Raw genomic sequence first — 144,179 nt, forward strand, 5'->3', positions numbered from 1 at the left:
TCATTGCAGTTTCTCAGAAAATGGAAAAACAAAATAAAACAACATTTATATATATATTTTTTGCCACGCTATTGGACAACGTTGATATTTACATGTAGTGATGGAACAGGTCTTGAACTCATTCTTTGGCAATATGATTGCACAATAAGGAAGAGGGGGAAGCGAAGAGGGGGAGTTGAACATTTACGGAAAAACCAACACACCCGGGTGTACTCTGCATCACATCTCACAGATCAATAACAGTTTTGTATGTTTGACATCACTAACCTATGGCTTTCCAATACTCAGCGGAGACAATCACCAAATATAATGGCAGTATTGTAGACTATATCGCCCGAGAGGAGAAAACACAAAAAATGGCAACTTTTTGTTGATTTTTTTGTTTGTTGTGTGTGTTTTTTATAGCATTTTGCTGTTTGCTTGGCAGCTTTGAAAAGAAACACTTGTTTAGGGTATCGTCAGGCAGTGAAGTAAACTCGCTTTAGTTGCTGAATGCAAATGAGACAGAGGAAGTCGTCGTTTTGTTTTTCTTTCTTTTTTTTTTTTTTTTTTTTTAAGCGACACATCCTGACATTCCTTTGCTACTGTAAAATACAGCATAGGGCCTGACCTCACACACGTATCACACGAGGGACGGGTCACAAGAAAACTCTCCTTTTTTAGCGTCAGCATGGACAGCATAGAGAATGACAGGAAGCCAGCGATGCATGCTACAGGTGGCACTGGTGTGGATGGGACATGCGTGTGGACACTTGGCTCGTCACTTAGCTGCTACCCTGCTGCACGTGCGCTTCATAGCCTCCAGAACGGTCCTCTGGCGTTCAAAGCCAAAGCGCAAGCGGTGGCACAATATCAAAAATCGCTTCAGAATGAAAGAAAGTCAGCGTTCTTTCATTCGTAGCTGGAAGAGATAACCTTAACACGCCTTGAAAGCGAGCGCCGCGATAGCTTACCTTTAGCAACGTCCAATACTGAATGAATACTGCAAATTAGGGACGGGCATAATCATTGATTCATTTGAACTTATTTCATTTGGAGTGCAGTACTTAGCTGTAACCAGCAGAGGCGCTGTTGGCTCACCCTCAACTACTTTATGGAAGAAAAACAGGACTTCAGCTGTGGGAATTTGGGAGCATTCGAAAAACTCCACCAACAATGGCAAGGAAACAGGAGTTAAGAACATTTCGAGAGAGATTCTTTGTTTTTAAATGTTAATGCCAACCATACTCAACCAGTGGAATTTTTGTCTGAAGCCCATCCCTAATTTCCGAGGAATCAAAAATGTTTCACAACAGAAAATCCAGTTAAGCCCAAAATGATTCGTATTCTGCACGGTTTCACAGTGAATTTTTATTTCTTTAGCCAAATATTCACGATTTAAAAAAAAAAGATGATTTTATGAAGTTCTAAGGATGTTTTGCAGCGTTCTAAAGGATCCTGGTAAGTTCAAGCACAATCTCGAGCTGCTGTTTTTAAAGTGTGAGGTTAAGTGGTGGCACGGCAGCTTGAAAAAAATGAAGAAAACCCTTTTTAAAAAAAAAAAAAATTGCTAAGCTAACTTTAGCTATATTTAAAGGCTTATGGCCGAATTTTTACGAATGCTCAGGGAAACAACAGTGAGCAAAAACCTCGGAAATCCGACCGAAATTTCCTCTATCGCTTCTTTTTATGTGTGTGTTTTTTTTTTAAAGCTCACAAACAAGACGGAGCCGCCTGTGAGCGTGAAGAGCCATCCGTGCTTTCATGCTAGCGTCTCCAAGTGTCCAATTAGGGTTGCTTTTTGAGAAAACGGAACCTATGGGGGGTAAGAACGCTCGCAAAATACATCGCGACAAAGTCGGTGACATCAATGCCAAATATGAACCATTTCCATTTTCTGGTGAAAAAGATTGGACACGGAATTTTGTGTCCAAATGGAAAAAAAAAATACCCATCCGCTCATTTTGGGCTTAAGTGTACATTTTTGTGTTTTCTACTTCGTCTGAATACATCCCGAACAATCCTTGTCATGTGGGACACGCTGTAAGCTGCTTCAGGACACCGACGACTGTTTGGTACATTTACACTGAACACACACACACACACACACACACACACACACACACACACACACACAGGCAGGAGGATAAAAAACAAAACAATACTGTCGTGTTAAACCAAGAAAGGTGTGTCCACACATGTCTTAGACATGACAACAGAGGTACTGAGGGGCAGGCAGGCAGGCACAATGTTAAACAGTGTGTTCCTGGGCACACACACACACACACACACACACACACACACACACACACTACAGATGTGTTGTGGAATAACACTGATCACCTCAACCACTGTACAAGCAGAAGAAGACAGAACCCCTAAGAGACGGCCTTTACAGAGCCGGAAACCTCCATTTGCAGAGTGACGTCCCCACGTTGCTCTCTGAAGGCGTGTCTTTCAAGAACCCCTGAAAGGATTCAAATAAACGCAGGGGAAAAAAACCCAACAACGAAAAAGACAAAACAAAAACAAAAAATCCAATATAGTCACGGGTATAAGAATTGGCGGCAAAACTTGTTTTTCCTTTCGTCTAGGATCATCAAGGTTTATATGAAAATAAGTCATGCTTCATGCTAAATACATCGTTTATCTTACATGTTCTTTGAATAAAAAAGATTTGCTTTGTATCTTATTTACAAGCACCCATGCAATATAACTGAGAAAGTCCTGCAGGTCAAATTGCTTCAATTAAGAAAGGAAAAAAATAAAATATTTTCTAACTTTTTACAGAGTTGCCCGCGCGGGGGCAAATTGCTTATATCTTTATGAGGGTCGAGTGAGGAGGAGGAGGAGGAGGGAGGAGGAGGAGGGAACAGACACCAACGTAAACCGTGTAGACGTCTTCTCCGGGCGTCCGGAGACAGGAAGTACTGGGTAAAAGTTCGGGGGAGGGGGGGGACGTTTACATTATGCAACGACGACCGACAACAAAATGAAGGGAGATATTGCCTCGCCCCCGGCACGCTATCCGTCTCTACGGTGATACACATGAGATTTTTTTGTCTTTTTCATTTGAATATATCTACTCTTAAATACTGTGAGTGCTCTCGAAAGAAACCATGTGGCTTCACTAGAAGTGGCGTGAAATAATAACAAGTGCATGATTATATATCACATCGGGTTTTACAATTATTTTGACACTCGTCAAGCTTTACTACCGTAGCCTTCAGGGTTGGGTTTTTTTTTTTTTTGTTTGTGTTTTTTTTTTTGTCAGCTGTCTGTCGTATTGGCTACATGAAGCAACCTGGTCACTTCTCTTTGGCACAGTCTCACATTTGTGCTCGTGTAAGGATGCGAAGGAGAGTGATGCTCGCGCCGCTCTCTGCCGCCATCGCCGCGAGATTGCTACAGGTTCACGCACACAAAGAGATACGCAAGACAAAACAGCCATCTTCCCGTCCGCGCTTCGCTTCTCTTGCCGACGTGTCCAAACGAATGCTTTTTACTATGGCTTTCATCCCCTTTTTTTTTTTTTTGTGTGTGTTTTTTTTGTTTGAAAATGACAAAAACAAGAAGAAGACACATGAGAAGTACCCATTAGTGTTGCTGAACATGTAGGAAAACATCGATTTTTGATATTGCCACAAATAAGTAGGATTCACCTAATGCCCTGCAGTTAGATAGAGGGAGATGAGAAGTGTCCGTTGAGACTAACCGTGTTACCTGTTGACCTACTTGTGTGTGCATGTCGGCGTGCGAGCGTGTGTATGTGTGATTACGTGTCTTTTAGTTTCTCAGGGCCTCTTTCTGCTCCTTCTGGCCCTTGGCGGTGCGATTTGTGATGTTGTTGAGGCAGGCCCTGACCCCGGCCAGGTGGAGCAGCGACCCGGCCGCCTCCTTCATCTCCTCGTCGTCGCTCTCCGGCGGCTTCTCCACCGCCGTCGCCATGGCGCGCCGCTTCTTCAGCGGCAGCGTGTCGCTGATGCCCCGCGCTCGGTTTTTGGTCCACACAAAGCTGCTTCCCGCCAGCGTCCCGGCTCCCGCCCCCGAGCTACGTCTCTGTCCGCGCAGGGGTTGCTGGGAAACGTAGGTGGCGGCGGCGGTCGTAACGTGGGAATCCAGCGGGATCTCCCGGGGCTCGGGTTTGACGTCGGATTGGATTTCCACGGCGATGATGTCGTCGTCGTCGTCCAAGGGAGAGGAAGGGGCCGCGGCCTGGGAGGACCCCAGCCTGGTCGGGGATTTGGCGGTGCTGTAGGTGTGATCTTCCTGGAGGTCCTCACCGCAGGGAGGAGGAGAGTAGCAGGAAGGGCTATCCTGGCCTCTGTTTAGATAATCTCCTAGGGATGATCTGTGTGGAGACATGGAGAAGGTGGGAATACTTCTGCAACCATCACTTTTTATTCATGCGCGTCCCCCGGCCAAAATGCCTATTTTTCATACTCTAAACAGGGATGTCCTAACGTTTCCCAGCGAGGGCTGCATACGGCAAAATCAAAGGATACGAGGGACACTTTGATATTTTACATTTTGGAAACCAAGCCATGTAGAAATGTTAAAAAGTTATACAGTTAAAGAAAAACGCAAACCGGATTATGACATTTTCTCCACTGCTTGTTTTCTACTTTTGCTGTTTTACAAATATTTCACCTTTTTGCCATAACACTGGTGATTTTATTCACATAATATTTGCACTTTATTCTTGTAATATCACAACGTTTTTCCCCAATCTAATTTTCCAATTTTTTCCTTTGTTTTGTTGCTAATATTGTGAAAATTATTGCGGAAATTACTATTAAAATATTTATTTTTTCCTCATAGTATTACAACATTATGCATAGAACATTTTTAGCTGTGATGTTACAATTTTTTATATTACTGTAATGCTATGACGTTATTGTAATATTTCCACTTTTTTTCCTTGTAAAATTAGTGCTCTGTTTCTATTTTTCTTGGTAGCTTTTTTGTTTTTTTGTATTTGTAAAATGTGCAGAGGGTCGGCCACAAATGGCCCCCGGGCCACACTTTGGACACCCTTGCTCTAACCCCTTTAGCAGGGGTGTTTCTCGTCGTCAATTGATTCCACACTCGACCGCGCTAAGTGACTTCCGCGAAGTAGGACTAATAAACGGAATATTTTCGTAGTTAGCGCATAGAAAACCTGTTTATGAATTTTTAAATACAATTTCTAGACATGAAATAACATCCCTACAGTCACCTTTGCACTCCTATTATTCTTTGTGTCCACCAACACCGACGCACAGGCTGCGTGATCACTGCAGGGACATAAGAGACGGCCGCCGTTCATAGCATATAGAAAGCTACTGAGCTAACCGGTTAGCCTCCAATTTATTTGTTCTAAACTTAAGAAAGGGTTTCAAACGGAGTGGAGAAGAAGGACAAAGAAAGAAGCCAAAAACATACCACTTCCACACAGAATGGGAGGAGAACTTTTTTCACTCTATCATGTCAGACATGCCATGGCTGACTCCATGCAGTTTGAAGGTAATGTAATGTAAGGTAATGTCTCATCAACGCAACATCACTGACGCCTCGTGATCACGAAACAGCAGCCATTTGTTAATTCATCAATTTTTGGAAAAAACACGATAGAGTGAGGCAGCAATTTTCGAACGGCAATATAGCGAGGGACGGCAGTGTAGTAATAATAACAAAAAATGCAAAAATAGGTAACAAAACAAAGAATAAAGTTGCAATTTTTGGAAAAGTCGGGTGGGAAAAAGTTGTGATATTAGGAGAATAAAGTCAAAATATTATGGAAATAAAGTCACAGTCTTATGAAAAAAAAAACACAAGAAGACAGCAAAAAAACCAGCAAAAAAAACAACAACAGCAAAAAAAAAACAAAAAAACAGGGCAGTGGAGAAAAAGTTCATAGAAATACTCGACTTAGTCACCTGTAACACCAAGCTGAAATGCAGGCTGTTCGTATATCAGCATAGGCTGGTTTACAAAATGTAAACTATCAACGTGGCCCCCGTACCCTTTGACTTTACCGTATGCGGCCCCTTGTTGGGAAAGGTTTGGACAACCCTGGCCTATTGAATGCCTCTAACACTTCTTATAAAATCAGGTTTCCACATTAAGAAACAATTACAGGCTCAGTGTGCTGACAAAACATGCAATTATGCAACATCTTGTTACGCAGCTTGCTGCTGAAACATGTTGAGTGAACTGACTTGTTAGACACTGCCCTCTGCTGGACTCGTGGCTGCAGCACTCTTTTTTCCCCCTGTAGCAAGCGCCAGTCAGCGAGTACGCGAGGGAGCAAATGCCAAACGGCAAATAGGCGGGGATCTACTGTACTCCATGCCAAATTTAAACATCTAAAATCAGAAAAGAGGCGCCCCTCTTCATTTTCAAGGAGGACATTTCCAAATAATCATTCGGTATGTTCATTCTTTGACAAATGTGCATAATTGAGAAAAAAAAGTGAGAGAAAAAAACACACAAAAAGCAAGACAGAGCCACCTGCGAGTGCTTTTAGATGGGGGAGGAGCCCACATGCAGCACCCGCTGCTTGTTGAGAAGAGCACTGCGTGTGCGGGCCGCCATAAATAAATGACTGTATGCGAAACGCAGATAAGTGACATCAAATATGATCTTATTGTGAGAACTCTGTGATTCCCACCCCTACTTCCGAAGTCGTTGAAGGACAACGGTGTGGTCCGACAAATGATCAATCACAAACACGCCTCAGCGCCGTGCCCTTTCCCTTGGACATTTCCTCCCTTCAGAGTAAAAGAGTTAGCATATTAATAACTTATAAGACAAACACGCACCCCTCCAGTGATCAGATATTCACTGCAAACCTTTAGTGGGTCTATGGCTATGTTTAATTCATTATGCAGCGCAGGCCATCATACTCTTCTGCTCTTATGATGGATGTGCATGTCCATGCATGCTCCAAATGTTCTTGGGATCACGGGGCCTTCTCCCGCTAATAAGCCTGTTTGTGCGTGTGAATGTGTGAGACTTATGTAATGGCTTGGGCAAGTTGGCAAGTGTGTAAACTATTGTGAAGCGTGTTGTGATCGCTTTAAGATCAGCCGCACCTGCACATCCATAACACAAAGATGCACAGCTTTTATTGCACTGTTTTGTTCATGCAGAATGTCCTTGCATGTCAATGTCCTTGTCTTTATGTTAATAGGGCTCGACCATGTCCAGTTAAGACATTCTAGAACCTCCAGCACCACATCTTATCATACTTAGGTGATTATATGAATACATTTGAGCCTGTATGTTTAATTCTGGCCATCTGTATGTTAAGAAAGTGACAATTCTTTACACAGTTCATGCTTTTCAAAATGTGTGGTTAGCATGTTGATCACACAGTCTGGAGATCGGGAAGACCTGGAATCTTTGAATCATCTCTGCGTGGAGTTTGCATGTTCTCCCCGTGCGTGTGTGGGTTCTCTCCGGGTACGCCGGTTTCTTCCCACAATCCAAAAACATGCATGTTAGGTTAACTGGAGACTCTAAATTGTCCATAGGTATGAATGTGAGTGTGAATGGTTGTTTGTCTATATGTGCCCTACGATTGGCTGGAGACCAGTCCCGGGTGTACCCGCCTCTCGCCCGAAGTCAGCTGGGATAGGCTCCAGCATACCCCCGCGACCCTAATGAGGATAAGCGGCATAGAAAATGGATGGATGGATGGATGTTTTTCAGAATCATTGAAGATGTGTGTTACATACTATTTAAGGGCCAGTCCACCAAATCAGTGCTATTTGTGTCCACAGGACATGTTTAAATGCACAATAAATGCAAAGTTAACTGTAAAATACATTTTTAAAATGCATGTTTAATGAATACAAATTGAAATCATTAATTTAAACTCCCTTGAAAACTAGAAAAATAACATTTGTTGCCTGTCCGCGCTTCATACCATGAAATATAATCATTTGAAATCTTCAGAAATGTCAGTGGTGTCCAAAGTGTGACCCGGGGGCCAATACAGACACAGCGTTTTTGTTTTTTTTATTGGCCCTCGGCACATTCTAAAAATACAATTAATGGAGAAAACTACAAAAACAACAATAAAAACAGAAAAAAAGAGCAGTCATTTTACAAGAATAGAGATGATATATTAGGGAGTGTGAAGTCATAATACTCAAAGAAAAAAATAGCATAAAGTTGGAAAAAAAAAGAAAAGAAAAAGTTGTAATATCAGAAACAAAGAAAACAAAGAATAAAGTTGCTTTTCAATTTTTACCAAGTTTGGGAGAAAGTTATCTTATTAAAATAACAAAGTCAAGAAATGACGAGAATAAAGTTATAATAGAAAGAAGAAAGTTGAAATATTTGCAAGCATAATCATTTGAATAAAAAAACAGTAAAAAAGTGTAACATAAGAAGAAAACGTTGCTGAGATGCAGGCTGTTTTTTTAATAGAAAAAAACGTCCTCGCCCATCTACACGGGTTGATTTAGAAAATGTAAAAGCAGCCCCCGCATCCTTTCATTTTTCAGTACTTGGCCCCCGGTTTGGACTAACACATTACCCCCTCTGAAAAATGTGGAATATTCTACAAGTCATCCAGTGTGGTCCAAGAAGTTGCATCATTCAGATCCTCTGCAGGCCAAAAGGAAGTTTGCTCATTTACGTTTCTTTAGTATATTCAGCGATTCAACTATGAGTTGGTGGGATTAAAATCTCAGCACAGTATTGTTACCTACATTAGTTTTTAGATGTTATTTGTTTATTTTAAAAATACAATCTCATAGTTAATATTATACAATTATATATTAGACATATATATTATAGTATATATAGTATAATACAGTATATTGTATTTAATTTTTTTTTTTTAATGGATGAAATAGTTTTGAAATATGAGCAAATTGAAGGTGCAACAAACATGCTGGGAACAGGCGTGCCTAATAAAATGTCCAGCGAGTTCATCCTGATTGCTTGACAGCGACAAGAGTAAAGTTGACCCACCTGATCGCAGAAGTTCTGCTGCCCACAGGACTGACAGGAAGGGGTCGGATCACAGGGAAGAGTGCCTGGCTCCTTACTCGGGCGCCGTTTTGAATCACACCACGAGGAACTAGAAGACGAGAGCAAACCCAGACTGATATAGAACATAAACATTCTTCTTGACAAACATATAGTCGATAATATTTCTAATTAATGCAGAGGATGAAGGGAAAAAGACAGCGGTAGCTCCTCAGAAACATGATTAGACGCCGATAAGAGCTCACAGCAGCTCAATGAGACTCCGCTGTGCATCTAAGGAGGCCAACAGGGCTCTATTGATGAGCAAGGCAAGGTTAAATTGAGCGGGAAAGCGTCATAAATGAGTTAAGGGCGCTGTGAATCATTCAATTACCAACGACCGCTGGGCTCGGCTAAATCCAGCCTGTCCCATGTGTGCAGGGTGCTGGAACTCAAGATGGCCCATTTTTAATTCAGTTACTGACATGTTTATTCTGCTTGTGGCTTTTTATTTTTGGCATTTAAAAAAAAAAGTGAAAATGCCCATTTTTAAAATACCTGATTATTGTGCCAGAAAGTTCAGCCATGGTTTCACCAGACCGTAACATTTTCCCACATGCTTTTGGAAGACTTGCTGTATCTTCTTTGTGCCTGCGTGTTGTTGTTTGTGAGAAACGGCTGGCAAAAAATACCAAAACACCAACTGAAAATGCTAGGGGTGACCTTAAGGGCACTGTGCTGAAGCGATGCCCTCGTGTTCTGGTCAGTTTGGAGCACCTGTGCGTTGAAGAGTGGGCAAAGGGTGCCATGCCAAGATGTGCATTGCCATGTTATGACTTGACAGACATAAAAGCCTGATAGCTGTATAGTATAACACTTATGCAACCAAAGTATTGCAATTTTTATGCATATTTTTACAACCCGCAAGGCATGCTGGGTAACTGTGTGTTCCCAGCATACCTTGTGGGTTATGAATTAGTATAAAATAGTATTGTTTGATGTGTATTAGCGTGTAAGCGTGTTTTGATACCCGCGTAGTCATATAACGTCATAACATTTCCTGATACTTGAGGCTGTTTTGTATTGACATCATATGCTAAATGCATCCTGGATGTGCGCAGTACACTGAAGATGATTAACAGTCTGAAATGTGTCATGGTGTCGACTATGGGAAGAGGCCAGTCAATTCACTAAGGATGTTTGTTGTTGTGAAATGTAAAAAAAAATTAATGAAGGCAAAAGCTTTCCACTCAAAGTTAGTGACCAGGCTGATGAGGAACCCAACCGCCATTCTAATTAAATTAAAAAAAAACCCTCCAGTCTCCATAAAACACTTCAGCTAAGTGATGAGAATAAACAGGGTGATGGCAAGAACCACCTGCGGTGCTTTATCTGATCTATAATCCATATTGGGAAAAAGAATCACTTGTCATCAAACTATTGTCGTGGGGCTATCGTGGGAGCCAAATATAGAGCGGCTATGAAAGAGGAAACTTCCTGCAAATGGGACAAAGGTTCACCTTGCAGCAGCCCGACACCCTCAACCACAAGGCCGGGGATGATGGAATGGCTTTGGAACAAATCCCTGACTGTCCTCGAGTGACCCACAAAAGCTTGGACTTCCAAACCTTTTGAAAATCTTTGTTGAGAGCTGAAGATCTTGGTTTACCAACACCCTTGATCCAATGCGACATGTGGTCTACACAAGATTTAAAGCTGTCAGCCCCTTGAACGCTGCATGGACTGTATAAAAAAAAGAAGGTCATGTGGACTCATGGTTGAAAAACCTCTCTTTGAGAAAAGACTGTGTGAAAGTAAAACTTGCATTGTCATTTGACTACACAGTAATCCCTTGACACGTTGGGATTCAAATGTCAATGTTTCACGAGAAAAATACAGTTCAAACATATATTAATTAATAAATCATGCTGTTTCCTGGTTGAATATGGCCTACTATTAGTAAAAAAAAAAGTATATTTAAGCAAATTGTACTTTTTTTGCCTAAATTAAGCATTTTCAAGAATACAGCCTATTGTTAGTCATAAAATAGCCAAATGAACTAAAATATAAGTATAAGGCATTCAGAGGACGCGCTTGAAGGTGTTGACGATATGTAGTATTCCACACTAGTCACTAGGTGTCAGTCATGTTACAGTAATGTTCGGTGAGACGCACAATCACCAGACTTGATTGCCAGACCAACAGGCTTTTATTGCAGGTTTGAATGATCTCATAACAGGCGCAATAATCACTAGCATGGGCTACTGTTGTGGCCGTAACCCACGCCAAGCTAAAACTGAACTCTGTACCCCCGATGTCACCTCCGATTTCCAATCCCCCCCGCTCAGCTCCCTCGCGCCGGAACACATTTACAGCAACACGGGTGAGTACAAGTCTTATTTATGTCTTGGATGGCTTATTTTCTCTTATTATGTCAACTATATTGGGTAATATGAGTGTAAAGGTGACTCTAGGAGTAGAATTTCCTGTCTAGAGGGCTCTAGTAGCATGAAAAAACGTATTTTGACGCTCATAAACAGGTGTTCTATGCTCTAACTATGAAAACATTCGCTTTATAAGTAAGGAATTCCACTTTGCGTAAATTCACTTATCACAGTTTGGTCTGGAATGAAGAGTGATAAATTGCCGTATAACTCGTACACTAAATAAACACTGTGGAATGCTGATAAAGCCTTTCAAGAAACACCTAATAACCTCAAGTAATCATTCTCCTCACTTTCCTACCGTAAAAATCGTGAAGGCGGGGTATTGTTTTGCTCGGCATTTGTCCGTTTGTTTATCAATTATGCCGAAACAGCCGTGAGAGGGCGCTATAGGCTAGCAACACCAAGGATGAAGAAGTCAATGGATTCAGTGATGTGGAATGAGATTGGTAGCTTATGTTCATCTAGCTTATTCAACTTCCAGGTATGTTCTTGAGGCTCCTGTGCAGCTGAATAACTACAAATACAAATACTAAAGGGCTCCTGCTGAGCCCCCACCACCATGTAACTCGGGGGTTCATGCAAGTAAGTAAACTTTTTTTTTTTTCCCCTGTTGCACCTTGGTAGCACTGTGTCTAATTCCGGAAGTGACCTATACATCGCTTCATGGTGTGATTTTCATCATACGCACAGATTATGATCAAGATTATGATCAAGATCTGACCTTGTGGAGTAATGTTATTAAGGTTTACAGTTTGGTCGGACTGACCGTCAAAGTTTGTTGCCATGTCCCGCCCACATCGTATGGCGTCGGCTGAAATGTTTTGCAATTTGTCATCGTCCATCTGTCTAGCATCTGTGATTTTAATTTGGGCTCATTGGGTCAAATTCCCTCTGAGGAGTTGGTCAAAATATGACCCCTGATTTTGGCCCAAAACATCCACACCAATCCAATACGGCAGACTTCCTGTATATTTGTAAACATGGGTTCTTGACACTTTTTTGGGCATCTCCACCAAATTTTATGGTGAGCCGTGAAACTGGTGGGGGCGGGACTAATTTAAAAAATGGATAGGTGGTGCTACTGAGTGAGTTTTTTGAGTGTGTTCAAGACCCCCTGACATTCCAAAAGTTTCACGGGGGCTGACACGCTTGCAAACGATGAGTTTTCATGCAAATGAAGGCACCCAAAAAACACGATGAAACGCACAGAATGGTTCATGGTTCATGGTACAGAATGATTCCAAACATAGCAGATCCAATATGGCCTTTGCACCTACCGGTGCTCGAGCCCTAAAAATGCAACTTGTACTCCGGAAAATACGGTAAAAATTGTGTCGGACTATTATTCAAAACCTCAAACCTGTAATTTGAAAAGAAAAACCCCATCTCGGATCAAACTTTGCGACAATACCAAGAGGTTATCACCAAATTCAACCTACTTGACAGGGAACTGTTGAAACAGAGCCACACACTTCAATCAATGATGTCTCAATGGAGAAGATTCTTTGAGTGGAAACTAACAATTTGCAGTGAAGAACAATCGTTTCATGTTCCGCAACTATGAATTTCTAACCAGTAAGCCCTGACCAATTTCACAAGCACTAAAAAACGTTTTTCATGCCAGTGAGAAACACATATTTGCTGCAAGAGAAGCAGATCCATGACTCAATGCTGGCGGCTCACCACAACGCTTCCCTTAAACATCTGTCATCTTCTACTTCCTCAGTTCACGTTTCAAAAACTACCTGCTGCTTGCTGCCCAGGCCTGTTTCAGGCTGCTACAAACAGTAAGCCCCCACATCAATACAGCTTTGCTACCTGCACCTGGCAGGTTACTGTATGTTTTTATGGGCTTTATGGTTTTTTTGTTGCTTGTTTGTGCGTAACCTGTCTACAGTTTCTGATATATCAACAGGTTTGTTTTGTGATTTGTGCAGGCATTCCCACAAAGTGCCACCCATGACTATCCATACATTGATACAATCATAAAAACATCACCATCCCAGCTGCGATTACTGTGATGCCACTGGGTGCATTTTCACAAATAAACACTGTTGGTGCAAAACAAAGTGCCATATTTACTTTATCGTCATATCAGTCATTAAAAAATCATAAGCAAGTCAACTATTTTAATATGTCCTACTATCTACAGCAACGATACAATTGTGGCACAAACATCCATTTAAGAGTGATTCTTCCTAAGGTGTGATATTAGATTAAAGATAGTGTGAAAGTATTAAAGGAAAATGCCCCCCATAACTACTGCTTAACAGTTTTGGCAAATTTACACTCTGAAGGCAAAACTTGGAAATCATTCCAGACTGCGGACATGCTGAGCGAGCTCGCCATAAAAAGCAATACCAATACGAGACCATTTTTGTGCCAATAAAGGCCGATAATATCAGTTGTATCAGTAATATCAGTTATTATCAGAGACCCCTAGTATAGTCACGTTTCCACCCGGTGGTTCAGTTCAGTTCGGTAAAATACAACCTCGTTTGGTTAGTGTTCTAGCAACAATTTAATTTAAATACAAAATGACAATGAACATGTTTATAGTCGCTTTATAACACATTCAAATCCCATCAGATTAGCTATCCAAAAGAAGTAACGGCTCAAAAACCACTGGCAATGGGAATTGGACATTTTGTTTGATAGACAAAAAGGAATCGATTATTATTTTAAAAATTATTGTTGTTAACAAAAAGTTGCACTGGTCTACTGCCATTAAGATGTTGAATGTGTCAACCCTGTCTCTTGTTGAGCCTTAGAAAGTGTTTGACTGTAAGTACTTTATGCTTATATATGCCTGTTTAATGGACTGTACATCTTCGTTAGCTATTTAAATTGTCATATTTGGAGCTGTTCAATATCACCACGTAAAATCGCGAATGCTTCTCGCTAGTGCGTATATGGGATTTTCAATGTACATTAGCATGGAGCTAGCGCATTCGTATAAATGCGGTGTTATGAGAATGTCACAGAGAAATTACTGTATTTTGTATCTTATCTAAGTTCAATTTTACAGTGCTTCAAAGTAAAGGCTCTGAAATGAAAATATTAAGCACCTGAACGTTTGCAGCAGCAAAATAGAAGAACTTTACAAACACTTACTGATAAAATTATTTTGTTGGCGGACAAAAATCCAATATTGTTCCTGCAATCTTCATTAAACCTGTTTTGTTTTATTTTGCACAACCTCAAATTCTAACTGCACTGCCTTTTCATGAAATAGATGATACAGTGTTTGAGTTGACACATTTCCTGGGTGATGGTGGATCCCGCAGCCAAACCAGTTGAGAACCACTGTCTTCGGCAATAAATGAATAAGCCTTGGCGGAGGTTTGCGAGTGCTCTTACTTCCAATTTCCTCCATTCTTTCACAGCACATTTATGATCCGTTTTATAGGGAGACATTTCATCTAGCCCAGGAACCATGCGCTCATTAAAACACACTCACGACACCGAAGTCCACCCCAAAATGCTCCCACAACATTTATTTGGGTCTGAATCATGCTGCAAAGATGGCACAAATAGTGTGTACTTCTGATATATGTTGCTGTTAGCGCTATGCCCACAGTAATCTCATTGAGTCCAGTTAGCGTGGCTCTGCCCCTGATATCTCCTGCTCTGCTCTCCATAACCTTATAAGTAAGTCCCTGCACAGTCTCTTTTCTAATCTTGATCACTCACTGCAGGCTTGTGTATGTGGTCAGTGCATTAGGTTTCCCTGGGTTGACAACCCCCCTCCAGCCACACTGCCGCCCCCTCCAGAAGCTCCCCACCTTGAGCTCCAGCCAGGCTTTAGGTCGCCATAGCAACGGCTCGCCTTCCACATGCCACAGAGTGGTAGATCATGCATCAGCAGAGAACGTGATAGAAGAGAAAGAAAGCGAGGGAGGAAAAAAGGGGGCTGGAGAGGAAATACCAGACTCTGCTTGACCTGGACTCTCCAAGCTCAGTGGCGCACATTTGACCACTGCTGTTTGTCCTACACACACACACACACACACACACACACACACACACACACACAGCTCTTTTCCAAGTTGAATGGAAAACTATCCTCTGAAATGTGTGTGTGCTGGTATCCGTTTCACTCAGTTCTCCTCCTCATCGATACGACTGTCTTTGTATGTATAGTGATGACTCATACCTCCAACTGAGCATGTACGCCAGCTCTGCAGCAAACAGGCACGGGACAGATGCCCATGAGATGGGGTATTTTGTTTGAAAAATTAGGACAAAAAATATAATTAAACTCAGTGGAGAGCAGGCATCGTCATGCTATTCCACTTCTGTCCTGTAAGTGGCAGTAATGTGCAAGCTGTGGCGGGTCACTGCCTCACTTGACTCCAACGCAAGCAGATAATAACAGCAAAACGCGGAAAAAGAAATCAGCACTTCAGATGATTCCTTGGTCAATGTGACACCCTCTAGAAAAGTGGTTCTCAACCTTTTTCAATGAAGTACCCCCTTGTAGAGTATTTAAAAAAAAATAAAATAAAAAGATACTTGGTGGTCACTTTATTGCGGTCTGGTTTACGTTTTTGTCATTGGGAATGAATTTATTAATTTTATTTAATATTTTTAATATATTTTTTTACCATTCTACTTCTTTCAGTTACAATAAATATCCCCTAAAAATGATATACTGCTCATATCTATGTAAGGGAACTTATGAAATTAGCAGGGGGGGTCAAATATGTAATTTGCCCACTTTATATATATTTTTTAATCTGATCAAGTAGCCCCAGGAGTACTAGTACATTGGTACCTCTGTTTTCAATATTAATTTGTTCCAAAAGGTTAGACAAAAACTGAAACGTACAAAAACCGACGCAATTTTTCCCATAGGAAATAATGTAAAACAACGCAAAATCATTAGAAATGACGACTGGATGGAACGTATTGTTAATGTGGACTTCTCGTACATCCTGGCGATCAAATTCCAGCCATCTTCTTCAGCTTATCGGGAGTTGGATCTCAAGGGCAGTTGCCTAGAAGCCCAGAATTCCCTCTCCCCAGGTACTTCGTCCAACTCTTCCCGGAGGATCTAGAGGCCAGATAAGAGACAGAGTCTTTCCAAAGTATCCTGGGTCTTCCTCTAGGCCTCCTGCCAGTCAGACGTGCCCTGAACACCTCCCCAGGGAGGCGTCCGGGAGGCATTCTAACTAGATGCCTGAGCCACCTCATCTGGCTGCTCTCTCAATGTGGACAAACAGCAGCTCTACTCTGAGTTTCTCCCAGATGACAGTGCCTACCCATCACCCTATCTCTAAGGGTGAGTCCAGCCCCCCTACGGAGGAAGCTCATTTCAGCCGCTTCTACCCTCAATCCTGTCCTTTCAGTCACAACTCATGACCATAGGTGAGGGTAGGAACGCAGATCGCCCGGTAAATTGAGAGCTTTGCCTTTCGGCTCAGCTCCCTCTTCACCACCACGGACCGAACAGAACCCCAAGGTAATTCTGTTTCTCTTCTTTATCAAAATTCTGGCACTCGCAACTTTTTTTGCCCCGTGGTGGGTTATTTAGCAGACGCACTCTATAAAAAAATGCATGGACAGTGAGTCAGCAATGCTTAGTGTGTTTTGCTTGGATGGACTAAGGTCGTTACACCAGTGCACTAGAAAGTCTGCTACGTAACTAACCAACTCAAATGACTGACACATGGCAGCGGTAACACAAATGACACAGCCAGCAGGGTACCAAGGCCAAACCATTTGCATTAACTTCTACACTTTCATAGACTTTTATGCATTGATTCATTGATAAAGAAACTACTGCAATGCTTACTTTAACAAAAGTGGAAATAAAAAAGTACACCAGACTCCACCACAAATGAGCACACAAGGTAGGTTTTGTGTGTCGAGAAAACTCTTGTCTCTCCTGTATAGACAATGTTTTCCTCCAACAGGTCATCTCCTTTGCTTCTCTGTCTGCTTCCTGCATCTTCACTGACTGCCTGCTTGTTTTCCAGGGAAAGCGAAGCCTATCCGCCCCCACCTCCTTCGCTCTCATGTGCCTTATACACACTCAGCCTCCTGTTAAATGAGTTCCACATGGCCCTGCAGGCGGTCGTCTCCGCGCAGCCGACAGAGGATCGGCGGCAGACGGGCAAAAGTACACACAAACACGCGTGCTGCACATGCTCGCTGTGCTCAGTCACACGGTCAGCCGGGTTCAAAGGTCAATCCCGGCAGACCTTGACAACGCAACTGTTTGAAAGTGACTCCTCTTCCCCCCGTCTTGCTGCCTGTTTGCCTGGTGTGCGTTTAAGCGCGTGCAGCGCGTGCGAGTCTGAGAGCACAATGCATACTAATGTTGTCTGACTGACTGACTGACTGACTGCCTGGATAGCTGGTGGGCTCAAAATGCTGGCAGTTGAACTGATGGGCTAACTGGCTTGTCTATCTGACAATGCAGCTGAGCGTCTTAAGTAATTGGCTGACTGACGTGTGCTGTGACTTACAGGCGGGCAAAACAATGCATCACTGCCACCCAATGAGTCTTTTGAACACGCCCTCAAACACGAGACATAATAAGCCGAAATGCTAATCAACAGAATTGGCTCGTGCGGCTGGATAAATCTGCTGACTCAGCATGTGATGTACCTTGATTTAATTTTTGTTTAATCTTGTAGCGCATGAGACATTCAAATATAAATATGAGTCAGATGAAATATTCTTAAACCTGCTCCACAATTGTGGGAATTCCTACAACTGCTCCCATAAATAAAGGTGAATGGCCACAAAATTAGGTACAGCTGCACAATGTAAGATTTATCAAAAAAAGATCTTCATATAGATATTAAATACTGACTAATACATTTCATACCTGATACTAGCATTGTGACTCAATGCTAAGGTAGTAAGGGGATTAAAAAAGGTCACCATTGCGTAAGAAATAAGCAGTCTTACACAATGAAAACAAAAAATGCCCAATGTTATGTTGAATTCAAGTTATTTTATCCTCCTAGGACCCTAAAATCTCTCGCAGGAGATCATTTAATCCTCACCCTGAGGACAGGACTGCACAAGCAGCACTTATGCTGCATTTCCACTACACAGTGTCGACTTAGGCCGAACTCAGCTCTCCACAAAAAAACTGCAAAAACCACAATGCAGTGAACGCACCAGTCGGAAATAGCCAGCAATAGGGAAATGAGGGAGTTTGGTGTGGAACAATTCCTGGTAGTGACTGCTTTTGCAATTTGAAAAGCATCAATCGTGAGAGGAGCTGTGTCAAACGGAGTATACTAGTAGTTTAGGGTGACCAAACATCCTGTTTTCCCAGGAGATGTCCTGTTTTCAGGTCCTTTCATTGTTTTCCATGGGGCCATTAGTGCGCTTTGCTGCATGTGACGTAAGCCCTGAGAGGCTGCTGTGTGGGCAAAAAGCCAAAGAAAAAGCAAAACGGAGTTAATCCTCTGACACTTGAAGTCTTGTCAAATTGGGGATGTCATGCACAACTGCGCTTCAAATTCTAGAGTTCTTGCGACTTTGCGAGGAGGCATACTTTAAATGTACGTACAATTAGAGCTGCAGTAGTGAATCGATGATTCGTCGATCATCCAAATAATCGACAACTATTTTGGTATTTGATGGTTTTCAGATTTTTTTTTTTTTAAAGTGTAAATGTCCTCTGATTTAAGCCTTTGAAATGTGACGATTTTTTAAATTTCCTTGGCCATCCATGAAAGCACACCTCTTATACTTGCCTGCAATGCCAGTGATCGACTGACAGTGGTGGACATTTTTGCCTCTTTTCTAATATGTTGCGGACCAAACCAGTAACTGTGTATGTTTGGTTCATATTGATTTGGTCTAGGGATGCTCCGATCAGGGCTTTATGCTGCCGATTCCAAAACCGATCATCCATGAGTGAAACTGGCTGATATCAATACCGACTGTACATTTTTCAATTTATTTATGATGAGTGCTATTGGCCAGAGGTGCCGTATAAGGGGAAACATTTCGGGCAATTCTAAGGCTGCCTGAGGATGACACAACCTCTCTAACGAGACTTTGGATGTGAGAGTACATTGTCTGTTGGAGCTCCAGCAGGACTTCCAGGAAGTACACAGCAGGGCTCCAAGTGAGAGAGCAGTCGGCAAAGCCGGTGTCATCCACCGCTGAGAAAGGCTGGTCATCTAGTCCTACTAATTTAAATATTTTTCGGGTTATTTGCTTATCTTTCTGACTGTCACGCACATGCGGGCAAGTGTTGGCTGTGTGAGCTGCTGTTTGACTGATGCTGCACCGTGAGCCTCGCAAACTCACCATACTCAAGTGTCAAGTGTTTGTTCTTCAAACGCCATATTGAATTAAAGCTTTTTTAACGTACTACCCCCTCGAGATATTTTTCGTGACATGTTTTTCATTTTATATCACTCTGACATATGGCAGGTAAGTTCCACATGGCAGACATGTTTGCATCTGCTTTGGCATGCCTGCACAGTGTGAAGGAAAGTGCGCTTGAGAGCAAGACACACAAGCATCGCTTAAGGCTGCAGGCTGCAATAATACTAGCCAGAGGTGATCGGTTTTAGTGATCGGCGTTGAAAGGCCTTTATCGGTGTATGCCGATCACATGCTTTTTCACGGAAATCGGCCCATATTGATCGGTGGCTGATCGATAGGAGCATCACTAAATTGGTCCATCTCGGGCCTAACCAATTACTCCATTAATCGAAACAACAAAATTCGGCAAAAAGAATCACTACAAAAAGAATCACAATACCTAATACATGCGCACAACAAGTGACCTTCCCAGCTGTCACCCTTGTCTGTCCACAGCCTCCCTGCATACAACCCAGCCGCTCACTCCCAGATTGTGCGTCCAGAGGGAGTCCAGGTTTTCAGACACTCTCCCCAACCTTGGCTCCTTGACCATTACTACTCCATTATCAGCGGCGATGGAGGGCACGCCACAGACGCCTAATGTATCCATTTCCCTCTCCATTTAGGACTCGGCGGCCCGGCGAGCTCCTGGAGTGCTCCTTGATTGGGATTGAATGTCCATTTAAACTGCCATGCAGCCACCAGGGAAGGTAGGGGAGGTAGTGAAGATGGGAAAAGGGGTGTAATGGGAAATACAAGGAAAAAGGTGCATAACAACAAAAGCGAGGGACGGGGCGAATGCATGTTGTGTGTGTAGAATGAGGAACAGGAGACAAGGGAATTAGATGCGATTCTTTCCCCATCCCCGCTCAATTGCTGTGCTTCTACCATTTAGTTTTCACTTTCAAATACATTTCTGTAAGAAAGCATTCCTGCACTGCATGGTGTATTCTCAAGGTGCTTGGATGAGGAAAGGCCGGGTGATGACAAAAAGGCATGCAGAGGTGATAGCATACCTTGTAGGAGGACACCGCCATTCTTTCTGAAGAGGGGACTCCCTGACCACAAAGGAGGACTGTGTTGGGAAAAGAGAAAGAGAAGTGGTCAACCATTTGATCACGTCATCACGAGCAAGACAGCAAGGCAGGAATTTGAACCCATAAGCCGGCGCTTCTGATTATAGTGATTAGAATCCTGGGTGTCCCACTGTTGCCATTATTCCCTGTGATTACCTCCGAGAATTACAGCCTCGCCGCTGTAAGTCCACGGGAGTAATTTCTCATGACAACCCCCCACCGCCTGCCACGGGTCCACACACATTTAACGTAAAAAAAGAAAAAGTCATCAACGCACTCGCATTTAACACATGCTTATGTCACACGGGCATGTTTAATATCAATGTGCCTGTGGAGTGACACATTTAAACAGGGGCGTCTAGCTGGAGGCTCTCACACAAGCACACACACAAGCACACACACACGTAAGGAGTGCACAAAGCCGGGGACTCAGTTTAGGTGATCATTGCACCACTAATGAGGGAGGTAATGACAGCATTTTTTACATAGATGGAGACATCTTCACACACACACACACACATACACTCACACACACACACACACCCCAACACACACACGCCAACACACACACGCACACACGCACACACATACCCACGCACACACACATAAAGACAACAGAGCAGGTGAATTAGAAGACATAAGCGGAAAGGTGTACAGAATGAAGAGGAAGAGTCCTCCAGGTTGAGCGGTCATTAGCGCCGCATTAAAAGACACGGCTGGCTGCTCTTTTCCGTCTCCACACGTTCACACGCCACACGCATTCAGCCCGCGCCTGACAACACAAGACCTTTGTCGTATGTGCACACGCACAAACAAACAAACACGCACGGGCAGGCTAGACAAAGAACACCTGGAGATGCTGTGAACTCAAGAGAAGGCGGCCCACTCGTTCCCACTCATCGGGAGAGTCTCCTTTGTAATGTGAGGCCTGTTTTATGTGGCGCTAAGCTGCTGTATGAGAGGATTTGGACGTCTGTACTTGTGATGTGGCTCTCACCTCGCCAGATGCAGGGGAAAGATGGACCGGAGGCTGGCACACACACACACACACAAGCACACACACACACATGCACACACACAAGTGCACGTACGCACACACTGCACAAAACGCAAAAGCTGCAAATTTCAGCCCTGAGCCACCTGCTGTTGCCATGGAGAGTTGCCACATTGCGTTGCCACGGCGATAACATATTTTTCCTGCGCTAACAGCCTGTCTGTTTTCCCTACCACCCCACCCCCCGCCAATCTCACCCCCCCACACACTTCTCTCTCTTTTTCTTTCTGTCTCTCTTCCCATCCTTGCGCTGTCTCTCACTCGCTCAACAAATGGCCTTGCAGTGCGACAGTACCTGCCTTACATGTGTTGCCATGGTGGCGTTCCCGTTGCCAAGGCGATGCTGTGCATTTAATATAGTGGGCGAGGGGCTAAACTTCCTCAACACCCCCCCCCTCCAGTTGTTTCCTCCAAGACATGAAAGGAGGGAGGCTGGGAGAGAAAGAAAGGAAGGATGATGGAAAGAGAGCAAGCTTCTCTACATCCCCCCTGAGACATCTAGCTGCCCCGCCTCCTTTTCCTCTCATCCAGATGCTGATGGGGTGTGAAGGAATGCACCACGGATCTGACCTCCTACCAGCATGCGCTCTCTCTCTCTCTCTCTCTCTCACACACACACACACGCAGACACATGCATACACCCATTTAGACATGAATACATTTATGCACACAGAAGAATTGGACTTAACCGCACCTTTGCAGTTAAGTCCAATTCAAAAGGCGCGTGCATGCATCCACGCGGCAGCAAACAGTTGGTGGGGGTCGCCTGGTGCAGCGTGAATTATGGTCCATGACAAACGGAGAGGTATGAGCGACATTAAGACTGCAGAACAAAGGCGTCATCATTCGTTCATCTCGCTTTCGGATCTGGTGCCTTTTTCTGCTTCAGGTTGTGTTGAACTGCTTGAGACAGTCCTTGACCTTAACACAATGGAGCTGCTGTGCAACCATTCACGATCATTACACTTCATAACATAATCGCGTTGAGAAGGAGAGCGCTTGAGAGGGTGATATTGTCTGATATTGATCAGACCTACTGAGCTCTGTGCATATAAAGGGAAGCTATCTGAAGTGAGTCATTAGCAGAGACTTGTCTTTTTAGTCATTACACAGCAAGGACAGTAACACCGGCTGCAGCCACACAAATAACCACAACAGAGCATCAGAATGGATATGATCTCATGTTAATCCTGGAAAGAGTCACTGGTGGACCCTGCTATCAAAGAATATGAATTAACTCCACGTAATATTGAGTAGTTTATTGTTCCATGCCATAAATTAATGTATTATAATGGCTATAATTAATATTAATTGCCTTTACCAATGAACCCTGATTTTGTCCTTGAATTTACTTAGTAGCAAGGGGCCCTATCCTACTCATTTCAGGGGCTTCTAAAAGTTTATTTTCACAAAATACGCCACAAATCGCAAGTTGTGGCCAGGGTAAATCTGCATTCTTCTCCTCTTCGCCAACATGCTTGGATTCCGAGGCCTCCTCCCCGACTATGCCTATTCTGCTGCACAGGGGTTGGGGTTCAGCTCCAACCCCACACCCCTGTAACCGCTCAGAGCCGATAAAGACACGACTCTCGGTCTTTAATTTGGGCAGAATCTCGATCTTTAGCTCCCCTGAAAATAAAAAAATATTCCTATTGCTGCTTTAGTCGAATTTAAATACACAATTCTTACATCAAAAAAAACAATGTCTGGCTCCATTCAGCTTTAGGCATTAAAATAAAAAAATCAGGGACTACTTAAAACAAACCAACCTCATGACATGACACTTCTGTATCATGTACAACAACACTTTAAACATATACATAAGTGAAAAGTTGCAACTGTAGCATGGGGCCTATTCAATATGAAACAGAGAGATACCACTGCTACCATACTTTCCAGACTACAAGTCATACTTTTTCATAGTTTGGCTGGTTTGGTGCGACATACTGAATATGTCAAAATACATACACTATATAAACATGTGCCGCCTTTAAGTTAAAGTGGGGCGGTGGTTGGGTTTTTTGGAGACAATAATTTGTTGAGTTGAACTTGTGACACAGTTAGGAACACAAATTGAATGATACGGAGGATACTTGTTACATAATACTTTCTAATAATTGGTGATTATGTGTCTGTAAGTAATGTGCAACTGTAGTGTAGATTGAGAAATGAGAAATAATATTTTAGAAAGCAGTGTTGTTTAATTAGGAGACTAATTACGGTATGTCTAACTCGGATATTGTAGCTGCTGTGTCAGCCACAGACTAACAAAATACAAATGTATGATTTTCAGTTTATTTTCATTAATTTGTGAATACAAAAATTACGTTTTGGTGTTATAATACAGCTATTGGATATGTTTACACACACCGGGATGCATCCAGGCTCTCTTGTGAATTTAATGTGATAAGAAGCGGTGCCATGACGCTAAAAAAAGCTTGCTTTGATGATAGCTCAATCATAAATATCGGTAAATGCAACCTATAGTTCAGTGCAACTTACTGTACATACACGACCAGTCAAAGGTTTTAGAACACCCCAATTTCTCCAGTTATTTACTGAAATTAAAGTCGTTCAAGACGTTGAATTACTTGAAATGGTACAAAGGGAAGCAGTGAAGTGCCAGAGGTTTAAAAAAAAAGGTAAGGTTACCCAAAACTGAAAAATAATGTGTACTTCAGAATGACACAAAAAGGCCTGTTTCAGGGACCACAAAATGGGTCAACAACTTAAAGGTGTTCTGCAGAAATGGAGGTTGATCAAGCCTTGGCAGTTGGTGCAACTAATTCCTACAGTACTCCATGTTCTGGAGTACTTACTACCTCCTCTGTCTGCATAAAAACAGTGTTCAGAACACACTGAGGTACTGTACTCTCATGAACATCAGTTGGACAGCATTGTACTGGAGAAAGTCATTTCTTGCTACAAAAATGGCACGAAAAAAGGGAATTAAAAATGGAAGAGAGACAGACCATCTTTACACTTAAAAACATAAGTTTTTCCTCCAGAGAAATTGGAGTGTTCTAAAACTTTTGATCAGTAGTGTATGTTTTTTCCTAGTCATGAGGTATTCTTTGACTGATGCGACTTATACTCCGGAGAGACTTATAGTCTGGAAAATACCGTACGTGAGGTAGCATTGTCAAATGTATCACTGGATATGCATGATAGAACTGTGATTTGTATGCTTTTTTAAAATCATATGTTATATACGACTGACTAATGCACCCTATGTATTACTTGCTTAATTTCCTTATTGCCACGTAGTTCCTCCTAAATCAACCTCAACATGTTTCCTTTAAAAGTGCATTCAGTCAAAGGTATTATTAAAAAGCTTACATGTTTGGGTAAAGCTATTTCAAAAGACTTTTTGGTACACGACTCCAGAATATTCTGGTGCTGACTCAAAAAGTGCTGCTTTTTTCTCGCTGCCAAGAAGACAAATAACGAGCAAAAATGTAAGTTAGCAAAAGGCTAATGTAAACTGGGTCAGCTTTTGCATGAAAAAGTTTTTCTTGAGCTTTTAGGTGTTTGATGCTGGCGCTTAAAGGACTAATCACTGCTACATTCTCCCAGCAGTGATCAAGGAACTCTGACAAAAAGCAACGACAAATCAAGAGCGACAGAATGTGTCTCCTGTCAATGTACAGTAAGCTCTTTTTGTGAGGAAATGAATGGAAACTAAGTCACTTTCGATTAACTTGTCACAGAACAATTACTCATTATTATAATCAATTCATTGTTAAATTGATCATTAAAGATGGCATTTTTGGCCACTTATGTATCCAAAGTGATCTAAATGACGTGTAGCAGCTCTTACACTGCCAATTGTTTGTAAAAAAAAATGTAACCTTGTGCATCAAAATTAGACTTATACCTAATTAAAGGCGCTCTCGCTGACATTTCAAACTTTTTGCTTTCTGGGGAGCTAAAGACCTACTTCATGGTCTCAGCTGCTCAGCGCTCACCACTTCACAGGAAGCAGTTTCACATAGCACAAATTGATGCCAGATTCTCCAGTATTCATCTTATTATAGCCAGTATCCAATCCATCTTTAGTCTTTGCTGATAACCATTAGTATGTAACCCCTTGTAGGGGTTGCATCTCTATGCAGCTCTGAGCGGTGGCAAGGGGTGGGGGGATGTTAACCATCCATCTACCCCTGACCAATCGCAATAGAGTAGGTGTGGTCGGGGGAGGAGGCTGTGGAATCCAAGCATGTCGGCTCAAGAGGAGAAGGATGCAGATTTACCCTGAACGCAACTTGAGATTTATGGAGTATTTATTCAAATTAACTTACGGTACTATAGTAGTCCAGTGGGATCCAATATCATTTTAAAAGCCCCCGAAATGAGCGGGATTGAAAGTGGTTAAACCACATTAGTGATGTTGTTTAAACCACATTAAACGAACGCAAATGACATGACCTTCAATCAAACCCAAGCTCAACATTGCAATCTGAAATGTGGTTTCATTTAGAGACCATTGTCAAGTGAAAATGAAAACTGCTTGTTTACACAACTGCATTTTGGAGGGTAAAAAAAAAGGTCTTAATGTGTAGGTTTTTGAAAAGTTATTGTGTGAACGCAGTTCAGCGTCAGCTTTGCCAGCATTCACACGCAATTTCTCACATTTCTTGTTGTTTCTAAGTTGCTAAAAATTGATGTGCACATGTGTATATCGCATTCAAAATATAAATGGCACAACACGGGGCTGTTGTTGCATGTGTATCAAAGATAATGAGCTTGATAACGCCTCTGCATCACATTAGGGGGCACATTATTAGCATAAATCGAGTTCTCCACCCAAATATACACTTTTGGAGAAGAAGTTGGTGAGCGTGTGTGCAGTGTTTGCCTGGCATGCATATTCCAGTATTTTCAGTTGTTTTTTTTTGTCCAGCCCCGTGTCTACAGGGATCATTTTGACAGGAACTTTAACTTGTACATGACTGTTTTCCAGTTTTAACAAAAAACAGATACACCGGTGTCATTTTGGCAGCTTTTTTTTGATGAGTTATCTTCAGAGACTGAAAACGCAACAGTAAACACTGAAAAGCACGCACATTTGAAAAATGGAGGAAGTTTGTGGTCAATGTGAACATGCAGCAGTTCTTCATAGTTAAAACAGGAGCGGTGGAACACAGTGCTGTAATGCGGTTGTCCAAAAAAGTGTACATTTACTTAACTTTGCTGCTGCGATCAGCGTTATATTCATTCATAGTTCACATATACACCAATGAAAGGGATAGTTATATACATAGAGCAGCAACACTTCAATCGATTAATCGCAATTAAGCGATTAATTATCCAATTACTCGGCAACTATTTTGGAAATCAATGAATCTTCTTTGGATTTAAAATGTACAGTATATATCCTCTGATTTCAGCCTCTCAAATGTGAATACTTCTTATTTCCTTAGTCATCCATGAAGGCTGACCTATCATCTTTGTGTTTTAGGCAAAACATAAAAATTAATACACAATAGCTTTGACTTTAGAACAGCGATCGATATTTTTTGCCTTTTTTCTGATACGTTGTGGACGAAACCACTAAGTGCTTGTGTTTGGTTCATATTGATTTGGTCAACGTAGGGCCTAACTGATTACTCGACTCATCAGAACAACAAACTTCATATTACCTGACTGGGAATATAATTGTTAGTTGCAGCCCTACATTAAAGCACAGGCGGATGACAGATGGATCGGAAATCTCCGCAGGTGGTAACGGCAAGTTACGATATGTGACTCATGCTGGTATTGGAAACCAACACTGATACTGGATGGATCGGTTCAATCCTTAATCTTATGTTCTGTGTGAATGGAAACACCTTCGTAGGTAATAGGGAAAAAAACATTGCAGGTTTTACTAGGTTGATGTTGTGTAAATATACCGTTGATTCACAAAGACCACCTTACCAAAGCGTATCAAAGGAATAATACACAAATACAGGCATGCACACACTCACACACACACACCATTCTTGGCAGGTTATGTATCACAGGGGACCAGTAGCTCCTCTCTAACCTCAAAATGAACTGTCCTCACTTACTGTCTCATTTCCCACTGTGAGTCACCATGCAAATGACCGCGTCCCCCCAACTCCCAATGCCAACATCTCCTTACTGCACCTTCAGCTCTCCCCGTGTTCCCAATCTGGCCTCCAATTTGTTCCACTTCCCGATACCTCATTGTTCAAAATGACACTTTTTACATTTTATGGTGAAGCAATTATTCTGTCTTACACAGTCCGCCAGCTCTGCGAGCCAACCTGCCCAGATCGACTCGGCGGAGGGGTGGCACTGCACCGGGGATTTATTCCAAGGGGGTGAGAAAGCGGGAAAGCGGACAAAAGGGTGGGGGGTGAAGAGGACTAATAGCACCTCTCGCTGACATATCCACAGGGATGCGAAGCAGAGCCAGGGACTGAGAACTTGGTAGCGGATGGTGGAGGAGTGGAGAGGTCGAGGAAGCAAGGAAGGTGAGAGGGCTATGGTGAATGAAGACAAAGATTAATTGAATGATGAAGAAATACGGAATAATAAAAATGGTGCCCCTTGAAGATATAATGCATGCTGGAGGATGAGCAGGAGGATATGTGAGATATTAAAAGAAGCGGAACAGTGTGTTAGGTGCTGTTGAAGAGGCAAAATAGGGATGGACAGAGCAAGGGGATGAATTAAGAGATCATGGAAAAGTGTTAGAAAGCTCGCTGGAAGGAGCGGGAGGGAAACATGACTGAGGCCTAAAGGGAAGGAGATACTGGGGAGGTTGAATCTGTGAATGTGGGGGAAAAAGGCAACTGCTGCTTTTGCCTGTGTTGTGCCTGAGGATGTGGGAGATAGGAAGAGGGGTGGGAGTGTTGTTGCATGAAAACAGCGTGCAAACAGATTTAAGGAAAGATGGGGCGGGATTGCTATTCAACGCCCGGGGAAGCTGGGAGGAGAGAGTGGATGAAAGACGAAGAAAAGTGGATCCAAGTAAATGGAATAAGCAAAGTTAATAATTTAGTTCATCTGCAGTCTATCTAGTTTTATATCTATTAGGTTTATTAATTAAGCACCTGGCCATTTAACGCCCTGGAAGCAACTGTCCAATCAGAGCTTAGATGCCGTAAATACAGTTCACCTCAGCAAAACCTTGCATTATGCATGTGCTCATATCAGTAGCATATATTCAATGGATGAAAGAAAAGCCGTTTCAATTCCGCTATTTGTTGCAAGCCAATTAAAATATGCCATCCCTTGTATTGCCGAGTTTTGTGAAACCGCAATAGGCTACAGATACTGGAAACAGGAAGGCTTCATTCCCGAGCACCATCTAATCTATGAGATTCCTTCAAACTGGTCAGCATCAAGGTGTCCGTGATGCTTTTAATCTGCATTTAGACCAACCAGCAAAAGGCAAAAACAAAAATGGCGGGCCAAGCTGGGAAGAAATTCATTTATTTTCTACTTTACAGGGGTATTCCCATGTATCATGTACAGGGCACACCATGTATCCCATTGTATTTTAACTCAGTCAGTCTATTCCAGGGGTAGGGAACCTATGGTCCGGGAGCCAGATGTGGCTCTTCTGATGACCACATCTGGCACACAGACATTTCTTAACATGATAACATTTATTTATTTTCTTTTTGTTTGTTGCTGGCATTTTAATGTATGTCCAGCATGTCCATCCGTGCTGATTGTCGCAGGGTCGCAGGTAAGCTTGGGCCTATCCCAGCTGACTTCGGGAGAGAGGCGGTGTATACCTGGACAATTTACAGTCGCCAATGAACCTAACATGCATGTTTTTGGAGAAAACCACGCACGCATGGGGAGAACATGCAAGCTCCACACAGAGAGGCCCAACGGAGGTCCGAAGCATTTAGTTGTACTGTATATCTCACAGAAATACATTTTCAAATATGTGGCTTTCATGGTTCCCAACCGCCAACCTATTCAATCGCTGCCTTACCTGTGGTGAAATGTCTGAGATAGGGTGGGCGGAGAGGTGGAAGGTGTAGTAGCCAGGCCGGTGGAGTAGGGATGGTACGGTGTTTTCTTCAGCGCCTGGATCAGGTTGTGTCTGTACTCCGGGTCTATTGACCACAAAGATCCTTTCCCTATGCTCTGAAAGAAAGAAACAGGAGGAGATATAACTGGATGCAGTATCAAGGCTCAGTTCAAACACAGCGCAGTGGCCTGAGCCAACACGTCCAAAGTCCCTAAATGAGCTTTGGATTCTTCTTATTGACCAAACTATGTGTACACAAACAGATGCTGGGTTGGCTGAGGTAGAGGGCCATGAGAAAAACAATATCCACGTGCAGTACTATAAATGCTGACACATGATTGCTCCCTGCCAGCCTCATGAACCACACCGAATAGAAAGAAGTGTGATTGACTGGCAACCAGTCCAGAGTGTACCCGCCTTGCAGTCAAGTCGGGTGGACAGGAACCCGCCTGGTTTAGCCAGAACCGTGTTCCGCCCTGTGCTCCAACCAGGGTCCATAGAATGAGAGTCGAGAGCGCTAGCTGGAGAGCTAAAAACCCGGACTGTCAAAACGATGACCAGCGTGACTCTTAAGGTGTCAGGGAGTGAGGTTTACCAATGTACTTTGACATCAGTTACACTTGCACTGGGATTGGTCGCCTTTTACTTTGCAATAAAAGTAATTTGTACAACACTGATTAGTTCCAGTTCCACGTACACTCTCTGTGTCACCATAGTTGCCATTGTTCATTCGCCACAAATGAAGATAACAAGGTAAATGGTTGGTGAGTGCCATGGTTGCTCACTGAGTTGACTTACAGGAACACTTCCCTTAGAGTTTCAACAGAGAATTGCAAGGCTTATGCTCAACCCCGACGAAGAACTTCAAAAGATTCACAACGCCACTGAACATGACGACACAAAAGCACAAACTAAGCTTGAACTCTTAGTAGAAAACACATCTCCTTTAGCAGTTGGTAATAATTGACAAATACGTGACAATACAGGTAACATGTACAGCATACGTGTTAGCAATGTTTAAAAAAAGCCTGTGATTTTCACATGTTTATGTCTTTATGCTTCACTGATAATGTTTTTCATCAAGCATTGAGATTTTGCACTTTGGTAGGTGGCCCTTGAAGGCACCATAGTTGTGTGCTGAGATGCAGGTGAGCCAGCAGTCCTCCTCTCAGGTCCAACATTAGCGAGCGCCGGCCTAACAAATGTTCTTCTGGCTAAGTAGTCAAAATAGTGCAGTCATCCCAGCAAATGGGCATCGAACTCTATAATTTCTTGTATTTTCACTTAGCAAGGTTTGCCAATAAAGTACATCAGACACACAAACATCCCCATGTACCGAAAGAAAACTTTCCGGAAGGTGAATTAGTTCGTCAATGCCACCTCACTCAATATTTTCCTGTGCGCACCTCCTTTTTGAAGCGTTTTCTGATTAAAAAACCGGGACACTCTTGAACTTTTTTCCACTTCAGAGGCCACAACAGAGTGTATTTTTAGATCAAAAGCAACCCCTCCTCTATCCTAATGAATCTGTCGCTCCCAATCTGACTGAAACCAGCGTATAGATTATAGAGAACAGGGATCTCAAACAGGTCGCCATGAAAATACTTTGGCTGTCTCCAGCTCTCTCAGCTCCCACCGCGCTTTCATCTGCCTTGTCAACCGAATGTGGCAAAATCTCGGGTTTGTATACGGCGGCGACCAAGGATGGCAGGAAGATGGGGGAGAGGAATGCGAATAAATTTGAAATGAAAGGCGCCTTGCCTTATGTTCAGCTCACTTTGTAGTGCTGTATGATACGAGATAGATACAGGCGATGGGTTGGGGAGATGTCATAGCTGCAGGCTTCCCATTTTTTTCTGTTAGCAAATACTAGAAGGAATCTATTAAGAGGAAAATGTCAGCTATGTCAAGAGCTGTGTGTCAGAAGTAATTGGAAAAAATATCCCAAAACTGTAGTTTAGTATTTGAATAAGTTACTTCTTGAACCCCTTTAGAATCTCTTCTCTCGTGGTATGCGATCATGTTGGTTGGTGTTAACTGCAGTATATTTGCCAAATGCTTTTCATTAGGGCTGCAACTAATGATCATTTTCTTAGTGGATTAATCTGAAGCTTGTTGTTTCGATTAATAGAGTAATTGATTAGGCCCTAGACGAGCCAAACACAAACAGCTATTGGTTTGGTCCTCAACATATTGGAAAAGAGGCAAAAATGCCAATCACTGTTTTCCAAAGTCTATAATGTGTGTGAATATCTCGATTTGCCTAAAACACAAAGATAATAGGTCTGCTTGTATGGATGGCTAAGGAAATTAAGAAATATTCGCATTTAAAAAAAAAAAAAGATTAATCAAATACCAAAATAGTTGTCGATTAATTGGATAATCGATTAATCATTGATTCATCGATTAATTGTTGCAGCTCTACTATTCATACCCGCATGTTTTTATGTTTGTTAGGTAGGTATTTGGGATGCACCGAGCTAATTTTTTTCACTTCCAAACCGACTCCAATACCTGAATTTGAATATTTGCCAATATCTAAAACTACCGACGGAGGTCCTGTGGGCAGCGGAGCATTTGTGCCGACAGTCACCGCTTACTGAGACGTTTGGTCGGCAAAGTAAATATAAACAAAACAAAACAGCGTTGTTTGCTATATGTTAAGGAATAATACCCAATGCTCTGTATTTATTCAAGTGCAATTTTGTTTATAAAGACTTGATACTCCATTTTATTCACTGTATGTATTGTTGACTGTGCTTTGTATTGGAGTTTTGTTTTTCTTAACAGAGACAGGGTTGGCTGAGGTGCTAGAGCGGTCTTCTCCCAACCTGAAGGTTGCGGGTTTGATCGTCCGTCCTCCCGTGATCGTGTCAAAGTGTCCTTGGTTAAGATACTGCGCCATTAGTAGGTAAATGCTAGCAATATCAAAGTGTTTTGAGTTCCTCGGAGGTGGAAAAGTTCTATACAAGTTAAAGACCATTTACCAATAATATCGATTATCAACAATAATTTGTAGGACAATGATCGACCAGCATACTTAGCGTCACTGACACAAACACTCACGACTCCACAGTCAAACAACACAGAACACTTAACAGCTCACACAACTTCCAGATCGCAACATTATCATTACTGTTGATTTGATATGAGGCTGTAGGAAACTCCTCTTTACATATTGTAGTGACCAGGAAGTGAGGAGTGAGCTCGCTGCAGAGCATGTGTGGCGATAGCTACAGTATGTTCGCTGATACTCTTTTGGTTTGCTGACGTTTGCTGACATTCTTCCAGCTACATTAGCTGACAACATTAAAGCACAAACGCTCATGGATTGTGGTCTCTGCAATTTCCAGCATGAATTATGCTGGTCTTGTCACCCTGATACCGATACTGGGTCGGATCAGCCCCAACCCTAGCAGGTATGCTTCCAAGGATGCTCCCATTACAGTTTAATGAGAATGCAGACATTGATGAGATCATAAATTGTGATAAAAGGAATAAAATTACAATGGGCACGAATAAGCAGGTTGAATGTCATGACAAAATTTGCCATTTGTATGCACAGTCACATGTCGTAATGACAAAGCAAGTTTCATCTTCATCTGATATAGATGCACATAAAGCAGTCATTCATTAGGTGATCATTTGCGGCAATTTGAGGAAATATGGTAGCTAAAAGTAGATGGAGTGTCATCCACGTACGCATGTTCTTCTGGACACAAGGGAACAAAATGCAAAAAATGTGTATAACAGTATGTTAAATGCCGTTGGGAAGGTGTCTTATGTTGTACATAAAAAGATCTACCATAGTGTATCTGATATAGTAGACAGAATAGTTATAAATTAATTATTAATGGTTATAAACTTTTTTTTAAAATCAAAATCCAAATTGATATAGAGCCTAGCAAAAGCTTTGTAGTAATTACAGATGCCATAAATATATGTTTAAGTTTCACATGCTGTATATGTTATTACTGTCAGTTAGAATACACACAAGAAAAAGATGAAAAGGCAAAAACATGAAAATCAAAAAAAATGTTCATAAATATAAATGAATTTTTCTCTGGCGCTTATTTTTGTGATTCTTTTTATGTCACAAGCGAGACAGGCCCACCTGTCAGTGCTTTTAGATGGGAGATGGGAGGGAACCTGCTGCTCGTTGAGAAGAGTAATACATGCTTTTGTGTTAGTCTCCAAAACAGACAAAATTCCGAATTGAATTAAGAATGTCTCCCAAATTCCATTTCAGTTCCATGAATTTCAATTTAATTTGAATTTAAGTTGCAATTCAAAATCGAATTGAAGGAACCATGCAAATCCAATTGATGATGTTGCTGTATTCAAGAATCATGCTTTACAGTATATTCCATTCACGACAAGAAAGAAGTAGCATTACTGCACTATAAACCTCATGTGAACATTAGATTTTAATTAGCAACTATTTTTCATTGACAAGAATAAAAGCATCTTCTATAAAACAGATCATTTAATATGTTGTGGAACAATTATTTCATTTCTCAGAATGCCTTACTTTATCCACGTATTCAAGAGGAAGGGAATTTTTGTTTAATTTTAGTGTTCATAAAGTATTTTAGTATTTTAGTATTATTAAACCAAAACCTTATTAAACGTGACAAATTATTCCTGAGACTTGGCTGTAGTAATTTCTCTGAATTGCAATGAATTGAACTCCACTTCCTGTAATTCCCATTCAACATCCTAAGAGGTGGAGCCTATCCAATTCAAATTCCAATTCCTCCAATTTATTGAACTGAATTGCCAAATTTGGAATTTTGCACAAGCCTGTTCCAAAAGTGTTCAATAAGACCAAATCACTAGATTTGTCGCAAGTCACTTCAAATACTTGCTAAGTATCGCGACAAAATCGCTAAGTAGCCAAGACTGACCCCTCCTGCTACCTCTTCTTATTCTCTGGCAGACCAGGTGCGTGTGAGGTGTGTTAAAAAGAGTTACAGCGTCATCTAACGTACAGGGTTGTAACGACAAGCTGCATTCATATACAGTGCCATTATAATGGGATAATTTAACACTAATTCAATTATGATATTGTTCTTTGTGTAAAAAAAAAACAGACTATAATAAACCATTTAGCCTCAAAAATGTGTTCTGGACCTGCAATTCCACTGGAAAAATGAAACTTCCATGGCACGCTGTTGTATTTCCTGAAAAGATTGAATTTGCAGGAAGTTAATGGTCTTGTCAAGGTCATTCCAAATTCTCGGAGTATGTCTTCAGGGTTGTAAAATGTAATTATGTCATAGCCTGAGCTCTTCACTCATTTTTGCAGGTGACAAATGTTTCAACCTTGGCAGAGGTCTGTGCTCTTGCTTCATGTGACCTTGTTAGAATGCACAAAGCAGGTAAGACTGATCATTTGGGTCCCGCTTTCTCTGAATCTTTGCATTATTAGACTGCATATCAGTGTGGTGTTGCACAGGCCATATGTGCCATGCATGTTTCGCAGAGTGTGTGCGAGTGTGTACGGCAAGCTCCCTGGGGAGTGTGATATTACCCAGCATGGTCTGCTCCTGAGAGTGCTTCTATTACTGCCAGCAACGCCTCTCCTGGAGAGCATGATATTACACACACATACGCTCACTACCACCTAGGTGACCCCCCACTGGGCCAAATTTCCCTGTGCACCTCCAGCCGTTTGTATATTTAGAAATATGTGTGTGAGCGCCTACTGTCTGCCCGCCTGCCACTCCATTAAATCAATGCTCGCTACAGAAGCTCTGTTCGCCTCTGCCAACCAGCCAGCCAATCATAAGGCCTGATCAACCTCCCCCGCCTCCTGGTCAATAGGCCAATCACAGGGCGTGACTGGAAGCAAGGGTCTGACACCTGGGTTATAGTGGTCGCCTTGGCAACAGGCAGCATCTGCAGGCAAGAGGAGGTAAAATGGAATTTTTCAAAACGAATTCATGAAGTTGAGATCGAGGTATCATATTTCATAATCAATAATCCTGAAAAGTTATTTGAGATGAGAGCAAGTTTTCTGTGAGGCTCAAGTTTGATACACTGTGACAATGGCACGGCAGATTTTAAAAATAGAACCAAAACCTGAGAAGCCGTATTTTTCCTCATTTCTTTTTCTTCACTCCTTTTATTATGAGCCTGCCCGTAAAGCGCAGCTCATCCTATTATTCTTTATACTTATTATATATTTTTTTCTTCTTATATTTCATCCTGCCGCAACTATGCATGGGACAACCCCCACACGTTATATCACTGGAAAAGTCTCGACGGTGGGCATTGTGCTATTTATAGTGTGGATAACATTCTGCGTAATCACGGTGACGTAACTGACGAACAAATTTGACAACGGGCCACTGGAATAGGAACCCCTCCCCAGCCCGTTCCGTGTGAAGAACCCCAACATGTTATATCACTGGAAAAGTCTCGATGATGGCTCATGTGCTATTTTTCATGTGTAACATTCTGTGTAACCATGGCGACATAACTGACGAACAAAGTCGAAAACGGGCCACTTGATTAGGAACCACCCCTTCAGCTCATGCTGTGCGCGGAACCCATACACGTTACATCACTTGGGTAGGTCTCGATGAGGAGAAGTATGATTTTTATAGTGTGTAACATTTTGTGTAACCACGGTAGTGTGAATGACGAACAAAGTCGAAAAAGGGCCACTGGAATAGGAGCCCCTGTTCAGCCCGTACCGTGCGTAGAACCCCAAACATGTTAGATCACCGGATGAGGGAAGAACCCTATTTATATTTAGTAACATTCTCACTTTATTAGGAACCCACCCTTGAGGCCATACTGTGCATATAACATAGGACACCGGAGGTAAGCCACAGGCAAGCCCATTAAACATTTCTGCGGACATTTTCTAGTCTTTCTGATTAAAGAGCAGTACTTTTTGGGAACATGTCATGCAGTTTATTTGTCTTCCATCTGTGTCATGGAAAAAAAAAATCCCATTGGTTTAGTATTTGCAGCTGAAGAGCATGATTACACAACAAATAATCCACAAGTCAAAATCATAACCCCCCCAACTCGATGAAGACTCTCCTACTGCAGCAATGCCAAAAAAATCGTGAAGCAGTGCGTTCGACTTTCATTAGACTTTTGGGTCTCTGCAACACAACCCTCAATTAAAAGGATTTAATTATATGTATCTGTGTCACTTAAAGAGGTAAGCAAAAGCAGCGGTTTTTAAACACTTCTGCCTCATAATGTGGCAAAACACCGAGCAATACAGCTGGCTGGTTAAGAAAACAAACACACTGCAACTTGCCTGCACCGTGTCATTGTATGGGTGGGGGGGGCGAAAACAAAAGGCTAAGAAAGTGGATTCAAAGGCGGGGAGAGGGAGAGATGGTTGTGTGTTGCCAACATCTGTTTCCTGTGTTATATAAGCTCTGGGGGCTGGTCTCCCTTGGAAATGGGAGATATTAAATACTCCTGCTGCCACTGACCTGGCCAGTAACATTATACTTCTGCTACTGCAATCCTCAACGCACGATTCTAGTTTCATATACAATGATGACAGCAGGCTGTCAATCTAGCACGGATGTCAATCAAATCAAAAGTGACTCAAATATAAAATTGGCACTAAATATAAAAAAGGACGTTTGTGAAGACTTGAAGCTACCACTTGTCTCCTCCCAAATGTTAAACCAAGAACTCAGCAGACATCAGGTGGAAAGATTGTGGTCTGGAGTCCTGGTAAAGAGCAGTTTAAAACAAATATTTCTCTTCCAGTGTTGCCCATACATCCTTACAAACAGATCTGATACTACCTATTCGCTCTCTATTCACATTGCGACATGTATAAAAGTGAGGAGTATCCATTAAGATCAATGCTATGAAGGCGCTCTGCCAAGTCTGAAAGGGGGTTCGGGAATAAGCCAACACTATCCACACCAAAAGCTAAGGTACCACAAATGGAAAACGCCTGCAACAGATGTGAGGTGATGCTCTTTGCGGCCCGTGCAGCAATACTTCAGTTTTTGTTGGCTTCACTGTGTGCTCAATGGAGTGGGTGCGAAGGCGCATATCGTGACGTTTTGACGAAAGAAAATATAATTTTTTTTTTGTGAAAGGATACTCATAAACCAGGGGTGTCCAAACTTTTTCCACTGAGGGCCACATAAGGAAAAATGAGAGGGCCTCTTTGTAAACCAACACGCGTACATATGCAAAGAAGTGAAACATATTTGAAATATTTCACGAAAAAAACTGCATCTCAATTGAGACTTGTGTTCTTGTTAGAATATGACTTTTTTTTCTCGTAACATTTTGACTTTATTCTCGTAAAATTACAGCAATTTTTTCCCCCATTTCTGTTTTTTTTATTCCAAGTATTTCAACTTTATTCTTGTCAATTTTCTTCTCGTAATCATGACTTTATTCTCATTATATTTGGACTTTATTCTCGCAACACAACTTTTGCGCAACCTAATTTTCCTAAAATTACAACTTTATTCATTGTTTTGTTTGTTTGTGATAATATTACGAACTTCAACTTTTCCCGTAATATTACAACAATATTCTCATCAAATTTCATCTTTTCTTGTTAGATTACAACATTTTTTACTTTATTGCTGTACAATTACTGCAGATGTTTCCATTTTTTCTGTTGTTTCTTTTTAAATTATATTTTTAGAATGTGCCAGATGCCGCACTTTGGACACCCCTGTCATACAGACTGAGTATTAAGGTTCATCCTCTGAGCCTCACCTTTCCAAAGTATTGCATTGCATTGCTTAATATCCATCCATTTTCTATAACGCTTATATTATTCAGAGTCACTAGGAGCTGGAACCTATCCCAGGACTGGTCTGCAGTTCATCACAGGTTAAATACAGAGTCAGACAAGCATTCACATTCATGTCCACACCGCCATTGAGTGGGAACAGAACCTACACAATATGAAATCAATGACTAACATACTGAAAAATATGGACTTTTTTTTCCATTTTTTTTGCTGCAAATGCTAGAGAACACCCCCAACATCTTTCTTGGCATCTATAAAATCCAACCACCACCCATCCAGCTGCAAACCAAAACAGTCTATAGCCGATTTCTGTGCTTGCCAGGCATCAGTTTAAGAAGCTTTGTTGTCCGATGCATTTTCATGAGCAAAAAGATTTATCAATCTTAAGTATTATGACTATGTCTATAATTCGTGGGACATCAGCAGTGTAAAAGCATTAACAGCGGATGGTTTTAAGCCTGATTAACCCACCGCAATGCGGGGATCCATCTTTACTTACTGTATATATCCTGTACAGATAAACAGAGGATTATCCATATTATATACAGTTGTGTATTGGATGTCGATACATCCATTAACATATTGAGTATATAAAAGAAAGATTGAGTACAGGCACATAAACACATGACTCTTTTCAAGCTAGTGAAGTAAAATACAATAGAGGTCATAATAGTGTCGGTTGACATCAAATATGACAACATGATCGGGAAATCCTGGTCGGTGCTCACACCAGGCAAACCGTACTGTGCTGTGGCATGACTAACTCTTAAAGTCCGGTCTGTTTGATGGGTGTGAGCGTTCCATGCAAGACGCAAGCATGGTGCACTTTGTTGCCCGTAGCGTTAAGACGAATGTAAAAGACGAAACCATTCGAGACCGAGGCTTAGTGGATTCTAGCGTGGTGTGAGTGCAGACGACCCGCTGCGGACTGGGAAGGATGGGTGACTGTAATTCAGCACAGTAACGGGGTAGTTGTACCTCCTGCGAGTGTTCCCTTAAGTGGTTCCAAAACTTTTTGTTTAAGTGGGTTTCCAATTATTTCCTTTTTGTTATTTTGCCGCCAAAAAAACACCTTTCTTGAAAAGGCAAAATAAGAGCAAGTCATGGAAAAGGGGACTCGTGTGTGGGTTGGCAGTGCGGTGGACTTAAAAGTAAATATCACACTGGGTGTTTATGCAAAAAATACGGTAAAAAACAGCAATGTCATATAAAAGCCAAAAAAACGAAAACATAGTTTGAATGGGAAAAAAATCTCCTAAAATGTATTTTTAGTGTTAGCTTAAATTGCTTGGGGTGATGAAATTGCACAACTGGCCAGGATGCATTTGCAAAAAGTGAGTAAAAAAACATGAAAAGCAAAACACAGATGTTTAGAACTACAAACAATCTCCTGTCGCTTCTTTGTCATTTTTTTGATATGTTCCAAACAAGACGGAGACGCCTGCGATAGCTTTTACTGTAGCTGGGGACAAGCCTGCAGGAGTACACGCTGCTCGTTAAGAAGAGCACTACAAGCTTCCATTTCCAAATCTCCAAAAGTCTCTTCGCTATATTTGTCATGCGTCGCTCTTCTAAAAAAGAGCCAACTAACAACTGATCCCTTCTGTTCCATCTTCTTACCCTCTGGCAGACCAGGTGCGTTATAATGTGTTTACGAGCCAGGTATCTCCAATAAATGAATGGGAAACACCTGACGTTCATTTCTTAACAGTATTCAAAAAGTGCATCCCAAACTACCAGTTCAACATGTTGAGCTACTGTCAATCACAGCGTCACACTGCCTTTTAAAGGCATAAGTTACTTAATTACAACCAATTACGTCTTGAACATACATCATCATGATGATGATTAACAGTAAACTTGCAATGCGCAACCTTACTACTTCAATAAATGGAGGTCGGTTTGTTAGGCTCACACTGGGCCTTGTCGAATACCTTGTATCTATCCCCCAAAGAAGATATATAAAATCAACCCGCAATTAAATTTGCTGGGGTCATACAGGGTTTTAACTCCCCCTTGGTGTCTTTCTAACACAGTGAAAGCTCCAAAGCTACAAATGTTACAACTGTTAGAACCACCTTCCCCTCGGATGCACTGAACAAGCGATATGTGACATGAAAGTTCACAGGTGCTGTCGAGAAACAAACGTGCACAAATGTCGTCAATGATGCATCCTCAACTGGCTTTATTGCACATTGCGCTGCATGTATGGATTACATATTGCGCCCTATTTTCTTTTAGCCGTGGTATTTACTTTGTAAATATTCCGCTTTGTTGTTCAAACCACTGGGCAGCACGTTGCAAAAAAAAGTAAAGAACAAAATCAAGCTAATCGCGCTGAAAGATGCTAAAATGCGCACACCACAATTTGAAAACAGCAGCCCATGGTCGCCGGTCCTTCACTGTGGGCCTGTCTCATATAATGTTATTAGTTAGTGCATCTAAAAACAGTGCACTCTATTTAACCTAAACCTTAAATGTTGCCTCAGGGTGTCTTCAGCTGGAAACCAGTATTTATTTCCATTTGCAGAATAGCCAAGGGGGAGCATAACATGGATGATTTAGCCCACCATAACAAGCTAACACCTTTATTACGTCCACAAAGAAGCTTATATTTTGAGAATTTGGGTGTGGGGTGCAGCCCGGGACAAGGACACATTCATTTTGGTAGAGGTCTGGTAAACACAACAAGAAATGGTTTTACACTGGACAAACTGAGGTGAGAGTATCTGCGATTTGGTTTTTAATACCGCTTTCCGACCAGTTTGGTCATGCATCCCTAGTGGGCTACACACAAATGACCTATAACCAAAAATGTAAACCAACCCCCCGCCAAAAGACGAAGCATAGACCGTTCTGGGAAACACATAAATCCAAAGACGACTTTCAGGCATTATTAACCTTGCAAGGCGGACAATTTGAGAGACCATGGATTTTTAATCTCACAAAGCCATCTTGCCAAGATTCTGACTGATACAATGATGACCACACTAAAAATGTGTGGGTCAATCAGTGCTCCCTTTGAGGCAGTCCAGCAGCGTAAATGCAGCATTGCATTAATCAGAATTGTGCAACCTATCTTTATTCAAAAAAAGAAAGTAGAATGACATTGAACGCAAGAATGTTTTCACTCTTTCCCCAAGTGGGGCTAGATGACATCCTCGTCTAATTTGCATAATTGGCCATGACGCATGTGCATGTCATTTTTATGGCTGAGGGAGACAAAAAGTGAGCAAAAAACATGAAAATCAAAACAAAATAAAAAATGTATTTGTTCTGTCGCATAGGGATGCACCGATCCACATTTTATTCTATGCATTAATCCTCATTAGCGTCAAGTGGGTATGCTGGAGCCTATCCCAGCTGACTTTGGGCGGGAGGCGGGGTACACCCACGGGGTACAAATAGACAAACAACCTTTCACACTCACATTCATGGACAGTTTAGACTCTCCAATTAACATTTGGAATGTAGGAGGAAACCGGAGTACCCGGAGAAAACCCACACAGAAATGCCCAAACGGAGATTCGAACAAAGATCTTCCCAATCTCCAGACTGTGCGGCCAACATGCTAACCACTAGGCCACTGCGCGGCCTTTGTCGCTATAACTTTTTTGGAAAAAACATAATCTAGAGGGGTCGGGATACGCACTAAATATGAGGGGTGTCACAAGATCTTGCGAGACTAAAACATGACAAGAGTTCTTGTTTGGGAAAAGAAATGTCTCATGGGTACTAGGCCTGGCAAAATAAGAAGCAAATTTATTAATCACACAATAAATGAAAATGAACTGGATAATTTTGCCGGCCATGTGCATACGCGTCTGTTTCCCTCGTCTCCCATTTCCGAACAGGCAGGAAGAAGGTTGTACATATTTATTGCAGTATATGCAATATATATATTTTATGTATTTTTTTCATTGTATTTTTCTTAAAAGTAATGATAAAATCTGGTCTTGTAGATCCAATCCCGTCTCAGTCTCGTGAACACAGTAACAAAGCGGCCAAATGGATCCTCCTGCTACGTCTTCTTATTCTCTGGAAGACCAGGTGCGTATGAGGTGTGTTAAGAAGCAGCGTTATGGTGCCATCTACTGTACGGAGTTGAAACGACTGGCTCCATTCGCAAACAGTCCCATTATAATGTGTTTATGAGTGAGGGCAAACAGGTGGTGCCAAATCTATTTGTGGTGGTCCAAATGTATCCAAATAAATGAATGCATGGGAAACACTGGCATGAATAAAGACTTTACAATGGCAAATGAGCAAATTATTTCCATATTTCCACTATTTGTTATGTCATTTATTTTATTTAATCCAACCAATCTGGAACAGATTGCATTTGACCTTGGAGGTTTGACTGTATATTTGTTGATCTAACTTAAAATACTAAACTTAAATGCCAGATTTGGACGTGTTTGCTCTTTCTTTAGAGGCATGCAATGTTTTTACAATAGTGATCCACTGATCCAGAAGTCTGAGGACAACAATTGTCATTAGGGCATGTTATTGTGCAAAGTCAGGAATCCTGTTTGTAAACAAAGCCATGGCAACCTAGGGCCTCTCTTCTAGTTCTCACACAAGCTTGCCCTTCCACACACAATACTGACACACACATGGGCACACAGAGCAGTAGGCTTATTCTAAACTAGTCCCCATCTTGTCATCTGCCTGGATATGACCCAGAAATACAGTCACTGGAACAAATAGGGCACTGTCATATTAATCTGCACCTCCACAATTTGATGGAAATATGATTTGGTGTGTTCACAGTGAGGCACATTTACCTCCCTGCTGCTTAATAAAAAACTGCCTCTAAAAAAAAAATCCAATATTTCTGCTCCGTAACGTGACATTAATGCTGTATAGTCAGTTTCAAAAAGGCATAAACAGGTAATGGGAGAAGAATACAGGAAGAAATAAAGTGGTGAAAAGCTTTGAGTGGCAGAGTCAGACGGAAATTACAGAGATTCTGTAATTGCAGCTTCAGATAAAGCGCAGTACTTGCCAGGTAGAGTAGGAGTCTGCAGAGATGTGCCCTCATTTCTACACAGACACAGCGCTCAAGCACGTGCGAGAGTCCTTTTATGCATGCATGCGTGCTCCTGAGTTTGCATTATGCCCGTGCGCCTGTTTGTTTGTGCGTCTGACATGCTATGTGTGTATGATTGGAAAGTGTGTGTGCGTGCGGGAAAGGGGAATAGGTTTGAAGGGTTAATTAGTGTCCTGTCTTGAACAGTGTGCACTGACAGGAAGACAAGGCTGGATGTCCTTGCCAAAATCTCCTCTACACGCGGTGCACCACATGCACACTTATCCATGCACACACACAATGAATATATAAGCGTGCATGAGGACATCCACTCAGCACCCCGTGACCAAATGTAGCTTACACACACACATTCGCATATTTTCACACGCACGCCTGAGAGGCCAAATCGGTTTTCCCGTTGCTACAGCAAAAGCATACTTTTATGTCAACTGCAACCTTGTTACTATGGAGATATGTATACAAAAGAAACTCTGTGCCCTTGCAGTCAAGGGCCAGATGACAGCATAGCGTGAGGGAGTGTGCATGAACACACACGTGTGCACTTCTTCACCCTTCATTCAATTTCTTCTTGAACAAGAGCACACACACGGCTTACTCAAAAGAGGACAGCAGTTCATACAATGGTCAAGGAAAGCTGCCACCGTATTATCCCAACCGGCTAAACATGCAAAGCAACCATTGATCTTCGCTGTTTGTCCCCCCGCAAACCCAACACCCCCACCCCCAACACCCCCAACACCCCAGGCCTGATGAAATCTTAAGACTGCTGGCGTCTGTGTTATTAAATCCTCCAGTATTAATTTAGCACTAATTGAGTGAGGGATTCATTCCCCGTTTACCCTGAGTCTTTAATGGAGTAAAATCTGGATGGGAAAACCCGTATAAAAGACTATATCGAGACTTAAATCAAAAGCGAAATGCGGTTCCCACTGGGGAAACGTTAGAGTGAAAGAGAACTAAGAAAGCGAGATAGAGATCATCAACTATTGATAGGGTTGAATCTGGTACAGCTGTAGACAAAATACCAAATATGTTTGACTTCAAGTTGGATATGCCAGCAAACCATTGATAACTGCCTGCCTGTGATATAAGTTACCATTACACATCATGGAGTCAGTCATGGGCTCCATTGTATATTTAACCTCTGCATGGCTGAAGGACTATTTAAACGCTCGTGTCCTGAATAGGACTGATTAAAACAATTACAGGGCTGCACGGTGGTCTAGTGGTGGTCTAGCATGTTGGCCACACAGTCACAGTCAGGAGATTGGGAAGACCTGGGTTCGAATCTCCGTTCTGTGTGGAGTTTGCATGTTCTCCTCATGCGTGCGTGAGTTTTCTCCGGGTACTCCGGTTTCCTCCCACATTCCAAAAACATGCATGTTAGGTTCATTGGCGACTCTAAATTGTCCATAGGTATGAATGTGAGTGTGAATGGTTGTTTGTCTATATGTGCCCTGCGATTGGCTGGCGACCAGTCCAGGGTGTACCCCGCCTGTCGCCCGAAGTCAGCTGGGATAGGCTCCAGCATGCCCCCGCAAGAAGCGGCATAGAAAATAGATGGATGGAAAACAATTTCAATCATGGCTACCAGAGTGCTACAATTACTTCACTCTGCATTACTATTTTGAGGGCAGCATCACAGGCAGGGGCTGGCAAGTAGCAAAGAATTGCCGTGATGTAATGTTGCCCAGAAGATAAGGTGACAAGAGACACATCTGTGCATAACTTTTCCAGGATAACTTCACCGTTTCCAGAACATTTGGCCTTTTTTCCATATTCATTCAATATCTGGAAAATGGGTCAATCTTTTTCCAGGTTTTCCAGAATGGATTTGCTTTCTGCCATGTACCAATAAACGAACATCACCCAATTCAAAGGATTTCACCAGTTAAATTTGCATTCACAATTGATCATCATAGGTAAATGCAGAGAAAACACTGCTGCTGTAATTACCTGACTGCGGTCTTTATCCACCTTCTTGAAGCACTTGTTTAGTGACAGATTGTGGCGCACTGAGTTCTTCCATCCCGTGGGGGCGCTTGCAAAGTAGGGAAAATGCTCCAGGATCCAGCCGTAGATGTCTTTTACTGGCAGCCGCTTGTTTGGTGCATCCTCAATCGCCATAAAGATCAAGCAGCTGAAGGAGTACGGCGGTTTTCTGTTGGCCCCTGCCGCCAAGTCATACGCCGAGTGTGCATCACCCAACAAGGGGTCGTCCGGGCATGGCGATGAGGAAGAAGGCGAGCGGGGGTGCTGGCCGTCAGGGTCCAGCAGGGGAGAAACGCTACGCAACCCGGAGTGGCTGAAGCTGTTGAGGAGGTCAGTGCTCTCGTGGAGCCAGGAAAGACTGGTGAGTTCCTCGTCTTCGGCTTTGGAGAAGGAAGCTGACAAAGACAGGGAAAGGTCGGCCGCCTCCGCCTCTGATGCTGCGGTTGCAGCGTCCCCTTGTCGGTATGGCGGACTCATGCCTTGTGAGGCACTGGCTCCACTGCTGGGGCTCTGAGCCTTCTTACTGGGGGGCATGGTGGGTCCCATCCAGCCCAGGGCTCACTCCTGCACAGGAAGAAAACAGAGAGGAGTTAGGCAGGATTGGGTAGGATTGAAAGAGGAGCCAAAGAAGACAAGGACAAATGAAGGAGAAAAAAAACAAGGCCAGCTTGTGTTATTCATTTGTCTACCTCGTTTTTCTTGAAGGCCAAAGGGTAGAAGCAAACAACACTCTTTTAACCACGTTTCCAATTAGGCTGGGTGAGATGTGGGGAAAACAGCGTTCATCATCATTTTTCTCAGAGGCTTTTTATCCATTTCTCACTGGGATGGCAAATTTAGTGCTTCACTGGTGGAAGAAAGCTGCCCTGTGCAGCTACCAGCCAATTACGGGCATACCACGGAGGTATTGACATTACATGAGGGTGCTGTCATAATATAAGTATTTCGTTAAAGGCCTAATAGTTGCTGGATCACACAGCCAATGCCGTGCTCTAACATCTCAACAGTATAGGATGATGTAGTTATCCAGGTCAGCTTTTCCAAACAGAACTACAATCCTTATGACTGAGCAGTATTTGCATATGAGTCATCACCGAAACTGTTGTTCTCACAGATATCGGCCTATAAATAGTATAGCGGAACCTCTTAAGTCACATACCCCCTGGAGGCCTAAAATTGGAAATTCAACCACATGTTTCGGGAAACGTATGGCTTTAAATACACACACTAAACTGAGTTCAAAGCACCATCATGCATTCTGTCACATGCATTATAAGAATTTTGTGCAAAACCTCACCTCACCCCAGTTCAGTTAGCATCAAAGGATTAACCCTGGGTGTTTTTTTTTTTCCTTCAACCTTTTTGCAATACTTATTCCAAAAGAAGGAGCAGCCACCACAAGAGGTGCTAAGATTCAAAGCAGTATGTTAACCATACATGTTGTCATTTGTCATTTTTAAGGGCAACTTTTTACGCCTGCACGACAGCTAGGAATGTTAAATTGGTACTTTCAACATTTCCTGTATGGTTATCAAGGTGATATCATGAAAATATGACTATTTTCATTATTTCATTATTATTAAACAAAGGTTGCTGGTCAACCTTTGTTTGACCAGCATCCTACAAATTGGATTGTGTCCGACTTCAGAGGTTCCATTGTGGGATTATATGTGACCAGTGGAATTGTTCTCAGCTAGGTAAGATTACAAGACTGAATGCATTTGCATGCATTACACATAATGTGACCTCTGCTTTTACACCATCACAGTTCACAGAGGAAGCACATCATTAGTGACACAACGAAGCAGAGTCGGCACCTTTCTAGCATCTGGTGAGCAATCAGGTGGATTGAGTGCCTTGCCCAAGGGCAACACTTGTGAATGTGGGCTGCTAGGGGATGAATCAAACCTGGGGCTATTCAGTCTCGGGCCACAATACAGACAGAAGCTTAAAAGATCATTTTGTTTGTTTTCTGTAAGCAGAAGCTATGGGTCATCTTGGACACAAGTTGGCTAGTTTAAAAAGTACATTTTGAGATTGATGAAAGAAAATGCAATCCACTCACTATTCAAATACTGTATGTCAGATGTTTACAAAGCAATGCAGTGGATTCACGATAATACAGGTAATGTGTACAGTTTACAAGCCCACAAGCTTTTTTTGGCAAGCTTTGACATTTTGTTCTTTGTTCAGCAGTCCTTGAACGCACCATAGTTGCTGTGAGATGCAAAAGTGAAACATATCTACCATATCTCCGGCCTCAAAACCTTCAGTAAGGTGAACACACGTTAATATGTGATCGTAAATTGTTACTGGAAACACAGGCAAGTAGTGTGGGTTATGTGAACTCGGCTTGGAGAACCACCTTCTGAGACAGCTACCTGGGATGACCCAGCGGCCTGTAGACCAGGGGAGCGTTGTACTACTGCTAACCGTTTTAGACTGAGGTGGAGGCAGCCCCACAACTGGTTGTCGCGCTAGCCCGTGACTGATTGATTTGTTCTATCAGTGATCATTATCACTCATAGGTGGTGACTGCCTATACATTTAAATTTGTTTACTAAGTGTGTGACGCATATTTAGGGCTTAAAACTGGATTGTGTCGCGAGTGAACAATGGCAATTGCAGAGACAAGGGCAGGGTTCTTTGATTGCACGGTGACTTTTATTGCAAATGTTGATCGGAGGAGAATGTCAACATGAAGGTATAGCAGGAGGGTTTCAACGGAGGGAGTGTGCCGGGTGTCAAAAAGGGACATTTCGTTGGAATGTAACCGCTGCAAAAAGTGGGGATCCACGGTACACACAAATGTGAGCACACTAGAAATTTGCATCTCCAGTAGACACGCATTTTGGCAAATATACAATATAGCACACTCATAAAACCAGCAGGGGAACAAGCATGTTGCACAGCTACACGCTCACATGCAGAAAGCGCACACTCACACACATCAGAGAGCAGGGATTAAGTCCAGATATGTTCTGGCTGGCCCCTGCGTGGTGCGATCACTCTCTAATCCAAGGTGATCATCTGCCGATCTGTCCCCTCACTCTGCGTGATTGACGGACAGCTGTCACCCATGGCAACCTACTGTGCCGTGACAACTGTCAGCTCGCTACAGCTCCAGCCGCCACATCACCATGGCAACAAACGGAAACAACACGGCACCGCTCTCGGAATGCGGCTTCTTCCGCCTCTGTCTGCGTTGTTCGTCCGACCTCGTCTCTCGCTTTCAATTTTCTAACCGCGCTGATGGCTCTTCTTAACAGTGTTGATAGGCTGTAGCGGAAGGACGCAGCTAAATATAGAATTGTCATGTATAGCCGTGTAGCCTATAGTCGCGCCGCCGCTCCAGCTGGCTCTCCCCTCGGCGGAGGGAAACGCCAGCGAGCTGGATGCCTTTGATCATCCCTTTGCTCTATCTTCTCACACTTTCCGACAGCAACACGCTCATTCAACAAGCTGTACCTGTCTGATGAGGTGCGTTGTTGCGCCAATATTGACGTTGAGTGTAATGAATTCAAATTGCCCCAGCGACTATGAACGTGAAAACTGGAAACAGTGGAAAGGATGGGCAAGGACTTTTCAAGATGCACGCGTGTGTGCGTGAGACCGTGCCTTTCTTTGTTAGTGTTTTTACATCTGACAGGCCTGTCATCGTGTGTCCCGTGCTTCAGTCGGAGAAGAAGCAAGGGCATCTCAGTGACATTGATCCTGGGAGCCGTCCAGTGGAATGCAGAGACAGATCTGATGCTCTGGTTTTCTCCATCTCCTTTTCCTCCTCCTTGTTATGTTGCCATAGCGGCAAGGGGGCCATGAAACATTACGGCTGACAGTAAAGTCATCTCATTTTACTGTTGCTATGACAACAAACTCCTCACTGTTGGTTGGGGCCAGTGCGAGCTGCCGCCCAAGCCACGTGCCTCAGCGAGCGTGTGTGTCTGTGCATGTGCGCATATATGTGTGTGTGTGTGTGTGCCATCATGTCTCCCGTGGGTTCTCATAAAGCTTAACACACTTGCTCAGCTCTAAACAAACTTTCATGCAACTCCAACAGCAGCCCCCTCAAGACCAACTGCTAAAGGACAAAGGCAGATATCGCTCAAGTTCAGACTAAATGATGCCTGCGCAGTGTGTGTGTGTGTGTGTGTGTGTGTGTGTGTGTGTGTGTGTGTGCGTGCGTGTGTAATCATCCTCACATTTGTTTGACAGATGGGACTGTGCCATTCTCTCTGTTTTCTTCATTCTCTAGATCTCTTTTGTGTTTGCATGCCTTGTTTTGATTTGTGTTCATCTCTGTTTGGCATGTCCGCATTTGGCTTAGTATGTGTGTGTTTTTTTTCCCCACACGTTGGTGTGTATGCACAGGACCCCAAGTACGCTTGCCGATTATCTCCCTAAGTATTGCACCGTATTGAGTCCTGTGCATACCAATGTGGTATAGAAGGTCTAATCTGCGAGGTTTGTGAGCCCAGCACCACCCTAACTCTGTTTGCACTTTCTAACCTGATAACACACACCTCTAAAGACACGATTCAATTACAATAAATGGCTTGCTCTTTTTGAGACTACATTGAAGAACAGTTGGTGGGGCGGATTATTCCACTACTGCCATGAATACGGATTCCAAAAGACTGGTAAGAGACACCACTGACAAATTAGAAAAGCCCTCATTGAAGTGCCTCGCTTGACTGGAAAACAAATACATGTCCAATTTGGTGCAAAGGATCATGACAGACACACATTGCCAACAGTATATGTTCTATTATATTGAAGATGTTCTGAAATTGCATGCTGCAGCATTTTGAGGCATAATATTGCCTGTCTCAGGTCATTGTGTAAAATGTTGAATCGAATATATATATATATATATTTTATTTTGAAGATATGAAGTATTCCAACCAAACCGTGCCTTAAAGGCAATTCCATGGCGATTTATAACATATTGTTACAATATGGGTCGTGGGAAGTGTCTCTGGCGTCATGAGTGTGATAGGTTGTGGTGTTGTAGTCTCCTATGTATTGCTTTGTTGATTGGGTAACCCAGGTTTTATGATTAACCATTTGAAATGAGATGTGATGAAAGTGTAGATTCTTAAATTCAGAGAGTTCCCAAAAATATTTACTACTTAGGAATTACAGCCATCAAAACATTATGCTCTACTGGTTTGAGGTCGGGCCACTGAAAACGATTTAATTTCTTTGCCATACGGAAAGTGAACAACCTGGCCTCATCTAGGGGTGTCCCGCTCTGATACTGATATCGGAAATTGGTCCGATATAGGCCTAAAAATATCAGATATCAGCACTCTGATCGATGCAAGAAGCCCATTCCGGGCTCCGCTCCAGCATTTCCATCAAGCAGCTCCCAGATAGAGCCCATGTACGTAATCACAACAACAGCCTATGCTAACAAAGCAGGAGCGACATTGAAGTGCACTAGTCCTCCGCGGTAGCACAGAATCGGGGAAGTTGAACACGACCAACCCCATCGCGCATCCGAATCAAGGGAATTTTGTCAAATGTATATCCCTGCTTTGTAGTATAAAACAAAAAATAGTTTTAGGCTGTGTTCACACTTGTCGAGACCAAAAATTAAGAAAAGACACTTTCACACTTTGGTGCGGTTCACTTAGTGTTCACACTGGTATTTTTTGTAATGGAACCGGAAGCTGTGCAGTAAAGAACATATAAGGACTTAAGTGGGCAAATGGCGTCTGCTGGGTTGAATACATGGGTTATTTTCACATTTTGCAATATTAAACAATATTAACCAATATATACTTAAAATGTCTCTTAAAGACAAACGTTTTATCTTCTTTCCATATTTGTCATTTCTTCATGCTGGTGCATGTCTTTGCGAGCAGACCGAGATCCATCACCCCATCAGTCTCTGCCCGCTTGTTTGGTGCACACCAGGATTCAGATGATCGCGTTCACACTTGACCAAATGAACACAGAGTTTGTTTTAACTGAACCAAACAGAACAAGTGTGAACGCACACTTACTCAATTACAAACTCTAAATTGCTGCTTGGTTTAAGTCACACAGTATAAAGCATAAAATTGATTTTTTTCAAATAGCTAACTGGAACAAATTGCAATTACCCACGTACAGATTTTTCATCAACAATCTTTTCAACCATTAAATCTTAATGATATGAGGGCTAGCTTTTAGACATGGCCAAAAAAGTAAACAGAAAATGTGCTGTGTGCTCTCTGCATCCTTGTTAGTGTCAGAGTGTACACAAAGGGGGAAAGGTTAACAAACTCCTCTGAGGTTTGAGATGATGTTGACTAAATTCCCTTCTCTAATTGACGGTGTAATCATCTTACAATGCGTTCGTGTTCTCGCCAATACGAGACTAAATCGCATGTTACATTTACGTAATCCTCGGAAGATCTTCATTCCCTGCTGGCCGTGGCTTCGGTCTAACTTGTGAATGTTTTGCATGCCGACGCCAGGAGAAACTTTTCTGTAATATACTTCATATCATGGATATGGATATGGAGTCTGCTCCCTGCCTGCTGCTACAAGTATATTCACGGAACCAACTTCCTGACAAATCCCCCTGGTTATCAAGTTACACCCCCCCACCCCCCACCTACCCGCCAATATCACATCAGTGAAAGAATATTAAAATAAAACCAATATAGGCTTATGACATGCTGTCAGCACTGCGTTTATGCTCTACTCGGGGCCCTCAGCGGACTGAAACAACTATTACAACTTTGTCAGTTTGATCCCCGCTCATGACATATGTTGCATGTCACATCCTCCCGCTCCTCACTTAACTGTCAGTCTTCACGACACAGCCAAATAAAGCCGGTGCTAAAATAACCCTCCCGCCCTACAATGATGTAGTAATGCTAGTATAGGAGATAGCAGAAAAGACTGGTATTCCTTTGCAAAAGGGTTAGCTGAACCTTGCGGCTCACTCTGGCCACAGTGATAAAGCAGCGTCAGATGCACCGAGGCAAAACTAATCTGGACTTTTTGATGACAAAAGACGACCTTTATCACTCCTGCACATAGTCAGGATGGATGGAATGGGAGAGGCAGAGCGATCAGAAGGAGAAAATTGAAAAATTTCGGAGTCTGGAATATAATAACTTCTGCTACATATGTCAACAAGGAAAGAAACCTTGTTATGGTCTCCATTTTCATCCCCCGGACTGTCACCCCACCATCACATTTCCTGTTTCCACTGGGCTTTAGCAAGACCAATCTCATCCTGTAAGGTCTGTTTGTGTCTTCCTTCATGTCAGCCATGGTAGCGCAGAGTTATGGAATAGAGGTCAGGTGGTCACGGTGTCTCTGGGGACCGCTGCTAACCTCTCGATCCGGGCCGCTGCTCTTTGCTGCCTGGCAACCACCACTGTCCCAAATGTACACACAAAAGAGACACGAAAACGCACACTTGCATTCTGAGGCTTGTCTTTTTTTAACTGCTGGTTTGGTCTGAGCGAAGGACAGAAATACACTTGAGTGCAAATGTACTGGTCCTAACAGACAGAGAGAGCAACATATCTTCACTACCATAATCAAACATCCACCAGTGCTGGAAGACAGTCTAATATGACGTTGTACTGACCAGACGGTAAATCAATTTCACAGCACTTTCCTGATTTTATACACAAACAGTTATGGCAGCTCCTGTTCATCAAATGTTTTTTTCTGCTGTTTGATAAAATATTTCTGCTTCACAATTTGATTTCTCACTTCAGTGTTAAACTCCATATTCTTAATCTTGTATTAAAAGGTACATTCAGGTATGATTCTATCCTGCCATGCCAATTATCCTCACTACGGTCGTGGGTATGCTGGAGCCTATCCCAGCTGACTTTGGGCGAGAGGCGGGGTACACCCTGGACTGGTCTCCAGCCAATTGCAGGGCACATATAGACCAACAACCATTCACACTCACATTCATACCTATGGACAATTTAGAATCGCCAGTTAACCTAACATGCATGTTTTTGGAATGTGGGAGGAAACCGGAGTACCCGAAGAAAACCCACGCACGCACGGGGAGAACATGCAAACTCCACACAGAAATGCCCAACAGAGATTCGAACCCAGATCTTCCCGATCTCCTGACTGTGTGGCCAACATGCTCACCACTAGGACAACGTGCAGCCCAGGTATGATTCCATGCAAGTAAATATATCATAATGTCTCAATGTTATGCTAGTGTATAATTATTAGGGATAGGCATTTGACAAATTCCCTTGATTGATAAAATGATTTGTTTGTGTTTTAATCTGCCTGTGAATATTCTCATTCATCCAGGTCATTGATTCAACGCCCTGAGAATAAAATCTCCAAATGGGCTGCTCAGAATGTCCTCTCATCTGAGTAGGCTTCACTTCATGCTCAAAGACCAGTTGCGATCGAGTCACGATTTTTCAATACCATTTTTAGTGGCATGGTAGAACACCCAAACAAGAAAAGTTTCACAGTTTTGTGGTGCAAAACGACAGTCATTATAATTCAATGGAGTGGGGCCTCTGCCAGCCAATGACAGTCTGAGTGGAGTCACCTATGTTAGCATTCCTTGCATTCGTAACAATGTTCCTGGACAAACCATACCCACAGACTAGAGCTGCCCTGTCTGGTCTTTGAGCATGAAGACTGATGAAGCCTGCTCGGAGGAGAGGAGAAACGTCTTCTAAAACACACAGTCCTATTCCGATTCATTGAAGATTTTGTAACACCATTTTTAATAAGACGCTAGAATTGGAGCTGTTTTGCAATGCCAGTATTGTATTGCCAAAGTGGAGGTCTGCATGGATTCCCATAGGTGACGTCATGTTCTTCTTTTCCTGACTGCAGCCAAGTAGCAGACTCCATTTTGCCTCAGTTGCATCGTGACGTAATTAAACCACAATCAATTTCACGCCGTCAACATACTGTATTTCTTAACAATCAATTAATCAATGATTATGCCTATTCTTAATAAATGACTGAGTCCCTCTATCTGTATGGTGATTAATCCTGTTCATTAAAAGTTGAACATTTCGCAGCTTTTCGCTTTTCAGATTGGGATGATGACAAATGAGATGATAACAGCATTTGTTATAATTTTGGACATTTGGAAACCCGGCGTAACTATTTTGAAAAATGTGCTATGTACAGATGTTTAGTATTCAACTGTTAAAGATTAGTTGGAATTAGTTCAGACATAATTAAGACATTAAAAAGATGATGAAACTAATTATGCACAAACTGCATCTGTAGCAGTCTCGCAGGACAAGAAATTCAGCAGCAAATGACCTCATCCCCTCTACAAGAAATGCGTAAGCATGTTTAACATTGATACTCTTCATGTGGTGGACAAACGAGTGAATGAAGACATAAAATACAGTCTATTTAAAGGAATTTTACTGAAAACTGACCACTGATGCAAGAACACTTAATTCAACTACCTTGAAGGCATATACCTCAGACACATGTGATGTACAATGGAACAGAATCAAATACTGCCGGTGAATAATTCAAGACGACACAGGCAGACACAGACAGCCTCTGTGTTCCAAAGTAGGCTAACCAGCAAAGCAAACAGACATTTGCGTCGGGCAAACACAGAATAAGCTCGGTGTGATTCATCGGCATCCGGCAGTCATCATGTTACGCTCACCCTCGCTCGCTGAGGATGAAGACCGACCAGAGTCAGACGCACACAAATTGTGCGTTCTGAAAGTGGACACTTGAAGGTGACTGGTGTGACTGTGCAGGGTTTGTGTTTGTTTTTGTGCGGCAAGGACACAGCTCTCGAGTCAAGCTTAAAAAAAAGCCCAGGCGAATCCAGCGGCAATTACGCGGCACGTCGCTGTTACAAACACATGCTCACTCATCCAGTCACGTCTTCTCTCAATCACGGAGCTAAAGCCGGCTGAAATCAGCGAGTTCTCCTGGTGGCACATTGGAGAAAGGTATCATTAGCGGTTGTACAAACAGTGGTGTCATATTTTGATTATTTCAAATGTTTTTTTGAAATGATTTAGCAAAGAGTAATTAAAAAAAATCTCATTTAAACTTTACACTGAAATGACAAATTCAGTTTGTTTAAGCAAATTAACCTCAGTGTTCTAAGCTAAATTATGCACTCTGCTTGGTGGTGCGGTGGTTAATGAGCTGTCAACAAGACAGCAACCTCTTTTACACAGCTTTACTGCTTTGTTTATTTACACTGAACTTATTAATGGCAGCAAAATGACACCACACACGTGTGAAAATGTGTGCCGGTCGCATCTGTGTTTTCATCGACCCGCTCCAAGGTAGTGGAATGTTCACAGACGATGATCCTTCGCTGTTATGATGAGTCTTTGTCTTTTTAACTCTAAGAGCAGTGGCGGCTTAATATACCTGATGGCACCTGATCCAATTGTAATTTAAGACAACGCTTCTGAAATAGGGGCGCAGGGATGACTTTTATGTATTTCTGCATTGTTTGCAAGCATGGTAGAGCTGCAACTAACAATTATTTTCTTAGTTTATCTGAGGCTTGTCGATTATTTGAGTAACTGAAGTGGAGGACCGAAGTGTTGCAGGCATGAGTCCCCATGTAAACAAAAAGGCATTGAAGGAACTAGTGTATCTTCCACTGCCCCTGCACAGTACAGCTATGGGGTACCATATTTTGATGACTGAAAACCAGGACACTCGGCCCGACAAAGAGATACTCAAATGATCCTCAAAGTTTACAGAAAAAGGTCTGAGAATTTCAATTAGGGCTGCAACAAATGATTCTTTTCTTAGTTAATTAAACTGAAGCTTGTTGTTTCGATTATTCGAGTAATCAGTTTGGCACTCGTCCTAAATCAATATGAACCAAACCCAACAGTAAATAACTGAGAACCACTAATTTAACATAATGCATCTTATGTATTTTGGCTACAAATAATTTTGTCCTAGTGAATTGCATGAGCATTCATTACATGCATGGTTGCCAGGCAACCAGCCAAGGAACTGGGCGGACAGATAAGCTGCTGTTTGTCAAGGAATACTTACATCATGTAACCTCCCCTTAAACTTCAGATTACCATGTTTAAAATTAATTTCAGGGTATGGAATATGCACATAAAAAAGTTCACTGATTTGTAAGCTTAAGCCTTGGGAAAACTTTTCTCATCTTTGAAATTTTATGCTAAGCAAGGCCGAAGGCTTCACTGCACGAGTGCCACAGACCTGGGAGTGGTACTGTACCAATATGCTTATTAACCAACTAGTAGAAGCAGGTATCTTGTAAAAAAAAAAAAAAATGAGGCGTGCAAAGGAAAAGCAAGTGAGGAATGTACTCAACCTGGCATGCCAGATGTTTTGTTAGACAAGAGATGGTTTCACCAATCCACCTGGGAAAGTGCCGACAGGAATGGTTTGGAAAGGGATAGTGGAGGCTTGGAGATCAACTATTATTACGCCAGCACAGCAAAGTCAGAATGAAGTACAGGACCACCAGCGAATGGGGAAAAACCGCTGGTATTTGATACGCCCATAAAAATGTCTATATTTGACCACATGGCTCGCACCCTCCAAACCCTCCTGTTAGCTTGACGTTGATATTCATTTATTTGCAATAAGAGTGACTAATACTAATAAATAGTATTTATTAGTTTCAGCACCCTGAAGAACAGAAACGGCTGCATACAGTGTAATACGTGAATCTTGCTCATTTTTGTGGAGGTTGCCATTGTTTACAAGCTTTCTTCTCCGCTATCCTCTCAAAGGATGCTGATTGGTTCAGTCCGTTTTCAACCGTCCACAAGCTTGAAAAGATGGATTTGCGGGATTATATTTTTCTGTTTTCATGAATCCTGCTGCCTAATACTTCGGATTCAACAATGAAAACACACACGTGCTATCTTGGACACCTATGCAAACCCCTCCCTTCTGTGTTCAGCCCTTCCCTCTTCCCTCTCAAGGCATTTTCTCCCTGACAGTGAGCCGGTCCCTGTTGGCAGTCTGCGCTCCTTTACAATATTGAGGGAAAGGTGAGTGAGACTGAACGAGAGACTAAGAAAGACTGCTAGAAACACTATAACATATCAAAGCACACAGTGCACAGCCAAGAGAGCTTTGATAGCAGCCAGGGAGGGGTGCAGGTCAGGAAAAAAAAACGCCTGGAGAAAGGCATGGTGAACTGTATGAAGACGTGACCATGATCAGGATCCCCACACTGAGGTAGAGAGCGTAGTTCAACTGGATGTCCTGCAGCTGCTCCAAAAAATTTATTTTCAAATAAATAAGCAGGACTGTGTGTCCCTGTGACTGTTTGTGTCCCTCTTTTCTTTTTCCCCTCTGGCTTCTTGACTTATCTTGAACAAACAGCAGCACAGGCTCTCAGCCACTGGCCGACAGTTTGTCACACACCAAAAAAAAACAACAACAAAAAAAACAAACAACAAAAAAAACCCCACATGGCAGCAGCCACTCGAAGAGCCTGCCCACTTCCACAAGCCTGAACTAACCTGCTCTGCTCTTTGAGCTTTTGGCAAATTTTGCGGACACTGTAGATTGGAGTCCAGGGCTCCAGACTGCGACTAAACGGGCGCATTTTTAAATATGAGACATCGTGAGTAAATGTTTCATCTGCACGCGCATATGCAACCAGGTAAGTACACCTGTTGACAAGGGACGCACATTGTCCCTTACTACTGTGAGAATGAAAAATAGTCTGTAAAATGTGGAGTCAATTGACGACAGCTTGTCACACCTCTAAGCCTGTCGATGCCAGCGTGTGTGATTGCTCATGTTTCACGTTTCTACCACCTTTGTTTACACATTTTGCCTGGCTCTACTGTCTTCAGCCTATGGTCCAAGTTCGGAGCTCGTTTTTGTCCCACAGTGGCTATCACATTTATGGGGTACGTGCTAACGTATTTTTCTCAAGTGTCACTTAACAACCTTGCTCTCTCCACTCTGATTTTGAGTAGTTCACCAAAGAATGTTTACTTCAACTTTTAGTATTTTCATAAATCTTCAATTCAGACATGATGCCTGTATTTATTGACAAATGAGAACAAACTAGCAAAAAGAAAACGAGCACACTGTTTGAGTGGAGATGTGTTTTGTAAATAAAGCACAACTGAAATGTTGGCATTCACATAAAACAAGCAGCTCACCTCTCCTTTCTTTTTGTCAAAGTAACTTTAAAAGTGCTGGAGGGTGGATACACCTGGACACTCAATTTATACTCTTTTATACTGTCCTGTTTGAGCAGGACAGATTTCTATGAGGTATATTTAAATCATTATGTTATTGTATTAATTGTGGTATTTTTAAACAAAGAAAAAGTTTTGATCAATTAATTCATGTATTAGTATTAAAAGAGGCAGGTTGGTTGGCCCTGCCAACGAGGGCTCCCTTTAATATTTTTGCAGAAGTTGGCAACCATACCAGTTCATTTGACAATTTAATTTTATTATTATAGAATATTTTTTGTTGCTGACAAACGTGCTCCACACTTCAGCCCAGTAGTTGACAGTAACACGCGAACGAGCTAGTTTGCCAACCCACATTAACTCCTAAAGGAAAAAAGGAGACAAATATCAAACAAAAAGAAAACAGGCCGATGTGTGTGAAAAGAGGGCGGTATTGGAGTTAATAGTATTTAGCAGTAATACAGTGATTTTGGTGCATGTGTGCCCCTAAATGTTCCGCTTGCGCTCTTAAAATTTAAAGTGAGGGGCCACTGTGCTCTGAGTAAAAAAAAAAAGTTAGTCTGAATCCTGGAATGAAAGTTTTAGTCCATTCTATTTCAGACAAAAGACCTGGGATTCAGATGGGATCTTTGGTGGACAAACAGTGAGATGCTAGAGGTCCAGACAACTGAAAATGTATTTAAAAAAAGAAGTAAGCAATCATCCTTAGCCTAACTTTGCCTTGTGTTCATCACTTTGACCTCAAGCACGGGATGTCATGGTTGCGTTCAATCCCTAATCATTTGGAAATAAAAATGCTGTAATTTGGTCCCAAAAATATTATTGGTTTGTGAAATTGGGTTGGCTCTATTTGGTCATCTCTCAAGGTCAACACATTCTATTCTTGAGCAAGGTACTGTACGCAAGTTGGAGGTAAAAAAAAAATATTGGAGGGAATCTATTGCATATTCTTTGGTCAGTGTTTCCCATACACTCATTCACATTTGGCGTTGCCTGTTCAGCCGAAAACACATTACAACGCACTATAACGCACCTGGGGCCTCATCTATAAAAATGTGCGTGGAAATCTGAAGCAGAAACCCAAAATGTGCGTACGAACGAAAATATTCGGACCTATAAAAAGTGGCATACGCACACGTTCACGACATTTGTGGTTCATAGATTCCACCTTGGGTAGAAGTGTGCGTACGCAACCCCACCTCAAGTTACGTCCTTTTCACGCCTCCACTCCATAGAAGGTGAATGCAAAGTGACTCATGAACGTGGCGACCATATTTAAAGAGCCTTGGCTGCATTGCAATCACGACTGGTGGGAAGACGACGAGGATGAAGAAGCGGCCTTTCACGGAAACGGGGAGGTGGAAACAGTGGAAAAAGTGTCACATTTGGGAGACACAGCAGTGGCATGACAAATAAAACAACGACTGAGTGACAGCACGTCCGCTGTGAATGGAGCAGGGCCAACCGTGGCAAAACTAAAAAAAGAATATAGTCCGATATGAAGGCACACGTTCCCATTTTTAGTGAGCATGTTTCTACATTTTTCCCAGTTGATACATTTTCGATGAATATAATCTCAGGAAAATCTGTTTAATTGAAAGGTGGGCGCAAAAACTCAAAGACTCTGGGGTGAAGTTATGTCGAAAATCCATTGCTGTAATTCCAGATGGATATTTTAAAAATATTGAACGTAGTAATGACATTAACAGCATCAAAATATTAGCTATATGATCATTATTTTATGAGGAACTAAAACCCCATCAATTGTGGAAAAGGAAAGAGTAAATTTACACAAACTATCTACATCAATGTGGGCCGTGCATGCTATACAATGTTGCTATTGATGACATACTTGGCATATGCAACGAAAATCAATCCAAAGACAGGAGACAAACGGAGCACTGAGGACATGTTAGCTCTGTGTCTTGTAAAATTCAACCCTACAGAATTATTTGATTGACAACGTGACGTCTGTTATACCAGTAATTAATACTAATCAAACACATACTGTCATCATGATTATACAATAAAATGATGAAATATTCAAGCGCTGCTTTGTATTTTTCATGTATCTTTTAGTCCAGATACTACTGTCATGCGTAATGGTGCATGTTTATCAGAAATGACAAATGATATCCATCAGTGTCACGTAAAATAACAACACTTTCCACAAATGTTTTTAAGTCAATAACAGCGTGATGTTTTCATGCAAGGATGAATAATTCTTCATTGGCTTCCATTGTATCTTTATTTCCAACATATGATTTCACTTCACCACTTAAGATGTGCGTCGCGTTTTTAACTGTCTCCCCAAAAAGTGCGTACGCGAGCTACAAAAGGTACCATACTGGTGCGCACATTCTCACGTAAGGTTATGTTTTTATAGAGCACATACGACCTACGCACATTTTCGGCCCTGTTTTGACGAGTTATAGATGAGGACCCAGGTCAGAAAAAAAGAAGACGTGGCAGGAAGGATCTTAACCACTTTGTGGCTATACAGTATTTAGCAAGTAATCAGACCCCTAACAATAATCTTTTTATAAAAATGCAACAAATTTAGTAAATAAAATTTTGGTGGCTCTGACATGAAAGCACGTATCGCTCTTCTGAACAAGCACCGAGTGCTGCTGTGGCACCCACCCCATCTAAAAGCACTCACAGGGGGCTCCGTCTTGTTTGTGACATTAAAAAAAGCAATAAAAGGAAGTGACAGACAAAAGTTCATTTGTACTTCTAAACATATTTGTCTTGTGTTTCATGTTTTTTTTAAATCACTTTCGTGCAAATGTGTTGTGGCCAATTATGCAAACTTGACGATTACGTCATTGCGTCATCACGTCATCCCCCCAGCAATTACTGTACTCAAACAGTTAGACCACTCCATACATGAATATTTTGGCCACTATTAGGCCTGCCTTTCCAATTGCTGTGGATATCAATGGTTTAATCCACTGAAACTTTGGTGAACCAGTGGCTAAAGTTTCAGTTCTTCAGTCATTCCCTGACTTATGTGGTTTCAAGCGAAATGTTGTACGATGCTGGGAATACACCCAAAAACTACAGTACAGTACGTAGTATACACATGGAATTTGTACAGGATAATAAAAATGGTCTTCCTTTAAAACTTAAAGCAGTGTTTATTTCCAAGCATGGGTGATGTTTTCCTTAAGTAAGATAAAATGGTTGCCATCAAAATGCTTGTACTTTATTAAGTTAATGTTTATTATTCCCATGGCACCACTTTTTGTCCAAGCAACTGCATCACTGAGCTGCATTAATGTCCATAAGTATGTCTCTCATCAGTGTCACCATCTTTGTGTCCGGCATTAGCACACGCTATTTTCTTACAACTGTAAAAAACAGAGTAGATGGTAAATTATTGTTTACAGTCTGAGAATGCGTTTTTATTATCTACCCCTGAGATCAGTGCTGAATTAGGCAAAAGTGCCTTTATGTGCCCTCCTCCCTCTTCATGGAGCCAGCTGTAAAATTATTTAAAGCTGAAAGCTCTCACGGTAAGTTTACACGGTTAATGAAGGCGCTTGTGGCAGGCTCAATAAGGAGCTGTCTTTCTTTTGTTTAGTCAAGATTTAAATAGGTTTGGCAATGAGCCTGCTTTTTGAAGTTTAAGTATTGCCTATTGGAGTGCTTAATAAGCAGTTTCTTGGCTATAGGACATTCATCAGGTTTTGATATTGTGTTTTGTGTTAAAGACATCCATGTTTGTCAATAAGCTTTATGTTAGCTAGCGTCCTTTTCACATTTTCCTTTAAGGAGTTGCCCCGTTTAACTAAAAGTTTGACTTGAGTCCACGGAATGATACGTGGTTAAACGGACTGGTTTATTCTCATTTGAATTTGCCAAATTAATGAGCCATGCAGGATGCCGTAGAATTGTGTAAATTAAGTATCGCAAGATTTGGTGCTGGTTGTGCGATGTGGCTTAATAAACAAGTAATGTTGGGAGTAGTCCGTCCACATCCGTATTAAAACTAAACAGATCGATTAGTGCCGATTTCCTTAATTTGGGGGAATCGGCCGATCCTTACATATGAAAACAGTCATATGCACCAATTTTATCTACCTCTGCAAAGGTCTGAAAGTCAGCCACTGTCCCCATTTGGTCTGCCAGAATGACAACTACCAATCAAGCTAAGGCTAAAGCTAAAGCGAGCAGGAGCAAATAGTCCGCGCTTATGAGCAGCGGGACGAGCAAAAGCTACTATGAGAAATATTATGGCATTCGTGGCATTGCACGACCACCATTTTCAGTCGCTGTACACTTTGTACACTGGGTAAGAGGCTCAAATTGTGTCTGCAGTCTAACCTGTTGTGCAAGTTTTCTTTGTTTTTAAAATGTGAAAAATAAAAGACTAAAGGAACTGATATAATTTGGCAGTTTGGAGCAATTTTCAAAACTTTCCATCTGTATTTGAAAGAACGACCCTCATGTGCAGTTTGTATGGTTTCACGGGTATTGTTCAATGTTTTTCAACAAAATAACATCGGAACATTGAAGGTGTATGCTGTCAGTTCTTAAAATAAAATCGGTTTTGGCCAGAAAATTGGAATCGGTGCACCCCTAATTAAAACCACAAGACTCAAAAGGGTAACATACACATTTGTTCCGCACAATAATGTACGACAACCGAGGTAGTTGTATATGGTAAAGGACATTCACTTGGACAGCATTTTATAGCGCTTCATGGCACTCAAAGCACTTTGGCATTGTTACCACATTTACCTTCTGATGAGACAGCATAAGGAGCAACTGGGGGGTCAGTATTTTGACTGAGGATACTTCAACATGGTCACAGGACGATGGGGGATCGAACCAGCAACCTTCAGACTGGATGGTTCTTTTGGTTGCACTGTACATTTCAATCACAGAGTATGAAAATGCTCTCTGTCTTAAATCTCACCCTTGAACTAGGATCTTCTAATCGCAAGATGCAAAGAGTGGGAATGACAAAGAACGAACATGATTGCAAGTGCAAATGACACAGGAGGACAAGAAAGAGGAAAATAGTGAGTGGGTGTAAAAGAGAGAGGGTACTTATATCCTAGGGTCATTAGCAACATTTCAAAGTCACCCCGTCTTTTAGCGTATGCTAGCTGACAGGCCCTGCCAACAGAATTAGAGATGAGGGTTGATGTTGTCGTGATTAGACGTGTAACTCAAGGCTAAGACATGGCCTGGCCATGGCTACGGTTCTTACACGTACATGGACACTGTAGTAAGGAATGAATCAGGATGAAGGGAACGTGGAGGAGATGCGATAACCCGAGCCTATGAGGTCAGCCATTGGTTCGATGGCTCCTGAACCCCTTGCAGCGTTGCTGCAACGGCTGATAAATACGACAAGCTCCCCTGGCTCGCCCTATGAGTGAATTGAATTCCCAAATTACCTGGCTTTAGATAACATACCTGGATAAATTGGCACTCTTTATAAGTCTCCAATCTCTTTGTAGATATTCATCAAAGCCTGTTCACTCCTGATGCGGAGAACACAGGAGATGGGATACAGGTGAACAACACACAATGTGGTTCATATTAAAGCCTCTGATCTTCTATCTGGAGCCGCTTTTTCTGCTCCATTCCTTTAGCCAGGGGTGATGTGTGAAAGGAGGGGGGGCTGGCATCCTCCCTGCCTCTGTATAGTGAAGCATCCTTTTAAATAGAGAAAATGATTTAGCTCGGTAGTACAGTGGAATATGATAAAGATTTGCATGAGCTATAAGGAAACAATTATACATGACCTCAAGAAGTCCCATTTGAACATTTTCACTTCCCCTTGCAGCCTTATCTCATGTTCTTGCCCGACATGCCAGCACTCAGAAGCAAAGTCTGACGTATCCATCTGCCTCGTGCCAAGTGCACGGCAGTGACAGTAGTGTTTGTTGGATAAACTGAAAAAAGGTCCATCTGTTGGCACACACACTCCCACTCGAATGTTTACCCTAAATACAGACACTGTGTTACAGTGCCTGTATTGAGACTCCTGCGGGTGCATCGGCTTCTTCCCAATGACCAAAAACACACAAGGTGGCTTAATTGTGCACATTATATTGTTTGTAGAGTGTTCAAAGTTGGCTTTTGTAATATTAACCCATGACTGACTAGTGCCCTCCCCTAGATTGTGCCTTTCAATGTCGATTTGCATATTATGTCAAATAAATTCAATTGGAGCTGGGGTTTGTTTCTGTCTATTCAGTCCTGCTGCTCATTTGTGTCTACAGCTTTTAATAACCAATCATCCAACTTTCCATGTCTTTTCTATATCACTCATCCTGTTCAGGGTCACAGATTGTGAATGGAGCATTGAGCGGGAATCAATCCGACACCAGCTGCATAAAAATCAGTTAAGTGAACCACTGCACTGCCAGCGTCAATTTAATGAATACACAAAATGGAAAAAGAATGAAAGTTTGCAAGAATAGGCAGCCTGCGTTACACAAAGACCCTGAGCAGAGCACTTTCTCTTCGGCAGTAATGTGCACATGACCTTACTTACTCTGTACGGTCATGAAACGAGGTGAATAGCCAGTACTTAGATAGAGCACCTCAATAAGCATCACAGGCTGACAAATTTTAAGTGGGAAATTGGACATAAAAGTTTAGTGTTAGTGAGGCCCGTGCCACCTGGGCGTTCTATATAAGGTATACTTTATTTCTTTCACTTTCTATATAAGCACTCTAGCCTGCATAAAGGAACAGGCTCTTTAATTAGGTAAGCAACAGCAAACACTGAACTTACTATAGTGAGCGTGTCATATGAACAGGCGGGTCACTAGACAGAACATAACCTACAACTACAACCTACTACTACTACTACTTGTACTACTACTATGGGTAAGAGGATGCGCTGTCAGGTCTAGGCAAGAGAAGTTCTGTAGAACCGTTCATGTTGTGAACTGTTATTAATAAACATTGAGAAGATTGGATCAGTTGTACTTTTCTTTGGAATTCTTGATGCAGCCCAACTTTATCCAGACTACCTCCAGTGGCCCCCCAGGGAAGTTGAGTTTGAGACCCTTGTAGTAGACACTGCAACATTTCTATGTGGAATCAGCGTCAATTCAAGGTGAAATTAAATGCACACGGTAGGAAATCACTTAGTGAAGATGAATGTGGCTCCAGTAGCAAAAGAATGACAACACGTCACCAAAAAAAAAAAAAAAAGGTAGGAGCTGAGGAAAGACTTTCTCTGAGGCAGGGCGTTCCACGTGTTTGTGGAACGACGAGGGAAATCCAGCGTTCAGTCACTGCATTGCATTCTTGCATGAAAACACATTAAGGTCAACTGAATCCTGCGTGTTTGTTTGCGTTTGCAGACACATGCTCCCCTTCTCCTTTGCTCTTTTACAGTGATTTCCTCTGCTCACCGCCTGCCTCATGCTACATTCAGGGCATGGACAATCAGAGACAGCAAGTCTGGACAAAGCTTCTGAATATTCTCCCTGTCCTCTATCTCTCTTGTCTTCCTCTCACCCGCTTTGTCTCGCACCTTAAACTCTTCTCACTTCCCCTCCTGCTCCACTTTTGCTCTCCTTCTGTTCCTTGTCTGTAGCTCTCCACAGCTCCGCCACTGCCTGTGCTCTCTGAGCTCCACTTTCATTAAGGGGCTCTCCTCTGATAGCCCTTCATATACCACTTAATCATCATAACAGCGAGAGTACTCTTTCTGCGACGATTCACCTCGAGGGGCCGGTCCTAAAGACTCTCCGCTAACTGATGTCATTATCTGTCGGATTCCTCATTGGCCCCAGCGCCGTGTAAGAACCCGCCCCAGGTGTTTGATGGAGGGCTCTGTGGGATCGTGCAGGTCGGGCAGGCGAAGGACATTCCTCATGTGGAAACCAGTGGTGGGTATGCACAAAAGGGAAGGCAAGCCGTGTTTGGTCTGCAGTCAAGAGAGACATGAATAGGACTACTGAACAAAGGGGAGGGAGGTTTGAATATTTTTCATGAATGGATCTTGAGGGAAAAGACTGTTCGCTATAGTTATGCTATTTTACGGTATATGTGTGTGTGTGTGAAGGGTGGTTGTAGATTGTGTTGCTGTGGGTTTACACATAGAGGAACCTTTCACACATGGACACACACAAACACGCACAGAACCACCATGAAATCGCAGCTGTTCTCGGTTGCTATGCGGCAGTCTCATCATCGTCCCAGAAACACACATACAAAGAAGTGAGACAGGGACGGCAACGCCAGACTCGGCAGGGGTCAAAAGGTCACAGGGCGGTCGTGACAGGGTTGCTTAGCCACAGACACAGCAGACACACAATGTCAAATGCAATCAACCTGCGTGCCCCCGATCGTATCTAAATCTAGCAATGGCGAATATGTTGATAGTTGACATCCGGTTTGCAGCTGCTCTCAAAGTTTTGCAGATACGCCCTGAATGCATCAGAGACCACAATACATACTGCGCCATTGCCAGCACTCCACTGTAAAACCAATCAGTTGGATCCAGGAGGACAAGCAGTTAGTGATATCAGCAACTGCTACGGCATTTGCAGTCGTTTTTGCAAGGTGGAGGGGGATTGTGTTTCCCTTGCCATTATAATGGGGGGGGGGGCTTGAAATTATCTAAAGTACAGTGTAGCCTTTTTCGGCATGTTATTCGGCAAACGTCACATTTACGGCAAAATTTTGCCTTGGTTTGTGTACATTTTCCAGTTAGCGCACAATAGAATATGCGTGAACTGAACTGAATTCAACACCACCTTCCTGTTTTGTTGAACCCTATGAAATCCTTTTTTTTTAATTCTGTTCTTTCAGGGGGGTTTTTTATTGCTTTTTTTTAACTTTACACTTACTTTATCAGCATAGAGTGTGTACTTTGGTGATAGTAAAGAAAATGTCTACTAATTAAATGCAAAATCCTTCAATTTGATGCAATACATCATTGGCCAATTTGGCCTAGTATTTCAGAAACGGATGTAGCCTAGCTAACGTTTCTAATGGGATGTCAGCCTCTGGACACACAAAATCCTCAACAAACTGTAATGCCCGTGCTTGTGCTTAAGGAAGACGTAGTCACCAATACAATTTCACTTCCGTTATTAACGTAAGATATTTTTTTATGACACCCTTATTTTATTTATACAAGACAAGACAGTATGTGGCCAAGAGCGCTCTTATTTTGAAGGGTGGAAGTGGGTTGTGTGTGTTGAGAATGTCTGTTGACGGTTAAGTCGAGCTGGGAGCGAGAATAAATGTGCCTCTCGTCCTTATTTCACTCTGAAATTGCACGGCATCAGCGGGCAAATCAAATCAATTAAAAAATAAAATCAAACTCAATAATTTTGGCGTAAGAGGGAAAAACTCATTTTACTGAGCGTGAATGGAAGCTAGCTGGGTTAGCTGAATTAAGCAGAGCATGTCAGTCCGACTGTTTGTGTGCGATTCAGACTGAGTGTGTTTACACCGTGTCTCAACACACACAATAAACTTCGGGTCTTCAAATAAGAGCACCACATCCTGTCTAATTGTGCAAAAATATCTTAGATTACAGTTGGAAGACAATACCGAAAATGACACCGATTAAAAATCAGAAATATTGTGATTGATTGTGATTTTTATTTAAATGAAGTCCATTTTATTTTCATTGGGTTTATTTATGTCTTCTTGTTTATTTTATTATGTCGTTTGTTCTCTTGACATTCCAATTACAATGTTAAATACGCTTGCGAAATTAAAGTTTATTGCTTTTGATACAGTGTACTTGCATTATTATGCCATATATTAATGAAAGATTTAATGAAAAACTGGTCTGAAAATAAAGTTGACAATAATATCGTTTATCGGCAATAAATTTGTAGGACAATTATCGTCCAGCAAAATTTGTTACATTAACAAGCAGTAAAACACACTCATACAGCCTAAGTCGCACCCACACAGCCACACTAGCATGCTTTGCTAAACTCAGCTAACCTCGCTAGCTTCCATTCATGTGCCATAAGAGAGGAGTTTCAAAGTTTTTTCGACAACTTTTGCCGGTGTTTCAGGCTGCCGTTTCGACATGTTTCGTTTGGGACTGGCTGCGCTAGTACTTATGATGAGATTCTGCCACAAATTCTGCCATGAATTCAATAGCATGTCTCGCCTCAATAACCCAAAAGGGAGCCAAAGAAAGTTGCAAGAGCCAGCTTTTTGAGAAAGAAGGTGAGAAAGCCACAGCAAAAATCACATCTTCAATGAAGGTAAAGGCAACGTTAAACGGCCATTTATCCCTTTCAGTCATCATTTATATGTATTTATATGCATTTTGAATTGTCTTCTGCATGTAAAACAATCACTGTAAAACTACAGAAACGTGTTTTGTGTTAACATTTTTGTCTTTCTGGAATAGAGTAATTGGATTTGCATTACCGGTATTTCTTATGGTAAAAATGACTCGATTAGCGTCTGTTTTGATTAGAGTTGGACCTTCTAGAATGAATTACTGACGCTAACCAAGGTTCCACTGTAGTGGAACTTAATTAATAGTCATTGTTGCATCGGATATATGCTCCTATGATGGTCTAATATTGTCTCCAGATCAAACACATGCTCTCCGCAGACTGTACATGCTCAACAGTGAAGTTCATTAGTTATGTCACTGGTATGTCTCAGTACTAAGCTTATGGCAAAAGCCAGATTGAAATTCCTGATTCAATCTGTGTAAAGTCTTTCAAGAGCTTATAACAAAAAAGGAAACTTTCAAATTAGTGTGTAGTTCTTAAACTGGGTTTTTTGAGGAGAGGTTGTTAAAATAATCAGGTACAGTCCCAGGAGAGGAAATCGTTTTCATTAGAGAGCAGAGGAGAAACTAATTCCGGAAGGACAGATATTAGCAATGTTTTGAAGAAGTCACATGATCTACAGGAGGATGGGTGACAAAATTAAGAGGATGGAAAAAGGACGGAAATGGGAAATAAACTGACCAGGTGGCGTGGGAGGTGATGATTTGTCATAAATCCCAACATGTGAAATCCTGTTACTTCAGACAGAGTTATTTATCCAGTGGGAGAAAGATACAAATAAAAAAAAAATAGTTTTCTTGGGAAGAGAAACATTACCATACTGTAATACTGAACTACTATCTGTCAAGGAACAAAGAAGAGTATTTCTTAAAATAAACTGCACCTTGCTGTGGAATCATTGGGAAAAACTGTAATGACAAGTAAACCCTATCTCTAAGAATGAACGTAACACACATACACAAGTTTGTACTTATGTGCACACACACACACACACACACACACACAGGGGTTCTTACATCATATGGAAAGGTATTTTTTCCCCTTACATTGCCAGGGAACAGGCCCACGCATGGACACACAGACGCTGACTAAGGCTCCAAGACTCTTGGTGGTGGGGGTGCGCGTGTGTGTATATATTTACTTCAGTTGGGTGTCAGTTCGGCATACTTGTGTGCAACAAACACACATCATCATTGGGTACATCATTTAGACTGCGTCTAATAATTGCCTCTCCAGGGATCATTAAGACAGTGGAACCTTGAATTTGAAACACAATCAGTTCCAAGATGCTGTTGTTCAAATTGAGCCCAGGCCCAGTTAGGATACCCACAGTTAGAATGAACTGTGGGTATCCTAACTGAGCCAGGAGAAGAAGGGACAGAAGGGACGGGATGGAAGGATAGAAAGACAAAGCAGAATGTGGCGGTCCCTTACGTGGTTGGTCAGACAAAAGCTGGTTCACCCCAAAGACAAAATCCAGAGAAGCAAACTCAGCAACGTTGTTTAGGCAGTGGCAATGACCTCTACATTGGCGAGACCATACAACCATTATACAAATGCATGGCACAGCATAGGAGAGCTGTTTCTTTGGGCCCGGAGTCAGCAGTTCATTTGCATGTCAAAAAGAAGGGTTAGTCCTTTGAAGACAACAAAGTCCAAATTCTAGCTAGGCAGGACCGATGAAGAGGTGTGAAAGAAGTTATTTACGTCAAACTAGATATGCCCTATCTAAACAGATGAGGGTGTTTGAGCCATTGTCTCTATATAACAGTGATCTAACATCTTTCCCCCAAAGACTGTGTCATTCTACGGGAAGAGCAGCCACTAACTAGCTGTTTTGCCACCGAGCAGGTGAACAACCTATTGTTACGCAGGACGGTTGTTCACCAGCCACAACCACAAAACCCCTATTGTGATCACGCCCAGGTGACACACCCACCAGGGACATACAGTATATAGGGAGACTCCACACGTACAATGTAGAGCTGAAGAAGCCTTTTGGATTGAAGGTGAAGCGTCTTCAACAAACATGAAGAGTCCTGTTGCCTCGATTCAACCTTTGTGGATGACCATGACCTGGATGACTGAGACTATAGGCAAACAGATTTCTAATTGCCTATCGGAGGTGAGTCTTTTCACGTTACAAATAATAACTAATAACAGCACTTTGCAGCACGACGTCATGTTCTACTGAGCAGCCCGCAGAGCATTCATTGCTATGCTACACCTACTGTACATCTAAATAAGTACAACTCATGGTTCTCTGGCCGTCATCATGTGGGAGATGTCTTGCCAGATGCAGTCATGGCCAAAACGTTTAGCATTCTAAAGATGCCAATGTTTTTGACCAAAGATGCCTTGTTTTTGGCGATGGCTGTGTAAATGAGGCTGATGTGGTTGTATTCCATACAAGCATGGTTAAAAACATTGGCATCTTTGGCCAAAAACATTGCCATCTTTCGCATGCCAATATTTTTGGCCACGACAGTATGTAAAGTCCCACAGTGGTTACAATTCCATTTTTTTGCGTTTTTATAGAAGCATGATTTTCAGGAAAATTGAAGTTGAACTCAGGGGCATTCAAATTTGTGTCTGTGTGTATTTTACATGCATGGATGTGTGTTTATATTGGTCTGTTCAGTGTGCACCCTTGTGTGGCTTGTAGAAACAATTTGTGGTTGGGCTTTAGTGGGAGCATCATAACAGTAAACAGTTTAATAGGAAATTCAGCTTATTATTTGTAAAGTGGGACGATTTAAATCCTGCATGCTTGTTGTGATGCAAGTACACCATAAACCGTTATATTGTGCGCGGAATTACTTCCTTTTGGTTTGGGGTTTGAGGTTAGAGAAAGAAGGTGGTACAGGATGATGGGAAGACAACATGTGTTTGTTTTGTGAGTACGTGCGTGTGGTAAATGTTCACAGTTACCTATCCACAAACGGCTGATGAGTGAAGTTCTGGGCTGGCACGCTAACTACCAAAACATCCATGAAAACTACTGTAAGACAAAAACATATCCACACTTCCTCCCTTCAAACAGAACCCCAACTGTGAGCTCAAAGAGTTATTTTTGTAGAAAGGCAGACTAACATATCCCCTCTCCTTCTCTGTGACGTGGTGTGTTGTTTCGCTAAAATAAGAACCGGACGGGACCATATCTGCGAAGTCAACACTGCAAATTATAACTCCCCTCGCATTGTGGCTTTTACCGGATGAGAATGAACAAAGGTCAAACGCCTGAGGATGAAGGGCAATAAGGGGATGGAGTTACCAGCTGGGAGACAACAGAGGTATCCATTTCAAACAAGAGGCACAATAAGTCAGAGTAAGTAACCTTTTGTGGGGGATACAGGGGCAACTGCAGGAAAGTTTGGAACAAAAAGAAGGAAAAAAGATCACTTTGAGGCAGGGGAAAAATCAGAAGGTTCCTGAGGTCTTTTTTTGTCTCACACTTGATTAGTCATATCGACACATAAATGCACGCCGTGTATGGCTACATCCGCTCATGACATCACTGTAGCTAGCCAGAAAGATGAGGCAAGCAACAGAGAGTCGTACTGACGTCATCCCATTCACTCAATGTCAATTACGTAATCTCGAGGTCCAACGCCTGCAGGACAGACACGCTGTGTGTGTTTTTGGGACTGCTTGCAGGGCAAGAACACATAATTGCAATCTCATGTGTGAGAGGAGACATAAAAACGAGGCACGCTGATGACATCATTAGCAGGGAGGCGTGTCACAGTGAGAGCGTTTGGGGTAGAAGAGGAGGGGACGGAGTTCACATCCGACCCGGCTTGAGGAGTTATGCAACGCACATCCAAAATCAACAGACCAGAAAAGGCTTTTTCTTAGCCATTTTTAGTGTGTTCCGTGTGTACACAATGTGTGGGTCTTCAGCGACTTTTACTCGTGCTCCTACTTGAGGCAACGAGTGAATTAAAACACAAGCACTCAAGCATAAGACTGAAATGCATGCTCAGTTTTTAACACGCACGCATGCACAGAAACTCTCATAAACAAAGCTTCCTAAGGACAGGAAATCCTTCCGCCCACGTTCCTGTGTTGCTTGGCAACCGCAGCAGCATCATTCTGTGCATGCCTCTGCCGCACACAAACAAGAAGACACAACAGCATCTCCTTGAACTCCGCAGCCCCCTTTTTAAAGCACCTAAAAGTAAGCCAAACCCGAGGCAGCTGATGCCCATGCCCTCCAATTTGTCAGTTATGGATTTATACCTAGCATGACATCACCTTCTGTAAACATAGAACCTACTTCTCTCTGTTTGTGAGCTTTATTTTTACACCGGCTGACACCGTTTAGTGCTTGGTAGCGGACGTGGGTCTGTACTCATGCATGTGTGTATTTGTGTATCACTATGTGAGGATGCGAGCAGCGATAGCTCAGCAAGACGAAAGTGGAGAGGTTCTTTCAGGCCAAGCTGCCTGGCACTGTGGACTGTCACTGTCTTTCAGTCACGCTGTTTCATGGGGCCTATTCAAGGCTGTTAGAACCTGAGGGATAGAGACGACCATTATTCTTCAAAACCATCTTGATCACTTGGCCAGGCTATTTTTCCACTGCAGTGCTAAAACATTGATTTCACTCAGTTTTTCCAGGAGACATAATAACATGGACTTTTTTCAGTCTTCCGTCTCAACTCATTTGTGGTCTAAGAATAACAATATGATATCACTTATGAAGAGTTGTCCATTCGTGATGAAAGTTCAGCTCTTTTTAGTGAGCCAAGCCCAAACAGACGATTCTCTTTGGGCTCCCAAACGGCTCCTCACATTTTTTTTTTTTGCTTAAATTGATTTCTTACCAAAGTATGCGTAAAATGAACTTCTAATGGAAAAATATAACAAATATTGATCTGGTTTTATTCATATGCTCAACATTTAAAGATTGCAACAAATTATAAATTATAAAACATAAAAACAATGACCCATCTCAAATAGACAAGAAAGTCCAATTTGTGTGTCTTATTTGTAAATTTCTAACAATTTTACAGGGAAACAACACAATATCAACAAAACACGACACAACAGGAGCATCCAGGTAACGGTTTCTGCTCGTCTTTAGCAAAGGCTGACATTCTGAAACACAAACTTCGTCAGCTTTTGTTTCCCTCACCTTCCCACCTTGCCTGTGTATGCAACTCCCCCTTCCGCTTCGTGTCAACGCATACGGAACCACACCTTTTGACCAGTCACGTGATGCGTTAACGGACAAAAAAGACTAGAAAAACAACGGCTCGTTCACTTCAAAGTGCCGGCTCCCATCGTTCACTTCAAAGAGCCGGCTCTGACAGTCATTTCGTTTGCGACTGACACATAACTGCTGTCCACACAGAGCCCCGCTATAATGGGACAATCATTAAGCTCAACACAACACTGCCATCGAAACAGACCATTCGGAGCCATTCCATTAAAAATAACCGATCAATTAATTGATTGTAAAATTTCCCCATAGGTGATCAAAGAAATGTAGCACATTTGAAATGAAATACTACGACGCAATTTGGCAATTTCTATCACAATAATGAATGCATGAGAGTGGACTAAAAATGTTGTCTTTGGTTTCTGGTTAGCGGGCTATGCAATTCACCGTTGACTGGCGATGAAGATCACATTACAGAAGACCGCAAGACGGGACATGTCAGAAAAACAAATTTGGTGCCAATTGTGTTCACAAAATAGGTGGAAAGCAAAAAAAAAAAAAAAGCGGAAAACCTGGCCGAGACAACATTGAAGTTGGCAGAATAAAACTCATTGATATAAAATGTTGTCACAGACAATTGTATATATTTGGCTATCATGCGACCCAGTGCTCTGCTAGATGTTACTTGAGACTCTACTCTCACTCTCCCCTTCAGTTTCCAGCCTGTACCGCTGCTCTAAGCGTTAAAAACAGCAGTTCATTGTCCTCTAGGGTTGCTGCGTAGGAACTAATAGAGTTAAGCTGGTCCACTTCAGTGTCAGTTGTCATGGCGACCAAGGTCATTGCATCGACGCGAGGATTTACACTTGTAAAAGATATGATGAGCAGAACCTCTGGCGAAAAGCACAAACTGTCATTTTACTGGAGCTCCTCAGGGTCACGAGGGGAGAGTTCATAGATTAAAATATAAAATATGACTTTGAAAAAAAGGGTTTAAATGTCTTAGGACTCTTAGGTGTTGAGGTCTCGTAGAGAATATTATTGTTTGACCTCCAGTAAATAAGATATGAGGTATCTTTCGGTTTAAATTCTAATGACTGCGCCTCAATAATTGCCTCTGCTGATGACATCTGGGACTTGTGAAAATTATTCCATCAAGAGTTACGCAACTCACGAGATTTCAATCACAACTGACTATGCAATGATTTGTTTTTTTTCCTGATGGGTGCGAACAATGTCTTTAATTAGTTTTACTATATTTGGTACGCTTGGATCCGTAGGGAATCAAACCCTTGACAACAGCACAAGGCTGAGTGAGTCCTGATCTAGAATTCTGTGAGAAGTGCCCCGCTCCTTTGGATGAACTGTGTGTTCTTCGCTTTGTCTGTGGAAAACTACAACAGCTGTCAGCATAGCAAATGCACTTTCAGCTTGACTTGTGCCTGCCTCACTCGAGGATTTTCAAATCAAATTCCCAAAAACATGGGAAACCAACAGCCGAATTTCACTTTCAGCCGCAAGATCACATGCATCAGACACACAACCACACGCTTGGTGTTTTACTGAACAATTACAGAGTGGTCATTCCAGGGAAATGGAAATTCACATGTGATCAAATGTGACTCCAAAAAAACTAACTTGGGGGTGGACTGTTTGGTATAGTTGATGAGTTGATGAGTAAAAAAAAAAATGTTGGAAGTAAGTTGAGTGTCAATCAAAGGCATGGGCAAGAAAATCCTCACACTGGGTATTCACAGAAATGTCCTTGACTCATCATCAGGAAAACTATTCATGTGTTATTTACATTTATGACTGATGGGTTAATGCGGATTAATCCATCATCATTATTAATCTGATTGAAACATTTAATGCAATTAACTCATCTGCAATGCAGAATGACTCCGAATCCTTGAAATGTCTCGACCAGTTTGTCCAAGTAGTGTTACTGTCTTTTCTTCCACAATTAAATCTATCTTCTAAGGAGGCAAAACTTTAAGTGCCTTGTTTAAACGAAAAAAAAAAAAAAGTTGAGTGACAGAACAGAAAGACATCACAACCTGAAGCTCTGACCGAAACCTGGACACATTCACAATGCAAAACACAACTGCATTTAACTAACTCCAGCCTTCTGGGTCGTGTTTCTCAATATTAGCATGTCAACATGTGAAAGCAGCACAGAGATAGCCAAGCATTTGAAACCACCCGCTTCAAAGGCATCAAAGATGAGCGAATGGGACGCACTTAAGAAGCAAACTTCACCAGCCTGGGGAACCTCATTCCATTCTCCATACCGTTTAGCACGTGTCCACAATACTGCAACACTTGTCGCAAACAGTGGTGTTGGTTTTCAGCTCTACGGAATAATATGGCGCATTGATCGCGTCACGAGATCAAGGGTGTCCTGTACTTACTACTCCGGGGGTGTAGTAGGCCCATTGCTTTTTTCTTATTGACCCACGGCACATTGTAGGAATAAAATTAAACCAATAAAATGGGAAATAAGAGAAGAAGCTGGAGTGTTGATACTAATCAATAATAAAACAAAGCTTTGTCTTTAAATATATGTAAAGTTTTTTCAGCCTTTTTACAAAATACATAAAAATATCAAAGTGGCCCACGCATCCTTTGATTTTCAGTATGCGGTGGAAAGGGTTTGGACACCCGTGTATTACTTTGTTGGCTATGGTAAAGAGACTAATTTTATTCAAGAGGTCTGGGAGACTGAGGGTAGCAAAAAAAACTGCTGCAGCAAAGTGGAGACTCTGGAGTATAATACTGTATCCCAATATGGGGTGGCGTGGCTCAAGTGGTACGTAGGTAGAAAAGCGCTATAAAACTGAAAGCCTATTCATTAAAGCCCATCCAACATCCTAGACTAAGGAATAGCAACAAGGTATTTTTTCTTTTGTCATTTCTTGCTCTGTTACGATGATGCGCTGATGACAGAGCTCCTTGACTAATGCATGACCAGCAGTGGCTTATGTCACCCATGCGGTTATCGGCTGACAGAGTATTAAAAATAGTAGAAATAGTACCTGCCTTCGTCAGTGGCAAAGCGGCAGTCACAAGCCAAGTAGGTACTGTTTAAAATGGCCAACCACGGCTCGAAAACATCACAAACATTCATCCGATAGACTGATCCTACATGATGCATAAAGTTCCAAAGTTTCGCCACGTACGATGGAAAAAATGTGTGTGATCGTTACCCGCAATGTCTGTACAAGCAGGCCAAATTCCCATATGCCTCTCATGAACCACTATTTGTTTCCATGGTACAGTATATTTTGTAGCTCACAGCTGACCATAGCAGAGCCATAGGGCTTAAATGGTATGGCTTCAGTCACAAGTAATACAATCAGAAACATCAAAACAGCAATTTTTGAGTATTGCTGTTGAATAAATCATGCCCTGGCATCCAAGAAAGCCGTCTGATGCTTTTATCCAAACACAGACTATTCAATTCATTCACACATGAATTATAGATCCATAATAGGCTGCTTTAGCTGCGTTGGGGGAATCCGACAAACAACACTTGTAGTGAGAGCACTAACCCGCCGAGCCATCCATACCAATTATCTGTGTCTAGGGTGGAGTCTGAATTCAATATTCAATTTACACAACTTAATCTCACATCAGAGATTCCGGCTGAAAAAGTGCTGCTGTGTGTGTGTGAAGAGTCGTAAAAAAAAACTGCAAATGCTTTCTGGGAAACTGAAATGTATCAAAGTCAGAAAAGAGGCGGTTTATGGGCTCAGGGCTAACTGAACAGCGCGCCACAGGGGTGTCCATTGAGAGACACTGAGAGGTGGAGGGGTTGAGAACTCCATTGAGCGCAGCCATGAGGGGGGTCAATATGTGAATGAATGCTTGCCATGGAGGTGAATTATGAATGAGCGGCACTCTGAGGCACTCCTGGAGGGAGCACGTCAGGCCCCGTATCATTCGCTCCATCTCCGCCTCGTTCCTTCCATTTCTCCTCCTCCTGTCCTAAAATCTCCAGCCTCCCTTCCCTTCTTGTCTGGGTTTCATCTCTCGCCAGGGGATTAATCGTCTCATCTGCCTGATTCTTTGGACATCGTTTCTTTATGTTTCCCATCCTTCTTTTCTCCAGACCAGAGGGGGAGATGATGGTAGACATTGTCTGTCTGCGGAGACGACAGAACATTCTTTCCCTGCACACACACACTAACACAGAGCCTCAGGTGGACACACACTTGCACCGAAACAACACGTAACACAAAGGCAAACAGTCCTGCACGTGCAAAGGCAGGCGCATGCAAGTCAAACGCTCTCAGGCACTGACACACTCATTTCTCCCAGCTGTTCTGCTGGCCACAGAGTGCGTGTGCGTGTGTGTATTGGTCTGTGTGTAATCTAATGTGCTGCTGCTCAGCCTGTGCCACGCTCTCTCCTCTGTTGCTGTGCGTTTGATCAGATCTGCCTCCCTCAACCTTTTTGCTGTCTGACACACACACGTACAGTGAACTGCTACAACTTATGGAGCTGCCTTGACTGTCAATCAAGCTTTTGGAGAACTGACATTTTTTTTTCAAAGGCTGCTTAGCAACCTCAAACTAAGACACACACAAAACACATGAGTATGTGTGTGTGTGCGTGTTGTTGGAAGTGTAACATACCTCATGCTCTACTTGAGAAGTGTGTTTGTTGTGTTCACTCCTTTGGATCCCTTCACTCCAGTTTACAGTGGACAGCTGGTTTTACACACTTTTACGAAATTAACAACATAGAGACTGTGCGCACACACACACACACTTTAAAGTGTGACACATGTACAGTACACTCCACACACACACACACACACACACACACACACACACACATTCAGTGTTCCCTTTAAGTGTGGATCCATGCACATGTCAACACCACACACACAAGCCAAACCACAACAGCCATAAAGTCACCTTAGAATCCTGCTGTGTTGCACTCTCTTCAAATCCTCTTGTCAGACTTTTCTCGCCTCCTTGCTTCCGTCCTTCCGTTCTTCCTACTTCCCGTTCCGTATATCCGTCCGTCCGTCCCCTCTCTTCTCTGTCCCCCCCCTCGTCGCCTCCGTGCTCGGTCACTTCCCAGCGTTTTTCCCGTGTCCCTCCATGTCCGCGCCGCCACGCCAGTCGTTTCTACCGCCGAGCGAGCGCGTACCTACCTAGCTACGTACACACACACACGCATTCACACACACACACACACACAAGCCGCTGCGTTCCGATAGTCTCTCTCTCTCTCCTGTTTATCCCGCTCTGCGCTCTCCTGTGTGAGCTGAGTGCGTGTGCGTGTGAGTGTGTACGTGTGTGTGCGTGGTTGTGTGTTGGTTTCTCTGCCTTGCCCCGCCAACAGCAGCGGACTTCCCACAAAAGTCGTCCCCGGGTCCTTCCACCGGTTAGGTTCAGTGAAAGAATGCTATTGTACATGGGAGGTTAGATCCAAGATCGTCTATGCTTAGATAGGATACGCGTCTTATTTCAGTGTCGGTTGTTATTAACTCCTTGTAAGAGGAGTGAACGCATTCAGTTTTTACGGTTTTATTAGGCAGAGGAATGTGGGTTTGACTTTTCGATTCTAAGAACTTGCAATTGCATCACAGTTATTTAATCCTAATTGTATTTTTTTTTTATATTTGTATTATGTAATTCTAATTTGATCATTATAATAATTTCTGTATATATATATATTTATTTAAGTAGGCCTATATTATGAAAAGGCTAACACATTGCAAGTAGTTTTGACTGTTACCCAGTGGTTGTTATGGCAACAGAGGAATCAGAGGTAGAAAATTTAAAAAAAAAGGGTGCCGATGGAGGATGGAGGGGTCATTACTCAATTTCAACTCTGCCTTATCCATTGGTTATAACTGTAAATCTTGTTGTTATTGAAGTTACATTAAATGTAAATCATGGGCAGAATAATGACACCCTGGTATTTAATCTTTTTTTTGTAAAGGTCAATCTATGACAACCCAAATAAGTCCCATCAACTTTCCGACTGCTTTAATGTGAATGTTTAAATGATTTATGGAAGCGATGAGTGAGCATATGTGAGATTTGACGGTGTAGTGAGCCATCTTTCAAAACGAGTCAATCTTTGGTGCAGCTAACCTCTTCCTCATTTCTCCTACCCGCCCTTCTCCTCTCCCTCCCCTTCTGTCTCAGAGCGTCATCAAGTTACCATAGTAACAGCCTGCCTGCCTAAGAGAGACAGAGAGCAGCTCATTATGGACCATGGGACCCAGAAATTGAAGGACATGATTTTTTTTTCTCGACAACGCAGGAAGTGGGAAACCGTAACAGGAATGCTTGAGTTAAGTTGAACACCCGAGAGCAGCATAGTGAGGGATAGAAGCTTTGAGCACAAACAAGAATCCTTGTGCTCCATTTAAGCCCTTGAAAATGATATATTATGCATATCCAGTTTACAAGCATGTGGCTAAAAATACACACAATTTGATTAGATACACAAGATCTAAACAGTTGCCTGGGGGGGAAACAGTTGACCAGAACTTATTTTGCTCACTTGTCCATAAAACATGGCAGCAGTCAGGCTACTGCAAAGCTGCAGTGAGGAACTCCAAATGTGCTGTTGTTGTATTTATGGGTGGGAAAGTCAAAAGAGGAAAAGTACATGGCAGCATATTAGAGCTGAGAGCAGGAAGCATAAAATACAAACTGTATTGCCTGGTGAAGATCAAAGAGAATTTGAGCAGAATAAAAATGTGTGTACGAGTCCGCTGCTTCTCCACTGCTTATCCGTTCCCTAATATTAGTGAGAGGTATTTGTGTATACGTGTTTTTACTGTGAGCTTAGAGAATTAACCGGGCTGAAAAGTCTCTATGCCAACTGGCTGATACCCACATTTGCATCTTTACACTTAGGTCTCTACCTTTGCACATTTGAATTGGAAAAGGGTGCAAATATTCGTCTTGGGGTGGTGTGTTCCATTTTCTACACCACTAATGTCATCCAGGGTCACGAGGAAGCGGCACGAGATCTCGTGTCACGAGGTATCAATATTTGGTACCAACCGCATTGAAAAACTAAGTAGATATCGGTGCCTCATTTCGGTAGTGCCTATGAAAATGGTGTACATTACACCCCCGCATTTCGTGGGGGTCACATTCCCCGTGGCGGAAAAACCGTGAGCAATTGAACCACGAATAAAAATGTACATTTTTGACACAGGGCGACCCCCACCCCCCTCCATACATCCCTGCTACCTTGACGTGGACATCCTCCTGTGATTTTGGATCAACATTAGCGATAAGAGTGACTCCTAATGTTCTAAATTTGATTCAGCTCCAGAAACCTCCTCTGTGTCTCTTCAATATGCCGCACACACTGTAAGATGATCAATGAAGAACGGATGGAATCGGAGTCACGGTGTAGACGTTATATGTATAAGTTTCACTTTTGCATCTCACAGCAACTATGGTGCCATCAAGGACCGCCAAACAAAGTGCAAAATCTCAATGCTTGACAATAAATATGATCAGTGAAGCATAAAAACAAAAAAACAGTGGCACATGTATGCTGGACATTTGACCCTAATTATCACATCCAGTATTTACACATTATTACCAACTTAACATGAATGAGGTGCGTTTTCTGCGAAATAACTCGAATGGTCGAATGACGGTGAACATCAAGCTGAAATGCTCAGGCCGGAACGCTGGAAAGTTCGGTGAAACGGTGTTCCCTCGCTCCATCGCGGTTCACCTTTCGCGGATTCGCGGAATTTTTTTTGTGCTTCTTTTTTATAATTACAGTTTGAACATTGTTACAATTCTTTAAGAAGAATTGTATTGTGGGAAGTTGAGCGTCTCTCTCTTCCCTCTCTGGTCTGTCTGCACCGCCCATTGTTTTCTGCATCCTTATTGGCTGTAGGCTGTTGTCAATCAATCTCTTTCATGCCGCCCTGCCGTGTCTCCTGTGTCATCGCTAGCTTGCTTGCTTGCCAACTTCTAAATGAATTTTCGGTTACTGCAACAGGAGGAGTACTTCAGCAATATGTTTTCACAAGGATACAAAAATGGTACAGTACAGCGGAACAACGCCAGGACAAGAAGGCACGGTCACAGGAGTGAAATACAAGTGGGTGTATTTTTTGTGACAATTTGTCGTGAATTTGAATTATTACTTACAGTACTTATCATTTTATTTGCGTGACTGAAGTATTTAAGTTACTATTCTGTTCAACTTGCATGTCGCAAAATTCCGTATGCTTTTGTATGTGCATGTTTTCCTTTTTTGGCTGCGGGACCCCACTGGGACCCCACTATCGCTATCTATAATTGCAGAATTTCTTTCAGCTACGACTTCTCAAATATGGTACAAAGGGACTGTTTGCAACACAACATGAGCTGCACCGGAGAAAGGCTGTCTTCTTTATGGCGTGCTCTTCTCCAGCAGATATCTGTAGCTGTGTGTCAGACGGACTAAGTAGATATTAAGTCCCCACTCGATGTCCTTCCCCTCCAGCTCAAGCTGGACAAAGTCACCCAGAAACATGGCATGCACCTTGTGGCAGCGTAGCAAGCGAATATATCACAGATAAGAGCGCAAGGTGTTTTCATGGACATCGGATCATTACGTCATTTTTTTTGCACAGGCATAGACCCGCAACCCACTGAAAACAGCTCCGCGACCCATCAGTTGACAATCGCCAATCTAAAGGATGCCCAACCCTCGTCTCGACCTTGGACTGATCACCAAGTCAATTACAGAACTGACACTGACGGTGGACACACAACCCAAAGCAATTTCGAGTCTTCAATAAGCCAGAGCACAGGGAGAACATTCAAACACAGATTCTTGATGTGAAGCAACCCTACAAACCAGCGGATTACTGTATACACAGACTTTACCTTGAATGACAGAAAGTGCATCTCACAAGTGTCTATGTAAGTCTGACATTAGGGGGGGTTTTAAAATAAATAATAGAATGAAGTACAAGACTGTGATCGTCATCTTAATCGACTGTTGCTCAACACGATACCAGTTGTGATAGTTCACAGTTGCAAAAGACGGTCATTTCAATCTACCACACTTCATTTTCGTCTTCAGTTTTCAAGCTGTGCGTTTGGAAAACATTAATAATGGCTTCTAATGTCACCAATAATTTATTGACCTTATTGGTCCCAGAGAGGCGTGATCATAAATGTTTCCATTCAGAGACTGAGGACACGATTCATCGCAGCGGTAGCCTCAGGCAAGGTCTAACAAATGAGAATCTGTTTGGCTTGCTCGGCTTACGTCATTCAGCAGCCTTTTTTGTATCAGCGTAATTGTAGGACCTCCAAAATTTGGGTTTTTATAAAAGTCTTTGTTCAAAAATATCCAGAAGTTGGGCTATGAAATGGTCATAAGCCAACATTTTTAACCATTACATGGTCATTTATTAACAAGTATATTGCACAATACAGCAGCAACAGAACCAATGCTGTTTGCATTCCGGTACGGTGGCAAAATACCACTGTGACTCATTCATCTGCACCTTCACCAAGAGCTTCATCAAAATTAAAATGTAAAGTTTTTGTGTCATACCACTAATAAATCAACAAACGAACCAAACAAGCAACAACAACCCAATCAATACCTCTTGCCTTTAGATTTGTTGGCAAGGTAATACATGGATTCTATTGTATTGATTCTGCTGCATTTGTTCGTCGTTATGTCTTTTCTCACAGTTGCTTTTCTCTTCAGTTAAACGTCCCAAGAACATGATGTGGAAATACTGATCTTTTACAACCTGGCAACAATAATTATTTAGCTAAATTAGGTCATTGGCCGTTTTGGACCAACAAACGCAGCTGGTTGGCCTTTATTCCAAACAAACTCTGCTTCATGGGAACTTGATGTATTAGAGAAGAACACTCACTATATCAGCAGTTTTGACTACTCGCATCACCACTGTTCGAAGGATTTTGCAGAATTTTTCATATAGGAATCAGTCATAAATCATCCATTTTACTTTATGGACCAATATTCTTGGTATCCATGAAACACCACTCTAAAGCGAGTGCTTTCTCTGTCGTAAAGGCTCCAGACAATAAAGTATTGCTTTATGAAAATGGCAAACATTTGTGTGTGACGCCCGCAGGAGCCAGCTGGACTTTACGTGCTAAAACAAATAAACTGCAGTGGTCATTCTGCAAGGATTAAGATTTAGAGATTAAGGCTAATGGTAACCGAGCGAAATGGGCTAAAATGCAGAATGTGCCACCCTCTTATGCACTTAGTGTAAAACAACACATAAACGCACAGGTCACACACAGCGAGTGACCTGGGAGGAGACTCTTTTAATCACGGGCCTGCCATCTTGGCCTGTCTACCCACAATCCTCCACTTTGTAATCATGTACGCTGTGTGGCAGGAAGCCAGCGGGCGTATGTGCTGTCAATCACCCACACGCTTTATTTGATCATCTTTGGGTATGTTTCTCTGTTTTTTTTAACACATCTTCGGGCCTGACAATGCAAATATGTTCAAATAACGTGGTACCTCGGTTATCGTTATTGATTAGTTCCACGAGATTCAACAAAAAACAAAATATACAAAAACTGAGACAATTTTTCCTGTAGGAACTAATGTAAATCCAATGAATCCGTTCCACATAGGCGGGTTATTTATAAAAATAAAAAATGCACAGACAGTGAGTCACGTAGTCAACATGTAGGGTACCAGGTTTGGGCACTCAGTTTCGCGGAACAAGACAGTACTGGACAAACACACTAGTTTGTTACGTGCAATACTATACAAGAAAACGACTGTACCCGCTTAAGTTGGTTCCACTTACGTCACCAACCTGTTTTTATCAACCTACTCGTCAAGTCCTGGTCCACCGTGGTGTTATTGCTAAAAAGTGGGGGGAAAAAAAACACTCGACATCGAGATGCAGTCAATCACTGAGACTTTTGGTCAGCAAAGTAAATACAAACGGAATAGTGCAAAATTGTGTGCGTTCACAGAAAGTCGTTGCAAAAGAAATGCTGCTCTTTAAAAAGACAGCATTTCAAGAAATGCTGCAAATGTTTGACAGACAGTAGGAATTGCCTGTGAGAAAATAATATCATCAATGGTAATTCCACAACTTTAAAAAGTGAAAGATGACATATTCAAAGAAATATTGCATTATTATGATGCACTTTTATTATTTATTATTATATACTGCATTATTATAACATGAGTGGTTTATTTCTTCCAAAAAATGTTGACAATAATATTGTTTAGCCTCAATGTGTGGGACAATAAACATTTTTGTGACCTGGTTAAATAAAAAGGCTTGTTTGTCCAGTCATATTTTTTCATTGTAGTTTTCTGAAAATTAATGGTAAAATTTGGTCTCGTCTCGTGGACCCAATCGCGTCTCGTGAGTTGGGTGTCTCATGACACCCCTACAAAATACTATCTATGATCAAAGACACAAATTCCAAAGGAAAAACGTTCAAAAACCGGCACAAAGATGATTTCAAAAACAGAATTACGCAGAAACCTGAGGTGAACTGCTTGTTAAATTGTGGCATGTAACCCATATTTTTGGGGAAAAATGTGCCCTCTAAAGTTGCAAAAGCTTTTACAACATTTCAACTCGGAAAGCATCAGAAAATGTGCATTGTTTTGCTTTTTCTTTGGCTTTTTGGCAACACCACTTGAAAGAGCCATCCACACAGCAGCCTCTCAGTGATTACATCACATAATAGTTCTCAATTTAAATGGAAAAACAATGAAAACCAGGACATTTTTATCACTTTCTAAGAGTATAAAATATCAGATGAAAACAGAAGAATCCAAATCAAAATATCAATGAATGGAGGAAAACCATCTCATCAAACTGTCATAGGTTATTTTTTGGTCATAGGTCATAGGAGTATTCCATACTCCTTATATCAACTACAGTCACGAGTAAATGTGCAAGCAATGGTTACTTTCAATTTCCATTATGTCGACAGCCGCTTATGCTGATGTTGGGCAGCCATTCCAAGGGGGCAGCAACTTAAAGTCATTCTACTGTACTTCAAAGAAGAAAACTACGTATGAACTTGAAAGACAACTGTTGCTAAAAGACACCAAGCAACACACAAGTGTACCAGTACTACCAAATCAGTGGCGGTTGCTGGTCATTCGAGGAGCGGGAGCTCATTTTGTTGCAGCCTACATCATAAATGTGTTTATTTATTTAGAACAGAGTCGTTTTTAACTAAGACAAAGAAACTGGGGATCGGTAAAGTCTCCGGATCAGTTCAGAACAACAGAATGAAAAACTCCTGTGGAGGTTTATACTTCAAGATCGCTGATTCGCTCATTTCACTGTCAATCAGAAATGGATTCCGCCTCAGACAGATCATCCAATCATCATGCAGAAGCCGAGCGTCCGGGCCAGCCCACTGCCCTATAGACCCCCAGAGACGCTGAGCGTCCGATGGGTAGGACAAAGCCCAGCGTTTATCCAACGACCGTCCAGTTTCATGCAGAGGAACAACCCATTCCACGCTTCCCCATCGAAGTCAGTAGCGTCCGACTGTGTAGGCGGGGATGAATGAGAAGGAAGTCGTGTCAGTTTGTGATAAGTAGCTGATTCTGAACAAAAGATGAAGGTATTGTAACGCATATTTAGTCAATGAAATGTACACACAGCAGTACATATTTCACCACTTGAAATATTTCACCACTTTTTTTGGACATTTTCGGGGAAGCTGAGCTTCCCTTGCAGTCTTAGAGCAATTGCCACTGTACCAAATCATCCCATATACTCGCATGACCAAGTCGACGTGCTGAAAATTTAACATTCCCAGGAAAAAAAGTCTGCTTTCCAAATGCAGCTGAGCACCGCACGGATCGATAGTCATTCTCAGTGGGAGCTGTTTATTTTGGAATGTGTGTGTGACCCAGTGAGTGACATTTTCACTCACACATGCGTGCAACATTATACATTTTGCTGCAGCTGGAGTTGCTCGCACACAAAACCACAAGACTGCACGCACTGGTGCAGACCAACTGACACACAAACTTAAAGAAACCGACAAGAACACACTTGAACAACACGCTCAGGGCCTGACAAGCAAAGCCTCCTGTTGGGCCGGGCTCCCTTCCCTCCTCCACTGAGCACAACTCACAGGGCTCCAGGCTGGAGGAGGGAGGCCCAGTGTGATTCAACACCGTCCCCTGCCAAGGTCTCGGTTTCTGGGGATGGCAGCTCTCAGCAGCTGGCTGGGCTAGAGTCCTCTGTGTGCTGACTTCAAGCCATCAGCTGTCTAGTCTGGCCAGTAATTGATGTTTCTGCAATAATGGGGGGAACTTTTCAGCAAACCAATATTAGATTAGGTGTTGGGATAGGAAGAAAAAAGATTGACTGATACAAGCAGAAAATACATCCTATTCAGTGTTGGGCAAGTTACTTCCAAAGTGTATGTAATCTTTTATATGACTAGTTACTGTCATTTGAAAGTGATTCATTACATTACACTATTATCATCTCTGCTGCGCTACTTCAGTGTCATTTTTGACTTAGTTACAACTGTCAAATTCTTAGCTTTAATATAACTGGATGTGTTTGGGTTGGGTTGAGGTCTGGAGACATATTTGGCCACTCCATCACCTTCCACTTCCACTTCCTCAGCAAGAAATGTGTTATATTAGAGGTGTCCTTGGGGTTGATTATAGTTGTGGACCATACCTGTCAACCTTCACGTTTTTCTCCGGGAAAGTCCTGTATTTTGTCCTTCTTTCTCAGCGCATTCTCCCGTTTTAATAGTCTCCCATATTTTTTCCGTATTATAACTTTCATGAAAAAAAAATCGGAGAAACAATCGGGCAACATTGGCGTCACACATCCTGTAGCAGGTAAAGTCAAATGCAAATTTTGATGGGTAGGATGTGACCCAGTTTCCAAAGGGGGAGGGACTCATGCTTTAGAATGTTACGGTACGACCCTCAATGAACCGCAGCTCCCCGGTGTCGGAAGCACTCGTGCAGCCCTGCTACCGTCACCATGTTTGACTGTAGGCAAGACACCGTTATCTTGGTCCTGTCTTACAAGTGACGCAAGCTATTTAGACAATCATGGCTATGTGTTGATACTAAGGATGCTCCGATCAGGGTTTTATGTTGCCGATGCTGATACCAATTTACCATGAGTGAAAACGGCCGATACCGATACATCACATGGATTAACTGTAATTTTTTTTTTTTTTTATGGTGAGTGCTATAGGCCGGGGGTGCCTTATAAGGGGGAAAAGTTAAGACAGTTCCAAGATCGCCTGACTGCCAGGTCCAGAAAAAGGTAATTATCAAAAAATAAAAGGAGGGGATTTGTTTTTCATGGGGCCCAAAATTCCTGGCTGTACCACTGCTATTGGCTACCATAAACCATAAACTCACCGTAATTTAGACAACACATTTTACTTACTTTTTCAAGAGAACTTATATCACTTGTGAAACTTACAGAGGATGGGATGCCTTCTTTCAGGACACTTACATTGTTAGACGGAGCTCCAGCAGGACCTCCAGGTAGCACATAGGTGGGCTCCAAGTGAGAGAGAGGCCGGCGAACCTGGTGTCTTCCACCGCTGAGAGAGGCTGGTCATCCAGTCCTATTAATTCAATTATTTTTCGGGTTATTTGCTTAGCCTTCTGACTGTCACACACAAGCCGTTTGACTGACACTGCACCGTTACCATCAAGTGTTTGTTCTTCAAATTCCGTATTGAATTCAATTTTTAATATGCAACCCCTGCGAGGTATTTTTCATGTGCATGTGTTTCATTCTATATCACTCTCACAAATGGTAGGTAAGTTCCACACGGCAGACATGTTTGTTTTGACTTTGGCATGCCTGCGCAGTGTGAAGGAAAGTGGGCGGCAGACACTCCTCCAAGATGTTAGAGCAAGACTCTACACCGCACACAGGCATCGCGACGGGCTGCAAGCTGCAATAATACTTACCAATCACGTGCTTTTCCATGAAAATCGGCCGATATTGATCAGCTGATCGATTGGAGCATCCCTAGTTGATACCTTTTCATACACACGGCTATGCAAGCTGTACAATGGCTACTCTTTAGTATAGCCACGTTTAATTTTTCGTATTATCCTTTGAGACGATACTGTATACTGTATGCCTGTGAATATTCTCATTCGTCCAGGTCATTGTATTCTCAAGACATTGAATCGATCGCAAACGGACTGTTCGGTCACATAACCTGAACAGCCAAGCTGCGATCGATTCAATGCCCTCAGAAAAGATGGACTCTAATAAACTGGTTGTTGAAATGTGACGTGTGCACTCACTTTTATGATCGTTAGCATGTGAATATTCTCAGTACATGCAAGTCATTTATTCAGGGAAATGAATCAATCGCAAGTGGACTGTCCAGGTTGTCTTAGAAGATGTTTCACCTCTTACCCGGGCAGGCTTCATCAGGTCATGCTCAACGACTAGGTAGGACAGCTGTAGACTAGTCAACTCTCGTTTACGACTTGAGCTATTCTACCGAGACTTTAAGCATGAACTGATTAAGTATGCTCGGAAAACTAGGTACGACAGCTTCTAATCTGACTAGATAGGACCGCTCTAGTCATAAACAAGTGTTGACTAGAGTAGACAAGCTGTCCTATCAAGTCTGACTAAATAGGACATGTCTATTCTGGCTAGATAGGACAGTTCTAGTCTAGTGTAGTCTCGTCTAGTCGACTGTAGTTTATAGGCAGCTCTAGGGCTAGAGCTGTGTTGTCGTTGAGCACGAATTGATGAAGCCTGCTTGGATGAGAGGCAAAACGGGTTCTAAGACAACCTGAACAGTCCAGTTGCGATCAATGCAATGCCCTGAGAATGCATCCACGTTACCCGTTATCTGTGTTGAGGCTGAAAAAAATGGTTCCCGGCTTCTATGTTGCACCGCTGGCACTTTCACCAATTACCATCCATCTGAGAAATCTCTATTCAAAATGGAGAGATATTAAAAGGCGTAATTATCACACTAAAAACCCGTGGACACCGGGGGCCTGTCCGGGCTTGGTCTTTGAATATTGGGGTCCCCTCAGAGGCAGTGTGGGAGGGCGAGTCAACACACACGCACACACGCTCTCACAGTGACACACTGACCTGTGTTTTTCGCCTGAGAGCATTGCATTATCTGAGGCAATCTAGCAGCACATCAAACCCCGCTGCCAATTCTGCTGGGCCAAAAGGGAGGGCTGTAAAAATGCCCAAAAGCATGGAAAGGAGCATAAAGTTGAAAAATTGTCATTTTGGACATATGAAATTGCAAAGTATGGAACGACATGCTACATTACTCACTGGGGGGAGGGGTGGGGTGATCTTTGCTAATCCATTAAGCTAATGATTTTCCAGCAAACACACAACCATTTCGGATATTACTGTATTTTGAAGCCACTTTTATGCCATGCATGATAAAATGTAGCCTGAGCAATCTCGGCAATATGCTACTACACCATTAGTAGTGATTCAGGCTAACCTTGTCAGCTGTGGGACCTTTATGTCCAGCTATGAGAAACCTTAATGCTCATAGAGGCTGCAGATGGAAAGAATAATGGTGCAGTATAGGCATATCCTGCATGTATAGACACAAGGGATCTGACCACTTAACTATCTCAGCTCTTTGCAGTCGTCAGCAATACAGATAAGCAATACACCTCAGCAATACCGCCGTATCCTTGGCAATAGAGCCGACTCAGTGGTGTCATACAGCAGAATCATCTTTTAACAACATCTATTGGTCCTGTCACACCGACATGATAGCGCTTGAGATTGAAAGTAAGTCAGGTAATAAGTTTACAAACAAAATGTGATATAAGGTGATAAAGAAGTGCGATGGCGAGGAAGTTCAGGATGCCTTTAACTGATCCTGAGTGTGGCAGAGATGTGCGTCGCTGCTTACTGGGAATAAATGTTGTAAATGATACAATCAATCGGATTAAGACGTTAAAATGAAAGGTCAATGAAGAAAGATGTCTTCTGCTCGTTGAGTCTCGGCTATCACACTGCGCTGTCTTCCTTCCTCTCTCCCCCTCTCACGCTGTCCCTGGGTGGGATGAGTCATCCAAGAGAAGAGCAGAACAGAGTGGAGTGAGTGTGTGTGCTGTATACATGTCTGTGTGCGCGCACGTGTTGTGTCATTCCTCCCGAGGTGCTGTGCCCTTCACACTCAGCTTCTCAGTCAAACGGAAATGCAAACTAATACGTTCCAAAGGTACGCATCTCAAATCAAACACAAGGCGCACAAACAGATATTTTCAGTTACAAAAGGTGTTGATATGAACTTTGAACCCAGCTGTCTCAAGCATCTTTGATCCGATCTTTGTCAAGATCATGAGGACTCTTGCACTTACATAAAAAGAAAAAATCCTTGCAAATTAGTACGGAAGGGTCTAGTTGTACATAGGCTTGATGATCAACCTGAATCATTAGAATTTTGTCTGTGGAAAGTCAATCACTGCAATTTTGAAAAGCTTAGAATTGTGCCTAACAACTACCAAAGATCAGCACCTTATGGTCCCGAAAATTCTATTGTAACTGAAGAGAAGGGATGGATGGATGGATGGATGGATGGATGGATGGATGGATGGATGGACGGACGGACGGACGGACGGACGGACGGACGGATGGATGGATGACTTCACATTTCCAGCAGCTCAATCACCTAACCACAAAATAAAACAACCAAGGCAAAAGACAGGAGAAAAACAAGTAAATAGAATAACAATAAATAAATAATTACGGACGAGATCACGTCAAATCCTGTAGTGCAATAATATATAATAAATAATAATAATACGTTAAAATAATAATAATAATAATACATAATAAGGTAATACGTCCAGTCCTGTGTGTGTTTTTATCGCTCCCCCTCTGTTGCGTTAAAAAGCCGCATGGCGTGGGAGAGGAATGATCTGCTCAGTTCCCAACATGCTTACAGTGCCTTACCGGAAAGTAGGTCCCAATTAGACTCGACTACCACGTTTTGATGGAAGTCTGATGCAGCGATTGTGTTTTGATCTGACAAATCTCAAGTAACTTTGATCAAATGTAGAATTACTACAGCTTCAGCTTGGCTATTAACACGGCAGCAGCTGTTCTCCCTACAAAATAAACATTCACACGGTGCTGGGAACGAAAGGATTATAGCGTGCGTAAAGCACCTCGTGTGCAGTTCCAATCCTGCCTGCCGCACTACCGCTTCCATATCACATGTATGATCATTCACAGTTGCGATGCCATAGTGCACAGTCTGACAGACTTCTCCCCTATTCCCACAAGACAGATTTTCTCTAAACCAGAAATATCGTCAGGTTTTAATCTCGGGAGATCTCGTGACGTCCCTTGTAGATGTCTGGCCATGAGCGGCTTCCCAACACAAACTCTCATCACATGCAAACAAACGACACCACAAAAGGTGCTCGTGTGTCTCGGGAAAGAAATGACATCAAAAGTAGATACTTCCTTAGACGCTTGGGTGCCAACATATGTTTTCCAGACCCCCAACTGGTTCTTACTAAGAGACAGCATCTCAAAGGAAGCCTGATCAAACAATGATACCAAATGCTTGTCACACCGATGCTACAGACAACCTCCTGCTTTGAAGAAGTTACATGTAATACACACTGTGCCATCACCACCTTTTGTCGGTGCCCGGGAGAAAATAACACTTAGTAACAGTGCAAAATTGGGAGTTGAGAGTTGACCTGGGGAAGCAGCTCAAATTCCCACTGCCACACCAACACTAAGGCCAGATATGGTGCTGATCTCCGAAGAATCCAAGCAGCTAGTCCTCCTGGAACTAACCATCCCCCTGGGAGGATTGTATCAAGGAGGCCAATGAGATAAAGATGGCAAAGTATGCCGAGCTGGTGGAACTGTGTCGCTCCCAGTCCCTCTGCAGGGCCTACAACATGCCAGGCATCACAGCAGTCCAGAGGCAAAGGGCCATCACAGTCAAGTCACTGAGGCAGCAGAAGTCGCCTCAAGGTGGCTGTGGATCAGGAGAGGAGACCCGTGGGTGGGGTAGCGTTACCTGGACACAAGCTGGGTCATCTGGGCGAGAGTGTCTACTGCTTGAAAGCCCACTCAATCACATATTACAAACTGTTGACATAAGCATGTAAAACCTACTAGGAGTTCTAAAAAAAAAAATTGAGTCCAAGGAGCTTTGAGTTTATTGGTTGGATTATCCCCCCAAAACATCCTTAAGCCACCTGGCTATAAGGCAAATGTGCTAACCAAGTAACCATGTATGTCCTGCTGTTGATTCTCCACTAGTTTATGGTATAAGTTCACTATTCTTGCTCAAATTAAATGTAAAAAAACATTATTTAAAAATAGAATGTAATCTAATAATAAACCATTATTTTTACCAAAAGAACTTTACTCAGATGCCCATCCCTACACTCGTAGATGGTCATTGGCAAACAGTACATTCACATTCACTCATTCAGTATATCTCCAAACAAATGGGGTTGGCATTAAGATATTTGGTGTTCATTTGCAGTGACAAGTTCGCGTGTGTGCGCCTCTACCAAATGTGCAGCAGCGAGGCATCCACGGTCTTTAGTGCCACTCATCATCCCAAAAACATAACTGGATCACATCAAACTTCACCAGTCAACACACAGCAATAAACCGATGCACGGTTGAATGCATATTAATGGCAGTTAGCCTTTATATCATGCTGTTAATATACACATAAATACACGGACGTGCATTCAGAATAAACAACCAACCAGCAGTCCTCCTGAGTGCAGTGTTGTCATTACCATAAAGACTCTTAAAAGGTGGAGCCAAAACCCATGGCAGGGTGCGATTGCCTCTCGGCAAAGAGATGCACAAAAAGCTATTCTTTCAAGAGACTGTAGGAGCGGATGACCCACTTAATCGAACAATTTGCAGCGCCAGTGTATGTGCGTGTGTGTGCATAAAGGCCTCCCAGTGCCTGGAGACAGACAATAAACAAAACCAACAAGCTTATGGTATTGCAGAGATGTGTCATGATGGCTGTCTTGCAGGAGTTATACGCGTGTGTGTTGAATGTCCTCCACCTTTGTGAGTCATAGTTTGATATCTCAATCAAACTGACAAGTAAAGACACATATGACAGCAAAAATGGAGCAGGATTCAGCCTTAATAAATGTTCGTGTGCCATTCCAGGAGTTTCAGCTGTAATTAGGCCATTAAATTGCCACTTGGTACAAGTTAAAGTGAGCTCCTAATAGGGGGTGGGCAGACTGATTCAAATAGGGATAGTATCAACATCAAGGGTATTGGATCTATATTGATGTTATATTCAATTTTTTTTGTTTACTTTTACTTTCACAATATCCCTGTTTTTTGTTATATTATTGATATTATATTTATATATTGTTTACAAACTCAGTGAATACGTTCTTGGACACACAAAGGCTTTGGGGGCAAATAAACAAATGACTTGAATGAGAGCCAAAAGCAGTTTTTGATTTAATTCACTTATTTTCCCCTCCACCCACACGACAATCCCCACTTCCTCCAAAAAAATCCTCCTGCTAGTTTGAAGTTGACGTCCTCCTCCAATTTCGGATCAACATTTGCAATAAAAGTTGCATTCCGGGACCACTGGATATCTTCAGTACACACTAATTAATCACATTTTAAAGTATAAAATGAATCCTGTCGGCACTCAGCACTAATCACTGATCATGTGAGATGATCCATGACCAGATGGAATTGACATTGCGGTGTCAAAGGTTCACTTTTGCGGCGCACGGCAGCTACGGTGCGTTCAAGGACCACCAAACAAAGTGCGAAATCTTAACACTTGACAAAAAAACATGATCAGTGAAACATAAAGACATAAAAATGTAAAACTTGTGTACTTTTTGGAACATTTGACCTGTATTATCATATATTTATAAATGATTATCGACCTATGGTGAATGAGATTTGTTTTCTGCAGAAAAACGGGCTATTTTCAGAGATTTTCTTTTTGTGTGGAAAAAACAATACAAACATTATATTTCAAATATTATATATAATAATAATAAATATTATATTAATATAAATATTATATACTGTATACGGTCTAGTGGCATGTTGGCCACATAGTCACAGTCTGGAGATCGGGAAGACCAGGGTTCGAATCTCTGTTGGCATTTTTTGGGCATGTTCTCCCCGTGCGTGTGTGGGTTTTCTCCGGGTACTCCGATTTCCTCCCACATTCCGAAAACATGCATGTTAGGTTAATTGGCGACTCTAAATTGTCCATAGGTATGAATGTGAGTGTGAATGGTTGTTTGTCTATATGTGCCCTGCGATTGGCTGGCAACCAGTCCAGGGTGTACCCCGCCTGTCGCCCAAACTCAGCTGGGATAGGCTCCAGCATACCGACTAGGCCTGGGAAGATAACAAATTAATTAATTACACAGTAAATGAAAATGAACTCAATAATATCGCCGGCCTTAGTATATTGCCATGTGCATGGATGCATGTTTTCCTCGTCTTTCACCTCCAAACAAGCAGGAAGAGAGTTCACTCTGTGCATTGGTTTCAGCAGCTCGAATAATGGCATGAATGGAGTGAACCATACAGTCTCTTTGTCTCGGTGGGTGGACGTGGGGCCGGCAGCATACTCACGGAGTGCAGAAGAGGATTCAATGTATTGTTAAATTGTTCACAAACTAGTTTTGTTTTTTTTGCCTAAAATGGTCCTGTGTTTTATTTTGATTAGATTAGTGATCAACAAATTTAAAGGCAAAATCACAAAATCATTCAATGATCTTGAAAGTTCCACACCGCGCAAACAAGCAAGAAAGAAGTTCAATGGAAAAGAGTGAGTATACTATGGCGAAAACCATGGAGGATTATGGAAAACAGATGCAGCAACTTGTGGAGAATTCCAACTCCCTGCATCAACTAATTTACAGTTTGATAGAGACTACCAACGCCATACAAAGAGAAATGCAAGGTCTGAGAGTGGAGAATAAAAAATTACAGGAAAGTTATGATGCACTGGGAGCCACTCTCAAAAAAGAATGTGAAGAAAAGGATAAAATCATTGAGAAGCTGAAAAACACCATAGATGATATGGATCAGAACACACGAATGAATGACGTGGTCGTGACGGGACTTCGAATTAAACCAAGGTCCTATGCCAGAGCAGTGGCGAATACTGAAGAACCAGACGAAAGGGATGTCGCCTCAACAGAGCAACAAGTTGTTGATTTTTTGCAATCGAAGGAGGTGGATGTAGACATCCAATCTATTGATACTTGCATCCCACTGTATGGGAGGAACCGCACTACACCCGTCATCATCGTCAAATTCACCAACAGGAAATACAAGGTTGCCCTGCTGAAACAGGGAAAGAAGCTGAAAGGAACAAATGTCTACATGAATGACCACCTGACCAAGCGCAACGCTGAGATTGCGAAGAAAGCACGTGATCTGAGGAAGCAAGGAAAGATTCAAGGAACATGGAGTGCAAACTGCAAAATCTTCATCAAAGCAAATGGAGGACCAGAGGCCAGAGTTCTTGCTGTCAAAGACATCAAGGACCTAGAAAGATATTGAGGTCTCCCAACATGGAGGAAAACAGCTTTAATATGCTACAAGAAGATCTACAATTGGACACTTTTCACTTTACAGATCACAAACAATTGGATATGGAAAAAGACATTGATCCAGACTCAAATTTTTTCTCTCACATTACAAACGACTGCCGTTATTATACGGAGGAGCAATACAACAACAGTTTCATCAACGACGACAAGTTATCCATCATACACATAAACAGCAGAAGCTTGAACGCAAACTTTACTAATATTAAACAATATTTGAATCAATTCAAAGAACCTTTCAAAGTTATAGCAATCTCAGAAACTTGGATTAATGCTAACAAAGGAATGGACTTCGAGCTGGAAGGATATGAAATGACGTGTGCAAACAGGAACAATGCAAATGGAGGAGGTGTGGCCGTATACGTGGACAAACATTTGAACTACAAAATGGTAAAGAATATGTCATTTGTCATTGATAACATTTTAGAATGTATAACAATTGAAATCTGTAAAGAAAAAAGCAAAAATGTGTTAATAAGTTGTGTGTACAGAACTCCAAAGTCAAAGATTGGAATGTTTGAGGATTGGATTAAGACAACGTTTACAGACATAGGTCAGAAAACTATTTTCATATGTGGAGACTTCAATATTGACCTCTTGAACTCACACAAGTGCAAGGAAACAGATGACTTTATAGATACAATGTATAGCTTGAGTTTATATCCTAAAATCATTAGACCAAGTAGAATAACAGACCACTGTGCCACCCTCATGGATAATATATTCACCAATGACTTTGATAACAACACCATCAGTGGCCTGCTAATTAGTGACATCAGTGATCATCTTCCAGTGTTTACAATCTACAATGAACATTATAAGAAAAAACAGGCGGAGGCAAAAAAGACTTTTCAAAGATTGCGTACAGAGGACAACATCCGTGCCTTCAAGATAGGTCTAGAAGAACAAAGTTGGGAGAGTGTCTACAGTGCAACAGATGTGGACAAGGCATATGACAGCTTCCTTGGTACTTATATGGAGCTCTACGATAAGAACTGTCCCTGGCAAGAAAAGCCCAAGAAGCAAAAGAAAAACCAGCAGCCATGGATGACAAAAGGACTAAAAAACGCCTGTAAGAAGAAGAACACATTATACAGGACATTTATCATTCAACAGACTAAAGAAGCAGAACAAAAGTATAAGACATACAAAAACAAGTTGACAACTATCTTGAGAGTGTGTAAGAGGGAATATTATAGTCACGTACTAAATAAGAACAAAAATAACATGAGAGCAACTTGGGGCATCTTAAATAGTATTATAAAGAACAACGTTAAGAAAGCAGACTATCCTCCCTATTTCATGGTTGGAAACACTTACAGGAATGACATGAATGCGGTAGCTGAAATGTTAAATGAATATTTTGTAAATATTGGACAAAAACTGGAAGAGGAAATTCCAAAACAAGACACAATTGATGAAGGGATTGATATTATCGATAGGAATCTTAATTCTATGTTTCTCACTGCTGTAACCAAAAAGGAGATCACTGACATTGTTAACCATTTTAAGGCAAAAACATCAACTGATTGTCATGGAATCGAAATGGAAACAATTAAAAGGGTCATCAATGAGATCGCAGACCCGTTAACATATATTAGTAACTTATCATTTCAGACTGGAATATTTCCAAGCAAAATGAAAACAGCCAAGGTGGTTCCAATTTTCAAAAAAGGAGACAAACACCAATTTACAAATTATCGACCAGTTTCCTTGTTACCACAATTCTCGAAAATTGTGGAGAAGCTATTTAATAATAGGTTGGACAAATTTATTAATAAGAATGAATTATTGGCAAGTAGTCAATATGGTTACAGAGCCAACATTTCAACTTCTATGGCACTGATGGAAATCACGGAGGAAATCACTACTGCCATAGACAACAGAAGATGCGCAGCTGCAGTATTCATGGATCTGACAAAAGCCTTCGATACAATTAATCACACTATTTTAATTTCAAAATTAGAAAGGTACGGAATTAGAGGTTTAGTCTTAAATTGGGTTAAAAGCTACCTAGCAAAGAGGAAACAATTTGTAAAGCTAGGAGAATATACATCTGGGAGTCTACACAATACGTGTGGAGTACCACAGGGGTCCATACTGGGACCAAAACTGTTTAACTTGTACATTAACGACATTTGCAAAGTAACTAACAACTTAAAATTGGTCTTATTCGCCGATGATACCACTGCTTTCTGTTCTGGTGAAAGCACACAAGAACTCATTAAAAAGGTCAAGGATGAAATGGTCATATTAAAGTCATGGTTTGACAAGAATAGATTATCTCTGAATTTAAGTAAAACTAAAATAATGCTATTTGGTAATAGTAGAAAGGACACGTACGACCAAATACAAATTAATGGAACGGATATTGAAAAAGTGGAAGAATATAAATTCCTTGGGGTTATAATAGATGAAAAAATGAGTTGGAAATCTCATATTAAATATATACAGCAAAAGGTGGCGAGAAATATCTCTATATTGAATAAAGCAAAATATCTTCTTGATCAAAAATCACTCCACACTCTGTACTGTTCCTTAGTATTTCCATATCTAACGTATTGTGTGGAGATATGGGGAAATAACTACAAAAGCAATCTTCACTCACTCACTGTACTGCAAAAAAGATCTGTGAGGATAATTCATAATGCCAAGTATAGAGAACATACAAACCCTTTATTTTTAAAATCACAGATATTAAAATTCGCAGATTTAGTACACTTTCAAACCGCTAGAATAATGTATAAAGTTAATAATAACTCGTTACCCAAAAATCTAATCAAGTATTTCTCAATCAGAGAGGAGAAATATGATCTTAGAGGAAAATTAAACCTAAAACATTTATATGCGAGAACAACGCTGAAAACCCATAGCATTTCCGTGTGTGGAATTAAATTATGGAACGGATTGAGTAAAGAACTCAAACAATGTACAGAGATGAGCAAATTCAAAAAACAATACAAGCAGTTGATGTTTGCCAAATACAAGGCAGAAGAGTCCTGATTGTTCTGTCAGGTTTGTTATTTTATTTTATTTATTTATTTTTTTATTTTCTATTTTATTTTATTTTATTTTATTTTTTATTTATTTAATTAAATTTTATTTGTTATTTATTTATTTCTATTTATTTATTTATTTATTTTTTTATAATTTTCTTTGTTGTGTTTAAAAAAAAAAAAAAAAAAAAGCTTTGTTCTTATTTATTTATTTATTATTTAGTATTGTCATCATATTATCATTATTATGAATGTTCTCTCTTTTTTTGGGGGGACGGTTATCTCACCGTTATCTATTATGTGTTATCCTGACTATCACTGAAAACATGACATGGAATCCAGGAAGTGAACTACATGTACTGTACTAGATGTAGAATGGATGGGGGGTAGGATTAAATAAGCTTTGCTTCTTCCTACTCCTTTTGGACATGTGGAACTGTCAAAAAATGATTCACGAGATGTATTCCATTGTAACCTTCATGTTCAAATAAACTAAACCAAACCAAACCAAACCAAACCAAACCAAACCAAGTAAAAAGTATCGGTGTCAGTATCAGTATCGGTAATACTGGTCCTGTATTTAGTTGGAAAGGATCAATACCAACATTTGCAGTACCGCCAACCCCTAGCTCATGGTTATCCACGGTGAGCTTGTGAAGAAAGTCTCCACAGTGATTTAAAAAGAAATAAATACATACAATTAAATTCCATCCATAGGAAACATTTTAAACCAGTGCAACATATTGTCATTGTCAGGCAGACTGTAGTCATCATGCCGTACAATGTTACCTAGCTGCAAAAAGTAATAGTCTCATTTTATTACAAGTTCATGAGAAGTTGAAGACTCTTTCTCCTTCCGTCTTATTTTTGTGTCTCTGCGCGCCCCCCCATCACTGACACTCTCCCTCTCTCCCCGCTGCTATTGAGAGCCACTTTCATCTCCCTTTATAAAGCCATGAAACATCAAGCGGTGTCATAAATCCCGCACTGGATTGCTGTAATGACCATGAGCTGACTGACAAATGGACGGCAACTGGAGCCGGACAAACGTGGGCACTCGCACAACAGACGCAGGGTCAAGGCTGCCGCTGTGTTTAGCATGCAGTGCCCCAAAGCTGCATGTAAATGTACAGTAGTGCGACTGAGCTCGGCTCACCTGAAAGGGCTGGCGTGACGTGCTACTAATGCACACACTGACAGTGTGCAAGGTATATTTCAGATAGTACACAAACCAAAGACAGGCTGAAACCAACACTAATGGGGTACACCTTCCCTAGTCCTGCAGAGCTCTGATAAAAGTCATACAGCCCGGCATAAATATCACCTGCACTGTAACACACTACAAAGAAGAGAAAGTAAAATGGATGTTTGCAGCTAATTCTGCTTGTTCTAATATTATCAGAGAAGTACAATGAAATATTATTGGGGTTTCAATGGATGAAATGACAGTGGGTGGCCGTCAGGGCCAGCAAAGCCTTCTCTGCTGGCCTTAACACTATCAGAACGAACGACCCAAATGTTATTTGCGCACTGTGGTGTTGTGGCATCGGCAGTCGCACAGCTGATGGTACAAGCCCCCGTCTTCCGAAGGAGGGTTCCAGACGCCGTTTTCAGGCCAAACCGGAACCAGGGACGGGAGGAGGGAGGATTGGAGGAGGGTCACTGGTTCCTCTCGCTCTGACCCCCCGGTTGCTACTTGTGGCTTGAGACGTGGCGCCGGATTCTGAATTTTGAGGAGCCGAGGTGTAGGCTCCAGGAGGATCTGGGGCTTCTGACTGCGTGGAGCGGGCTCCGGAAGCGTCGGGGACTGACGCAGTGCGAGCTCTGGGGGCGTCAGAGGCTTGTGACGTCGCGGAGCGGCCACGGGGTGAGTCAGAAGCTTGGCGTGCCAAGGTGTGGGTACTCAGGAACAAAGAGAGACGTTGCACCTCGGCTTGGCGCGGCGCGGAGGAAAGCTCTGGGGGCGTCGAGAGCCTGGGCAGGAGGGAACCCCGAGGCGTAAGGTGAGCTGTGACCCAGAGCGTCTCCACAGCCAGCGCACTCCCTCCTGAAAGTTGCCCCTCCATCCCTGCAGCAACTCCCAGGAGAAAGGGTTGCGTGGTTGTCTTGGTCGCAGCATTCTGTCACGTTTGCACATTATAGTGTGAGAGATGAGACCCGATTGCAGGTCAAATGTATATTTAATAGATAAATGCTGCTGTGCAGCGGCAGGATACCAACAAAGACAGCTTGACTAACAATCAGCAATGCTCCGAAAAAGAATGATGCCAGCGGATGAACTAAATAAAGACAAACTTAAATTAGCAGCGGGTGCGTGTAATCAGGAAAGTGAAACCATCACACAGGACCGGGCAACACAGGAAACACTACAAAATAAGGGCATGAAACAGGAACAGAGAAACACAGAGCGTTGTAATACAATTGTAATATTTGGTCCGATACATTTTTAATTTGATATTTTTTTATTATCCTCATTTTGTAACATGTCTGTTGACTGTACTGCTTCCAGTATTCATGTATTTTCCCCCCCCCCCCAATCAGATTTCAACTTCTACTGTATGTGTTGCCATGTCAATCTAATACGCCCAGGGCCTTCAGAATCTGCAGTGCGGGCCCATGTCACTTTTAGAAATGGAGCTGTTTCTTTAATCAATGAGATTTCAGAATCACCTCACAGGGCCAGCTAGCTGGCCTACAATAACGTGAGCATTTTTCCATCCTTTAATTGGTTGATCAGACCAAAACTGTTCGACAAATAGTCTATAAATAATCAGCATCCCAGGCGAGTATGATGTTTTTATTTACAGTTATGTTTTTGTCATGTTGTGAGAGCAATGTTGTGCCTGAACTCAACCAACTGAACCAGATGATATTGTCGTTTTTGTAGGGGTTTGGTGTTGTCTGACATAGTCGCACGACTGTTCGTTTGTGTGATGAAAAGTTGCTGTCATTTTTCCAGTGTGGGATGGTTTTTAAAAAAAAGAAGAAAAAAAAAAAGAACTGGGTGCACTAGTTTTAATTAATTTTTGGATTCTAATTTATTCAGCATCAAACACAGACTAAAATATACACATTGACTGTCAAAGCTAGTGCATCCCACAACACACCACTATGGTGTGTTCAAGGACTGCCGAGCCAAGTGCAAAATCTCATGGCTTGATGAAAAAACATTATCAATGAAGCTCAATGACATAAACATGTAAAAATTGTGTGCTCTACATTCCTACTGTATTGTAAATTATTAGCAACTTATGGTGAACAAGACGCATATTCTGCGGAAAAAAAACGCTTATTTTCGGAGAAAAAAAATATATACATAATTTTTTTATGTGGTTTTGTGGGGCCGTGAATGCTGTTTTGCAAATGAGCCACTTTACTGTACTGTAGTAACTACAGCCTACAGGGTTGACAAAATTATTCATTATCGAGGTTCCTTCGCAGTCAGTTTTAATCAAACTTTGGGGAATTATTGTTCACTGTCAAAGTCCATCCATCCGCTTTCTATGCCGCTTATCCTCACAAGAGTTGCAGGGGTATGCTGGACTTTTGAGCAAGAGGCGGGGTACACCCTGGACTGGTCGCCAGCCAATCGCAGAGCACATATAGACAATCAACTATTCACACTTGCATTCATACCTATGGAGCTAACATCGATATTTCTGGAATGTGAGCGGAAACCGGAGTACCCGGAGAAAACCAATGCATGCGAGAGAACAAATTCCACACAGAGATGCCCAAAATGAAGATTCAAACTCAGATCATCCCGATCTCCTGACTGTGTGTCCAACATGCTAACCATTAGGTCACCGTGCAGCCCTCGCTGTCAAAGTATTAATAGTAAAACAGCAAACTGTATTTGATTAATATTGCAGGTTACATTGTGTTAATAAACAGCAGCAACTCTTTTCCTCACAATGATCACCCTTTGCAGACCACACACTGTCCTTTGCCATACTTGTAAGAAATGACCTTCAGTTTTTTTCCACAGATAAATCTCTCAGCCACAGAACACTCCTGACAGCAAATTAGTCAGTATAAATCAACTATGAACAGAATTACTGTAATAGGCCTTTAAAAACCTCATCTGGGCATGACATATTTCAATTATGCACTATTTTTTAAATGTTTACATCTATGTTATGACTTTACCGACGCTGATAAAAGTGATAATAAAAAGTGACACTTTAAGCTGCTTCTTTTAAATCAGCAGAAGCAAGCTGCCTAAATGTTTAATAGTTGTGACAGTCACGTATAATAGACTTGGTAAAATGAATTGAGAGATTTCTGCATGTTTGCAATATATTGGACACATGGGATGCAATTGTAACTGAGTTACTCGCTGTGAAGTAGTTCACCCAACGCTTATATGGTCAGGCTCAAAAGAAGCAAAAGTTGGGGGGAAGAGGAAGCGGTATTTACGAGCAGAAGAACACCAGGTCCAGTGGTTTACGAACCAGCACGGGAACACAAACCCAATGGAAGATCAAAGGAGACACCCCTTCATTCTTCCTTCTCAAGAGTGTGCATATTTGCTTCAATCAATTAGACTCTTAAATAAAGCTAAGACGGTGAATCTGAAACTGACAGCCTCTTGGGGAGTTTTTATTTGACTTTATTAGACTTCCAGGCTCACCCACACCCACACCCACACATGCGTGCAAACCCTCAGACGACATGCATTTCCTTCAAAATGCCCTAATACTTTTTGCTGTGCGGGCGTCAATTTGTCCCCATTGAGAAAGGGCTGACCCTGATGGTGCCGCCCCGGGCTGTACATCACTATGACCTTTCTGAGCACCGCTGCATCCCCACGCCTTTGTTCGCCTAACGGGATCCACACAAAGACACTTTTGACCAAGAACAGAGAAAGAAGGAGGGCAGCAGATAAAGAGATAGCGGCGAAGTGGAAGGAATGAATGGATTAAGTAGCGGGCGTCGGCTAGAGGTCTGCACTAATGGCCCCAGTGTGTTTTGTAATTAGGAGCAGTGTCAAGAGATGCAGGGATGAGATTGAGGAAAGGGGCGGTAGGGGGGTTGGTCAGACAGCAGGCTACGAGAACGAGGCCATGGGAGAAAGGAAGTCGGAGTGAGGGCAGATATCCAGACAGACGGAATAAAGCCAAAGCAAGAGAGGAAAAAGGCAAATCCAGAAAAGGGGAGATTAAGGGCCAATTAAGAGAGGACTATAGAGGTTGACTTCTAAAGGAATCCAAGTGATGTGACTCCCATTCTCTGATCTGAAATTGATCTTATATGGTCGGGCCTTTTGCATCTTGATGAGAATGTTAAGTGTGTTATGTGTGTTGCTTACTAAGCCTGTCATGATGGAGCCGGTCGTGTATACGAGCTTCAATCAGGATTACGACTTGCCTTGTTCAAAACCAGTTTTTGTTATATCTGCATTGATTTTATTTTATTTTTTTAGTCAATGAACCAGATTCTTGCGTGTACGATCCACACAATCTGATTTGAATCGTGGGTTCGATGACTGGGTATCAAAGTGGCCAATCCATCTCTTAGAGCAGTGGTCACCAACCTTTTTGAGCCCCAAATCCCTGAACCCAGGCAAGATCTACACCCCCTGGGCTGCGGATGGCCCCCGGGCCGCAATTTGGGCATTACTTTTGCGGCTCTGTTGATTTGATGCTTCCTGTCATGGCCGAGCGATGGTGGTTGAGGGGAGATGGGGAATTTTGATGCATGGTTGATGCACAACAGCCTTAACAATTCTCTTTGATGGAGCTCGAAGATTTTTTTTGGAGGTGCATTTCACACAACGCTTGTTGCTTGTGGGGTGAGCGTTTGGCGTGCACTGGCACCTCTGGGTTTTGGGGACTTGGCTCAGGGCTGGGTGCTGGCAGAGTGCGTGCCTGGAAAGCGGTACAGGCGTGTTAAGGCATCAAAACGATTGGCTGTTGGCAAACCATTTGGTCACTCTCGAGAAAGGAAGGGCGCTAACATGACAATGCATTTTTTTTTACCAATATTTTCGGGATTGACCAGCAAAGTCCCAAATATTTACTGGTCGATCACAATCCACAGGTTGGTGACCCCCGTCTTAGAGCGTAACAGTCAACAGCCGATGTTGTTTCGCTCTTGTTTTCCATTTCATAATAGTACCACGGGAATCTGTAAAAACCATGCTAGGTCCATCCATCCACTTATCCTCACTAGGGTCGTGGGTATGCTGGAGCCTATCCCAGCTGACTTTGGGCGAGAGGTGGGGTACACCCTGGACTGGTCGCCAGCCAATGGCAGGGCACATATAGACAAACAACCATTCACACTCACATTCATACCTATGGACAATTTAGAGTCGCCAATTAACTTAACATGCGTGTTTTTGGAATGTGGGAGGAAACCGGAGTACCCAGAGACCATGCTAGGTCTGTCGGAATTAATTGACAGAATTGACAGACTTCAACAATGGAATGTCTCTGGATGTGGTTTTCGTCTAGGGTACGCAGGAAGGTTTTATTGACGAGGAGACTGAGGGCACCAAGAAAACAGACCACCAGGTGGAGACTGTGGAGTGTAATAGTGCAAAATCTAGAGCTAATGTACAATGTTTTGGTCATTTAAAGTTCTGTATCTTCTGCTGCAATTACCAATTTGGTATCGGGAACTGGTTTTGTCGATGGAAAAACATCAGTTGCGAATAGAGCAGGTATGATGCATTTGAAAAGGAGCATTACCAGTATAGAACATCTAACATATAACAGTAATCAAAGTTCAAAGATCAAATCAGGCTTGTTTAAAACCTTTCGGGGTGGGTGGTCGGTCTAATTCTATAGCAGGTGAAAACAAGAGTTCAAAGGTAATCATATGAGTTGACTGCCTGTTCAGGGTTGTAATCTTTAGCTTAATCTTGCCGTTAATGATGCACATAAGAGCTCTGTAATTGGAAGTTTCCTGCCAAATCAGACCTCGGGAGGTAGGGTTGCCCTGCGGACTTTTTTCATCAGCGGCTCATCACTTTGTTTGCATCATTTGTGCACGATGGTTTTGCAATCTCGGCATATCCACACGACACCAAGAAAGTCAGAGAAGGAGAGTGCAATGTCGCAGACAAACGGTCTGCCGTCAAATCGCGTCATTGGACAGCTTTGCCTGATTTTTTTTTTTCACACATTCATGCACTGATAGCAGGGGTTTCCATGCAGGGTGTGCCACCCTAAATGACCCTTCATCTGTAAGTAAATACATGACCTGGACCTTTACTGTAAAAGCAGCAGTTGTGTATGTCATGCCACAGATGAGACAGGAAGAATGGTGACAATGCTGCCTCGTTACCATAGCAATGTTGCAATATATCCAACACTGGCATCCTTAATATGAGCATCAGTCATGCATAGCAGACAGAAGAAGCCATCACTTGCTCTATGGATTACTCGGAGAAAAACACTTTCTCTGACAATGGCACCAAATAATATGCAGAAATGTTCGTGTGCTTTTTTATTGTCTGTATAAAAACACATCCATCCTTTCACTTTCGATACTGCTCGTCCTCATATGGGGTCATAGTGAGCTAGAACTTATCCCAGCTGACTTTGGTTAAGGGGCGGGGTACACCCTGGACTGACAGTCCACCACAGGACACCTACGAGCAATTTAAAGTCTCCATTTAATCTAACTTGCATGTCAGAGTACCCGGACATAACCCATGCACGCATGAGGAGAACATGACATGCGGACGGAGCTGCAAACTCTCGAGAACCCACCGTACATGTTGAAAAATTCTAAAAAAAAAAAAATCCAAAATCTACTTTAGTACAGAACAGCATAATAATAAATACTTATGCATGCAAACTTATCTCTTAATATAAAAGTACTTCCTGTCCAATGTTTTCTTTAGCAGCTACCATCAAACAGAACTGTATTTTTTGTAAAAATCTTTTTTTAAAACCTAAAAATGACATACCTGACATCATAGAGACTGCATGCGTGTCCTCTGTCTGCGTGCCATTAGCATATGCACGTACATATGGTTGTGTGTGTGTGCGTGTGATTGCAGCACATGCAAGGAGGGGTGGACAGGACCAGGGCAGTGCTACAAGTGAGTGAGGCAGATCAGTCAGAGACTTTAAGCTCTTCTTCCCAGCGGAGGCAACGGTCAGGCTTTGATGTTGATGTGAACAAATAGAAGGAAGCCAAAATGAGTGGAATGGATGATTATCTGCTGTGGAGAGGCCCTCTCATGCAATTGTTCCTGGCTGTCTGCTTGGCTTCCAATCATGGAAGGTGACAAGGGATTGAAGTAGATGGAGACAGAGGAGAGTGGGACCCTTACAAAAGAAGAGGTTGGAGGGGAAGATAAAGCCTATTGATTTACCCCTTGGAGATACCCAAATACTGCTGTCTATATATTGAACAAAGCATTCTATATAGGACATTTGTAAATGCAATCATGCAATGTTTGACACTATTACCATCACAGTGTGCGGAAAATGAATACGTAAATGGGGGCATCTGAATCATCATAACATTTGTCGAGAAAATTATATTGCGGGTGAACTAGAGCCTGTCCCAGCTGTCTGTGGGCGAGAGGCAGGGTACATCCTGGACTGGTCACCAGTCAGCCACAGGGCACATACAAGCAAAGGACCATTCACACTCACATTCAGACCTATGTAATGCAACGAAACACAATGTAATAAAATGTAGGGAAGTGAAATATCAACTGTCAACATGTAAAAGTTAAGGTGTGATTTATCAGCAATGGATATCGAGAAGGGGTTGGATTAAATCAGATCTGCTTCTTCCTACTCCTTCTCAGACATGCTGAATTGCGCAAATGTAACCGTGTGATGCTCCTTAGTGTAACTTGTTATGCGCGTCGGAACAAATAAACACACTGAGGAGTCCACGCTGAGATCAAGAACCCCTCTACTGTGAGGCAGACGTGCTTCCAACACCGATTTATACATATGAGACACATTCACACCCAATCCTAGCCTTTCTCAAACTATTACTTTTACTCAGCACATCTAAAACTTAAAGATGACATCAAATGATGATGCAAATGACCGTTTTACTTCACAAGGAGACGAGATAAGAGAGTCTACCAAGAGCCTTTGTCTGCATTATAATTCAGCCGCCTTGGATGATGAAGACAGAAGGATGTCAAGGAACTTCTGGTGCAAACATCATCTTTCAAGGGAGTGCAGGTTCCCCGACTGTTGCTGAACTTCCACACAATATAGTCGGCCATGCGAGATAATCCCAGTTGAAAATCCCGGGCCAGTCTCTTTTTCTTTTGACGCCACCATGACAGCTAATGAGCGTTGGGGGGTGTTGGCTGCTAAAAGTTGTAATTAGTTTGCAATGCCACATCTGCTGAAGGGCAGTCATCACTAATGAACATCAGCAGCCCTAATGGAGCATAAAATGACACTCGGAATTACAAGATGTCGTGACCAACAAGGGATGAGCAGATCAGTCAGTCCCAACTTTCTTCTGCTTTAGTTCAGAAGGACGATGATGAAAATGGCGTCGGTCTCTTCATATACTTCAAAGTTCGTCTGAGTCTGCTTAGCCCTATAAAAATGACACTTTTTCAGCACCGAAATGAAATATCCAACGTTTTTTTGTGCAAATATACCGACTTCATAACCGAACTGCTGCGATCAATGATGTCCTCTATACTTTACTCCTTTTACTCCATTTCCACTCTGTTTTTCTTTCAATTACTTTAAATATTTTCCTCAGTTTTTTTTTTTGTTGTTGTTAACTCACCCTGTTGAACACTGAGGCTGGTCCAAGCTTTGATTTATTCATAAGGTTCAATGAGGAAGGCCTTTGATGTCCATGAATAATTTAAAGGCAACAGTTTTTGAATAATTCGTCTCTTTGTGGAATTTTTCCCTCCGCGGCTTCGCCGGCTGTCGATCATTGTGGAGGCGAACGTGATGATGATATGTGAACAAATATGAAATGAAGAATAAAGTGACTAGCAGCAGAAGTCATGATAGCCAATCAGACGGGCGTAAAGACTCTGGAAAAACTGGGGGAATTTGCATAAGTGCAGACAGATCCAGCAGATCCTGCTTTAAGGGTTTATTACTGTCTTGACCCGAATATAAGACGATCCCTCTCGAGACCCTTTTTTCCAAAAAATATTGTGTAAGACAAACTCAAGGACAAAAAACCCCTCCAAATTAATATATTTTTTTCATTTTAAGTGAAATAACGACTGGTAGCTATAACAAGGATATCATATTTCTTATCCGCTAGACAGTTACAGTACTTTTTCATCATTGATCACCATGATCTAAAATTGGGCATCATAACTCATCCTCTGTTGTTGTCCACCCCTTTTGACTAGCGGCAGGTCACTGGTGAGTGACGGGAAGAAAAGCTCAGACTTTCCTGGGGGGAAGTTGTCTCGACACTGAATATAATTCATTTTTGTCAGACTTTTCTTTGGAAAAGAATGCTTTCTTACCGTCAGGTCAGTGTGGTACTTTATGTGTGTGTTATATTTAATACAGAGGAGTACATTCATTGTGGAATGACCGTAAACGTGGAATACAGTCGTCCCTCGCAGTATCACGGTTCGATTATCGTTCCCTCACTACATCAGGTTTTTTCAGAAATTAATTAATTAATTATCGCTGTTTTCTGGTAAACTATGATCTATAACGAGTCAAAACACATTGAAATACAAGTGATATGTAGTATTCTGGTCACTAGGTGACAGAAAACATTGAGAAACATTACCTTACTTGACATTACCTGAACACTGCATGAAGTCATGAGGTCAGCCATGGCATGTCTGACATGATAGAGTGAAAAAAAGTTCTCCTCCCATTCCGTGTGGAAGTGGTAAGCTCTTGAGTTCTTAAGTTTAGAAAAAAAATAAAATTGAAGCTAACTGGTTAGCTCGCTAACTTGCGAGCTCGCAGGCCGTCTCGAGTGCCTACCACAAAAAAGTTGAGCAATGTCTTGTAAACAATGAATAACAGGAGAGTAAAGGTGACTATATGGGTGTTATTTCATGTCTACAGGGGTCTAATAATGTTAAAAACTGTAGTCATAAACATGTTTTCTATGCTCTAAATCGGAAAATATTCCATGGTGAGAACATGCAAATTCCACACAGAGATGCCCGAGCGGAGATTGGAAACCAGATCTTCCTGATCTCCTGACAAATATAGATACTATCAATCTTAGATCAATACGATACCAAACCTCCTGCTAGCCTGACTTTGAGGTTCTCCTACGATTTCGGATCAACATTTCCAATACAAGTGACGGCTGTAAATTATTAGATTAGAGTCAACTCCGGAACCCTACCTTTCTCTCTTCAATTGCCATTGTTCACTTGCGACACAATCCAGGTTTATGCCCTAAATATTCCTCATACACTTATTAAACACATATAAATATGTCCATCCATCCATCTTCTATGCCGCTTATCCTCACTAGGGTCACAGGTATGCTGGAGTCTATCCCAGCTGACTTCGGGCGAGGGGCGGGGTACACCCTGGACTGGTCGCCAGTCAATCGCACATATAAATATGTATGTAAGTTTACATAAAATAGTATAAAATGTACAGGTACTCATCACTATTATAATGTAAGATGATGAATGAACAGATGGAATAGGAGTCATGGTGATGGTGTAGCCTTTAGCCTGGTCGTCAGGCTCGCAGGCAAGAGGAAGCGTTTCTCCAAGCCAATGTATGATCAATGACTGCTGAAACTAGTGCTTTTCTTGCCAAACGTCCATCCATCCATTTTCTATACCACTTGTCCTCACTAGGGATCACGGGTATAATTGGAGCCTATCCCAGATGACTTTGGGCGAGTGGCGGGGCACACCCTGGACTGGTTGCCAGCCAATCGCAGGGCACATATAGACAAACAACCATTCATTCCCACATTCATACCTACAGTATGGGCAATTTAGAGCCTCCGATTAACCTCGGATACATATTTTTGGAATGTGGGAGGAAGCCGAAGTACCCGGATAAAACCCATGCACAGGGAAAACATGCAAACGCCTCGTTGCCAAACAAACGTTCTCAGCACACAACTATGGTGCAATCAAGGAACGCTGAACAAAGTGCGAAACCTTAATGCGAAATCAAAGAACATTATCAGTGAAGCACGGAGACCTTTATTATCACGTCGTATTTATAAATTATTACCAACTTATGGTGAATGAAGTGTGTTTTCTGCTGAAAAAGATTTTTTTTTTTTACCAAAAGTCTCGGAATTTGCGGGGTTGTTAATGCTGAATCGCAAATGTACACGGTAACACAATCTATACCAGAGAATGCCTCTAGTGCTCATATGCGGCTGTTTTCTGTATTTTCATAGCCACATTTCATGTCCTTTCCTTGCAACGACTTCTACAGAAGGAAGTTTGACCAGTATACCTCAACAGTTTGTCCACCTCGTTGCCAGCCTCAGTTCTTCCCGCCAGCGCCACAAATAAAACATCAACAACATGCCCGTCATGAAACGATAGGCTATTTTCAAACATGAGCTGAGCCCCTGCAAACGTTACGTGGACCGAGGGAACTGCTGGGTGAGAGTGTGTTTACGATGCTTAAAGGTGCGTAGCGTATGTGCCAACGGGGTTTTAAACACCGATACCCTTCATACATCCCAACTCTGAAACATCTTAATTCAGAGCTCTTGTTAAATAATTGCTAGCCCCAAGTCGAAAATGATGTAACATTGATGATACAACAAGAATTATATCTTTGTGAAGTTAGGCAGGCAAAGCGGTATTCCATATATTGAGGAAAAGGTGTGAAAGTGGAAATGGTGCATTAGTGCTGTTGTCCATCCATAAAAGCACAGATTTTTTTCTTCTGTGAGAAAACTGAAAGGCAAGCATTCATAACAACACTGCTGTGCTCAGTAGCAGCACAATTGCTGAAGCAATAATGAGTCAGTTGTAGGGGAAATGTGCGTTTCATTTGGGTCAGGTGAGCTATTACCTTTTCTCAATGCAAACACTTATCAGAACCAAAAGATTGGACTCTTTCTGCAAGGATAGAATACAAACCTGTCAACCATCCTGCTTCAAATAAAACAATACTGCTCAATTATAATAAATTAACATAAAATGCACATCTTTTCCTATTTCTATTTGAGTCAATGAAACTGCAGTCTTCATCGAGGACCTGTGAGTCAGTGAAACCTGAACCCATGAGTCAGTGATACTCGAGTCTTCGCTGAGAAGCCTGTGAGTCAGTGAAACTCGAGTCTTCGTTGAGTACCGTAATTTAGTGAAACATGAGCCACCGTGAGTCAGTGATACTCGAGTTTTCATCAAGCACCCATGAGTCGGTTAAACTCAAGTCTTGGTCAAGCACTTGAAAGTCAGTTAAAATCAAGCATGTCAAGCACCTGTGAATCAGTGAAACTTGAGATTCTGTTGAGCACCCGTGAGTCAGCAAAAGTCGAGTCTTTGTCAAGGGCCCGTGAGTCAGTGAAACTCGAGGGGCGGTGAGTCAATGAATCTCGAGTTTTTGTTGCGCACCTGTAAGTCAGTGAAGCTCGAGTCTTTGTTGCGCACCCGTGATTTAGTCATACTCGAATCTTCATTGAACACCCGTGTGTCAATGGATCTCAAGTCTAGTCCTTGTCAAACACCCGTAAGTCTGTGAAATTTGAGTCTTCGTCAATCACGCGTGATTTAGTGACACATGAGCCACTGTGAGTCAGTGATACTCGAGTTTTCATCAAGCACCCATGAGTCAGTTAAAGTTGAGATTCTGTTGAGCACCTGTGAGTCAGTGAAAGTCGAGTCTTTGTCAAGGACCCGTGAGTCAGTGAAACTCGAGGGCCGGTGAGTCAATGAATCTCGAGTTTTCGTTGTGCACCCGTAAGTCAGTGAAGCTCGAGTCTTTGTTGCGCACCCGTGATTTAGTCATACTCGAATCTTCATTGAGCACCCGTCAGTCAATCAACCTCAAGTCTAGTCCTTGTCAAACACCAGTAAGTCAGTGAAACTCGAGTCTTCGTCAAGCACTCGTGAGTCAGTGGTACTAGCGTCTTTGTCGAGCACCTGTGAATCAGTGAAACTTGAGTCTCGTCTGACGCAACTCGAGCAAGAACAGGACAGGAGAGTTGATTTGAGGCAAATTTGCGACCAGATTTGATGCTGTTTCCATGGGGCTAATACATTTATACCAGGGGTGTCCAAACATTTTCCACCGAGGGCCACATACTGAAAAATGAAGGGCTGCAAGGGCCACTTTGACATTTTGTAAACTAACTCATGTAGACATGCTTAGAAGTTATATATGTGTCAAGAAAAAACTGCATCTCAGCTTTGTGATATCGGTGAAAATTATTAGTATCTCCTTGTTCATTTTTCCATTTTCCAAATATTTAAACTTTTTTCTTCTGTAATCCGAGTAAATTTTCTTCTCTGAATATTATGACTTTATGCTTATAATATTTTGACTTTATTCTGATGTAACGTTTTTTTCTCAAACACATTTTCAGAAAATTACAACTTTTCATTGTTTCTCATCATAATCAGACTTAAAAAAAATAACATATTTTTTCTTTCATATTTCAACTTTATGTGACAAGAATGACTTCATAACATTACCACGTTATTCTCAGAAAATGACAGCTTTTCCCCGTTGGATTGCAACTTTTTTCTCTTAATATTTTGACTTTATTCTTGTAAAATGACTGCAGATTTTTCAATTTCTGCTGTTGTTTTTGCTTTTTTTTAGGTTTCATGTTGTTACATATTTAGAATGTGCCCCACGAGCCAATAAAAAGACAGCCGTGTGCCGCCAATGGCCCCCGGGCTGCACTTTGAACACCCCTGATTTATAAAAATGCAGCTGCACAATGAGTGACATGTTGACTATTTTCCTTTATTAACGTAGCTCGCGGCAGCAGGAGTGAGTACTTGAAGAAGTTAACAGGGACGAATACCCGAGACTCACGATTCAGTTAAAAAACTCACACGTTTTGAATGAGTCGTTCATCATGTCTACTCCCCGCACACCCAGTTGTCCCCCACAGTGCAAAAACGTGCACGTTCGGTTAACTCGTTAGTGTGAATGTGCGTGTCAGCTGGGATAGGCTCCAGCTAAACTCTAACCAGGCTCAGCGGTAGAGAATGAATGAATGCCATGTTGAGTATGCAGAGTTGAAAGGTCGGTGACGAGTGGCAGCTCCTAGTGGCACTGCGGTGTCCCATATTTCACATGCCCTCGCGGTGGTAGTGCCATCTGTGAAGCATGTAGAGCACGGTGACGCCATTTAGTCTTTTCCTCGCTTTGTCTCGTCTTCGCCGTCTTACAAGTGCGACGAGCGCACACGCACCACTTCGCTCTGTCTGTCTTGGATATCATACAGGAGCATCGCATAATGTGACACGAGGGCAGCGACAAGACTGCTCGCTTGGCCACGCTCTGCTGTTTTACCCCATGCGGCGGCACACGACGCAGGCAGGAGTGATATAATTAGAATGGAAATTACAGAAACTTACAGGCGAGCTAAATCCCCCCCCAACCCCGCACACTTCACCCGTCCCTCCCTGCCTCCTATCCACACCCCCCACCCACCCCGCGCATCGCGTGGCTAAAAATGTCCCGGGCAACGCCAGTGGATGTATCACCATAGCAACAGCCTTCTTCTGCACTCTATTTTCAGACTGAAAAGGGAGAACCATCCAGAGAGAGCAAGAGAGAGGGAGAAAGAGAGAGAGAGGAAGAGAGTGAGGGAGAGAAATGCAAACATTGCCATTTCTGTGGAAATGGATACATTATTCAAGTAAAGGAAAACATCTCAGTGGGAGCTCAGTGGGGGTTTTTTGCGGCATGTGCCTGCTTGTCAGGGCTAAACTGAAGTGTCTTGAGAGCACGAGTGTGACGGTCATACAAGGACAATGGGGTGCTGTGGGGCTGGCTTCCACATCTCAGCAGAGGTCAACGCCGCAACGTTCACCGGCCGCCAGAGATGTTAACATCAATGCATCAAACGTGATGACTCTGGTGAGCCATCGCAGTGCCGGCTTCTATTTTAATCAATCACACACGGAATGGTTTGACGATGAAGCGCCTTGAAAAGTGAGTCATCTCGTGGAGGAAAGAAAGTAATTTGGACATTAGGAGGAGGGCTTCGGTGTGTCTGTGTTGTGTCAAGGGCAAAGTGGGCTTTCACCAGTCAAATTATGAGTCAAACCTGCCTCTTTCAAAGCCTCAAAAGGGCTCGGAAATAGAAATTCATGAGCAAATCTACAGAAAGCTTCCTCATGAGTTCAATGTATTCTCATTCATTGTGGTTTCTTGGCTTGACAGCTGAGAATAAAAAGCCAAAGTATGAAGACAAAAGCTCCACATGTTCATCTTTTGCACACACACACACACACACTCGCAAACACACACACGTCCATCTCCTAATGTTCCTCTCTGGCCCCACAGGGGTCTGATTGAGCCGGCTGGGAGGCATGGATCTTTCTTTATTGATCTGCCTCCTGAATCACTTATCCCTTTTCCAATGGCCTTCATCACCACACTGCCATTTCTGCACTCACCGCAAGCACATTTTTCCTTCACTCGGGCCACCAAAAAGACTAAGGTTGGGGAAAAAGCTGCTTTACCGATGAATAAAATCGAGTGATTTGACAGCAAAATACGGAAGTGTTGCGCTCCAATATTGCCGAAAAGGAAATGACAGAGATCACACGGGGAAAAAGGCGCTGTCTTGGATTAACCCAATTTCCTTTAGCAATCAATACAACTAATAGCAATCGATATGATTGTGGAAGGAAATCAGGTGGCTGTTATATATATATATATGAGGCAGAGAGAGCAGTAACAAGGAAAGGAAAGGTCTTGGCTAATGGACACTGGAGTCTTCTTTCTAGTAAATGGTGCAATTACCACAGATACAGAAAACAACACCTCCATATTGAGCGCAATCCATTCCGGGACGCTGATCGACCTCCGTTTTGTTCGCACGGTGGAACCTCCAAACACGAACACCCCAAAAATCATGTAGAGTCCTACCTTGGTTGTCATTATTAATTAGTTCCAAAGGGCCAGACAAAAATGTGTGAAAACCAAAGCAATTTTTAACATTGGAAATGATATAAACCCAATTACAGTTGTCCCTTTACCGCAGTTAATTGGTTACAGACCCGACTGCGATAAATAAATAGGATTTAATATAAATAAATGGAATACTTTCATAGCATTGAAAACCCGTTTATGACTTCATCAATACGGTTTCACCATTATTAGAGCCCTGTAGACATGAAATAACACCCCTATAGTCACCCTTACACTCCTATATCTTTGTTTACTCCACACTGCGCAACACTAATGTGCAGGCTACGGTATCACTGCAGGGACATAAGAGACGACCATCGCCCACAGCATATAGCAAGCTAACCTGATAGGACAAACTTGCAGGTGTGCAAGCTATCACCCCTCGCATGAAGGCTGGACCGAGTATGCAGTATTCATTTAGGTGGAATGTTGAGTGGAAATCACGTCCAAGAATGGATTGAAAACATCAACTTGACACAATGTAAGGTTAGCAAATAAACTTCACAGATATTCCGAACTGACAAATACATTTCAATGAATATATTCAACGGCAAGCCATAAAGAATGTGACAGTTTGGCATGAATGCTCCCTAAACCAAAATACAACCAGCCAGCTTTCAAGTTGCTGCGAAATAAGCAGATTTATATTTATGTAGATTACCAGAGATCAGCTGATTGCTGGAGTGCCCTATGCAAACCTGCTATTATCACCGTCCATCAAGCTGCCATGCATCATGTTTCCCTTCTGCTGACCGGCCAGCTGAGGAAACACGAGGGGACAAAAAGGGTCCTTGCTGGATGGGATAGAAATAGGAATATATTTTTTTGTTGTTGAATCAGTTCATATAAATCAGTGGTGTCAGGGGGCCATTTGCCATTTTTTAATTTTGTTTTTTTTTACAAGAAATGTAGAAAAAAAAACACAGCTAAAATGGGGAAGAAAGAAAAAATCTGCAGAACTATTTTACAAGACTCTAATGACAAAAAATCTTAATTTTATGAGAATAAACTCAAAATATTATGAGGAAAAATAATGCCATTTTAGTAGCACATAGTTGAGCGCAAGGACACCGGGCTCAAAGCAGATGGGGGCACACACCTGGGATGCCAGGTGTTGCCGATGAGCTCTCTGGAGGTGTCATGGGCCTATCAGTGGGCCCATCATTGAAACACCAATGAAGGAAGGTACCCACTTGACGACCCTAAAGAAGTTTTAAACACACCCCTTCTTTCCTACCCTTACCCAAGGGTGGGGTGGTGGGGAAGGGGGAAAGCTGAGCAATGACCCGGTGGACAGGGCAGTTTTTTGTTTTTTTTTATTCCAGGTCGGGACCTTACTGCCTAGCTCATGTCCCTCCACTTTCCAGGGACTACTTTTCTCATGAGTGGGCATGGGACACAGGCTCAGGCTTCATCACCCTGTAATTGGCCGCCTTTGATGAGGGCGTCTAGTATTGAAAGGCCGAAACACCCACTGAATCAAAGGTACACTACTGATGATGTGTCGCAAAATGTACATCCTTCCTATGGCTGAGATAAAGTTCCCACGCCACGCCTCAACATCCACGCCATCTATTGGCACACTGGAACGAAATATTAAAGAATTTTTAAGTTTTAATATTATGAGAAACAAAAGCAACAAAATAAAGGAAGAAAAAGTCACGCAATACCAAAAACGCAGTTACACGTATTTAACAACGTACAACAACGTATTTATACGTTTTTTATGTTTTTTGCGCGAGAGGCAAAAAGAGGTGATGACGCAACTCTCCACTCACGCATTTCACTTCAGAGCAATTTTAAGCCCTAAAAACGGCCACCGGGTGGCAGAAGTACATTCGATAAGAGCTCAGCGGAGATCACGTAGATGGAACAATCACCCATGACAGAAAGGAGGAAGTGAGAGAGCATGGGAGAGTGTAAGCATGCAGAAGTTACGTAGGGAAAGTTTAACACATGCACAAGTACACGCCGGTGCGCGCAGACGCACGCACGTGCACATAGTTCAGTTCCAAATGTGTAAAATGTAAATAGTTCATGGTGTTATATTTGCAAATAAATTGTTATTTTGATGTAAAAGAACCCCTTTTTGTGTTGTTTGAAAATCGGTATAGTTGTCGGTATAGCAAAAATATTTGTGTCAAAGTGAAATAATGCAAAGTGAAGTGTATCTTTTCACAAAAAGTGTATCTTTTCTAGTCAGGAACTGATATATGAAATTTCTCTTATCTATTTTCCCGAAACGTGCTGAAGTTCTACTGCTGATTACTAAAGAACGGTAGAAACAAAAAATGGGAGTGTAATCTTTCTTTTGGTAGGTCCCATGTCTATCTAACCATAGAACACAATATTCGTCTAAAATGGCCGGTACTGAAGGGGTTGTCTTTTGAAAAATGGCTGGGATTGAATTAATTAAATTCTATTAGAAATGGGACTATTTTTTTTTTTACAAACGAGATTGCAAATTTGCCTCACAGGGCCTGCTAGTTGGCCTATGATGTAACAGCAGCAACGGCATTAGTAATGCCTTATTTTTAACGCCATTACTCCCAACACTGCAAATGATAATAGAAAAATGCACTCAGTCATAAGGATTACTTTGAAAGAAAAGGTCAGGCACTGTGTGAGCTAAATTTAACACATAAATGTGGGTTTACATCACTGTAAACAACTGCTGTGGTTTTAGGAGATGGGATTGGCAAAGGCGCCCCTATATTATTGTTGTTTTCTTGTACTGCTGGGAATGTACAAAAACATTTTCTTACCCTTGAAAACATGCAAGATAAGAGGCAGATGCTGCAAAGACCAGGTCCCTGGTGGTCATGACGGGTTTTTTTTTTTTTTTTTTTTTGCAAAGTCAACTAGATGCCTGTGGGCTGATACAGATGTTTTTATTCTCCGGGTGGAATCGACTCAGTTACGCTGCCAACCTCTGTCCAGGCCAAAAACAAGTCCCAGCATGCATCTACACAAAGGCTGTCTGACTGGTTCTGTCTCCTGCTCGATCTGCATCACTTTATCGGGCGTTTGGCACTAGTTTTTTTCCCCCCTCTTTAACACACTCCTCTCTCTCTCTCTCTCGTCTCTTCTTTTTTCGCTTCATTCCTTCTAACACTTTGCCGTCCAGTTTGGATCACTCTCTCAATGAGCAGAAATGAAAAATTTGGAGTTGGAAGTCAGGTAAAAGTCAGACTAAGGGTAAATTTTTGTGGTTATATTTCCACGATTTGGTATGGGAAAATTAATCAATTAATCAGACTTTTTTAGGAACCACTTATATGGCTTGCTTAATGTCAGTATGTTACCATTCACCATGAGGTGTGGTCCGCGGGTCCCCTATTGAGGACTGCTGACTTGGGACGTACTCATGCTAGCCTAATTGCACAATGTTTGGGTCCATTTCACACCTAAACAAGTGTGTGTGCACTGATCCATGCCCAAGCACGGAACACTTGCCCTTTGGAACGATTGGAAGAGGTGGGCCAGGGTACGGCATGATTCTATTCACACACACATAAATATAATACAAAGACTGAAAATAACCCAACCGTCAAAACCACAGCCTGTGGCCAGTGTGAGTACACTGATCTGGCACACTTTGCCTCCTTTGGCACAAATGCAATCATTCCTCGCAGGTTCTTTATGATAACCGACACATTTTATAACAGAAATAAAATACAAAGACTCCAAATAAACCAAAGGTCACACTCGTTCACCCTCAACTAAATTTGTGTGCGTATCGTAATTATGATCGCTTAAATACCTGGTGACCTTCTGCATACCGGTACTCAAGGCCATAAGTTATTTACACTGTTTAAGTGAGTGTAATCTTATTATGTATTTAAAACACAGTTTTGTATATGTTTTAATTTGTATTTTCCAAGTCCTTACAGGTTTTTGAGGTTTAATCTAAGAATTTATGAACTGAAGTTGGTTCAATATTCTTCTTTGTTTTTTGGGGGGGGGTTTTGGCAGATACGCAACGCCGCCACACGCTGTTACATTTCTCCTGATGGCCCACAGTAGCACGTGACAAACACATACAGTATGTACTGTGTGTGTAAAGGCCTGCCTGGCATCACAGCTGTCTGTCGATTACAGATGTAGGTCGAACAGACAGATGGTAGTGCGGTTAAATCAGTCGGACTGCTGCGTTAACTTCATCTTCTAACAGTCAATATAAAGACATTTACAGAGGCAGCTTGAGATGAAAGATGGGAAAGAAAGACGGCAAAAAAGATGAGACGAAGATCATGCCGTTGTTTCGACCAAGCAGTGCTGTTTGATTCCTTTTGGTTCAGATTGTTAAAAGTTAGAGTAGGCTACCAACATACCTGATTCATGAATCATTATCTCAAACACTAAAATCAAGCAGCAATGCAGAAAACTAAGCCAGAATTTTTTTTCAAAAAGCACACTTTCATCAGTGGATTTTGATGTTGGCCGCTGTGTCCTGTCAATGTTGTAGGCTGGATCTTAATGACCAACGAAAAACATCCGTCACTTGAACCACACTGTCAAGATGAGTGTATTCCACGATGAAACATAAACGTACACCTTCCAATGATGAATGTGAAAAGTTTGTCAGATTTTCTGCAGAATTATTTGTAATGTCCCACATTATACTCAATATGACGGGTCGGACAGGTCGTCTGAGGCAATCCAATGACGTCATGATGAAAAATATCAAAACAAATAATAACATCAAATTAACATTAATATTTGTCCATTGAACTGCATTATAAATGCACTTTCTGTATGATTTAACGCTTCCTTGAGTAAAAAACGCTGAATTTGCAGGGGAGAAACCTAACGTGAGGCCACCATGAGCATGGCTTCTTGTTTTGAGTGCACACCGAGTTGGCTCATGGCGCCTGCCAGTTTCTGTTTGTCAGCATGTGGCCAGTAATATAATGTTGCAGAAACATTTACTACACACCCCGACTTTCTACAGCCTGCGTAACGTCTTTAATGTAAGTGTGATGATGTTATTCTTGCTAATCAGACAATAAAATACAGAAATGTCACTCGGGAGGCACTTGCAGTACCGCTAGCTGGAAGGTGCTTGTCACTGTCCTTCCACAGAGGATAAGCCAGGCTTCTTTTTTCCTTTCTGGTAGCACTTGCTAGCTCGCTGAAAACCAAAGACTGCATGTACTTCATATACAAATACAATGTAAGAACACAAATGTTTCTCAGTTTAATCAAATAAATTAATACACGTGTCGAAGTATCTGGAATCCTTTTTTTGTTTGGTTGTCGTCATAATGAGCGACCTGTATTCAAATAAAAAAAAAAAAAACAAAGCAGTCCGTGCCTCACCAGCCATGAACCTCACAGACTTGGGCTGCATTGTCATTTAAATAATTGTTTCTGTTTATTTTCTACTTGTTATGTTTCATACCGTAGCAAAAGATGTGGACATGAACTGTGGAAATTATGAACACTAGTTTGATTGAAATGCTATTGAATCTATGAACACAACTATTGATGAATTATGTGTAATCATCCTTACTGCCATGTTGAATTGAATTGTGGATTTTTGATTTTGTATTCATTTTTTTACAAGGTGCGTTCGTTTGTTTTTTTTAATAATTCTACCTTCTTAATTGGTGACTCTATATTGTCCGAGGTACAGTCCAGGGTGTACCCCGCCTCTTGCTAGAAGTCAGCTGGGATAGGCTCCAGCATACCCCCACGACCCTAGTGAGGATAAGCGGCGTTGAAGATGGATGGATGGATGGATGGATGGGTGGATGGGTGGGTGGGTGGCGGGACGGGTGGGTGGGTGGGTGGATGGATGGATGGGTGGATGGATGGATGGGTGGATGGATGGGTGGATGGATGGATGGGTGGGTGGGTGGGTGGGTGGACGAGTGGGTGGGTGGGTGGGTAGATGGATGGATGGATGGATGGATGGATGGATGGATGGATGGGTGGGTGGGTGGGTGGGTGGGTGGATGGATGGATGGATGGATGGATGGATGGATGGATGGATGGATGGATGGATGGGTGGGTGGATGGATGGATGGATGGATGGATGGATGGGTGGGTGGATGGATGGATGGATGGATGGATGGATGGGTGGGTGGGTGGGTGGGTGGGTGGGTGGGGTTGGGTGGGTGGATGGATGGATGGATGGGTGGGTGGGTGGGGTTGGGTGGGTGGATGGATGGATGGATGGATGGATGGGTTCTAACTTCTAAGTATGCACAGCAGGAAACGAGACAGGCGTAGCTGCACCCGATACATTTCATTTAATTTAAAATCTGTACTTTTGAGTTGAAAGAAGTAATGAATGGTAATTATAATAAAAATAGATGTTAAAAAAGGCAAAATGTCTTTATGTTATAAAACAAATTTTGAACTGTGACACTAAAGTATCAAACCAAACGGTGAATTTTCTGTATTGTGGCAACCCTAAAATACAGTATGTATTGTTAAAATAGTGTCATTCCCTACCCTCATATCTGACATCCTTCTTGGGTACGGTCAAAGAAAAAGCACTGCACCTGCATGTGACACAAACAGAGCGGGAAAAAACATAATAACGCAACGATCCTCAAACATGGCTCGTCTTCTGCTTCTGCTAAATAGCCACAAAAAAAGAAAGAGCAAAATGTCCTCCGTTGTTGTCATATTTTTAACATGTCGTGTTCCTTGTCGCATTCATTGGCAGGTTTCACCACATCGTGTCGCTGTGTCGCGGACACAGATATCACCATCCCTGCACTGGAACACAAACCAGATGATCGACTGGCTGAAACCGGCCTCCAACCTCTCTTTTTGAGTATGCTTAAGTATATGTTTTCAGTCTCTGAGGGTAGTTTTTTTTGTTTGTTTGGTTTTTTTTAAACTGTGCTCCCAGAACAGGACTGAAACCAACACTGAGAGAGGAAAACGGAGAAGAAAGGAACGAGTAAACGTACAAGTTGTTTTTGCCAAGTTGCCAGTGGCCTCAAACCAGCTTTTTTTTTTTTTTTTTAGCTACACGATGAGCCAACAGCGCCGTCAAACAATATGAGACTGTTAGCATTTCTGTAGAACTAATTGCGTCTTCATATGCTTCTCGTTACTTTGTTTGTCGTTCTGGAGATTGCGCACGCATGCAATGCACTCCAGCGTTGGAGCGAGAAGCGCACAATAGACACTGCGCACAGACAGACACTCATTTGAGCGCCACAGCAAAGCACATGAAACGCTGAGCTGCGATACGCAGAAGGCGGCTGACATAATAACATTCCATTCATTCTTCAGTTTGACTCCGCAACTCATATTACGTATACATTTTAAATACAAACAGACTTTGTAAATGTAAAATGCAACATCATGCACGCCCTTATCAAGAATGGCAGCGGCAGGAACAGAAATCTGCAACAGAAGCTTGCGCTTCAGAAAACACGAATGAACTTCCTCCCTCTCTCACCTGTTGACTCATCATCAGTCTCTCATTAATGTGCACACACGCCACTGACGTGTAACTCGGTGATTAGCAGGAGCGGAGCGACAGCAAGACAAAGGGTGGGCGGATGTTTCCGAGACGGTACAGACAGGAGAGACAAATGAACAAGTCGTCACGCGGGGTGACTGTGTATTGACAGTAGAGGTCATGTTGACAGATTGAACGCACCTGCAGCGGTGATAGTTCAGCACCGAGGGCACGACAAAGGCCTGTTAGACAGACACCGACACCATCTTCTGTTAAACTATCTGCAGCTCTTAATTAAATATGACACGCGAACAGCAACATATGGTTAGTGTGTACAGTATGCATGCATGGTCATGTTGCCTGCATGGACACCTGCTCATTACAGCTGCAGGAAGTGACTTTACGGGATTGGTCAACCTCTTTGCTGCGATAACTCTGGAAAGACAGGGGTGTCCAACATTCATCACTATTAGGGCTACTTTAACAAAATGAAACGTCGAAGTAGGTGGCCTACTTCGGTTTTATGACTGGCAACATTTAATTGTACTTTATGTACAAAGCAGACCCCCTCTCAAACAGTGCAATCATTTTATGCTATTTTGGGGTAATTTTTCATTCAAAAAAGAGAGTTTAAGCACATATTCGTTGATCAGTTGGGAAGCTACTTAAAGGAGGAAAGCGATGTACAACATGGATGGATTTAGAGTTAGATGTAACATTTATTTTTAACATTTTTATTTAACATTTAGATTTAGATTCATCATCCATTATTTATTTTAGATTAATCTTTCAAATGACACATTGAGATAGAGAATTCTGATTTAAAATGTATATTTAACATTTAGATTTAGCATATATATATAGATATATATGTAATTTTAACATTTAAATTTAATATAGTATTTATATTTAGCATTTAGATGTAAGTTAATCATTCATTATTCATTTTAGATTCACCTTTTATTATACCTTATATTTTTAGATGCAGAATTTTGATTTAAAACGTATACTTAACATTTATATTTAGCGTATATATATATATATATATATATATATATATATATATATATATATATATATATATATATATATATATATATATATACATACAGTATATACATACATACATACATACATAGAGTATATATTTGTATATCTACAGTATATATGTAGTTTTAACATTTATATTTAGGGTTAATACAGTATTAATATTTAACATTTAGCATTTGGATTTACAATTCCATTTCTACCTCAAATGTGAAAAAAGTGAGCTAAATATACAAAAACATATCAGTTAAAAAAAAGTGTGCTTGAATTTTTACATTTCACACCCCATAGAAATGCCTGCAAGGCAACAACAGCCATAACCACAAAGTAAGGAGTTGTTCTCTTTTCATTACTGTTTCATTTCATTCTTGAATTTAATTGTTTTATTAGTGTATTTTCTATGTCCTTCATGTGTTCTGTGTACAGTGTGAGTAACTAAGGAGCTCATTTAGGTATAAGTTCCGTCAGGAGACACATTTTAACCGAGAGGAGACTGAGGGCAGCAAGTGGAGACTGTGGAGTACAGTATAATGCTGCACTATCCAGAGCTAAGACACAGCGACAGGGTAAGCTAACATTAGCATGAGTTTATTTTTGTTATTTCTAGATGTGCATGTTGCAAATGTTGCAGTGACGCAGCAGTGACGGATCTGCTTGACCACAGAGCAGTCAGCAGGGCTTTACAAATTGCACAGGCATGCTTGGAACTGAACAAGTTCTTGAAATAGTACCTGTTTCTTCCGATGGAAAAGCATCAGTAACGAGTGGGCATTAGGTGTCAACTCATCCATATCATGCAGGTACCCCCTGCCAGCGTGCTGCTCTTCGTTCTTGTGAAGAAGAGCAAACACACCCACAGTAGCAGACATGCACACACAATTTGCCTGCAGCAGAAGATTTGTGATATGTAAATGGAGCTCTATCCATGCCTGAGGTAATGGGGACAACAAAGGCATGATAAAGATGCCATTTTAGTCAATTTAGCTCCGGGATATGATTAGTAACGACCCACATCAGGTGAGGCATTCACTGCTTGGGTAGAGCAGCGATGGGAAATGGATGCAGAAAGAGAGCAAAAGGAAGGGATGAACAAGTGGGCAATTAGAAGACAATAACAAGAGGGATTGTTGGGTAAATGGAAGTAACCACAAGTCAGAGAGGTGCTTATTTAGCTGCGCAGTGATGATAAAGAACAGATGATCACACATAAATGACGTTTAATCATTCAAAACAAACCAGAAGAGGCTTTCTATGCTAAGGAGAGGAGGGTAAAGGGGACCGCGAGAGGGAGGAACAAATGGGGGTGACGAAAGGCGATAGCTCTCTGTCAGCCACAGCAGGTTAATTTGCTCTTGTAAGAACGAGGGCGTTCCTTCTACGTGCCCTTATCTTTGTTGTCCTCCTGGATGTCGGTGTCAAAGCGAGAGGCGGCGTGTGAATTCTGCCCCTGCGCTGTCACCTCTATGGTTGCGGCCCGGCGGCGGCTTTATACGGTAATCCTCTAATTAAGTCAATTAAAGGGCTGAGGAAAGGAGGAGAGTGCAAAAAACATTTCGGAAGAAAAAAAATTATACAGTAGAAGCTCGCTATTCACAAGGGTTACGTTCCAAGATCCCACGACAAAAACATGTGAATAAATGCCTGTTTTTCATACTCTAAACTAGAGGTCTCAAACTCGCGGCCCATATTTTGTGGCCTCCTACTTGACATCAATGTTTAGCGTAGGTAGGGGTTTGACGAGACAAAGCACTAACTACAGTCACGGTGCAAACATAGAAATGACAGCAAACCATAACAACAACTTTGTTAATTCCAAACACATATTGTATCTAGTAACTTTTTACAAAACAAGTGCCGCAAAGTATGCTGGGAAGCACGGTCAGTGATGGGAGCGTTGCTGGCTCCTAGCGTGCCTTACAGCATCTTTTTGTTAACAGCTGCTCAAAGTACACGTTTAGCGTCAACATAGTTGCTGTTTATTATCCTCCACTGGTAGTAGTAGGCGTCGTTACTGTGTGATGCTTATAGCGTTATTTATTTCATGACTTATTATGTGCCGTAACTCAAATATTACAAACCAAAATGTTTGCAGGGTTGAATAAACCGGTTCTTTTTTATATTCTGCTGCTTCTACCAGCTCAGATTTCATGTAAAGCTTCTAAAATATACTTTTAAAGAGTGCCAAAACACAGGGTGGTAAAGTTGTTACTTCCAAATGACACTAATAATATAAAATATCTTACATTTTTAGACATAAATCGCCCAACACTGTCAGCGACCCTATAAAAACAAAGCCAGGACACAGCCAAAGTTTTGGGAAGGCTGCGCTAGAGTAATGACCTCTTCAGTGAGGAAGACTGGTTACATCACAGGGGATGACACTACAAAATGAAGATAGAGCGTGAATAATGAAGAGAAAGCAAAAATGCTAATTCAGGATGAGTGTCAGGCAGGGAGATTTAGAGAGCCTTAAAGTGGTGTACATTACCTCAAATAGGATTTGTTGCAGCTGTAACTGTATGAGATTACACTATGACACAGAGAACACAGCCATGTAGTTATTATGTACATGCCAACGTCCTGCAGAGGACAGTCACTTGATCAGTCTTTTATTACACGTTAACAGCCTCAAACAAACGCTGAGTGCATCTCACGTATTTGTAAGAAGCGCATTTTCACATCATCAAAAACTTCAAATAGTCTAGAAGGCGAAATTGAGGGTAGCAGTCATGCGATGCTCCGTCCTGCAAAGTTCGAATTGAACAAAGACGTGAATTCTGGAAGGAACAGTGCGAAGTGACAAACGATGAAACACGTTTATGTGTGTGAAACTCTCACTGGTAACTCATCAGCACAAAAGTACAGTAACTGTAATGAAAATGCAATTGTTCTTGGGAATTATGTTTTTAGGAAATGATGCCCGAAATTAACCACTGTACAAATGAAAAGATAACCCTTACTTTGATCGTAAGTGCATAAGCTTATTGGTTTAAGGCAGTGGTGCTCAATTATTTTCTGTCATGACCCCCTTAGGGGACAGAATCTTTTTTCATCTGTACAAACCACTGTATGAGTTGCTGGCAGCAGCATGACTAAAGACTCTAACAGACCTGGCAACCTTGAAGAAATTTTATTCTAGTATAATATAATCCCACCTTGCCTCTCACACCACCTGACACCTCACTGTGTCCTCCCAGGGGGGCCTACTCCACTATTAAGAAGCACTGTTGTAAGGTGAAGTCTTATTGCTTTGAATGTCAACACCCAAACTTCCTGAAACTTCCTGTGTATATTCCTCTTTTTCTCCGTTTTCCCAGTTCACCTTTTAAAAGAAGTGTCTGAAAAAACCACAGAAAAAGCAATGCTCATGATTTAATCCTGTGATGCTAAATTGAGCTATCGTGAAGTATGTACGATACGTACGCTGACTCACACGATGTGCTGGCAGCTCATGTGACATCAAATGTGACAAAACTCAACTTGCAACCTTCGTGGGCTATGTTAAAGCTCCAATTACGAACTCCTTAACCTCAGGAGCTTTGGACTTTTGCAAGTGAGCTGATTCTTAGTCATATCAATTGTTGCTCAACAGAATCACAGTGCAACACAATTACTTGCACCTAAATTAGCCACCCTGTTGTGTCCTTGGGCCAGAGAAAAGGACAAGGAGAGCTGGCAGGACCATAGTCAACAGCAACAAAATACATATTTATCTTGTTATTTTTGTAGTAAAGAATAATATTTCCTGTGTTAGATGTGTGCTTGTATGTTTTTTTTGTGACTTTTGTGACCAGAATGAGGAAGTGATGTTTTCGCAGAGAAGAGTCCAATACGGAAATATCCAAGGACTCTATTGTATTCTATATGGTTGTGGTGTAGATTTGATTGAATTTCTATTGTTTGTCGTACAGTATATTTTTTTTATCCTATGCCCGCTCGTTGTGTGGAAGGCTTTTGCTCGAACACTCGAGCAGACAGAGCAAGCTTGTTCACATTTCCAAAAGACGCCATTCACCATGTCAGAGTCATTGGTTTTGTATTTTGGCACATTTTGAGGGCAGTTGTTTCGATACTGTGCCTCATATAAGGGAACGTTTGGGACTGAATGTGCATTACCGGAGGGTGTTTCTACCATCAGCTGTCCTGACTAACTTTCTTCGACTCAGACAGGGGAAACAACAGCACTGATGCAGATGGAAATAAACAAGAAGTCAAAAACACAGAAGACGTTCGACCGTGGAAATGCGTGCCTAAGGTGGCACTAATTAAACACATTTTTTCTACTAAATATCTTTTACGAAGCTCAGAGTAATAATATGGGTTTTCATTCCAAATTGCTAACCTGGTATCAATCTGTCAGTTTCAGTAAATAAATCCATATTTTTTTACAGGTTCTATTCCATGAATGTTAGAATGATAATATGGGCTTTAATGCCAGGGCTAGATAAGCAGTGATCACTGCTCACTGGTCTTCTATTTTGCAGCGTGCATAGATCTGTCACAACAACACACTTGTGACCAATTTTTTGTGCGCGTTAGATCATACTCATGACAACACAATATCAGCGAAGGTTATTATTGTGTTATTGTTGTACATATTTTACTTTATTCGCTTTGCTGTGTTGAGTTGAGTCCGCTCCTTGATGTGACATCACAACCAAGATGGCGGTGATTCAGAGAACGTCGTATTTCATATTTGTTTGCTGGCGGGTGACAGCAGTATGACAGATTTCTTAAAAGTACTTTCATTTTGTTATTCTTTTTTTTTCTATTTTGTTTGGTGACATGAGCACTTGAATTGTGTAATTAAAGCAATAGTCTATACTAAATACAGTTGGTCCTCAGTTTATGACATCTCTATATTACAATGTTTTGTGGTGTGCCCATAAATTAATTAAAAAACAAATTTTGTTCCGCAAACATGAGACTTCCTTGAGAACTAGTTACAGAGGAAGGGTATAATGACTGCCAGTGCAGCTACACTGAGGAAAGATTATTACAGTGCTCCGGTATGTAAGCCGCACCCACTAAATTTAAAGAGAAAGAGATTTGTCCATATATAGGCCACACCAGTCTATAAACCGCAGGTGTCCACCTCATAAAATGGGATATTTAATACACAGGAAGATGTTACACAGATAGATTTTTAAACTTTTCATTAAATAGATACTTTTTTTCCAAACAGTGCCTAACAGTGCATTTAACATGGCTAGTTGGACAATAGCCTCCCAGAAAGGTAATTCATCACCGTCCTCCTCCTCCTCCTGGGAACTAAAACCAATAAATTTGTCTTCTTGAGTGTCACAATTGAACAGCCTCATAATTCCTTTGTCACACATTTTGTCAGTCTCTCTCTCTCTCTCTGTTTCCTTGGAGTCCCTTTTGTCTCAAGGCAAATTAGCCATTTAGCTTGAGGTATCCTCGTCATCACGCAGTAGTCCAGCCTTCCGAATCCTGTTGGTGATAGTGGACAGTTTCTATACTTCATTGTGTGTCCCGAGCGGCAGTGCGGCAAAGAAAAGGAAAGCCGTCACCATGGAAGTGAAAATGAACATCATAAAAAGCTCAGGAAGAGGAGACATGCCCACTAATATCAGCCGCTCTTTTGGTCCCAGGTTTTTTGGATAAAGGTTAATTAATGCTAATGATTGCAAGCGGGGTCATGGATACCGTGCGCTGTTACAAGTCTTGGAACAGTCTCGTAACGGAACCTGAGTTTCACCTAAGTACGGCATCATTTACTGGTTCTACATACACATATTGGTGCATGCTAAGTAATTTATATTTCCCCGCGCAGTTCTGCGGGTGAGTCGCTGCACTGATTCTGATCCATGTTCGCTATCAGTGACAATCCCCCAGGACGCGTCCCTCGTTGATGACATCGTCTCTCAGCGAGGCCACTTGATTGATCCCTCGCCATTTTGGTGCTCTTGGTTTTGATGAAGTGGTGTGCAGGTAACGAGGGGAGGATGACTGCCAAAAACACCCATAGTGCTTTGTCAACGTCAGGAGGACGCACTCAGGGTCCCCGTGCAGCAAAGACAGAGATTAAGAGCAGGAAGGATTGTGGAAGTGTGTGTGTGTGTTTGTGTGTGTGTGTAGTACGCATCATGGAATCTATTGGGTTATCTTGTTACACTATCATCTATTATATAGTGAAATATCTGCACATGACTAACTACCCAGGGGACACCCACACTTACACACACACACACACACACACACAGAAATAGAGTGATTCCATGCAACCTTTCACCCAAGATAAAGGGTCACAAGGGAAGTCAAATGAAGTGGCACAAGGAGGGAGGATCGCTGCATGCGTGTTGCACCCGGTGTGAATGTGTAAAGTCTATTTTTCTTCAAATGGCCTACTCACTTTACAGGCCAGCAGGGGGCCTCTCAGCCAGGGAGTGTGTGGGCATATGCAACGGTGTGAATACAATGCTGTGTGTGGTATTTCCGTCAAGGGCAACCTGTCAGAAAGCATCACACCGTGCTGCCATGGCAACGACATTAGCGCCCCGCGAAGGTCACGAGATAGAGCGCGCGCGCCTCTCCTGCTGGGCGGCTGTCACGAATGACACACGGCTAAAAGCCACAGCAACACACACAAATTCAATCTGCCGCCTGAGTCGTGTTCATTACCAACTAGTTTGTGCGGTTGCTGGGAAGCAGGCAGGATTGTGTGTTGCTATGGGAGACGGCTGATGCTGCGGCTCAGACGGAGTTGATTTCATTTGGCTTTATATTTAGGAGAATAAGATGAGCTGGCGGGTGGGGGTTTAAGCCGTAAGAGATGTATCGCGCCAAAAGAGGAGTCCGGGAATAAGACTTTAAAAGCACAGGACTGTGTACGAAGACACACAAACAGATGCGTGTACGCACTCACTTCTCAGCAGGTTCACAGGCTCATTAGAGTTCTCCCAGCTGTCTGGAGAGGTTCTGTGGGATGTCGCCATCACTTACCTCAACTGCACAGGGATCTAACTCCATCATCTCATCACACACACACACACACACACACACACACACACACACACACAAGTGAGATTAGTGCAACATGCGGTGTCTTTTCCACAGTTGGATGATGAATGTTCCACTCAGCTATGTGTCCTCCCTTTGTTAACAGAGTGATGGAGACCCCCCAGTGGCACCCTATGCCCATCCAGAAACCCCACAACGGCAGCCTCCGAATACAATCCAAGCCTCTGAGATCATACAAATTAGACTTTGACGACCATGCTCACGGAAAGTAGCCTCTGAACCCCCGCAGATTCCCAGATTTATTTTCTCTGATTTAAATTGTCGATAATTGACGATTTTAAAATGGTAATTTAAACAGGAAGTGGTTGGACGGCGCTATCTGCAGGGGGTAAAAAAAGAGTGCCGCAGCTATGACTCCAGCAGAGGGTCCTGTCTCAACAGTTCATTCACACAACAGTTTCCAGCAGGAAGATGCTTTGACAAGACGTGATTTTGTCTTCTGCTGTGTTTAACTGTTTATTGTATGCCTGCAATTCAGAATTTAAAATGTTTTTAATAACTGTGAGAGGCATGTTACGGTAATCCCTCATCTATTACGGTTACTTGGTTTCAGACCGGACTGTGATAAGTGAATTTCTGCGATTTTGGATTCCTTATTTATAAGTGGAATATTTTCGTAGCATAGAAAACCTGTTTATGACCTTCTAAAGATGTTTTTTAACATTATTAAAAGCCCTCTAGACATAAAATAACACCCCTATAGTCACCTTTACATGCGTATTACCAAATATAGTAGACATAATAAGGGTAGATAAGCCATAAAACATAAATAAGCCCCGCCATCCTAATTAGGATAAGCGGCATAGAAAAAGAATGGATGGATGGATGGATGGATGGACATAAATAAGACTCGCGTGTTACTTTTAGAGTAGTGGTTCCCAAACATTTTACGGTCATGTACACCTTCAGACATTTGAACTGAAGCCACGTATCCTCTACTCCTGCACACTTAAAAAACAAACTTTTTTTAATCTTAATTAAGTTGAAATATTGAACATAATTGGTAAATTGATGTTATAGTAATTCCGGGTCAATTTTGTTTTTCCATTGGTCACATTTTGATAAAGTTTCACATGAGAACTGATAAATAGATAAGTAATCATCCCACATACAGTGGTCTTAAAAAGTGTTTGCCCCTTTCCTGATTTTTTTTTTTGCATGTTGGTCATACTTAAATGTTTCAGATCATCAAACAAATTTAAATATTAGCCAATGACAACACAACTGAACATACAATGCAGTTTATAAAAGAAACTTTTTATTGTTAAGGGAGAAAAAGAATCCAAACCGACATGGCCCTTTGTGAAGTGATTGCCCCCTAAGCCTAATAATTAGTTGGGCCACCCTTAGCAGCAACAACTGCAATCAAGCGTTTACGATAACTTGCAATGAGTCTCTTACAGGGCTGTAGAGGAATTTTGGCCCACTCATCCCTGGAGAATTGTTGTAATTCAGCCATATTGCCATAGAATCTCAATAGGATTCAGGTCAGGACTTTGACTAGGCCACTACAAAGTCTTCATTTTGTTTTTCTTCAGCCATTCAGAGGTGGACTTGCTGGTGTGTTTAGGATCATTGTCCTGCTGCAGAACCCAAGTTGGTTTCAGCTTGAGGTCATGAACAGATGGCCGGACATTCTCCTTCAGGATTTTTTAGTAGACAGTAGAATTCATGGGTCCATTTATCACAGCGAGTCTTCCAGGTCATTAAGCAGCAAATCAGCCCTATACCATCACACTACTACCACCATATTTTACTGTTGGTATGATGTTCTTTTTCTGAAATGCAGCGTTACTTTTACACCAGATGTGATGGGACACACGCCTTACAAAAAGTTCAACTTTTGTCTCGTCAGACCACAGAGTATTTTCCCAAAGGTCTTGGGGGTCATCAAGATGTTTTCTGGTAAAATTGAGACAAACCTTAATGTGGTTTTTGTTCAGCAGTGGTTTTCGTCTTGGAACTCTGCCATGGAGGCCGTGTTAGCCCAGTGTCTTTCTTATGGTGGAGTCATGAACACTGACCCTAACTGAGGCAAGTGAGGCCTGCACTTCTTTGGATGTTGTCTTTTGTGACCTCTTGGATGAGTTGGATGAGGTATATCTGGTTGGCCGGCCACTCCTGGGAAGGTTCACCACTGTTCCATGTTTTCACCTTTTGTAGATAATGGCTCTCACTGTGGTTCGCTGGAGTCCCAAGCTTAAGAAATGGCTTTAAAATATTTTCCAGACTGATAGATCTCAATTAATCTAACTTCAGTTATGTTTTAATGTTTTTTCCACACAGGGACATGTAGGTTTGAATTTTTTTTCTCCTTTAATAACAAAAAGTTTAATTTAACAGCATTTTGTGGTCAGTTGTGTTGTCGTGAACTAATCTATAAATTTCTTTGATGATCTAAAACATTTAAGTGTGACAAACATGCAAAAAAAATAAGAAATCAGAAAGGGGAAAAGGGGAAATCAGGAATTAACTGTTAGGAATCAGTGAAAATATATTGGGGAATTAACAAGAATGGACCAGAAATATGGTTAATTGTAGTTCATAGTTAAATAAATCGATTAAAACGCAATTTTTGTTGTAGTCTACAATGTTTTAGTGTACACTGCAGCATAATTAGAGGTGTTTCTGTTAGCGTCTATTACATACTAGCTACTAGAATATTAGAAACACTAGTCTGGTTCTGGTTAGATGGTGCCGTTGTTTAATGTTGTGGCCAGTGAGTGTATATGATGGTTGCATCTGCAACAGGTTGTCTTATTGGCCTTAGTGTTGACTGCCCTTCAAGTTGATGTGATGTCTGAGCTTGATCCCTGAGAGTGTCATTTTATGGGCCAGGTGTTTATGCATCAAGGCTACAGAGTCCTTATTGAGGTGGGGGGAGGATAAGCACCAATATTTCACTTCACTCCTCCTTGACTTGTCAATTCATTCTCACTGACTTTTGTTCTACAGCCCATCTTTGGCCTTGTCTGCACCACGCGGTAATCTTGGGAACGCTAAAACCCTTGCAACAGGAGTACGTGAGGTCGGAGGAGGAGGCTGCCGAATCCGAGTGTTACAGCCAAGAGGAGAAGAATGCAGATTTACTCTGTACGCAACTTGAGATCCAAAATCATTTTAAAAGCCCCTTAAATGAGCAGTTGCTTGCTTGGGGTACTGATGCAACGGGAGAGGTTTCCCCATCCAAATGGCATGGAAACGTCACATACAGATCAGGTGCAGAGTGGAAAAATACAATGATATCAAAAGCGTATGTATGTATTATCAATATGAATATACTTAAACATTGCATCAAGTGTCCATTGAATAATAACGGACTTAGTCTTAGTCCTCTGTTGAAGATCGTGTACCTAATTCCAATTTGAAGGAAATGGAAGCACAAAAGTAGGTGATCTTGGGTTGCCATGGTAACGGCGGAGAGCCTATTCTCCTTACTACAAGCCTGTGCACCACCCAAATGATTTTCAAGCTTTTCCTTTGAAGTCAATTGCAACAAATTGGTGCATTAATAGCGGTGGTCCACATTCACTTTTTTATTTTTAAAGTTGCTTGTCATCTGAAAATGTTGTAGTTGTTTTTATAACGATGCATTATGAAAAGCATTGTATAAATAGAATGTTGCGCTTATTGTCATTATTAATAATGACACAAAAAACTTGACCATCCTTTCGATCAACATTTGCTGTGACTGATGTTTCATTTGCTTTATACGGCCCCCCTGCTTTAATACCAGTTGGAAAAACTGCAAGAATTTACTTTTTACACTATTGTTGTTTTAAGAAGAAGTGTCTTCAAAGGCCTCGTCTCCTTCAAAACCACAAAATTGCCCCTTTGGAATTTGCACGAGAGCACCAAACATGGGACATTGGAAGCTGGAAGAAAGTTTTATTCCTTGATGAGAAAAAATGGAGCCTTGACGGTCCTGATGGCACACCTGAGATGTTTTCCGTACAGCATCGCGGAGGGGGCGCCATCATAATCTGAGGTGCTTTTCCCTTCAATGGGACAATGGAGCTTGACGTTGTGCAGGGGCGTCAAACAGCAGCTGGCTATGTGGAGATGTTGCAGGGGGCATCCCTTCACAACGTCTGCCTGACAAAAGGCTTCTTCCAGAGGAATAACCTCACTCTTTTGGACCATCTTGTGTGTTCCCCTAAATCCAATGGAGAACATTTTGGGATGGATGACAAGGGAGGTTTACAAAAATGGACGTCAGTTCTCGACAGTGTATGCCCTTTGTGAAGCCATCTTCACCACCCAGAGTAACATTCCTAATAGCCTCCTTTTTTGGGGGGTGATTAACAAGAATAACGTAGCTACTCTTTATTGAGTCCTTTTTTGAGCATTTTATTTCTATTTTGCAGGGTCTTCAACTTTTGATCAGCTGATGAACAGCCTATTTCAGTTTAATGGCTGTTTGCAATAAATCGCTTCCTCAAATTTCTTCTTTTTGCATCTTTTTGAAACTCTGCTTCGAACCTCCTTAAGATCCAACAGTTCAAAATGTAAATTCTTGCAATTTTTCAACTGGTCTTAAAATTTTGATCGGGAGTGCATGTGGTGGAATTAATTAATTCATTCATTCATTCATTTGGATCGCCCCAGAAAGATTTTTATTTTTTTTTTTTTATTTGGTGCTCTCTGCTTGGCTCTGCTCACAATCACATGACTGTCTGAGTGGCTTCTCATGACACCTCCGTCCAATAGATGGGAACGTAACGCTGCATAGTCAAAGGTACTTCAGCTTGCGCCAGGGAGCAGTACTTTAATTTGGAAGCACGTGCAAACGGACAAACATTCATCAAACAGAACGGCTGTCTGTGGAAAAAATATTTTAAAAAATAAACAGTACAGTATGGACAGCATGTAAGTTGACACACATAATGAACTACGTGGGTAACGACGACTAAATTCTAACAACAAACACAACTATTTTTTACAAGGTGCCCGCAAGGCATGCTGGGCAACTCCTCTCAACATTACAATATAGTGCGATTACCTTTAAAATATGGAGCCCAGGACAAAGCATGAACGTCTAATGTTGCGGGAAATGATACCAACACAGGTAAGCCAATAGCTTCATGTTTTATTTTTCAATAAGGTATAAAAACATGAGCTAATGTTGCACCTTTGTGATAGCACAAACCAAAAAGCTCAGTTTAACCTGTCCACACACCAACACTGAGTTTTGAGTCATGGCCAATTATGCAGCCCACCACCACAGATAATTGCACACCTGTGGGAAACACTGTAATATACAGTTTCGCCTGGCTTTCTTTTTTTAGATTCCGAAAACCTTATTTCAGGCACGTTACGCATGTGTGGTGAAATGCTGGAATTTCTGCCATATCCTGCTGTAAACAGAATTGTGTGACAAAGGCAAATAGGATGTGTCAACAATTGTATTCCTCGATTTTCTATTAACGCACCACTGCCAGTGTCGTCAGCATGCTGCTTCTCCTCAGAAATGGAATAGTCAGTTATGATCTTTTATCAGCGTGGGTGCCAGGCTGTGTGTGTGACACACTTTCATCGGGTGTCATTCAAGTGTATTCCCCCAGCATGAACTAAACAAACTTGCTCAGCCTTGGGGGTTTATCGCGTCTAAACACAAACCACACAGGATAACTCTGATCGGCGGAAGATTTCCCGCGATGCCACTTTGCTTTACTCGAAACGGAATGATATTTAATTATAAGGTATTGAATGTGAATGTGGTCAAGTTGATTCGGAATGACGTGAAGATGAGCCGTGCTGGTCTAACGCACCTAATGTACAATTTCATGAATATGCTAATTGACTGCAAAATCATATTCCACGAATAAAGTCAGGACTCAGGAGAAATGAACTTAACCATCCATCTATTTTCTATACCGCTTATCCACGCTAGGGTATAGACAAACACATTCATACCTATGGACAATTTAGAGTCGCCAATTAACCTTAAGGAAACCAGAGTACCCGGAGAAAACCCACGCGCCAAGCGGGGGTTCGAACCCGGATCTTCCAGATCTCCTGATTGTGTGGCATGCGGCCAACATGCTAACCACTCGGCCACCGATATCACATGTTTTCCTCAAAAACACAAATTTTCTATGATCAATATTATATTAAAATTATTATTTGAAATAAAATTATTTCAACATGGTTATATTATTATGAGATAAAAATAGATACATAATAAAATAGAGGCCTCAGCTCACCAGTGACTGAACAGGATAAGCAATAGAAACTGAATGAATAAATGCAATACAGTAGAACCCCACATATTTGCGATTCATCGTCGACATATTCGCATTTTTTTTTTTTATCAAAATAATTTATTGATAGAAACCCATTTGTAAAGCTTGAGTAGCAAGGAAAGTAGTGAGACAACGTGCAACCAAAAACAACAAGTAACACTAACTGCACCACACGGACCAGCGAAATGGACACGAACCCACGACTAAACATGGAAAGAATTTTTATACAATGTATAACCCGCAAGGCATGCTGGGAAGGGAGGAAGCTACCCTGCATGCCTTGCGAGTCATGACTTGGTATCAAATGATAATAGTAAAATAGATATACCGTACTTTAAATGGATGAAAAGATGCGGAACAACAAGTGGTCAGGCAGACAATGTATGATGTGACATAATGGTACAAAAAAAGCACATCAGGCAGAAAGAGAGACTCCTGCTTTTGAAGTCTTCTCCTATCAGAACACCCCGTACTGTATACGGCTACTTCAAGCAGAAAGTTATGAAGTCACAGTTAGATTTAGATGGCAGCGTTTGGTTGATATCGTTAATCACGATGGCACCATCTCCCTCTCATCCAAGGAATTTGAACAATGTAAACAAAAGCGTCCTCTCACAGACCTATTTTATGATTTATGGTCATATCAGGAGACGGCCCGGGCTTGAGGCCGTGGCAGCTGCTGCCACTCCAGCGATGTCAACGTAAATTTGACAGTGCGCTAAAGTGATGGCTGGGTATAACATGACAACACGCCACAGTGGTGATCATTTAGCACCAACAAATAAGAAAAGAAATACACCGCACATGACACTTGCATTGAGACGCTTATAGGCCAAAGCGTGACATTTGCAGCCAGCTGTTCGCTAAGCCCCTCTGGATCAGAACCTCACAGCCTCTCTGAGCTCGACAGGGAACTGGGAGAGATTTAGCGGAACACGGTTTCTTTTTTCTTTGCTGTTTTTCTGCGGGATGAAAACACACATGTAGGCCTAACAAAAGCAAAGACTCACACATCTCACAGATCAGGCAGGCCAACTTGTACACAATGTTTGCATCACGCTCCGCTTTGTAACCTTCACTGCTGTCAGCATCTCCGCCTTATGGGGACAGATGCCAGCAATTACACTAACAATGTAAGGTGGTGGAAATATCTTTCAACAAACGGATGCTTGACCCACACAAGTTATTACCACTCGTTCACATTGTTACATCACAAATACAGTTTATGTAGACAACCCGTCTATGTCAACCAACTCATCAAGTCCGAGTTCCTAACAAGACCTCAGTTCAGCGAGCATCAAAGCACTAACTCTTGTACACAAGTTTTACTTTTTGTTCTTAAACTTGTTCCAAAAGAAGATTCAAAGATGTCACTAGGTGTCAGTAATGCTACTGTAATGTTCAGTGAGACACACAAGCACCAGACTTGATCGCCGGAACAACAGGCTGTTATTGTAGGTTTGACTTATCTCTCAACAGGCACAATATGTCACAAGTTGTCATGGGCTGTCGTAGGTTAGACCCTCGAGATGCAGAGACAGGCACGTAAGTGGTGTAAAAATATGGTAATAAACAAAAAGAGCACGTCAAAAGTGAACACAATCGGGAGAAAAATGAACCAAAAGTGTCTACAACGTACAAAAAGTACAACTCAAGGCACACAAAAATACAAAATACTTTAAAAACTAGGCAAAACTAACTAGCTAGGCTAGGTTATGCTAGGCGAGGCGCAAGTGGCGTGGCATGGAAGTTTGGCACTGAACGAACCAGTGCCGTCTTCGTGTCGACACCGGGCTTTTGACCCGATCTAGCCTGATTACAAATTGCACATACCTGATACAAACTGTTGCACAGGAGTCACACAACACACAGCAAACACATACAGAATAAGAGCACAGAACAGGAAGTTGTTCAGCGACTCATGACACAATAATCCCTAATAAAAATCCCTAATAAAAACTACTGTTGCAGCCGTGAACCCACACCAAGTTAACCTCAACTCTGAACCCCCAACGACACTTCCTGTCCGCCCCCCCTAACAGCTCCCCTAGCACCGGAACACATTTACAGCAACACATGAGCATGAGTCTTATTCATGTCTTATTACATGTCTTATTATCTCTTATTATGTCTACTATATTTGTTAATACAAGTGTAAAGGTGACTATAGGGGTGTTACTTCATGTTTAGAGGGCTCTAATAATGTTAAACATTGTATTTAGAAGGTCATACACAGGTGTTCTATGTTGTAACTACGAAAATATTCCGTCCATTTATAAATAAGGAATGCTACTTTACCGAAATTCACTTAAACCAGTTAACCGTGGCAAACAAGGGATTTCTGTACACAATAAGACTCCAGTGTCCCACTACTTTTGTGCTGAGTACCTTTTTTCGTTACTTGTTAAGGTCGAGGGAGAGCGTTACTGCCTGTACATCTGAAAGTGGTTACATATGACAATTAAGAATATTAAAATGCTATTATAATAAACATTGTACAGCTCATAAATGTCAACCCTAACTTATTTCTATTTCTATGACTTCCGATGAGGAGACGTGCGCACGGACAAAACAAATCAGAGGTGTGCTTTTACATGGAGTCAATTTTAATGAACGCAATGTCTGAACAGTTTGTATATTTTTATCTGCTTTGAAAACGGCCACCATCTCGAGACCATGTTCACAAATAACTTCCTGTTGTTATTGTGAACAGTGGAAACGGTGTGATGAAGGTAGTATCACGCTCAAACACACACTCTTAGCACTGACTGCTCAAACGGCATCAAATGGCAACACTTGTGTTCGCAAGGAGAGATTCACTGTCAACAGATGTGGCGCAATCAGAAAACGCAAGTGTTTTTCAGAATCATGAATCAAAGTGCCTGCCCCAGCCTTGCAAAAGGCCTCATTAAGACACTTTTTAAAAAAAATCTTTATCAGAGGAAAACATCTTGACGTTCTCCTTCGATCAAATCAACATCAGCAATAAAAGCAATGCTTAGATGCCCAGATTAGATTCAGCTCCAGAAACCTCCCCTTCTCTCTTCAATTGCCAGTGTTCACCCACGACACAATCCAGGTTTAAGCGCTAAATATGCCTCACACATTTATCAGGCACATTTAAAGTATAACTGAATGATAATTTTAAATGATCCATGAACAGATGGAATCGGAGTCCGGTGTAGCCAGTCACAGCACACAATGGTGCGTTCAAAGACTGCCGAAAAAAGTGTGAAACCTCAACACTTGAGGAACAACCAACTGGAAAAACAATCGCGTAAAAATGGTGGGCTTTCTAACAGTGGTACATGTATGCTGTATCAGGTTTGACCTGTTTTATCATGTGATGATGGTGACTGCTACGTGTTTTCCGCAGAAAAAAACTGCCTATTTTCCAATTTTTTTATTTTTTTTTTAAACCAAAATATCTGCACATCTGCAGGGTTGAGAATGCTGAATTGCAAATGTGAGAGGATCCTCCTGATCCTGTTTCGACCTCACCAAATGGAAAATAAAGTGTCCGTACATTTTTATTTGACTGTGTGCTATGAGATTTCTCACATATAAAGATGTACTCCGGCAGTGTTTCCAAACTTCTTTGCATTACTATTAATATTTTAAGTAAATAAATAATAATTTTCCGACCTGTTAAGTGAACTTTTAGTTTCATCTTTTGTAGCATGTTTGTAGCCCGACGTTGCAGCAGGACATTTGTACACAATCTGCATGGCAAATCAAAATGAAGGAACATCTCACTTAATGTATCAGTCAGCTGAACTGCTGACTCTCCCAAAATAAAAGAAGGAAAAAGAACAAGCTGTGTGGCTGCTGAGCGGAATTCTTTAAAAAGTCCTCTGGGCTTTCAAGTGAGGAAACTGCACATTGTCTGAAGTAAAACTTGACAGCTATTGTCAAAATGTCACAGTAAAGGCCTGTTTGCTTTGTAGTTTATTGGTAAATCTTTAGCTCCTTGGGTAACATGAAACTGCAGTTCCCCAATTATGATGTGACATACGTCGTTGTGTGAAATGCTAATGATACAGCTTCACGAAACAGATTTTGATCAAATAGATACAGATAGGATTCATGAAGTTCTGGTAAAATAATACGAATTTTTCTCTGGAAATAGGCCGTTTTTTCCCACGGAAAACACATCTCATTTACCATACGTTGGTAATAAGTTATAACAGGTACAATGCAAAATACCACTGTTAAAAAGTCCGCAATTTGTACATGTTTAGGTCTTTTTCCTTCACGTACAATGTGAGATTTTGCACTTTCTTTGGCGGTCTTTGAACGCACCATGGTTGCGTAGCTGTGAGATGCAACAGTTAGTTTGGCGACGGAAGCACGAGCTTTCACGAGCTGTCAATCTGGCCTGAAAACTCGCATCAAGGTGAACACAGGTTAATGCGTCATTGTACTGGAATTCCAACAGGCAAGCGGGCTGTAAAGGCTACACTGTGACTCAAATTCCATCCGTCCGTCCTTTTCATACTTAAAAAGTGTGTGAGGCATATTTCGGGTTTAAACCTGGATTGTGTCGCAAGTGAACAATAGCAATTGAAGAAAGAAGGGGAGGTTTCTGGAGCTGAATGTAATCTTATAATTACAACAGTCACATTTATTGCAAATGTTGATCCAAAATCAGAGGAGAACATCAACATCAAGCGAGCAGGACATTTGCTCTGCATGCACTTTAAAATGATGCTTGCGCTATTCATGCATGTTACACTTCCCAAACTCATCACCGGTGTTAATGCTAGCTGCGCGGGTTGCTCCATAGTGCTATTACAACACGGGTTCTGCTGCACTTGTGTTGTGTTAACTAATGGCCGCTGTTGTTATATATAAACAGCTTTAAAATGTACATATTTTTTAATTATTACCTGCTTTCACTTCCTCTTTGCAATTTAGGTAATTAAAACACCTTGGCTTTAATTAGAGCATTTACGACCATCTTTTTTGGCAACTAAATTGCACTTTACCGCCAAGAAAAACGTCCAAATATGCAAGAATGAAACTTTGACCGGTACCTGATAGTTTCATTAAGCAACTTATTGCCAGTTGCTTTCGTAAAGGCCACAGCTGTCACCTGCTGTCAGCTATCACACGTGATCTCAGCAGGTTAGCTATTTGGAACATGGAAATTAATTTTCCGCACACCACACAGTAAATCACATCATTAAATCATTTATTGGATAAACACAGTATTTCTGTCCCTTTCAACTATGATAGATTACTGGATTTTTTTTGTATGTGTTATTTCTACACGGAAACAAATGATTATACTAATTTTTGGATAATTATGGACCGGTCTCTTGGCGATATACATACAGTACATATGCAGCCTTGTGTGCACACGCGTGTCCGTATAAGATGTAAAAAGAAAAGAGAAATGAAAGATGATGAAAATGGACTCTTGGGAAGGAATTGCTGAGGAATTGGGACTCGAGTCGTTTTGATGGGATGTTATTTGCTTTGTGATTGACACAGGACCCTCTTTAA

General features: G+C 41.9%; 1 protein-coding gene across 2 annotated transcripts; it reads right to left on the reverse strand.

Moving 5' to 3' along the window:
- Positions 1-519: 519 nt before the first annotated feature.
- Positions 520-79,603, reverse strand: LOC129171894 (forkhead box protein N3-like). 2 transcript variants are annotated; one of them, XM_054760982.1, is made up of 6 exons: positions 79,183-79,603; positions 45,636-46,235; positions 29,824-29,978; positions 20,750-20,808; positions 8,947-9,055; positions 520-4,330 (listed from the first exon to the last, which is right to left on the reverse strand). In XM_054760982.1, exons 2-6 carry the CDS (start codon positions 46,215-46,217, stop codon positions 3,766-3,768), a joined length of 1,470 nt encoding a protein of 489 aa, XP_054616957.1. In that variant the 5' UTR covers positions 46,218-46,235; positions 79,183-79,603; the 3' UTR covers positions 520-3,765. The 2 variants fall into 2 exon arrangements, with proteins under 2 accessions (XP_054616957.1, XP_054616958.1); XM_054760983.1 differs by lacking the exon at positions 79,183-79,603 and adding an exon at positions 78,898-79,150.
- Between the last annotated feature and the right edge of the window lie 64,576 nt (positions 79,604-144,179).

This window comes from Dunckerocampus dactyliophorus, chromosome 19, assembly GCF_027744805.1.
Source record: "Dunckerocampus dactyliophorus isolate RoL2022-P2 chromosome 19, RoL_Ddac_1.1, whole genome shotgun sequence".
Lineage (NCBI taxonomy): Eukaryota > Metazoa > Chordata > Actinopteri > Syngnathiformes > Syngnathidae > Dunckerocampus > Dunckerocampus dactyliophorus.

Excerpts from the sequence above, each read along its gene's own strand:
- LOC129171894 (XM_054760982.1), bottom strand. The coding sequence starts at position 46,217 with ATGGGACCCACCATGCCCCCCAGTAAGAAGGCTCAGAGCCCCAGCAGT. Across the intron at positions 9,056-20,749 it reads TGGCGGTGTCCTCCTACAAG|TTCCTCGTGGTGTGATTCAA; the intron begins GTATGCTATCAC and ends CTCGTCTTCTAG. Across the intron at positions 4,331-8,946 it reads AGCAGAACTTCTGCGATCAG|ATCATCCCTAGGAGATTATC; the intron begins GTGGGTCAACTT and ends GTCTCCACACAG.